This window comes from Accipiter gentilis, chromosome 23 (assembly GCF_929443795.1).
Source record: "Accipiter gentilis chromosome 23, bAccGen1.1, whole genome shotgun sequence".
Classification (NCBI taxonomy): Eukaryota; Metazoa; Chordata; class Aves; order Accipitriformes; family Accipitridae; genus Astur; species Astur gentilis.
In genome coordinates, this window is record NC_064902.1 from 11,258,330 (window position 1) to 11,393,366 (window position 135,037).

The 135,037-nt window shown below is 55.4% G+C and overlaps 8 protein-coding genes across 20 annotated transcripts; 6 read left to right on the forward strand and 2 right to left on the reverse strand.

Moving 5' to 3' along the window:
* Window positions 1-3,112: 3,112 nt before the first annotated feature.
* Window positions 3,113-35,978, forward strand: COL7A1 (collagen type VII alpha 1 chain). Of its 11 annotated transcripts, none has more exons than XM_049826331.1 (120): window positions 3,113-3,263; window positions 5,641-5,731; window positions 5,839-6,019; window positions 6,096-6,255; window positions 6,353-6,446; window positions 6,533-6,691; window positions 6,905-7,068; window positions 7,167-7,296; window positions 7,394-7,516; window positions 8,173-8,322; window positions 9,014-9,133; window positions 9,256-9,402; window positions 9,616-9,732; window positions 9,808-9,957; window positions 10,163-10,291; window positions 10,379-10,525; window positions 10,691-10,816; window positions 10,888-11,031; window positions 11,114-11,239; window positions 11,313-11,459; window positions 11,539-11,667; window positions 11,751-11,897; window positions 12,081-12,200; window positions 12,287-12,433; window positions 12,514-12,650; window positions 12,730-12,856; window positions 12,936-13,079; window positions 13,160-13,320; window positions 13,426-13,473; window positions 13,627-13,653; window positions 13,767-13,811; window positions 14,007-14,099; window positions 14,422-14,493; window positions 14,838-14,873; window positions 14,950-15,003; window positions 15,238-15,306; window positions 15,398-15,511; window positions 15,819-15,845; window positions 15,979-16,032; window positions 16,125-16,187; window positions 16,297-16,356; window positions 16,507-16,542; window positions 16,679-16,723; window positions 16,935-16,970; window positions 17,091-17,135; window positions 17,256-17,291; window positions 17,372-17,398; window positions 17,499-17,531; window positions 17,717-17,788; window positions 17,891-17,950; window positions 18,088-18,123; window positions 18,329-18,409; window positions 18,554-18,589; window positions 18,661-18,705; window positions 18,805-18,876; window positions 19,028-19,072; window positions 19,180-19,206; window positions 19,290-19,331; window positions 20,000-20,080; window positions 20,242-20,277; window positions 20,379-20,414; window positions 20,500-20,580; window positions 20,770-20,805; window positions 21,035-21,106; window positions 21,319-21,363; window positions 21,567-21,602; window positions 21,750-21,785; window positions 21,897-22,001; window positions 22,155-22,190; window positions 22,368-22,403; window positions 22,588-22,635; window positions 22,757-22,792; window positions 22,968-23,099; window positions 23,268-23,477; window positions 23,571-23,606; window positions 23,792-23,836; window positions 24,007-24,075; window positions 24,208-24,252; window positions 24,420-24,482; window positions 24,565-24,609; window positions 24,894-24,929; window positions 25,214-25,249; window positions 25,436-25,480; window positions 25,733-25,765; window positions 25,918-25,980; window positions 26,070-26,105; window positions 26,213-26,293; window positions 26,393-26,461; window positions 26,568-26,603; window positions 26,734-26,775; window positions 26,955-26,999; window positions 27,150-27,194; window positions 27,307-27,342; window positions 27,474-27,533; window positions 27,672-27,797; window positions 27,925-27,996; window positions 28,242-28,277; window positions 28,549-28,608; window positions 28,798-28,842; window positions 28,915-28,950; window positions 29,090-29,125; window positions 29,213-29,269; window positions 29,657-29,728; window positions 30,001-30,072; window positions 30,172-30,207; window positions 30,291-30,371; window positions 30,461-30,514; window positions 30,733-30,786; window positions 30,863-30,925; window positions 31,016-31,078; window positions 31,359-31,475; window positions 31,835-31,912; window positions 31,993-32,046; window positions 32,256-32,304; window positions 32,385-32,432; window positions 32,863-32,952; window positions 33,329-33,412; window positions 33,715-33,834; window positions 34,534-34,713; window positions 34,841-35,978. In XM_049826331.1, exons 2-120 carry the CDS (start codon window positions 5,650-5,652, stop codon window positions 34,888-34,890), a joined length of 9,105 nt encoding a protein of 3,034 aa, XP_049682288.1. In that variant the 5' UTR covers window positions 3,113-3,263; window positions 5,641-5,649; the 3' UTR covers window positions 34,891-35,978. The 11 variants fall into 11 exon arrangements, 10 of the variants coding, with proteins under 10 accessions (XP_049682288.1, XP_049682287.1, XP_049682289.1 ...); XM_049826330.1 differs by lacking the exon at window positions 3,113-3,263 and adding an exon at window positions 4,478-4,557; XM_049826332.1 differs by lacking the exon at window positions 3,113-3,263 and adding an exon at window positions 4,478-4,557 and having other exon boundaries at window positions 32,866-32,952.
* Window positions 35,979-37,210: 1,232 nt separating this feature from the next.
* Window positions 37,211-38,946, forward strand: LOC126049921 (urocortin-3-like). The gene is made up of 2 exons (XM_049827048.1): window positions 37,211-37,354; window positions 38,315-38,946. The coding sequence occupies exons 1-2, from the start codon at window positions 37,211-37,213 to the stop codon at window positions 38,843-38,845; spliced, it is 675 nt and encodes a 224-aa protein (XP_049683005.1). The 3' UTR covers window positions 38,846-38,946.
* A 1,785-nt stretch (window positions 38,947-40,731) lies between these two features.
* On the forward strand, window positions 40,732-61,513 carry COPG1 (COPI coat complex subunit gamma 1). Of its 2 annotated transcripts, XM_049826341.1 has the most exons (25): window positions 40,786-40,876; window positions 41,942-42,056; window positions 44,495-44,547; window positions 45,355-45,435; window positions 45,526-45,597; window positions 46,432-46,511; window positions 47,385-47,460; window positions 47,617-47,709; window positions 48,044-48,130; window positions 48,278-48,435; window positions 49,031-49,164; window positions 49,919-49,986; window positions 50,737-50,925; window positions 51,378-51,473; window positions 52,859-53,102; window positions 53,483-53,558; window positions 53,903-54,006; window positions 54,114-54,239; window positions 54,674-54,742; window positions 55,122-55,264; window positions 56,641-56,812; window positions 57,786-57,883; window positions 59,423-59,561; window positions 60,506-60,604; window positions 61,216-61,513. In XM_049826341.1, exons 5-25 carry the CDS (start codon window positions 45,544-45,546, stop codon window positions 61,344-61,346), a joined length of 2,436 nt encoding a protein of 811 aa, XP_049682298.1. In that variant the 5' UTR covers window positions 40,786-40,876; window positions 41,942-42,056; window positions 44,495-44,547; window positions 45,355-45,435; window positions 45,526-45,543; the 3' UTR covers window positions 61,347-61,513. The 2 variants fall into 2 exon arrangements, with proteins under 2 accessions (XP_049682297.1, XP_049682298.1); XM_049826340.1 differs by lacking the exon at window positions 41,942-42,056 and having other exon boundaries at window positions 40,732-40,876.
* Window positions 61,514-61,775: 262 nt separating this feature from the next.
* HMCES (5-hydroxymethylcytosine binding, ES cell specific) lies at window positions 61,776-67,451 on the forward strand. The gene is made up of 6 exons (XM_049826354.1): window positions 61,776-62,038; window positions 63,911-64,054; window positions 64,407-64,526; window positions 65,090-65,250; window positions 65,716-65,908; window positions 66,322-67,451. The coding sequence occupies exons 1-6, from the start codon at window positions 61,856-61,858 to the stop codon at window positions 66,526-66,528; spliced, it is 1,008 nt and encodes a 335-aa protein (XP_049682311.1). The 5' UTR covers window positions 61,776-61,855; the 3' UTR covers window positions 66,529-67,451.
* Window positions 67,452-69,058: 1,607 nt separating this feature from the next.
* LOC126049643 (histone H2A type 2-B) lies at window positions 69,059-71,557 on the forward strand. Its single transcript, XM_049826360.1, has 2 exons — window positions 69,059-69,148; window positions 69,224-71,557. Exon 2 carries the CDS (start codon window positions 69,293-69,295, stop codon window positions 69,671-69,673), a length of 381 nt encoding a protein of 126 aa, XP_049682317.1. The 5' UTR covers window positions 69,059-69,148; window positions 69,224-69,292; the 3' UTR covers window positions 69,674-71,557.
* Window positions 71,558-75,148: 3,591 nt separating this feature from the next.
* LOC126049641 (histone H1.10) lies at window positions 75,149-76,802 on the reverse strand. The gene has a single exon (XM_049826357.1). The coding sequence runs from the start codon at window positions 76,629-76,631 to the stop codon at window positions 75,972-75,974; it is 660 nt and encodes a 219-aa protein (XP_049682314.1). The 5' UTR covers window positions 76,632-76,802; the 3' UTR covers window positions 75,149-75,971.
* Window positions 76,803-88,918: 12,116 nt separating this feature from the next.
* On the reverse strand, window positions 88,919-108,982 carry RAB7A (RAB7A, member RAS oncogene family). Of its 2 annotated transcripts, XM_049826359.1 has the most exons (7): window positions 108,860-108,975; window positions 96,937-96,980; window positions 92,952-93,012; window positions 91,734-91,860; window positions 90,704-90,922; window positions 90,038-90,166; window positions 88,919-89,863 (listed from the first exon to the last, which is right to left on the reverse strand). In XM_049826359.1, exons 3-7 carry the CDS (start codon window positions 93,002-93,004, stop codon window positions 89,768-89,770), a joined length of 624 nt encoding a protein of 207 aa, XP_049682316.1. In that variant the 5' UTR covers window positions 93,005-93,012; window positions 96,937-96,980; window positions 108,860-108,975; the 3' UTR covers window positions 88,919-89,767. The 2 variants fall into 2 exon arrangements, with proteins under 2 accessions (XP_049682316.1, XP_049682315.1); XM_049826358.1 differs by lacking the exon at window positions 96,937-96,980 and having other exon boundaries at window positions 108,860-108,982.
* A 13,369-nt stretch (window positions 108,983-122,351) lies between these two features.
* On the forward strand, window positions 122,352-130,908 carry RPN1 (ribophorin I). The gene is made up of 10 exons (XM_049826344.1): window positions 122,352-122,612; window positions 123,576-123,640; window positions 125,215-125,521; window positions 126,010-126,219; window positions 127,166-127,358; window positions 127,688-127,787; window positions 128,058-128,196; window positions 128,396-128,515; window positions 129,000-129,245; window positions 130,294-130,908. Exons 1-10 carry the CDS (start codon window positions 122,388-122,390, stop codon window positions 130,474-130,476), a joined length of 1,788 nt encoding a protein of 595 aa, XP_049682301.1. The 5' UTR covers window positions 122,352-122,387; the 3' UTR covers window positions 130,477-130,908.
* The last annotated feature ends 4,129 nt before the right edge of the window (window positions 130,909-135,037 follow it).

Here is a 135,037-nt window from a genome sequence, read left to right on the forward strand (position 1 = left end):
AGCCACTGTGCAGCCTCTCTGGGCATCCCTAGCATCACCCAAAGCCCAGCCACAGGATGCAGCTGATGAAGGTAGCTTGTTAACTAGGGACTCTCGAGCCCCACGCAGTGCCGCTGGCTCCTCGTCCCGCTGCCATTGTCTCCACCGTAACGCTCCCTTTCTGGCATGCTGGCCCCGTGCCGTTGCAAAGCGCTGCCGGCCCTCGGCAGCGCCCTGGTAGTGCCTGGCTTTCCCATCCCTCACCGTCCCTGAGAGCCAGCCCAGCCTCCGCGGTCAGGCTGACCAGGGCTGCCTTCTCCTGCCTGACTCAGCCAAGGAAGGCGGGGGGTGGTCACATCCCCGCAGTGTCACTGTTCCCTCCCTGAGCCCCGTCTGCGTGGACGGCAGGGCCTGGCTGCAGTCCAGCGCAGCTTTGTGAGATGCTGGTGTGTGGCCGCGCCAGCAGCAGCCTCCAGACACAACAGTTTACGGGCAGGAAAAACTTCCCATCCCTCTGCAGGAGCTACGGGGGGAGATGGGGCATGTGCCTGCCCCTCAGGGAGCCCTGGCATGCGGGCACAGCGGGCTCAGCCCGACCCCAAGCCTGGCTGCAGCGGGACCACTCGCCTCCATCGTCCTTCACCCACCAGACCCTCCCTGCTGCCCCTGCACCCACTGTGGTCCCTGCAGCTGGGAGCATCTCCCTCGCTTTGGGCATCCCCAGAGCCACTGGGCAGAGGGGGCAGCTCGCCGTTCATGGCTTTATCCTGATGTGATACTTTGCTTCCTTTTCCTACAGGGATGTGTCTTTGGGCAGCAGCAGAACGGGGGGTGCTGCAAGATGTCCCCTCTGGCACAGAGGAGCTGGCGGTCTGCTGTCCGTACCCCTTGTGAAGCGCAGTCTGGAGGGCTGGCACGGCTGTCTGCCACCCCAAACCCCTCGGGGCAGGTCAGCAGGAGGTAAGGGGTGACCGGTTCCCTACCCTGGCCCAATTTTTGGCCCCTGAGCTTGCTGAGGAGACCCGCAGGGTAGCATGAGGGTCCCTGAGGCCACACTGTGAACATGATGCTGGCCCTCCAGTGCTCTTCCCAAGCTGGCTGGTGACAGGGGTGGGGGTCCATGGGCCCCTTTCCCAGGATGCCGGGGACAGGCAGCTGGGTGCCACGGCGGGGAGCTGGTGGTGGCTGGTGCTGGGAGACATTCCTGGAGCGTGTCCCAACTGGCCCCCGCGGCAGGCGAGGTTCCCACTCCGGCACCGGCCAGCTCCTCCTCCCCTCACCCGCCTCAGCGCCAGCCTCCCGCTGCTCCCCTCTGCCTGAAAGCCCCCAAATTTAAGAGGGCGTGGAGAGGGAGCAGCTCCCTTCCAGCAGCCCTGGAGCTGCCCCATGCATCCCTGCCAGCTGGGGATGCCCACACTGTGCTGGAGCAGGGAGCGCTGCTGGAGTGCCGTAGGGTCAGGAAACTAAAATCCTGTAAGGGTTCTGCTGAACCCCAGCCTGTGCCAGCTCAGCCCCGAAGGCAGTGGCTGCAGGATGTGGAGAGGATGGGCAGAGGATGGGGCACAGGACCCACGGCACCGCAGCCACAGCTGGCTCTGCAGCCCCGCACATGTCTCACCGTGCCGTGTCTCACCGTGCCACGTCTCGCCATGCCACGTGACTCATCTTTCCTGCCGCCTAATGCAGAGCTGAAACCTCACCTGGGGCTGAAGAAAACAAATTTTCCTCATTTCCCACTAAGGCAGTGGCGAGACCGCCTGCCTGGCAAGCGCAGGGCGGAGAGAGGCTCAGCCCCAGTACTTCCCGCGTGCCCACTCTCAAACCGGGGTCTCCTGTCCCTGGGGATGGTGTGAACCCCTGCGGGGCTTGGAGCTGGTGCTCAACCTGTGCCTGCAGCCCAGGGCAGTGCCCTGCAGGGACCAGGGCCAGTGGGATCTGGGGAGATGTTTAGGGGCTTCTCGTGATCTGAGACTTATGGGGCAGCAGAGGCTGTGCCACAGGGAGTGCGTGGCCAGCTGGCGAGCGGCATTTGGAGACCAGGGTGGCATGCAGAGGGCAGGCAGGGGTGAGGGGCCGGGGTTACAGTCAGCCCTGCAAGCTTTGATCAGTGTCAGTGGAGAGGAGTCAACGTACTTTGGGGCCAAGCCAGCCGGGAGATGGGGAACCCCAAGCCTGGGCTGTGGGAGTAAGGACTAGTGGCCTGGCTGCCAGCCCGCCAGGCTTGGGAAAGGGCCGACAGCTTTTTGGGATGTTCCCGGAGGGACTGGCGTGCAGCGGAGCAGGGCGGCTGCGTGAGTCACTCGCACCTGGTGCTCTCCCTCCGCTGAGGCAGCACCGTCCCGCGCCCGGGGCCGCGGATTCCTTCCCTGGCCCTGGTATGTGTGTGTGGGGGGAGCTGGGAAACACTGTGGAGGGGAGGCACTCTGGTTTTGGGGACCCAGCACCCTGGCATGCCTCCCTCCAGTGCCAATGCAAGGGGGGATGCTGCTGAGCTACCCATGGGGGAGCAGGGTTTGGGGACCACCCCACACCGGTCCCTGCCACGTTCCCGGGGGCCAAGGTGGCAGGCAGAGCCCCCGGCATGGCTGCAAAGCATCGCTGCCCTGGTGCCTCTGCCTGCAGTGCCCGCTGGACGATGCTCGCTCCGTTAGCCGGGGTGACCCCCAGCCGCCCGTGCCCGGCTGCCGGCACCGTGCCGTGGGCTGCTCCACCAGCTCCGGGCCTGGGGCCAGCCACAGAGCCCTTGGCAGACCCCTCTGCTCCCTGTTTAACGAAGCCCCTTGTCTAATTGGGACAGGCCGCCCTGCCTTCATTAAGCGAGCTCTGGCGGGAGGAGGGTTTGGGGACGGTCCTGACCTGGGGATGCTGGACCTATGGCCGGACCCACAGAGCTGGGGTGGGCAGAGGGAAACCCGTGGCCACGGTGAACTTTGGAGCCGGCCGGCCAGGTTTGGGGGCCAGGGCTGGGGCCTAACGAGAGGAAGGCTAACGAAGAGGAGGGGATGCACTGCTTGCTGCGCCTTTAAGAAGAGCGGGGGCATCGCCGCTCCTCCCCTGCTTGGGAACAGTGTGTGCCTGGGAAAGTTGCCTGCAGCCAGCCCTGGAGCATCTTTGCTCAGTGGCAGGTGGCCCTGCCCCGGGCCCCCAGCTGTGAGGTGGCCCTGGGCCCCAGGGACCCCCACTGTCGCTCCCCTCGCTGCCCACAGGAAGATGCCCCCGGACCTGCCCGCTGCCCCACCAGGAGCCGGAGGGGAGCCCCTGGGCCGGCAGCCGGGAGGGCACAGGTACACGGGGTGCTGGGGACAGAGGGATGCGGGGTGACCAAGGGGACAGAGAGGAGGTGGCATGGGGCACATGCTGGGGCCACGAGCCAGGGCCAACCCCAGGTGAGCACGGGGAGCATGGGGTGCACCGTGATGCACCCCAAGGAGCAGTGTGGTCGCATGGTGTGCTCTGGGGGTGAGGGGCATCCTGAGAGCCAGGGGTGCACCCTGGGCTAAGCAGCAGATCCAGGGGACAGTCCTGCCAGTTGCTGGGTGGGCAGGGAGGGAGACCAGGGCACCATGGGGTCCCTGTCTACCTTGCTGGGCATCCCTCTCCCTTTCACCTCTTCCCACCAGCTGCAGTCACACCACCAGTTGCTTTCCAGAGTGTTTCTCCAGCTCTGGGGTAGGTCTCGGCCACCAGTCTGATCTGGTGGCCGCTGGGAGATGGTGTCCAGAGCAGACTGGGAGGATGCCCCACAGCTGGCTCCAGCGCAGTCCCCCTACTTGAGCTAGGGGTGCTAGGGTCCCACGCGATGGGTACCACGAGCTGCAGGGTGCAGGAAAGGTCCTGGCCAAGGCCTGGCTGTCCTGCAGCCTTGTGGGAACTGTGTTGGCGTGGGGAGCAGTCCTTCTCCACCACCATCATCATTCCCAGGGCTGGTGCTCAGAGCCAGGCTCTAACCTGGAGGGGGCCAAGGCTCGGGTCCCCAGGTCAGCTCCGTCCAGCTCTGCCCAGGGCCAGGCAGTGTCCCGAGGTCCCTGCGGACACATTCCCCCAAGACGGATGGAGGTGTGCAGCCGGCTTCAGGCTGGCAGGTCCCAGAGCTGCTTACCACGTTCCTGGGACATGGAGGATGGAGATGCTGGAGGGAAAACTGCCTTGAGCCTCACCAGGGCCCTCTCAGCCGCGCACAGATGTTTCTGTGGCGAGTCCAGCAGAAACCCTTCCAGGGGGTCCAACCCCCTCCTGCTTCATCCCCATCCCGGAGCCCCACAGCCCCTGGCGGCGATGCAGCCGGCGGGAGAGCCAGGGGTGGCACTTTGGTGGGGGACAGCCCGAAAAGCCGCTTTCCTCCGCTCCCCGGCGGGGCGGGTGGGAAGAGCCCTTTTTGGGGGGCCGGGCTGGGCGGGGGCCGCCGCTCTCCCCCCCCCCCCCCCCCGGCACCGCGCTCCGGGCCGCCCTCAATAAAGGGGCGGGAGCGCCGGGGGCCGCTCGGCGCCGGCACCGCCTGCGCCCGGCTCGGCTCGGCTCGGCTCGGCTCGGCACGGAGCGGCTCGGCTCGGCACGGTGCAGCCCCGCGGGGGGCGGTGGGTGAGTGCCCGCGGCCGGGGGGGGGCGGCTGTCGCGGGGGTCCCGCTGCAGGCGGTGGGGAGGGTGGGGGGTGCTGCGGGGCAGGACCGAGCCCCCCCCCCCCCCCCCCCCCCCCCCGCCTCCCACGCGGGCACCCGTGGGCGCTCGTCCGCCCTCCCGCGCCGGGCTCGCACCTCCCGGGTTCAGGCGGTCCGGGGCCGTGCTTGGGCTGAGACCCGGGGTGGCCATCGCTGCGGTGTCAGGCCGGGTGCCCCCCGCAGCCGTGTGCGTGGGAAGCGGCGGGGCGTGGGGTCTCGCGGGCAGGGCTTGCCCACCCCGGCTCCCCGCTGCCTTAGAGCACCCCGCTTTTGCCAGCCTTCCCGGGATGGTGGGGAGCCCCCGCAGGCAGGGGGACCCGGCGGGCAGGAGCAACCGGGGTGAGCTGCCGCCGGTGCCGAGGCGTGGAGCGGGCGGGCGGGCAGGCAGGCAGGCAGGCAGGCAGCGGGAAGGGCTTGTGGAGGCAGAGCCCGTGCACACCCTGCAGCCGGGGCTGGCAGCCTCCCGCCGGCCGGGGCACGGCACCCCCGGGCAGCGAACGGGGCCGCGGGCCAGGCCCGGCCAGGGTGAACGGGGAGAGCTGGAGCGGGGCCAGGCGCGGGGCACACACGCGACCGTGCCCTCCCGCACCCGCCACCGCCGTCGGCCCGTGCCCCTGCCGTGGGGTAGCCACGGGCGCTGCTCCCGCTCGGCCAGATGCAGGCCAGATGCTGCCCACCCGGCGCTTTTCGGTGAGGCGGCAGACCCGGCGTGCTGTACGGGCACCGGGTGCTGCCGGTCGCTTCTCCGGCGTGGGCGACGTGTGGTAACGCGGCCGGGTACAGCCCTGCCGCCCCCCTGCCCTAACCCAAAGCGGGGGCTCTCCCCTGCACCGAAGGGTGCCAGCGGTGGTGCCCAGCGTGGCGCTGACACCTTGCCTTCCTGAGGCTGCCAGGCGGCGCGGCGCGGCACGGTGCTGGGCCCTCCCGGGCCCTGCCACTCTGGCACTGCTGTCCCCAGAGGCGTGGGGCTGGTGCGGGGTGGTGGTGGCAGCATCCTCTCCCGCAGGCTCCCACGATGAGCGGCCGGCTCCTGCTCCTCGCCATGCTCCCGGTGCTCCTGGGCCCCCCGGCTGCCACAGCGCAGAAGAGGAGCCAAGGTGGGTGCAGAGCACCAGGGGCACACGGTGGCAGGGGTGCGAGAGGGGCCCAGCACCACCGTGCCGTGGTGCCGGTCCGCGCCCTGAGTGCTCTCACCGCCCCGCAGCAGTGTGCGAGGACGTGCTGGAGGCCGACATCGTTTTCCTGGTGGATGGCTCATCCAGCATTGGCAGGAACAACTTCCGCGCCATCCGCACCTTCATGGACGAACTGGTGGGGCCCTTTGTGCAGGTGGTGGGCGAGAAAGCGGTGCGCTTCGCTGTGGCGCAGTACAGCGATGATCCACGGTGAGCCCCGGGGAGGGGGCGTGCGGGACAGTGGGGCGGCAGGGCTGGGAGATGACGCGTCCCCTGCGCCCCCCAGGGTGGAGTTCCCCTTCTCCCAGCACACCGATGGCACAAGCGTCCGGAGGGCCATCCAGCAGCTGAGCTACAAGGGCGGCAACACACGGACCGGTGCCGGATTCCGCTACGTCGCTGACAACTTCTTCGGCCCCACGCAGCTCCGGCCAGGGGTCCCCCAGGTACCTGCAGGGCGGTGGCCCTGGGGACAGCTGGGAGGGGACGCGGTGGGTCCGTTGGCCCTGGGCTGGGTCTCACGGCTCTCGCCTGGCCCCGCAGATCTGCATCCTCATCACGGATGGCAAGTCCCAGGATGATGCTGAGGGGCCAGCGGCAAAGTTGAAGAGCCAGGGCATCAAGGTCTTCGCTGTGGGTGAGCAAGGCTTTGGTGCCAGGTGACGGGGGGGTCCCCCCAGGTTCAGGGTCCCTGCCCTCACCCATCATCTCCATCCCCGCCAGGGATCAAGAACGCTGACCACAAGGAGCTGATGCGTGTGGCCTCGATGCCCACCGATGCCTTCTTCTTCTATGTTGGTGACTTCAAGCTGCTGGGGACACTGGTGCCGCTAATGACACGCAGGGTGTGCACGAGTGTCGGGGGCACCCTGCGCCTCATGGGTATGGGCACTCACCCTCCTTCCCGTGGGGTTTGGGTGCTGGTGGTGCTGGTTGCCAGGCTGCGCTCACCCTCGGTGCATGCTTAGCACGCACCCTCCCCAAAATGCCCTCCTGGCCATCCTGTCCCACTGGGAACGTGGCTGTGCCACCCTGGCGAGCATTCCCTGCCACCCCATGCACCCTGGGGCTGACAGCTCCTGTCGTCCCCCACAGATGGGCCGAGCCACACCGGACCCTCCAACATGGAGATCCTGGAGCGGGGCCTTGACCAGCTGCGGATCCGCTGGACGGCAGCCAGCGGCCCTGTCACCGGCTACCGGGTGCAGCGCGTGCCGCTGACGGGGCTGGGGCAGCCGATCGTGACAGAGAGGCAGGAGGTAAGCGCTCCCACCTGCCTGCTCCGAGTCCCTGGGGGTCCCTGGCGGCCCCACGCGTGGCCTGGGAATGGCAGGGGGGTGACACTGTCCCTGCCCAGGTGACCCTGGGGCCGCGGGAGACGAGCGCTGTGCTGCGGGGACTGCGCGCAGGGACGGAGTACCTGGTCACGGTCACCGCCCAGTACGCCAACAGCATCGGCGAGTCGGTGTCCGGCCGAGCACGCACCCGTGAGTGTCCATGCCACAGGGACGGGGGCGCGGGCAGGCGCTGGGTGCCTACGGCATGTGGGGCTGGGGGCTCATCCCTGGCTCCCTCTGCCCTCAGAGAGCCGGGCTGGCTCCGTGCTGGATTTCCGTGTGGTGGAGACTGGACCGACCTTCCTGCGGTTGGCCTGGCAGCCTGGCCCCGAGCCCCCCCAGGGCTACAGCCTCAGCTACACCGTGCAAGGTGAGGGTACTTTCCCTGCGAGCGGATGGTCCTGTCTGGATGCCCTACCTTTGCACAGCCCCGTGGGCCGGGCAGGACATGGCAGGGTGCATGCTCGGGGAAGGGGGTTGCATGCATGGGGGTGATGCGGGGGGCGCATGCCAAAAGCGCTGTGGGTGTGTGCACGCCTGCCCTCACCGCGGCGGCCGGCGCTCGTGCGCAGGCTGCGGGGCACGTGTGCCTACAGAGGCGTGGAGGCGGCGTGTGTGTTCCTACGCCCGGAGGCTTTGACGCGCAGGGCTCGAAGCGCTCGCACGGGTGTGCGTGACGGCCAGCGGCCCCCACGGGCGCCCCTGCCCGGGTCTGAGAGCGCAGGCATGTGCGTGCCCTTGCGGTTGCTCTGCGTGGGGGGTGGGCGGCAGACCCCAGTCTCAGCCGGGTGCTGGGCTGGAGCCGCGCACCTGGAAGCCCCTCCCTGGCCCCGGGCGCTCCGATGGGTGCCCCTGCCCTGGCCGCCATCCCAGCCTCTCCCAGCACTCCTCTCCCAGCGCTCCCCACCCCTGGCACCGACTGGCATCCCCAGGGCAAGGTGCGGGCCCGCGGACACCCCTTCCCTGCTGGGCCTGGCATGTGCTGTGCCCCCGTGCCCACCCTTACCCCTCCACCTCCCTCTCCAGGGGCAGCCCAGGGGGATGAGAAGAGCCTGGGGGCCAGCGCACAGTCGGCCACGCTGAGCAACCTGCGCCCCGACACCGAGTACGTGGTGATGCTCCGACCCCGCTACGTGCAGCAGCCCGCCGTCCCCGCCACCCTCACCGCCCGGACACGTAAGAACGGCGCCTGGCCCTGGGCTCAGCCGGGGACAGGGATGAGTTCCCAGCACAGGGATGCCCCTCCAGTCACCGTGCCTCATGGGGATGGGGTTGCCCAGCCCATTGCTGCCTGGCGGGGGGGCTGGAATGGGGATGCAGGTGAGCACAACTACACGGTGATGCTGTGAGCCCCAAAAAGTGCTCCCGGAGGGGATGCAGCACTGTGTGCTCTCCCAGCTTCTTCATAGCCTTATGGGAGTGTTTCCGCTGAAGCTTTCCCCACGTGATGTAAAAATGTCAACTGAAAAAATGCAGGTTTTTTTTTATAAATTCAAGCACTGCAATCTTTGGGAAGAAAGCATTGCCGGGCAGGAGCAGGGGTGAGGCCCCAGGGCAACACCTTTACAAGCCTCAGATTTGGCAAACTGATTCCTTCAGCTGCTCCAGGCAGCCTTAACCTGCAGAAAGTATTTAAGGCATTAAGCAGAAGGCGTTTGGGCTCCAGTTTGCTGGAGCTGCGGTGCTTTGAAGGAGCTGCCTGGGCATGGGCTGCACTCGGTGACGTGAGTGTGGTTCAGCATCCATGAGCAGGGACAAGGGGGCTTCCCCCCCGACCAGAGCAGGCGTGTTTGCAGGCAAAGGTGCTTCCCACTGCCCCCTGCCCTACTCTCACGTGGGGGATGCGATGGGCACCTCTTGCCCGCAGGGCGCCCGGTGGGTGTGCAGCACTTGGCTGTCCACAACATCTCGGCGCAGAGCATGCTGCTGGCCTGGCAGCCTGTTGGCGGTGCCACCGGCTACCGGCTCTCCTGGGCGACTCTCACAGGTAGGTGTCCATCCCAGAGCTTGCGCCCCTTCTGCTGGTGGCCCCAGGGAGGAGGGACAGGAGTAGGGTGGTGGCACCCACTGCCCGGCCCCCCCAAAGGACTGCTGTGCTGGTTCTCACAGGGCAGGACAGGCACAGGGTGGACCTGGATGCTGGGCGGACGTCGCACGTGCTGGGGGGGCTACAGCCCAACACTGACTACGTGGTGATGGTGGCCCCGCTCTTTGGGCAGCTGGAGGGGCCCACGGCCACCGTGCGGCAGAAGACGGGTAGGTGGTGGGTATGGGTGATGCGAACCTGCTGCTGGCCTCTGGCTCTGTCCCCGGTGCCATTGCCGCGGGATGGAGTGGGCACCAGCACCCTTGGCCCCACACCACGGTGCTCCCCACCCAGCTGTGTGCGGGGGCCGGGGACATGCCGTGGTGGGTGGCCAGCAGCAGAGTGGCACAGGGCAGCCTGGCCCACGGGGGTCCCTCTTGCAGAGGCGGGAGCGGAGCAGACGCTGCGAACCAACATCCTGGGCCCCACATCCATCCAGGTGCTCTGGACCAGCGCCCGTGATGCCCGTGGCTACCGTCTGGAGTGGAAGAGAGCCACAGGTGGGCTTGGGGCACCCGGACCCCTCCACAGACGCCCTGTGCTGGCAGCTGGCGGTGACCTTCCCCTCCCCACAGGACCAGAGCCCCCCAGGACAGTGTCGCTCCCCAGCAGCGCCAACACATACCAGTTGATGGGGCTGCAGCCAGGCACCGAGTACCGCATCACCCTCTACACACTCTATGATGGTGGGGAGGTGGCCACCCCCGTCACCACCTTCCAGACAGGTGAGTGACCGCCACAGGTCCCCTGGCTTGTCCCCCACCCTCCCAAGCCATTGAGATGGAGGGACATCCCACATGGCATTGCTCAGCCCAGAGACCCCCTTGGCCGTGAGACCCCTAGCTCTCTGGTCACGGCCCAGGGTAAGGATGGGGGCCGTGCTGTCCGGGCTCTGCAGCTCTGGCCATGCTTCACCGTGTCCACTCGCAGGCGTGGAGGCACCCGTGGGCACCGTGTCGGACCTGCGGCTCGTTGAGGAGGCGGGCAGGCGGGTGCGACTGAGCTGGAGCGCCGTCCCCGGTGCCACCGAGTACAAAGTGGTGGTGCGCAACAACCAGGGTGAGTCTGTGGGCAGGGGCGCAGGCAGCGCCTGGGGGACCCCAGCCGGCTGGTGCTGAGGGTCAGCGGCCGCCACGCTCCCGGCAGATGGCACAGAGAGGACGAGACGCGTCCCGGGCAGCCAGACGGGGCTGGAGCTGGGTGACCTCCGGGAGGGCATCGCCTACTTGGTGCGCGTCTCGGCACTGGCAGGCGGCCGGGAGGGCAGTGCCGCCACGCTCACCGTCCGCCTCAGTAAGTCCGTGTTGGGGTTTGCCATCGGGAGTCCTGGCGCTGTGTTTTCTTCCCCCTGCCATGTGTTGGTCCTCTATGTCCCCACAAGCCCTCAGGGCACTGGGGTGGCCGCGAGGCCCCTCTAGGGACCCCAAGGTGACACCACGGTGCCCTGGTGTGGTGCAGAGTACCCGGCGGTGGGCAGCATCTCGGAGCTGCGGGTGACGGAGGCCGGTCCCGGCCAGCTGCGGGTCACCTGGCGAGGGCTGCCAGGCGCCGGGGGCTACCTGCTGACTTGGCGAGGCAGCGACGGTGAGTGTGGGGACCGCGGGGTGCCGCGGCAGTGGTGCTGGAGCCCTTCCAAGCCCAACTGTCTCTCCTAGGTCTGGAACAATCCCGCTTCCTCCCTGCTGACCCCACTGCCTTCACCATCGAGGGGCTGCGTGCCGGCATTGTCTACACCATTGGCATCTCGGCTGTAGTGGATGGCCGTGAGGGCAGCCCTGTCACCACCACGGGGCGGATAGGTGAGGTGTCCCCTCACCCACTGGTGCCAGCCGGTGCGACTTGCCACGGGCCTGGGTGACAGTGGCCCTCTTGGTGTCGCAGCACCCGAGCAGGTGGGGACGGTGTCCCGGCTGGAGGTGCAAGCATCCAGGAGCAATGTTGCCCGCGTCACCTGGGTCGGCGTGCCGGGAGCCACTGCCTACCGTGTGGTGTGGAGCCGCAGGGATGGTACTGTGGGGTAAGGATGGGAATGGGCCCCGAGGGTGGTGGGGCAGAGGGCTGACGTCGCAGTCCTTGGCAGGGGGCTCGGAGAACAGCCAGCGAGTTCCCGGCCACACCAGCTCCTTCGACATCCCCGACCTGGAGGGTGGCGTCTCCTACACCGTGAAGGTGACGGCGCTCATTGGCAACCGGGAGGGCAACCCCGTCTCCATCATCGTCACCACCCGTGAGTGCTGGGTGGGGGGCAGCACCCTGGGGTGGAACCGGGCACCCCTGCCCCTAACGCCTGCTCCTCTGCCCCACAGCGGAGGCAGCCCCGCTGCCCCCCGTCAGCAGCTTCCAGGTGACAGAGGCCTCGGAGCAACGCCTGCGCCTGGCCTGGGTGCCGGTGGCTGGCAGTGCCGGGTACCGCCTGGTCTGGCGCCTGGCTGAGGGTGAGCTTGGCCAGCCAGCACCCCTGCATCCCCACCAGCCCCCATGCCGCACCCCCCCCTCACCCCTCTCTCCCCCCGGGCAGGGGGGCCCCAACGCAGCCAGCAGCTCCCAGCCGCTGCCAGCTCCTATGACCTGGGGGGGCTGGAGCCAGGCCGGCGCTACCACATCAGCATCACCAGCCTGGCTGGCAGCAGGGAGAGCGAGCCGGCCACCGTCACCGCCATCACCGGTAAGGAGCTGCATGGGGCCAAGGGAGCATCGGACCCCCGGCGCAGGGCTGGAGCCCAGAGGGGCATCCAGGGACTGGGCTGTTGCAGCCGCTGGCTGGGGGAGGGTGATGGCTGGGGGGCCAGGAGCGGGGTGGGGGCTGCCCCATGGGGCTGGCACACTCTTTCCTCCTCCTCCTTGGCAGCTGCCCCAGGGCATGTCACCAGTCTGCGGGTGACAGATGTGCGGAGGGACTCGGTGACGCTCACCTGGACCCCCGTCCCCGGTGCCTCCAGCTACGTCCTCTCCTGGACCCCCCCCGCAGGTGAGGCAGGCGAACAGCCCCAGGGCAGGGGGCAGTGTCCCCACGGGGGCTCGCCAGTCCCCCTGACTCTGTCCCCCGGGTGGCAGCTGGGGGGGAGACAGGGCAGACCCTGCCCGGTGCTGCCAGCTCCCAGCAGGTCTCCGGACTGCGGCTGGGGCAGCGCTACACCTTCACCCTCCGCCCGGTCCTGGGGAGCACGCCGGGTGCCGAGACCTCTGTCAGCGAGCGCACGGGTACGGTGAGGCCGCGCCAGGGGGACGGGCTGGGCTTGTCCGCTCTGCCGGCGGCTTCACCCCTTCCCTGTACCCCGCAGTCTGCAGGGAAGCCCGCGGTGACATCATATTCCTCGTGCATGGCACCCGCGACAGCTCCTCCAGCGCTGATGCCGTCCGCACCCTCCTCTCCAACACCGTGTCCGCCTTGGGACGCCTGGGCCCTGAGGGCACCCAGGTACGGTGCTGCCACGGCGGTGGGGGTCCTGGGGGTGCGGGTGGGCAGTGGTGCCCACTGCTCCCCTGCACCCTCACAGGTGGCTCTGGCCACGTACAGCTACCGCAGCCTGCCCTGGCTGCTCCTCAACCGCTCCAGTGACTTGCCCGCCGTGCTGGAGCAGATTCGCACCATGCGCTACGAGGAGCCCAGCGGCAACGCCATCGGTGAGGGGCTGCGCTGGGAGCCGGGGCAGCAGCTGGTGGAACCCCGCTGACTGCCCCCCTCCTCCTTCTCCCTCCCTAGGGGCAGCCATCACCTTCGCCAGGACCTACTTGCTGAGCCCCAGTGCGGGGCGCCGGCCCAGTGTGCCGGCGGTGCTGGTGATCCTGGCTGACAGCCCCTCTGGGGACGATGCCATCGCCGCAGCCAGGGATGTCAAGGCTGGGGGTGAGGATGGATGGGGTCCCAGCGGGGTGCATACAGAGGGGGCCGTGTCCTGTGGGGCGCTGAGGGAGCTTTCGACTCAGGGATCCGGGTGCTGGCGGTGGGCTTGGAGGGGGCGGACCGGGAGCAGCTCCGGCGTGTGGTCACCGGCGAGGACCCGCGGTACCTCTACCATGACAGCGGCACCCTGGCAGAGCTGGAGGGGGAGCTCACTGACGACCTCTGCACCATCATCTCTACCAGGGTAAGGGGTCAGGGTGCCCCAGGGGGTGCAGAGCAGGAGCAGCCCCACAGGGGCCAGGGGCTTCTCCTATGCCTGGGTTCACACAGGCTTCCCTTGTCTTGCCAGCCGGAGCCAGAGCCGAAGCCGAAGCCCTGTACTGTGCAGTGCCCTAGGGTGAGCATCCCCGTGCCGTGCCGTGCCGTGCCATGCCATGCCATACCATGCCGCCAGGGCTCAGGGACCCCCAAACTTGCTGATGGCAGCAGTGCAGTGGGGAGCCGAGCATGGGAGTACAGCCGCTAACCTGTTCCTTCTGTCCCTTTGCAGGGTGAAAAGGGGGACCGTGGAGAGACAGTGAGTGTTTGGGTGTCTCCCCACTACTGGTGATTCGGGGGGGGGCTGTGTCCCCCCAAACCTCACTGATGCCAGCCCAGAGGGGATGGTCAGCACTGGCTTTGTCTCCGCAGGGACTGCAAGGACGCGCGGGGCAGCCGGGCCCCCCTGGCGAGCCGGTAAAGTCCTGCTGGGGGGGAGATGGGGTGCAGCTCCCTGGTGGGGGGCAGCAACATGGCCCCCAGGTCCCCTTGTCCTGCCTGTGGGTGTGTGCCAAGGCAGGGACCTGTCCAGCCCTGACTGCAGGGACAGAGAAGGGGATGTCCCTTGGCTACTGCCCACTACTCAGCCAGTCCTCTCCGCTGTCCCTCCAGGGCCGCCATGGGCTGCCTGGACCTCCAGGACCTGCTGGCCCGCGGGGTCTGCCAGGAGAGAGCATTGAGCGGCCAGGCAAGAAGGGGGACAGGGTGAGTACCTCCAATCCCCTCACCCAGATGCCCCCTGGGTCCCCAGGCACAGGACCCAGCCCCGTGGGGTCTCTCTCTGCCCCTTGTCCTTCCCTCTTCCTCATCCAGGCTGGAGGATCTTCTTGGGGAGCCCTGGTCCTGCCCCATGCTGCTCCCTCACACCCTAACTCAGCACACACGGGAAAGGGACCCCGAGACCTGGCTCACCCACGGGGCTGTCCTGGGCTCCCAGTGCCACGACCACCACTGTCTGGGGCACTGGGGGGGTCTGGCAGTGCCAGCATGCACTGGGACACTGGTGTGATGCTCCTTTCTCCCACAGGGATTACCTGGAGCTGATGGGACACCAGGAAGCCCTGGCCGCCCTGGGAACCCCGGATCCCCTGGCCAGCCAGTAAGTGGGGATGTCTCCCCGAGTTTGCTGCTGCATGGTGGGCTCTTCCCATCACCCTGCCTGCCCTGCCTGCTCCCTGAGCCAGCCTCTGCCTACCCTTTCCTTGTGCCAGGGCGTCTCCATAGCTGGTAGGGTCATTCCTGCCCCCTGTGTGTGTGTCCCAGGCCAAGTGTACTGGGCAGGGACTGTCCATGGCTGACTTGGCTGGAGCCCCCGTCCTGTCCCGTCCCATCCCATCTCATCCCATCCCATCCCATCCCATCCCATCCCATCCCATCCCATCCCATCCTCGCTCCTCTGGCTGGCAGGGACACACATTCATCTCCTGAGCTGTTGTTTTCCAGGGTACCCAGGGCGTCCCTGGCCTCCGAGGGGATCCTGTGAGTATGGCCCCATCCCTACCCATCCCTGCTCCCCACCTGCACCTCGCCCTTCACTCTCATCTTTCTTTCCCAGGGGCCACGGGGGCCGATGGGGCTTTCTGGCCCGAAGGGGGAGAAAGGCGAGCCGGTAGGTGATGGGCATGGGGCTGTCCTGCGGGCGTCCCTGGGGAGCAGTGGGGACCCTGGCGGGCACATCTCAGCCCCTGGCATCTCCTGTTACTTGGTGTCTGGGTGACCCCAGCGTCTCCTCGTCTCCCTGCTGGGCTGCTGGCCTTGTGGCACTGTAGCCCCCGTCGTGTCCCACTGGGGACACGACAGGGCACTCGGGGACACTGATTTTTTCCTCCCCCTCCTCACTCAGGGAGAGCCCAGGGTGATCGTGGATGGAACACAGGGGCTGCCAGGCCGGAAAGGGGAGCCAGGCACACCGGTAGGTATGGGGGTGGTGATACCAGGGGGTCTCTGCCAGCACCCCCAGCTCATGCCACAGCCCCAGCTAACAGAGCATCTCTGTCCTCCAGGGCAGCCCTGGCCCACCTGGGACCCCTGGTCCACGGGGACCATTTGGTGATCCAGGCCCCCCCGGTCCGCTTGGACCCATGGGGCCGCCGGGACCTCCGGGAGAGTTTGTGAAGGTATGTGCCCCCTGGTGCTGCACGGGGACGGCTGGGGGACATGTGGACAGATGGATGGAGGGACAGCCAGCAGCTTGAAGCTGCTCCCCTGTGCAGTGGTCCTGGTCACACTCATGGGCTGTGCCCATGCACACATAAACACACATGAGCTGTTGCTGGTGCTGGGCAGTGTGCAGAGGCACATGGCACACATGTGCCCTGATACCACTGATGATGGGCTCTGTCCCGCATGTCCCTGCTCTCCATTTGAGGGGGCATGGGAAGAGCCCAGACCTGTCCTTACCTACATTTTTTTTTGCTTTTGCAGGGGGAGAAGGGTGACCGAGGGGAGAGGGTGAGTGGCTCTGTGTTTCCCTGGCTCCTCTGCCCTCCTGGACAGAGGTCCTGTGGATGCCTGAGGGCACTGCAGTTGGGAAGGTCTGAGACCTCCCAGGCTGTCACACAGGAGCTGACCCGTGTCTCTGCAGGGTCCCCCCGGACTTGTGGATGGCATAGCACCTCGAGGGGAGCCTGGCCCCCCGGTAAGTCCGGCACCTGAGCCAGCAGGGGTGGCAGAGGGGAGTGGGGCTGTGCCAGTTGTGTGTCCCTGGGGCTGATCTGTGCTCTCTTGCAGGGCCTGCCTGGGGACCCTGGGCCCCGGGGACCTGCCGGGCCCCCCGGCCTGAAGGGAGAGAAGGTAAGAGGACAGTGGGGATGCTCTGCTGGGGCCGGACCCTGTACCGCTCTCCAGCGGGGATGCCCATCCCCATCTCATGGGCATGGCTGTCTCCTTTCCTAATCCCCAGGGTGACAGCAAAGAAGGTTTCCCAGGGCCGCCTGGCCGCCCCGGGGACCCAGGAGACCGGGTGAGTTTTCCAAGAGAAGGTAAGGCAGGCAGGAGCTGGCCTCGCTGGTGAGCCGAGCCCTGAAGGTACCCCAGAGGGCTCCCGGTCCAGCCAGCCTGGGCATTTGCCCTGCCACGCCAGAGGTGACATCTTCTCCATCCTCCTTTGCAGGGCCCTCGGGGACCGCCAGGAGAGCAGGGCAGGAAGGTGAGTGGTGTGGGGACCAAAGGGATGCTCTCGCCTTGCCTTCAGCAGGGAGAAAAGGGGTCTGGGTGCTGTGCCGGGACCCCTGCCATCCCCTGCGGGTCCTGCTGCCCCTGACCCCATCTTCTTTCTGTGTCAGGGAGACCGTGGGGCACCAGGCGAGCTGGGAGAGATCGGCGAGAAGGTGAGACAGTGCCAGAGCAGGATTGTGCCATTCAGCAGCATTGGCAGGTCCTGGTGTCCCTGCAGTCCTGCAGTGTTGCTGTTGGAGCCAATGATCTTGGATGCGACTTGGGGCTGGGCCCTGAAGGGTTTTGGGGCAGCACGTGCGGTGGGGGCAGCACAGCATGGAGGGAGGAAGGCTCCCTGAAACCCTCTTCTGCTTCACTCTGCAGGGGGACCGCGGCATGCCAGGCCCCGAAGGCGAGAAGGTAGGTGAGCTGGGGCAGCTGCGGCCACGCTGGGGCAACGCCTGTCCTGCCCTGGAGCAGCCGCCCTGGCACGAGGTGGGAGGATGCCCCTGACACCTTCCTCTTCCTCCCCTCCTCCAGGGCGAGGCGGGAGCCCCAGGGCGCCCAGGGCCATCAGGCAGAGAGGTGAGTGGGAGCAGTGGCTGCGGTGCTGTGGACCCGGCACCCCGGGAGCGGGGGCTGCTATGCCCCAGGTGCGAGTCCCCAGGCACCACCAGCCCTCTGAGGTCTCTTCTCTCACCACAGGGAGCTCCAGGACCGGCTGGCCCCCAGGGCGAGAAGGTGAGGGCAAAGTGTGTTCCCAGTGGGGTGGTAGGGGGCTGCTGGGGAAGGGGCTGGCAATGACACCCATCTCTCCACAGGGCGATCCAGGACCACCCGGCAAGCCGGTAAGTGTTGCTGCCCGGTGGGTCTACATCTGCCTGCCCCAGCCCTGGGACAGGGAGCTGTGGGCAGTGCCCAGCACCGTCCCCTCTGCTTCTCCCCTAGGCTCCCAGTGTGCCTGGTGTTGGAGGAGAGAAGGTAACCCTGCCTGGGCCATGCCCCCTGATCCTGTGCTGGCACTCCCTGGGCATGGCTGTAGGCTGGGGAGTGGGATTGTACAGCTGGACATCGACCCGAGGGGATGCCCGTGCTGGTCCCCAGCTGCAGTGGGGGGGAAGGGGGTGCTGTGGGGGGGGCTGATGGTGTCATTTCATCTGCTCCAGGGTGACAGAGGCTTCCCAGGACCAGAAGGACCTCCTGGCCCCAAGGGCGATGCAGGAGATAAAGGTGCCCGTGTGAGTACTGCCTGGGGATGGGGCGCACAGGGGGCATAGCACAGCCCCCCTGGGTTCATGGTGCCCGTGCCGTTGCTCCACGCTGCATCCCTTTGTGTCTAGGGTGCCCCTGGCCTGAGCATCCCAGGGCCGGCTGGCCCCAAAGGCGAGCAGGGCGATCGGGTGAGTCTGGGTGCACCCCAAGGGCTGGGGCTGGCCATGGTCTGCCCTGGGGGCACCGGCTCATGGCCCCAGTCACTCCCCCAGCATGGGGCCATCCAGGTCCCTGGTGACAAGTGCTTTCCCTCTCCAACAACCAGGGTATCGTTGGCCTCACGGGCAGGAGTGGCCCAAAGGTAATGTCACTGCAGGAGGCATTGCCCCTCTGTCTATCTGTCCATCCATCTGGCCATTGGGCTCTGGAGGGGCTGTCCCTGCAGGCTGTGTCATGATGACCCTCCGGGGAGTGGAGGGTGCCATGCTGAGCCCCTTCTCCCCCCCGGCAGCCCCTGTGCTCCCCTCATGCTGCCCTGACTCATTGCCCCTTCCCTCCTTGTCTAGGGTGACCCAGGGGAGCCAGGGGAGAAGGGAGAGCCGGGCCGAGCTGGTGCCCCGGGGCAGACCGGGCTGCGTGGCAAGGAGGTAGCGTGGGGCAAGGGGGGCAATGGGACTGGGGGCCATGGGACACCATGGCACTGAGGAGTTGGGGGGCTGGCAGGGAGCAGGAGGATGCTGGTGACTTGTGCTTTTCTCCCCCTGGCTGACATCTGCTGACCTGTGCCGCAGGGAGAGCGTGGAGAGAAGGGTGACGAAGGTACCCCGGTAAGCAAGTACCCCCTGGGACCACTGCCCCCCTCCCTGCTGCCCCCCACTCACCATCTCTATCCCCACAGGGTGAAGCGGGTCTGCCTGGCAAACCTGGAGACAGGGGCCCCCGGGTAAGTGCGGGGCTGGCGGGCACCCTGGGGCAGGCAAGAAGCCCAGTGGCCTCGGGGTGGCTCCCGCTAACACACACCTTCTCTCTGCCCTCCACCCAGGGCCTCCCCGGCTACCGCGGCCCCCCCGGGGAGAAAGGTGACTCAGGGGACCCAGGTCCCGAAGGCAGGAACGTGAGTACCACCTGGTGTGCGCCCACTGCCCCGTGGGCACCCACCACCCCACTCACCCCATTGCCCCGCGCCCACCCTTACCCCAGGGGTTCCCTCCACCCCACGGGTCCCGCGTTCCCTCCTCCCCTCACCCTGTCCTTCTTTCCCAAAGGGCAGCCCCGGAGCGCCAGGGAGCAAGGGTGACCGTGGGGAGCCGGTGAGTTGACGCCAGGCCACGTGCTTGGCCCCCACCCTGGAGCCACCCCTGCCCTCACTGGGGCCACACCAGCTCCCCTTAACCTGCTTCCCTTGCTCTTCTTTCAGGGGCCTCCCGGACCCCCAGGACGGACCGTAAGTTCTGCCCCCACCCCTCTCCCTGCCCACGGGCTGGTGCCCGGCCCCATGTGCTCTGATAGCCTTTCTCTGCCCCACAGGTTGACGTGGGGCTTGGAGGAGCGGGGGAGAAGGGCGAGAAGGTAACGAGTGGGTCCCCTAGGATGCTGGTGGTGGGGTGTCCTGTGCTGTCCCCCGCTGGGCTCTGCCTGTGCACTGCGATCCTGGTGCACCAAGCGCTCCCTGCCCAAAACAGCCCCTGCCACGTGGAGCCGACGCACACCATGGCTGTGAGCCATGTGGAATCGGGGGGCACGTGATGCTCCTGCCCAGTGCAGGGAGGAGGGTGCCAGGGTAGGAGGTCCCTGTAGGGCTGAGGTCCTTGAAGGAGCCAGCATGCTCACGGCTCCCTAGTCCCGTAGGGATCCCACAGCTGTACCCTACGCTCTGGGTGTTTTCACTTTTACAAGCCAGCTCAGGCTTGGGGCAGTTTTGGCCACAGGCTGTGCTCTGTGCTGGATAGTATTGCAGTCCCCAGCCATGGCTCAGCTGGCTCCTGGCTCAGCAGCGCTGCTTGTTGCATTTCTTCTGCGACCACTACCTGGCCACCCAGGAGCTGCATTGAGCCCAGCAACGTCTGTTTTCAGCCCATGCCTGTATTTTGAGACCTTTGCTATTATCCCGCCCTTAAACTGTGCAGCATAAGCAGAGATGCTCAGCATGGGCTCTGGCACCGGCTCGGCACAGGCATTTGCGCCGGCGGCGCGGCAGTATGGCAGTACCCTCTAACTGCTGTGCCCTTCCCTGGCAGGGGGACCCTGGGGATCCTGGTGAGGATGGCGCGAAGGGCGCCCGTGGCGATGCCGGCTCCCCTGGCCTGCCCGGAGAGAGGGTAGGTGCCGGGTTTCTGGTGCGGGAGGCAGTGGGACAGCAAGACGGGCAATGTTCTGCCAGAAAGCCAGGGGTCCTGCTGTGCAGGAGCTGGTGGGCGAGCACCCAGGACCCCCTCCTTTCCCCCCATGCCCTACTGCTGAGCATGTCTCTCTCTTGCAGGGTGTGGAGGGTCCCCGCGGCCCCCCTGGTGCACGGGTGAGTGCCCCCCTTCCCCTTGGGGGTCTGACTGGGGTGTCCACACCCTGCTCAGCTCCCGTTCAGGGGGGACGATGCTCACTCCTCTTCCCACCCCGCAGGGTGACCCTGGGGACCGAGGCCTGCCAGGAGAGAAGGTGAGGGGGCTGGGGGCTGGCGGCTGCCCCATGGCACCCCCATCTCGCCCCATGGCTTCAGCCCTCCTGCCCTGCTCTCTTACAGGGGGACCGTGGCCCACCAGGTGTGGATGGCCGCAATGGGCTGGAAGGCAAACCTGGGCCCCCCGGCCCCCCTGGGCTGCGGGTGAGCGTGGTCCGGGGTGGGGGGCACGGCCACCCCTGGGCACCACGGGTGGGGGCTGTGGGATGGAGGGACGATGGGGTGGGAGGAGCTGCCCCCCCCCCCCCCCCCGACACTCTCCGCTTCGGGCTGAAGGTGCTTGTGGGGGGCCCGGCAGAAGTGTCCCTGCCCTCACCTCCTCCTTGTCTGCAGGGGGACCCAGGGAAGCAGGGGGACCCCGGCCGGGATGTAAGTATCTCCGGAGAGTGTGGGTTTGGGTTATGCTCCTGCTGGGGCCATCACACTTGCAAGGGACTGATGCCTTGTCCCATGCTCCTTGGTCTGAGGCAGCACAGCAGGACCATCCCCTGTACCCAGCAGGGTGTCACTATCCTGGTCACGGTCCCTCCTCCCAGAGCCAGCTGGGGGAGATGGGTGCCCTGCCACCCAGTGCTCCTCCTGTCTCCTTTCCCCGCAGGGGCTGCCCGGGCTGCGTGGGGAGCAGGGACCACCTGGCCCCGTGGGCCCCCTGGGACCGCCCGGTGTCCCCGTAAGTACCAGCCACCCTGCGCCCTGGGGATGCATCCTGGCCCGTGCCCTCTGCAGTCGGTCCCAGCTGGGTCTGTCTGCCGGGGCTCGCCCCATGCCCAGCTCTCCCTTCCCTGCACCCTGGGGCCGCAGTGGGGCCTGGGGACCCCTGGCTGCTGGTGCCAGGGGGAGCACCGGGGGGGGGGGTCTCTCACTGCCTCTGCTTCCTCCCAGGGCAAACCTGGTGATGATGGCAAACCTGGCCTCAGCGGAAAGAATGTGAGTACTGGGAGCAGGGCTTGGCTCTGGGGCTCGTCCAGGGTCCTGAGGGCTGGTGATCCCCGTACAACATAAAGGCAAGGGGGGCATATGGCAAAGAGCCCCCGCACTCTGAGCCATGCCCCCAGTGCCTGTCCCTGTCCCATGCGGTGCCCATGCTGGGATGGTCGAGTCGGGCACTGACTGACAGCTTGTGTTCCCAGGGGGAAGACGGGACACCAGGAGAGGATGGGAGAAAGGTAAGGAGCTGAGCCCCAAGTGGTCCCCACATGGTCCCTGCATGGTCCCCACACGCCTGGTGGCTCTTCCCTGCCTGGATCCATAAGCATCATTTTGGGGCATGCAGATGGAGCAGCATCCCTCTAACTCCTTTCCCTCCTGGCTAGGGAGACAAAGGTGACGCAGGACCCCCTGGCAGAGAGGTGAGTACCTCCCTGCAGAGGAGCGTGGTGATGGGGGGTGCTGGATACATGCCCCCACTGGGGACAGACCTGGGCACCCAGGTACTGGGCATGACATTGCTCTCTCGGCAGGGCCGCAGCGGTGCCAAAGGAGAGCAGGGGGACAGAGGTCTGCCAGGCCCCCTCGGCCCCCCCGGCCTCCCTGGCCTCCCAGGGCAGGTTGGCCCCCCAGGCCAGGTGCGTAGTCCTCAAGCCCAGGCTGCCACCCAGCACCGGACCCTGGAGTCCGGGCTGCCGTGGGGCAGGCAGGACCCCTCCCATGGCTCCCGCAGGGCACTGCCCCGTGTCCATGGGAGCCAGGTGCCATTGTGTCCCCTCTGCGTCTTCCAGGGCTCACCGGGCCTCCGTGGAGTGGCTGGACCAAAGGTAGGTGTGCTCCTGCCCCTGAGCCCCCCAAGGCAAAGGTCTGGGGGATGCTGTGCCAGACAGGAAAAGTCCTTGGTGGGACTTCCTGCCCCCAGGCTGGCAGGGCTGGACCCTGGTGCGGGAGTTGGCACTGGCCAGCCTGGCTCTGCCCCCATTGATGCCTTTGCTGTGTTTCAGGGGGACCCTGGAGAGCCTGGACTGCGAGGGGAGCCTGTGAGTACCCAGCACCGAGCCTGACAAATTATGATGTGCTCCAGGGTGGTCACAACTGCAGCCCCTGCCCAGGCAGCACCAGCAGTGTTAATTCTGGAACCTATTGAGGGCGGCATCAGCACTGCTCACCTCGCCTACCGCATCTCTGTACTTCTTTTCATTCCCTCTTTCTCTGCAAACTTAGGGGCGACCTGGCAACCCTGGAGCACGCGGAGACCCTGGGACTGCAGTGGTGAGTCCCCCACTGTCCACCCAGGTGGTGGGTTGGGACATCAGCCCCAGGAGATGGAGGACCCTCCACACAGTGGGAGCAGGCCAACACCCCCTTTGTTTTTAATATTTTCTTATTGCAGAACATTGAACGTAGCCTGGAAGCACTTGGCATCAAGGTACATAGTCCCTGGCTGTCAGGCTGGGGGTTGTTCCTGCCACAGGGCAGCAGGAGGAGGACACGGGAGGTGGTGGGAGACCTGAACGACCCAAGATGGGTTGGCGAGGCTGTGGGGTGCTGCTGCAGCTGGGTTGCACTGACCCCCTGACCCATGGCTCTTTCCTCCCTCCCAGATTTCCTCTCTGAAGGAGCTCACGGGTGCCTATGACGGGAGCTCGGACTCGTTTCTGCCACTGTCCGAGCGGCTGCGGGGCCAGAAGGGCAGCCGGGGGGAGCCGGGAGAGAGGGGGCCTCCGGGCCGAGAGGTAAGTGGAACCAAGCTCGATGCCATGCTCAAATATGCTGCCCCACTCCCCCCCCTACCCGAGCTGGCTGGGGTGGCCACGCAGCCGCCTCAGCCCTGGGATGCTAGCGGAGGGCTGAGAGCCCCCAGCACGGAGCTGGTTCTGGCAGCACAGTGTTATGTTTTGCAGGGCTCCTTAGGCTTCCCTGGCGAGCGAGGACCCAAAGGTGACAAGGGGGACCCGGGTGCTCCCGGCCCCCAGGGCCCCACGGGCCGGGCTGTTGGTGAGCGGGGTCCCGAGGGGCCTCCTGGGCAGCCGGGGGAGCCTGGCAAGCCGGGCATCCCCGGGGTGCCGGGCCGGGCCGGGGAGCTGGGGGAGGCCGGGCGGCCCGGCGAGAAGGTGAGTGTGTGTGGAGGTGCAGGGCAAGGGCTGGGGGACCTGGTCCAGGGGCTTGGGGACAGACCCCTGATGGCGACTGCGTTGTTTTCCTAGGGTGACCGGGGCGAGAAGGGCGACCGGGGTGAGCAGGTGAGCTGGGACAGGGCCACAGTCCCTGCTGTCCCCCATCCTGTGCACCTCCTGGGGGGACGGGGGGCTTTCTGGGGGCAGGGAGTTGCCCTGTGGGGGCTAGGAGTGGCTGTACTGGGATGGCTCTGCTCCCCCGTGCCCTGCTGTCCCTTTGATGCTCAACCTATTTTTCTCCCCCCAACCAGGGCAGGGATGGCTTGCCTGGCCCCCCAGGGCCCCCAGGGCCCAAGGTAGGTGATGGCTGCTGCTGGGGACCGTCCCCAAGGGGTGCCAGCCTGCACCTCTGGGGATGCATGGCCATGTCCAGTCCCCTGGCACAGGGGCTTGGGGAGGGCTGTGCCCCCGGGGAGACCTTCCTGCCGTCCCCTGGGTGCCAGCCCTGACTGTGCCCTGCCCGCAGGCAGACGTGGAGGGCAGCCTGATGGGCTTCCCTGGCGAGCGTGGCCCCGCCGGACCCAAGGGAGCAAAGGTGCGTGGCTGGGCAGACAGGAGTGGGGCAGCCAAGGCGACCGAGCCGGGGACAAAATGATGAGTTGCGCTGGGACAGGCATCTCCAGGGGGGCAGTGGGGGATGATGGCATCTGTTTTCTCCCCGATGCAGGGCGAGCCGGGAGCTGAGGGCGAGCGGGGACCCAAAGGAGATAAGGTCTGCGGTCGTAAGTCTCCCACTGCCAATGGGGCAGCCCCATGGAGCAAAGCCCTGGGTGGGGGCACTACTGGGGGCAACCCTCTTTGGGTGTCAGCACGCCCTCAGGAGGGGGGGCTGGGAAAGTCCCTGCCTCTCCTACAACCCTGTGCCTGTCCCCACTGCAGGGTGAGGGTGGCCCACGGGGTGAGCGAGGGGAGCCTGGCGAGAAGGGCAGGGACGGTGCCCCGGTGAGTACCGCACTGTCCCCCCACCTGGCGCTGAGCCCGTCACCCTGCCTGGCGCTGACCCTGTCCCTGTCTCTTGTGCCAGGGTCTCCCGGGTGAGAGAGGGCTGGCTGGCCCCGAGGGGAAGCCGGTGAGTGGGGATGTGGTGGGGGGATGTGGGCTGGGATGGGGGAAAGGTCCTGTGGTCCCACACCAGCCACCACCAGCACCAGTGGGAGCATTCATGTCTCCTTCGCCTCCTTCCCCTCCAGCGCAGGGCCTGCAGGGCTTTAAGGGTCCTCCCGGCCCACCCCCATAAGTACCCCAGGCTGGGTACTGCACACCGGCAATGGGGAGCATCCCTGGGGGGCAGGTGGGGCTGCTTGGGGTGGTGGGCTCCCATTCGTCTGCCGGCTCTGATGTGGTTCTTTGCAGGGCTTGCCAGGCTTCCCCGGCGTGCTGGGACGCCCGGTAGGTGTCTGTGTCCCCCCAACGTCAGTGTGTCCCCCCACCTCAGCATGCAGTCGGGGGGTCCCGGCTGCGGGCGCTGGGTGAAGCCGTGGGAGCCATCCTGCTGCCTGGGTGGGTGCTTGGCCCCAGGCGTCTTGCCAGGAGCTGGCCAGGCTTGTCCTCACTTGGCATGGGTGCTTACCAGAGCTGCTGGTACTGTCTGGGTCTCCTCTCCCAGGAGACACCCCATACACCCACCGGGGAAAACCCATCCCTGCAGTGACCCCATCTCTTCCTCCCTTCAGGGCAGCCAGGGAGACCCAGGACCCCCAGGACCTCCGGTAAGGACCCACTCCATGACACATACAGGGGACTGTCATGCAAGGGGGATGTCAGCCAGGGCGGGCATCCCCCCAGGGAGCCAGGGTGGGGTGGCAGTGCTGGGACCACGCTGCCCCACTGCCCCCTCCCTGTCCTGCGCCACCAGCAAGCACTGTCACAAAATAATGTCCCCTTGTCCCCTGCAGGGCAGTACTGGCCCACCGGGAGCCCAGGGCCCAGCTGGGACCAAGGTATGGCATTGGCATCGGCATCGCCACGTCTGACCTGGCAGGGAAAAATGGTGCCTTGCCAGATTTGGGGGCTGGAGGGAGGGCCACGCTTCATGATATACTGTGCTGGAGGGAGGGACATTTTGGGTTGGCCCCCCTCCCGGATCCAGTCGGCCCTGGGGAACAACCCTGTGGCAGGCACAGGGACGTGGCCGTGACCGCAGTGGCCGGTGGGCCGGGTTGGTGGGACTGATGCAGGTGCTGTCTTCGCAGGGCGATCCGGGGGAACCTGGTTCCGGCATCCGGGTGAGCATTTGCATCCTCCCCACCAGCACCCATCTAACCCCAATAAAGCCAGCTGGTCCTGCTGCCATGTATCTTCCGTGGTGGTAGCTGAGGTCCTGGCTGTGCCAGGGCAGCATGCCATCCCCTCTCTGATGTGGCTGTTTCCATCACAGGGTTTGCCCGGTCCCCAAGGCAGTGTGGGTCTGCCAGGCCCCCCTGGCCCCCCTGGCCCGGGGGTAAGTATCTGCAGCCCACCCTGACCTGCTTTCTGGCTGTTCATGGTGCCCGGGCTGCCACTTGATTTCTGCTTGTGTCTCCCTTGCAGGGCCCACCGGGTGTCCCTGGGCTGCCAGGACAAGTGGTGAGTGTGTCATCTCCCCCTGCCCAGCTGCCATCAGTGTGGGTGCTCAGGGCTGCTTAGGCGGCTGCAGGACCCCCGTGCCCCAGCCCTGTTCTTACTGCCCACAGGGGGAAAGCGGGAAGCCAGGCGTGCCAGGCAGGGATGGCGTGCCGGGGAAGGACGGCGAGGCAGGGATGCCTGGGAAGATGGTAGGTTGCTGCTCACCCTGTCCCATCCCAGAGGGAGCCCTACAAGGCTCAGCCTGGCTTGTCTGCAGCTGAGGCTGAGGGCTGTGCTGCTTGTGCCAGGGCATGCCGGGACCTTCGGGCCCTGCCGGTCCCAAGGGAGAGCCAGGGGATGCTGGAGCCCCAGGGCAGGTGAGTGCAGAGGTGCCTCTGCGGTTGGGAGCTTCCCCAGCCAGGATGAAGGGGAGCATCCCTGTGCAGCCCTGCTCACCTCCCCCCTCTCTTCCCTGTGCTCCAGGCTGTCGCTGGCCCTCCCGGTGCCAAAGGCGAGAAGGTAAGGAGCCAGGGTGCGAGGCAGGGGACCTCCCACCCCTGGGTGCTGCTGAAGACCCCAGGGCGGGCAGGGGTCCACAGGGTGCTGGCACCTGCTGTGGGCACACCTGAGCACCCGTGTGTCACTGCAGGGTGAGCCGGCACTGCTGGAGGGCGTGCTGCTGGGAGAACCTGTGAGTTGGCCCCATTAACCTTGTTGCCCCATCAACCTTGTTCCCCCATTAACCTTGTCGCCCCATTAACCTTGTCACCCCTTTAACCTCGTCCCCCCTGCTGCCAGTCCATGCCTTCTGCGGAGGCCAAGTCAGCCTTGTGGCCGCCCCCTCCTCTAATGCTGCTCTCCCCCTGGTAGGGCTCCAAGGGTGACCGAGGCTTGCCTGGCCCCAAGGGCGAGAAGGTGAGTGCTGCCCTGGGGGGCTGGTGGGGAGGGAACCATGGGGGCCCTGGGCTCCCCAGCTGCCTGCCCATGGCAGGGGGGGTCCATCTGCAGCTGCTTGCCCTGCACATCATCTCCCAACCCTGCTTTTTGCTTCTTCTCCCCTGCCAGGGGGAGCCAGGAAGATTTGGGGAGCCGGGGGATCCTGGGGAAGATGTGAGTAGGATGCACATGGGGAGCTGGGGGGCAGGTGGTGGCGGCAGCAGATGCTGTCGGTGGGTTGTGCCCCCACCACCCAGCCCTTCCTCATGGCCTGATGTCTTCGCAGGGAGCCAAGGGGTCCGCTGGAGCCAAAGGGGAGAAGGTAAGTGTCCCCTGGTCCCAGGGGAGTGGGGTGCTCCCCAGCCCTGTGGAGCCACTCTGGGTGGCTCGGTGCCCCTGGCTGCCCAGTGCCCACCAGCCAGGGGACACGCCGTGTGCTCTGCCACCACGCAGGGATCGCCAGGTGCCGGTGTGCGGGGACCTCCAGGACAGGATGGGCCTCCAGGCTTGAAGGTAACCCTTGCCCCCATGTCACCCTGGCTCTTGCTGTGTCACCGACACCCAGGTTCTGCCCTGGCTCAGCCAGCCATGGGAGAAGCACGCCCCTGGGGGCTGTTTTGCTGGGCCTCATCTTTTTCCTCCCTGCTGCAGGGTGACATTGGCTTGCCAGGACCACCAGGACCCCCAGGCTTAGCAGGCATTGCTGGGACGCCAGGACAGCCAGGCCTGAGAGGGGACAACGGGCAGCCTGGCCCACCGGGTCCCCCAGGGGAGAGGGTAAAGGCTATGGCCGGTGCTTAGCCTCGCTGGTCTGGGTGACCCCGGACCCAGCAGGGTCCCTGCAAGCCCTGCTGGCTCCTGGCCGTGGTCCCTGCCTGCTAAGGACCACGTGTTTCCCTGCTAGGGTTTGACCGGCTTTCCTGGAAGAGACGGCACCTCTGGACCACCGGGACCTGCGGGGCCCCCAGGGCCAGCTGTGAGTATGGGCCTCCAGTGCTGTGGCATCCCTGGGGGGTGCAGGCTCTGCCCTGGCTGCCCTGCCAGCTCGGGCAGGGTGATGGGCACCCACCCTGCACCTTCCCGGCCCCAGGCCCTGGGTCTGGGGGCTGCCAGGGGCTCCAGCATGGGGCAGGAGCTGCTGTGGGAGCCCCAGGGATGCTTTGCGGGGCACCTGGCACTGCCTTCCTCCTGTGGTTCACTCACCTCTCTCTTTTCTTTTAGGGCATACAAGGGGCCACTGGCCTGAAGGGTGACAAGGTAGGATGGGGGCAGCCCTATAGCGTGAGAGATGTGGGGCCACTCCTCCCATGGGGTGTCCTTGCTGCAGCCACTCCTGGGTGATGCTGAAACCACTGTGGATGGTGGCACATGGAAGCCTATTCTGTGCTGGGCACCCAGGACAGTGGAGGGTTTGCAGGGTGACCCCTGGCGTGGGGGGGGGGGGGGGGGGGGGGCGGGAGGGCAGGACATGGCTGGGAGGAGCAGTGGGCAGCAAGGACAGGGACGAGCTCTTGCCTTCCCCTGGCAGGGTGCCCCGGGGGCCGGGCTGCCAGGAGCCAGAGGCGAGCGCGGAGACCCAGGGCCACGGGTAGGTACCGCCGCAGCCCCCCTGCATCCTCACTGCAGCCCCCCGTGTCCCCACCACCAGGGACGGGAAATCCCACAGCGCCAGGCCTAAGGGGACAGGGAGTCAGCTCCACACCTGTCCCCAGGGTGGGGTGACGCTGGGGATGCCCCCATGCCAAGACCCCCTTCTCACATCCCTTTCTTCTCGCAGGGTGAAGATGGGCGCCCAGGGCCAGAAGGCGATCGCGGGCCGGCGGTAAATACTCCCCTCCCCGGCTGCACCCCTGGCCGGGCCACCCCCTGAACACCCCTCTCCTCTCTCCTGCAGGGCTTGCCTGGGAACCGGGGGGAGCGTGGGGACAAGGTAAGGGACCCTGGGGGCTGGAGAGCCAGGGGCGGGGGGCACGAATGATGCACCCCCAGAGATTAGGGTCCCCAGGGAGGTGCTGCCCGCTCCCTGCCGCGCATCCTTGCAGCGTCTCACCATCTCACCTTCCTCTCAGGGAGACGTTGGGGCCCCAGGGCCCAAGGGAGACAAGGTGAGTCCCTGGGGCTGGGGGGCAGTGGGAGGGAGGGCAGCAGTGCTGGCCCCCCCACTCACCCCCTCCCCTTCTTTGGGTGTGCAGGGCGATACTGTGGTAGTGGAGGGGCCCACCGGAGCACGGGGGAGCAAGGGGGAGCCGGTAAGAGATGTCCCCATTCTCCCTGTCCCCCTCTGTGTTGTTCCTTTTATCCTGATGGGCAGGGGCTCTCCTGTGCATCCACCTCCCCAAGGCCCTGCCTGCCCTGCTCCTGGCCCAGGGCAGCTCCCAGCCCTACAGGTTTGATCCTGCACCCCCTCTCCTGAGTGGCACAGGACAGTCTCCCCCTGCCGCCGCCTCTGCCTGCCAGAAGAGCTGGGGGGCTTCTTTCTGCCGAGGGACCCTCCCTCACAGAGCACGCTGTCCCCTCTTCTTCAGCCATACCACAGACACCTCTGTCCCTGTCCTGAGGGGGTCTGTCCTTCCCAACCTTAAATGTGTCTGAGCATCTCCGTCTCCTGACCCTTCCCGGTGTTTCCCCCTTTGCAGGGAGATCGTGGCCTGAAGGGCACGGAAGGGGACAAGGGAGACAAGGGGGAGCAAGGCATGCCTGGAGAGAAGGTATGGGGCTGGGAGGGCTTGTGCAGGGCTGGGTCGTGCTGGGTTGGGAACCACAGAGGCCTGCAGATAGGGTGATGGACAGAGGGACCAGGGCACGGTGGCATCACTCTGCCCCACGTGCTGGTGCTTGTGGGTACCCTGGCACGGTGCTTGGCATCCCAGCAAGGGGAGATGCCAGAGCTGGCCTCGGAGGCCACCGTGGCTGTGCCATGGCCATGCTGTGGCTGGAGCTCTTCTTCCTGCCCTGTGTCGATCTGGGTTTCTGCTTGCAGGGAGCGAGAGGCGAGCAAGGTGAGAAGGGCTCCACGGGCTTCCCCGGGGCACGTGGCCCTGGTGGGCAGAAGGTAAGGAGCTGGGCATCCCTTGCTGCTAGCGGGGTGCTAGGGGGTGTCAGGGGTACCATCCCCTTCACCTGCCCTGACTGATGCCTTTGCCTTCCCCAGGGAGAGGTTGGAGCATCGGGAGAGCCTGGCGAGCCGGTAAGGAGCCGCGTCTCAGTGCCACTGCCACCCCACCATGGGGCAGAAGCAGACCTCCTGTCACACTGTGTGCTCTCCTGCAGGGCCAGCCTGGCCGTGATGGGATCCCTGGAGCCCGGGGAGAGAAGGGCGACATGGGACCCCTGGGCATGCGCGGCCCCAAGGTGGGTTGGTCCCTCTGCCCACCAGTGCTCTCCCAGCCAGGACCCATGCCAGCTCAGCAAGGCTCTGACTCCCCTCCTCATCCTTGCAGGGGGACCGAGGCATGAAAGGCGCCTGCGGCCTCGATGGGGACAAGGGCGAGAAGGTGAGTGGGTGCCCACAGGGTGCCACAGGAGCCCGGACGGTGCCTGGAGGCTGCGGCCCTTTGGATCCCCTCCGCCAGCCGGCAGGAGCAGGGAGATGGCTGAGGCTGGAGCTCAGCCCCGCGGCAGGGGCGTGGGGTCCCCTCCTCTGCCCGCGGCTCTGGGGTGAGCATTAAGGAGCGCACGACTGACTGCCCTGCTTCTCTCCTGCCTGCTGTAGGGAGACCCGGGAATCCCGGGGCGCTCGGGGCTGCCGGGGAGGAAAGGCGAACCAGTAAGCATCACGCTGGCACTGGGATGGGATGGGGATGCACAGCAGGTGGCTGATGGATGTCTGCTTTGTCCCTCAGGGAGAGCTGGGTCTGTCAGGGCCACCAGGCATCCCTGGGAAAGAGGGGCTCATGGGACCCAAGGTAGGTTAGGGCAGTGCCAGGAAAAGCTGTGCTGGCACTTCAGCCCCCCCGGCTGCCTGTCCCCCACTGCCTGCCTCTTCCTCTTCACAGGGCGACCGGGGATTCGATGGGCAGCAGGGAGCCAAAGGAGACCAGGGCGAGAAAGGAGACCGGGTGAGCGGGCTGGGAAGGGACGGTATGCGTTGCACTATGTTGCTTTTACCAGGACCTGGCCTTGGTCAGAAGCACATCAGAGCCCGATGCTCCCAGAAGAGCCGTCCGGCACTGCTCTAAATTGTGTCGCTAAACTATAAGTGACAACAAATTCCCACTCTTTACAAGAAGGCACCAGTGCCAGTGCTTTGGGGATGCCCAGCTGCGGGGTCAGAGGATGCCCATGGTGCCTGCTCATGGGGGTCTGACACCCCCAGCTTCACACTCTGCTCTCCTGCAGGGTGCCCCGGGCGTTATCGGTGGCCCCGGTCCCCGGGGTAGTGACGGTGCTCCTGGCCCCCCCGGGCCCCCAGGAAACGTTGGTCCACGAGGTCCCGAGGGCATGCAGGGCCAGAAGGTGAGTCCCCACCGCAGCTGGCCAGTCCCCCTCCAGGTGCCATGAGGAGGAGAAGGTCCTGTCCCCGTAGTGGGTGAGGGGTTGGTGGCATCAGGAACCATGTCTCAGCTCAGTCCCTGCCCTGCCAGCTCACTGGCTTTGGGGTCCTCCCTTGTGTCCCCCTGCCCAGGGAATGGGAGCCTGAGAGGTTGGGACCCTGCTTGTCCTGGGGCTGGGCTAGACCCATTCCTGTCCCCATCCCCACCTGCACAGGTGTCCCTGCGCTGCGGGGATGGGGAAAGCAGAACATCCATGGCGGCTGAGGAGAGCAGAGAGGCTCCAGAGCCACCAGCCAGATCCTGAGCATGTGTCCTTTGCAGGGGGAGAGAGGCCCCCCTGGACAGTCGGTGCCAGGGGTCCGTGGCGTGCCCGGCATCCCTGGCGAGAGAGGAGAGCAGGTGGGTGAGTGGGTGTCCGGCCCTGGGCAGGTGAGCCCCAGCCAGGGCCAAACTCCCACCTCCCTTCTGCTTGTCCCTAGGGCAGTCCTGGCACCCAGGGGCTCCGTGGGGAGAAAGGGGAACCGGGCATGACGGTAAGGAGCCAGGAGGGACCTGGCTCAGACTCGCAGCGCTCACGTCACCGGGGTGGGAAGGGGTGTTGGATCCATCCCACTGCCACTGATTGAGGGCCTTCCCCCACCTCCGGGCTCTGCTGGGGCCTGGGGAAAGGGGTTTTCCTCTTCTCTAATTGCACCATCCCCCATTGCGATGTGGGTCCTTTGCCCCTCCATATGTCCGGCAGGAGGAGGAGATCCGCGCCTTCGTCAGGCAGGAGATGAGCCAGCACTGTGGTGAGCATCCCCCATCACTGCCCCAGGGCCGGGGGTCTGGTCCCTGCTGCCCCTGACCCCCCGCCCCATCTCTCCCGCAGCCTGCGGCGGCCACTTCCCACAGCGCCTGGATTCACGTGAGCACTCAGGTTGCGGCTTTCCCTTCCTACCCCCCTGCCCCTGCTCTGCACGTGTGGTACCAAAGGGGTCCCAGCACCCAGGTGTGCCGCGGGTTTTGAGGGTGCTGGAGGTGGCTGGGATCCTCTAGGACCCCCTCGGTCAGGGCCAGCATCAGCGTGGGACCATGTGCAGGGAGAAGGGATGGTGCATGGCAGAAGTGATGGTGCAGCAGGGATCCCCGGGGCAGGCGGCTTGGGATGGTGCCAGTGGGGTCCGGGCACTACCACTGATAGAGAAGGGACCACGGGGACTGCGCCTCATCCATGCTTGGGTGCCGGAGCTGGGGCAGGTGGCCTTGCAGGGGCCAGGACTGCTGGAGGGGAGGGTGAGCTGGAGGAGTGGGCTGGACGGCTGGGGGCAAGGGGTGGGCTGGGATGAGGCGGGTGCTTTCTCTCCAAGGAGGCTGGGGGGCTCGGGCCAGGAGCAGCCTCCACTCTGTCCAGGGAGGAGGAAGAAGCGTGCGCCAGGAGAGGGAGCACGGCCAAACAGGTGATGGAGAGCCCGGAGGACCTACAAGATCTGGCCCTGTGGGCACATGTGCCTCCCTGTGCCCATTGTCATTCCCATCCCCATCCTGCTGGGCTCCCCAAGGCTCCTGTCCCACTGGGCAGCAGCTCCTCCCGCCTGTCCCTCCTTTGGGAGCCCCCAGCAGCCCTGGTCTGCAGTGCAGAGAGAGGAGGGGGTGTCCCCAGGTTCCCCAGCCCTGGCCATGTACCCCAGCAGGCTGCAGCAGTGCTGGGGCAGTGCTGGGCTGCTCCACACTTCCAAGGGGTGGTTTCCTCCCGGGAGGCAGGGGGAATGCACCCCAGGTCCCCTCGCCGCCTCTCTGACTCTGATGCCTGCGCCATGTCCTTTGCCCTCACAGGGCTCTTCCCCACCCAGCCATTCCCTGCTGGCAACGCTCATGCAGTCCCTGTGCTCAAGTTGTCACACACTGAGGAAGAGGAGGGTGAGTGTCATCCCTGTGCTTTTAGTCCCCATCCCCCTTTTCCCTTGCTCCCTCTCTGTGGCTGGTCACATCCCTGCCCTCTGCTTGCAGGCACTGAGGGATAATCCATCAGTGGCCATGCTGCCGGTCCCAGGGGGCTTTAATTAAAGACCAGGGAGAGGAGAGGGCAACAATGGGGGGGTGTGCATGTATGTGTGTTTGTGCAGGTGTGTGGCTGTGTGCCAGGCTGTGGCTGGGGGGAGCAGGGTGGAGGGGACAGAGGGGGAGATAAGGTGCTGCTCACATCCAGCACTGTCTCCCAGGGCAGGACAGGCGAGTCGTGCTTGACACTGATGATCTCGAGTACGAGAGCGTGTATGGGGAGGAGGAGGACTACGATGAGGTCCCCGAGATGGACAGCTCGGAGCAGACTGCGATGGGCGGTGAGCTTCCCTGCCCCTGCCCGGCACCCAAGGATGGAGCCACCAGGGACGACCACATGGCTGCCTGGGCTTTGCTGGGGTGATACCTCCACATCCCGCCTGGCAGCGGGTCCCCGCACCCTCTGGCTGGGGGGATTTGCAGTCCTCTTGCTGGCACCCAGGCAGGGCGCACGTTCCCCATCACAGCACTGCTGTGCAGTCCTCGTGCTCCATCCCCCCCACTGAAGCCATCACCAGCAGTGACGGATGGTTTGCTGGGCTAGTGGGACCTGCTGCCCCTGGCAGGTTTCCTGTGCTCCTGGTCATGAGCTGCAGGAGAGGATCACAAAGCCCCCAGGAGAGCAGGGAAGCCCTGGTGGCAGTAGCAGCATGCAGAGGGTCCTGCTGGTAGCCTTCCAAGGGACGCTGTGGCCGTCATGTCCCTGTGCCACCTGCCTCCTAGCTCTACCTCCAGCTTTTGCTGGGAGCTGCCCCTGTAAGAGGGCTTGCCCAGACCAGCATCTCCTGCTCTCACTCCCAGCACTTGGGCAGGGCAGAGATGTCCCCTCCAGCCAAACCCTGCCCGTGCTCAGCTGGGAGCCATCCACTGCCTTCCCCTTCTGGGGTTTCTCCTCCTCTGCCAAGTGGGTCCAGCTGCCTCCATCACTGGTGAGCTGCCGGCTCCTGCCTGCCCTCACCATCGCCGTTTGCACCCTGCAGCTGAGCCCTGCAGCCTGCCGCTGGACGAGGGGGACTGCCAGCACTACACACTGCGGTGGTACTACAACCAAAGAGTCACCGAATGCCGGCCCTTCGTCTACAGCGGCTGCCGGGGCAACCTCAACCGCTTCGACAGCAAGGAGGAGTGCGAGCTGCACTGTGGGCAGCACCCAGGGACAGGTAGGCATGGCACTGGCAGGTCTGGCAGCATCCCCACCTGGTGCCACGAGCTCGGCCGATGCAGAGCCGGGGGGGATGATGCTGGTCCCCCACCTCAGCTCTGACACCCCCTTGCTTCTCTCCACAGATGCCCATGGCGTTGCCAGCGGCAAACTGGGAGGGCAGTCAAAGGCATAAGTGCGGGCAGTGTCTTGGCAGGCAGGGCTGCCCGGCGGCAGGGCCCGGCTGCTGCCCCGCCGGGGCTGGGCTGCCCGCAGTGGTGGGGTCCACAGGCCCACCAGCCTCCGGCAGGAACCTGGTGCTATTTCTAACGTGTCTTTTTGCTGCTCATGGGTTTTTCCTTTCATATCAGTTTTATTGCCCATTAAGGTAAAACTTGTATCAAATGGGAAACCACGTACCCCCCAAGACTTTTAAGCCCCTTTCCCACCTGGAGGTTTCCTGGGCTGTTCCCAGTTTGATTTTTAACTTATTTGCTGCTGATGGGATAGCACTTGGCCCCATGCCCCCTCTCCCCTCGCCCAGGAGTGGAGCTGGGACTTGGCATGGTTGTGCTCCCCTCGCCTCATCTAACACCCTCATCCCCTTCCCTGCCCCTCCACAGACCCCCAAACCCCTTCCCATTCCCCACTCTCTGCCAGGGGAGGCAGTCTGCATCCCTGGGCCAGGCGCTGCCTCCTTGCATGGCATCCCTCACCACCCACCCTGCAACCAGCTCCATCTGAATAAATTTCACCTTAACCGCAACTGGGGCCCAGTTCCCCTTTTGCGGCTGCGATGGTTTGGCAAAGACCTGTGGGGAGGCCGGAGGCTTTCTCCGTGCGCTACCCTCCAGCTCGCACGCCTGCCAGCAGCACATCTGTTTTCAATCTGGGGGGGGCTTGCCTGCACCCCCCAGCCCATCAGGAAAACCCTGAGGATGGTGCTATGTTAGAGGAGGTTCCTGCTCGCCTATGCTCGCTCTCAAAGGCTTCATGAAAGCGATGTTGGCTCCTGGGGGTCCACAGCCCCTGCCTCCCCCAAGCCCCAGCGCCAAGTGGGGACGTGCCCCCCACTGCCTTGGGGCCCGGGGACCTGTGGGCTGCTAGGTGGGCTTTGTGGCACCCATACGTACCGCTGTTCTCTGTGTATATCTGTATACAGCGAATGTATATGCGTACCAATGCGGGGGGGGGTGTGTGTGTGTGATATTAAAGCTGTGCTCATGGGGAGATGCCATGCTTCTTGGTGCGCCGCTGAAGATGCCAATGGAGACTGGGGCCAGCTCTTGAGTCAAGCGTGCCCACTGCCCACCCCAGCTGGGATGCCCTTCCCAGATACTCACTGCTGGCAGTGCTGGCTAGGGGTCTCACCCTCCCCAGGACCCCAGTGCCACATTCCTGTGCCCGGCTGACGCAAGCCAGGCCACAACCCCCCGGCCACGCTGTGACGTGTCGGCACGCGGCGCTGCGGTGATGCATAATATGCTGGGTGAATCAGCACCACTGGCTAATTTTGGCTGCTGGGGGTGAGTTCCTGGCCATCCCCGGGAGGAGGAACAGAGCAGGCGTTATTTCCTCTCCCTGATGCTGCCAGGGAGGCTGGCATAGGACGGGTCACCCTGCGGCCATGGGGGTGGGCATGACACCCAGCGGTCTGAGCCCCAGTCCCGGGCACGCTGGCTCCTCGCCCTGGCCAGCCCTCCAGGCTGAGCACTCACCAACTCATCTCACACAGGTGCCTGCCCAGCCTGAGACCCCCTGGGTGCTCCCACAGCTGCTAAGGGGGGAACTTTGGGGCAAAACCCTCTGTGTGGGGCTCATCCCACAGCAACACCTCCAGTCCGCTACCCACCGCAGGCAGCTGGCAGAGGGTCTGGGACAGGCTGGACTGGTGCAGGTGGGCTGCAAACCAGTGGCATCCCAGTTGGACTGAGTGAAGGTGAGCTGCAAACCAGTAGTGTCCCAGTTAGACTGGGTGAAGGTGAACTGCAAACCAGTGGTGTCCCCCAGCTGGACTGGTGCAGGTGGGCTGCAAACTAGTGGTGTCCTTGTTGAACTGGTGCAGCTGGCTGCAAACCAGTAGCTCAGGCAGTGCTCTGGGTTTGGCACAGCAGAGAGGTGACATGTCTCCAGGTATGTCCCCCAGCTGGCCAAGGCCAGGCAGTCCATCAGGACGGCAGCACCAAACCAACACTGGGAGATGTCGCGTGCGGCACAACGCCTGGGGAGCTGGCACTTGCCGCCAGTGCCACAAACGCTGGCCAGCAGCAATGTGTGTGTGTTTTCTCCCTTCTTAAAAAAAAGCTGATAGGAGCAGGAAAGCTCAATTAGATGGAGAAAAACCATTTTGCGAGTCAGACGTGAAACAATAATGCCTAAGCTGTCCCAGGTTCCTGGAATCCCCTCCAAATGCAGCTGATGGAGCTGCGAGGGGCACGTGCCCACCCACGGCCTGGGATGATTTCATCTGCTATTAGGCAAAATGTATTAATAACGTTGTCCCCATCCCCCCCCGCATGTCACCCTCCGTGGGCCGGAGGTGGAGCTGGGGGCAGGATAAGAGTCAGGGCTTGGCAGGGAGCAGGGCAAACCCCAGCTCGTGGTCGCCGCACCTGGAAGCATTGCCTGAACATCAGAGGGACAAGGACCTGCTGAAAATGGTGAGGCTGCGCTCTTCAGTGGTGCTTTCCAGGAGGCTTTTAGATGGGAAATGGGTTGCGGGGGGTTGGATGCTTTTCATTACCCACTTCCCAGCAAGTTAAACCACCTCTGGCTGCCTGCTCTGGTACTTTCCCAAGAGCTTCACCCTGGAGATGGGTTGCAGGAGGTTGGATGCCTTTCACTGCCCTCCTTCCTGCTGGGGGACTGATCGGGGGAGATGCAGCCGTAACAGCAGGATTTGTGCGGCAGTCCCCCCACACCCACCCTGACCCCCACCCTGCAGCACAGCACCCTGCATCCCGCGGGGCCCTCCCTGGGACCAGGGTTGGGTACAGGGCAGAGGAAGGTGCTGAGGCCTGGCACAACTCTGTGCATGTGGCCGGACTCGTGCCCTTGTCAACCCACTGCCACCAACCTGCTGTGTATTTTAGGCCAAGTGGCTCATGTTCCTCCTTGGGGGGGGGGGGGGGGGGTGGGGGGTGGCTTTTGCCCCAGAGAGCCCAGCAGCCCCGTGGGGGATGGCATCCACTGGGAAGGCGTGGGAGGAGGAAAGCCCCACTGCCTGCCTAGCCCCGAAACCCCGGGCACGTCACACTTCCCTGGCCAAAGGGAAGGGTCTGGGCTGGGTAGCAGCCACGGTCCCGCTCCCCAGGCAGCCATCCCCCTGGGTGGGAATATCCCTTCCCCTGAGTGGCAAAGGGCTGGAGGATGTGAAATGGAGGGGACAGACAGTATCTGGCCAGGGGCTGTGGGAAATAACAGGGACACCCAGCTGATTTGCTTCCCACGTCCTCTTCAGCCTCCCCAAAACTGCCCCCCACGCAAAAAGGTTAAAATAAGGGTGGAAAACTGAAGGCTCCCCAAAAGGAAGGGGAGCCCCCACCGCTGGGCATGGCCAGCTGGCGCAGGAGTGGGGGGGCTCTGCGTGTGGCACCCTGGCAGGGACACGTCCTGCCTAGAGGGCTGTGAGGCCATGGCAGCGTGATGGGGGGGGACGATGCTCAGCGCCGGCTGTGTGCTCCCCGCAGGCACTCCTGGCCGTGCGGCGCTGCAGGACGCTGCTCACCTTCCTGGTGGTCCTCGGGGTGCCAGCGAGAGCCTGGAAGGGGCCAAGCCATGAGCAGCTCCCACCAGCCCCTCGAGCTGGGGATGGAGGGAAGCTGACGAAGCAGGAAACCACCGGTGCTAACGAGACGCTGCCAGATCTCCCTAAAATGAGGAGGGGTGACCACGGATCTGGGGAAGGGTCTTATCCAGACAAAGCCAGCCCGCCACTGCTAGAGGGGTCAGCAAGAAAAGCATTGCCCTGGCCGATGAGCCCAGCTGCCAAGAGACCTGCTCCCAGGAAAAAGGCGAGAAAGGTGTCCCTGTCACTTGATGTCCCCACCCATGTACTGAAAATCCTGCTCGACCTGGCCAGAGAGAAGGAGCTGCAGGCCAAGGCGGCCGCCAATGCCGAGCTGATGGCCCGTCTCGGGCGCAGGAAATAAACCTCTCTGGCTGAGCACGGCTTCTCGGCCACGGCTGGGGAGGGCAGCGGGGCTGCTGGGGGGCACGGGCAGAGAGGAGTGCGGGGTGGCATCGGTGTGCCTGTGAGGGACTGTGGACACGGCACCTTGTTCTCCCAGTGCCCATGGCACCAGCAGCAGCCACGGGAGGACTAGGGAGCACCACTGGAGAAGACACAGACGGGTTTGCCTTCACCAGGACCAGTGCCAGAGCACAGCTGGGTCCCAGCACTGGGTACCACAGGGATTTCTGTGCCCGGCTTCGCTCCCCACTCACCCACTGCTGGGATGTCTCCAAAGGGACCTTATCTAGCCAGGCAGGTTTTCCCATGTGTCGCCTCTCTCTGGGTGGCTGCAGCACACAAAATCCTCTGCGAAACTCAGCTGAGCCTTAAAGACGGACCTGGCGAGCGTGCACAATAAAAGGTGGTATTGAACACAACTTGTTGTGGTTTATACCGGTCCTGTACTCCTGTACACCCCCATTTTGTATGCCCTCTCCCCGGAGCTGCAGTGGGAGCACGTCCTGGGCCAGGGCCAGCACTGGAGCTCGTTGAACCCCAAATGGGGGGTGTCAGCCCTTGCACCAGCAGTGGGGCTGGCCCCCAGCCCAGGGTGCTCACAGCAGCTCTGGGCCAACGGGGACATTACATTGCGCTGCTGGAGCTGCCGTCTTCGGCGAGGCTGGGAGATAAGAGCGGTGCGGAGCAGAGTGCGGCCGCCCCGTGCAAAGTACAGGGCGGCACGGGCAAGGCAGAGGCTGGGGGACACCCACCAGAGGGGCTGCTGGAGCTGGTGGGGGACACAGCCATGCTCTTCGAGGAGTACCTGCTGCAGGGTGAGTGCAGCCCCTTCGCCTTGGAGCAGGTGCTGGCTTTGGGAAGGGGGCAGAAGCAATCGGGGTGACCCCACACCTTGTGGGACGGGCGTATTTCTGTAGCCGGTGAAGGGATGTGCCAGCAGATGGGTGGGTTGGGGTGAGGTCCGGGGTGGGTAACGGGTTCTTTGCCTTCCCCACCTGCCCCAGGGCTCAGGCAATGCCCGGGTAGCGCTAGACCCCAGGGACACCCCACTGCGGTGTGTGGGTGCTGTGGGGCCAGGCCCAGGGGTTTGTGGGTGCGGGGTACTGATGGGGTGCTGGTGGCAGCGGAGACACGGGGCACGGGAAGAGCTGCCAGAGACGGTGCATCACAGCGGGGATGCTCCGGGGCAGGCAGTCCAGGTGACAACTGCCCGTCCCCAGGAGGGGGTTCTCCCCCACCACCCCCCTTCTCCCCTGGGGGAACGGAGCCCCTGCCGGGATCTCCCCCTTCCCACCGTCCCATCTCCCCTCCCCGAGTCCCAGTGTGCCCCCCCTTGCTCCAGCCCCCCTCTGGCCCCGGTGTCCCCCGATCTCCCCGGTGCCCCATTCTGCCCTTCCCCTGCCGCTCCCGGGGTGGTCCCCTGCCCAGTGGCCCCCCAGGGACCCCAGTGTCCCCCCCCAGTCCCAGTGTGTCCCCCCTCCGTGCTGTGTCTCCTCCAGTGTTCCCCCTGGTACCAGCGTCTCCCTCCCCAGCCCCACTGTGGCCCCCCCCCCCCAAGCCCAGTGACCCCAGACACACGGCTGCCCCAGACCACGCCCCCTTTCTAGCCCCGCCCCCGCATCTCCGCCAATCAGACCGCACCGTTCCCAATCGGTCCCCGCCCTCTCCTCCTGTCAGTCAGCGCTCCGCGCCACACCCCGGCGCTCCGCCCGCGGCTCGGGCCGCCGCCGGGAGCCACGTCAGGGAGGGTGGGGCCGCGCCTGCGCAATGTGACGGGCGGCGACGGCAGTGACAGGCTGGCAGGAAGGGGCGGGGAGCAGGAAGGGGCGGGCGGTGGCTCCGGCACCGGGACCGGGACCGGGATCGGGATCGGGATCGGGATCGGGATCCGGTTTGGGACTGGGACTGCCACGGGGCGGGAAGGGCCTCACCGAGGGGCCGCTCGGCAGCACCATGCTGAAGAAGTTCGACAAGAAAGACGAGGAGTCGGGTAAGGGGAGGCGGGGGGAGCCGGGCTCTGAGAGGAGGCCGGGGAGAGCTGTGAGGGGAGATCCCCTCTGTGGATAAGGGGGAGCTGTGAGGGGAGATCCCCCCTGTGGGTAAGGGGGAGCTGTGAGGGGAGATCCCCCCTGTGGATAAGGGGGAGCTGTGAGGCGAGATCCCCCCTGTGGGTGAGGGGGAGCTGTGAGGGGAGATCCGTCCCGTGGGTAAGGGGGAGTTGTGAGGGGACATCCCCCCTGTGGATAAGGGGAAGCTGTGAGGGGAGATCCGTCCTGTGGGTAAGGGGGAGCTGTGAGGGGAGATCCCCCCTGTGGATAAGGGGAAGCTGTGAGGGGAGATCCGTCCTGTGGGTAAGGGGGAGCTGTGAGGGGAGACTCGGTTCCAGCTTTGCAGCGGGCGCTGGCTGGCATGCACAAGAGCACAGTGAGAAGCACTGTGGAAGCACTAGAGCAGTCTGCTGCCGTCCTCCTCTCACTGCTGCAACCAGAGGCTAAACTAGTTGCATTGGTACAGCACACCGAGGTTACCTGCTGCATCACCAGAGGCAGAGTCTGAGACTAGATGTTGAGCATATTAGCCCTGTTCACAGTTGCCCAGCTTGCAAACCGGGTGCTAAAGCAAGGTAGAATCCAATTTGTAGTTTCTGGCACTTCTTCTGAGACACATGGTCTGCTCTTCCAACAAGATTGCTGCCACTTTCAGTGGATCTGAAAGGCTAAGGGCACTGAGGAAACACGAAGCGATTGCTTGACCTTTCAAAACTTTAGGCACAAGTAGTAAGGAAGAGGTTGGTATTTTATGTGTTGTGTAATTCAGGTGGAATCAAGGCTAGATGTGACAGTGTTTACTTTCATGGTTGTGCCTTTTTCATATTCATGTGGTATCTTTTTTATTTTCCTATGAAGCTTTTTACGCAGCTTGTTCTGCATAACAAATCAGTGCGTCCTGAAGCGAATTGATTCAGTATAAATCTTAGTGATTGTTCTGTGTGACTGTGCTTGCTTTTTATTTTAATGTGCATTAAATGCTTTGCCCTTGTTTCCCTTGTCCAAAGCCACCAGGGACATCTTGATAAGCGGAGAATTTAGTGAGGCAACTGTTGGAGGGGAATCGCTCTTGGCTTTCATTTTTGGGGCTATTCTTCATTTGCACCTGCTGCACGCTTCAAGGTATTGGTGTTACCTATAGCCAAGGCTGGCAGGAGATGCACTTCCTTGTATTATGGTGCTGACTCTTGTTGATTTTGTTCATACCAAGAGCTCACAGTGCTCTCCTTTCTTCTTTCTGCAACTGCTGCTTGTGTGCTTCCCAACATTTTTTCTTCGCTATTGCATTTACTTCTCATCCTTTTGCTTCTGCCTCGAATGAAGATTCCTAGCATTTACTGCGCCTGCCTTTCTCCTGCAGATTGTGTATATGTCCAAAACATATAGCCCGAGTGCTTGTCGTTCTCAGTATTAGGTGTAGCGCATCATCCCTGAATTTACAGGCCTTGTATACCCATTCTTTCCATGTAAAGGCTAACAGGGCAGTCTTTTTGTTGAGATGAATGTGTACGCTTAATTGGCTTCTGTGTCTTTGCTTTTCATGGGTGGTTTCGGTAGCCTTGCATGAGCTGCTTCCACTGGCTTTCAGAAATGCACTTTGAGATGTTATTTTGGGCATATAGTTGTTCTGAGATCCTTGCTCATTCAGTGACTGTTTCTCTGCAAATCAGTACAAATTGTTGTTAGTCATCCAATACTGGGAGCTTTCTGAACACACAGCCTTTGCCTTCCCTGGGTCTTTCTCCTTCTCTGATGGAAGAATACCTTGACACAGGGTGCTGTGAGGACCAAGACCTCATTTACAATATGTTTCAAGATCCTTAGTGCTATGAAAGATGAAGAGGCGATGCTCTGTTGTTCATGGCTGATTTAGAGATTGTAGACATGCTGGGCCATGGGAAATACTGTGCTGCTGGACAGGTTTTTTGGAACACATTCACATGCTCACACTAGAACTGGTTCATACTCATACTAGAGATGTTTTTGTTCATTCGCCTTGTTTCCTTTTCTCCTCAACCCCACATAAGTGTCTGTGCTTTGTTGAGCCACCTACTGCATTTGCAAACTTCTTCTGAGCCAGACGAGGGCAGTTTATGAACCGTGAAGGAGCCAGAGTGCAGATCTGTTTGCCTTTAAGTGTAAGGCTTACTCTTGCAAAGGCTCCTGGCACCAGCATAGGATGCTTCAAGCCCAGGTCAGATTGGAGCTGTGCCCAGGAGCTGTGCTCTCTAGTGGATCAGGCTTGTTAAACATTGGAACAGTGCTGGAAATGGCTGCATTTTGTCCCAGGGCCAGGCTGAACATAGGTACTAATTAAAACCTGCTTATCGATAACTGGCAGCTTTTGAAAAGCTGCAGCTCACAAATGCTTAGGAGGCGAGCTAATAGAGACCATGCAGAATGATAGTGCTTTTCCCTCTGATTATTTCGTCCCTAATTGGTGAGGATTTTAATTATTTAATATAATTTATTCTGTTAAGTGGAACAATGACAGTTACTCTGTGTCCAGACTGTCTAGTCCACTGTCTTGTTCTGTTAATTAGTGATAGAGCCAAAAATACTTTACTGGTGGATTCCTGATTGGTTTATAAGGGAGGGATAAAGCACTCCTGACTCACCACTCTGGCAAGCTGTCCTGGTTACGGCTGGAATAAAGTTAATTTTCTTCCTAGTAGCTGGTATAGTGCTGTGTTTTGGATTTAGGATGAGGATAATATTGATAACACACTGATGTTTTAGTTGTTGCTATGCAGTGTTTATACTAACTAAAGGACTTCTCAGCTTCTCATACTGCCCTGCCAACAGAGGCTGGGGGTGCACAAGAAGCTGGGATGGGACACAGCAAGGACAGCTGACCCAAACTGGCCAAAGCGGTGTTCCATACCATATGATGTCATGCGCACTATATAAACTGGGAAAGTTGGCCAGGGGACACCGCAGCTTAGGGATTGGCTGAGCAATTGTATTGTGCATCACTTGTTTTGTATATTCTTTTTTTACCCCTTTCCTTTTCTGTCCTATTAAACTGTCTTTATCTTAACCCATAAGTTTTACTTTTTTTTTTTTCTTTTTTTTTTTTTTCAATTCTCTCCCCCTTCCCACTGCGGGGTGGGGAGTGGGTGAGTGGCTGTGTGGTACTTAGTTCCCAGCTGGGGTTAAACCATGGCACAAGTGGTACCTCTTTTTGTCTGAGCTTTTGTTTCTAGGCCTGTCTTATTGATGCCCTAACTGTCAGAAAGCTCCCAGCCCACGGGGTAGAAATAGGTCTTTGGGGATAACTGTGGAGCACAGTTAGTTACAGCTAATCAGTCTGCCTCGATTCATGGCTAGTTACTTCTGGAGGGGATGACAAATTGAAGAATGTCCTATCTGCTCTGCCTTCCCTAACTGCTATGAAGACATCCAATTAATATCTGTTAAAAGAGGGAGCTCTGGTTGCTTGGTGTTCATGAAAAATTACCCCAAAGTGCTCAGTCTGCTTTTAAAGTATGGGCATGGTTAGAAAGTTACTTTCCCATAGCACTATCCCTGGAAAGACTTTTACTGTCTTTATGTTGCAGGTGGGGGTTCCAACCCATTCCAGCACCTGGAGAAGAGCGCAGTCCTGCAAGAGGTAAATCCTTAGATGATCTCCTTTGTGTATCCCTGTCTGGATAGAGTCTCTCCCTCTCATGAGTAGGTCACTGGAGAACTTCAGCAAGGAAGTGGTGGTTGTTATAGTCCTGCTAGCTCTGAAAGAAATGGGCAACACTCCCGTTAGTTCTTATTTTATTGTTGGAGAGAGGAAGGGAGAAGGTTGAAATGGTCTTTGTAATGAATTAAAGACCATGAACTATAAATAGTAATAAAATTAATAAAATTGTCTGGGAAAGCTCACCCTAAAACAGGAAGGTTGGGAAATTGGCCTTGAACACCCTGAATGTCTTATAAGTGACAAAGTTAATGGGTAGGGTGTGAGTGGTTACTGAATAGTCTATGAATTTGCCCTGAAAAAATGCCTTTCTATTCAACAGCAGGTAAACTTCTTGATTGCCAGACGCTGTTGTTTCAGCGTTATCTGCTTGCTTACAACGTTGTAAATGGTGTTGGCTCCCGTTAGCCTCGCAGAGCTTGCGTACATCTGTCAGAAGAGCAGTGTTTTAGCTAGCACAAATTCCAGACTTGTGTGGGTGAAAGTGTGATGAGGATTTGGCCTTTAAACCTTAATTGCACTTGGATTTGCGATCCCAGACTGTAGAACTAGCTGTTTAAAAGGGTTCCATGTTTAACACGAATTGAGGGGAAATCTGATCCAAAGTCATTAAGAGTCTTGCCGTACCTCACTTACAATGTGTTGTTTGTATCAGTGGCCAAGACCAGACAGGAAAGTGTTTTCAAGGAGGTGTTGGTGTCAGCATCCTTGTCTGTGCTTTGTTTCCAGGCACGAGTGTTTAATGAAACCCCCATAAACCCACGAAAATGTGCTCATATCCTCACCAAGATCCTGTATCTCATAAACCAGGTAAGAGAGAGAAAATTTAGAGAGACACCTGCAGCAGGCCCAAAGCTGGTTGTGATAACTAGGATTTCCTTCTTTCCAAATATCTTCTAGGGGGAGCACCTTGGTGTCATGGAAGCTACTGAATCCTTCTTTGCTATGACCAAGCTGTTTCAGTCCAATGATGTAAGTCTGCTTTTTGTTTTCTGCTGTATTTATCTGGTGGGACATGTTGTCAACAGTGTCTTTTTCAGCCTTGAGATGTGCATATTTATACAGTCAGCTTTTCCATCCTGTCTGGAGCTGCCTGATATGAGTGGGAAGAGTAGGATGAAAGTTCTGAAAGAGAGATCAGCTTCCTAGCCCTTCCCAGACCTTGTAGCAGCTTAACTGAAGCATTCTCTGTTCTTGAGACAGAGATTCCTCCCTCTGAATTGCTGTTTAACTCTTGAGATTGTGCTAGGCACAGATGAAGCATATAATCAGCTAGAATACACTATGCTTTGCGCCCAGTGTTAGAAGATCCTGCTTCCTGCTGAGAGTCAATGACTGTGTGTCCTGGAGGAGGCCAGGAATTAGTACCTACCCACAGCAATAGTACCATTGCTAGTTGTCCCCCAAACCGCAAGGCATTAAAATCAACAGACCAGTGTAGAAATCCCCAGACTTAGGAAAATAAATTGCTTGCTTTCTTGCTTTTGATGTAACAGGCTGCCTTCAGCTAATGATTTCAAGCTTTTCTCCTTGTTCATGTGGATGACAAGTGAAAGGTGAAACTGTAGATCCAGCTAAATCTGGTATTTCTGTGGCTTCACCCTAAGGTTGAGGGATTTAGAAGAGGAAGAAGTGTTTTGTTTATCAGTATGGGGTTTGTACGTCTTTTATACTCAGACACTGGCACTCCGTGAAGGTATCAGGTTCTTGATCTTCACAACAAAATCATAGGAGCAGGGAAAACTGAGATCCCTTCCTATCCGGGATCCTCCCAGCTAATGTCTGTCTTCCCTCTTTCCTTGTCAGCCAACTCTTCGCAGGATGTGTTACCTGACTATCAAAGAGATGTCTTCTATTGCAGAAGATGTAATCATTGTTACTAGCAGGTCAGTCACTTCACTCTTCTTACTGTTATATTCACGTGTCCTCCAGTAATGCCTGTCCAACCTCTTGGAATTAACTGTAGTCCCTAAGCAGGGTGAGGATAGGGAATGTCTTTGGTGAGAAAAGTTTTTCCTTTGAAATAGACCATTAAAATACAGACACTGAACTCCTAGTGATGCACGTGAAATGCGCTGTGTCCCCATAACCCCTGCCCATGGGTGTTTGGACTGTCCTTTTTGGTTACATGATATGGCAGCACTGCTGTTTTTTCCCCTTTTGCAAAAGGTTGTTTCATTAACATTTCCTGTCTGAATGCCTTGAAGCTTTTTGAAGATTTCTGGCATAAATCCCAGGGCTTTCAAGAGGTAGAAAGGATTTACTGCTCCTGTAGAAGCACAGGATGCAACTTCACCGGGAAACAAAATTCCCTCTGTGAGTCATTCCTGAATTGCTGATCACCCCACTGAATGGCTGGTGCCATATGGGGATACAGGAGCCTGAGGGTATAGGGTCTGCTGAGGGCCAAGGCCATGCAGTGGACAGAAGCCAGTCCCATGTGCTGCAATGTGGTGAAATCCCGTCCCTGGTCTCACACTGACCAGTAAATGAGCGTTCAGTAAGGAAGGCAAATGCCTCAGGGGTATGTGTGTGTGTTCCCGATCAGGAGCCCATACAGCCTGCTGATGGGTTTGGAACCTGAGTACTGATCTTTTTCTCCTGCATTCCCACACCGGTGGGACTTGCCTGAGACCTGCAGTTGCCTGCTTGGCATTCAGCTGTGGTGCTGGCTGCCTGCTGCTCTGTGTGCAGTGTGCGTGCACCTGAGAGCTGCTGGCTCAGGAGTGCAGTATTGAGAGCTTCCTGTTTTCAACCAGCTTAACCAAAGACATGACTGGGAAGGATGACAATTACCGAGGCCCTGCTGTGAGAGCGCTCTGTCAAATCACTGATGTAAGTGCTGCTTTTCCCTTGGGGCAGCTCTAGGCCCTTCACCTTTCCCTACTTCACCCCGTCCCATCTTCCACTCTGCTTTTCATGCCTTTGCGTCTCCCCTTTCACAATCCTAACAGCTGTTGCATATCAGCTGTTGTTTCACTCTCCCTGCAGAGTACCATGTTGCAGGCCATCGAGCGCTACATGAAGCAGGCAATTGTTGACAAAGTGCCAAGTGTATCCAGCTCTGCTCTGGTGTCCTCCTTGGTATGTACTCCCTGCAGGGCGGGCCTGAGGGACAGTCAAGCTGGGAAGCAGTCATCAGTGGTGGGACTGGACATCTTGGGAGTTTCAGGCTTTCATTGTTGCTGTTCCCCTTTGTGAACTGAGGGGCTGGTGCTGACTTTGTGGGAGATCATCGACCTCTTGAGGCTGCAGCCATCATGACCAGGTCTCTGCGTGCTGATCCCTTGCTATTCTATAAGTTGCTGTCACCAGCACCCTCATGGGGAAGGCTTGTTGCTTCTTAATATGACCTGTGATTCCCAAAGCTTCCTCCATCCTTCTCTCATGGGTTGTCTGTGGCTTTGTCTCTCCCCAGCACCTGTTGAAGACCAGTTATGATGTGGTAAAACGCTGGGTGAATGAGGCTCAGGAGGCAGCTTCGAGTGACAATATCATGGTGCAGGTAGGAAACCCACTGCCAACATGGGGAAAGTGGAATAGCAAGCAGCAGCTGGGAGTGGAGCAAACTGCTAGAGCTCAGCCAGGCACCTCTGGGCAACAGGTGGAAAGAACACACGCTGGGTTTGTGACGATTTCTTTCCCTGCACAGTATCATGCTCTGGGCTTGCTCTACCATGTGCGGAAGAATGACCGCCTGGCAGTCAACAAGATGCTCAGCAAGTTCACACGCCATGGCCTCAAGTCACCATTTGCCTACTGCATGATGATTCGAGTAGCCAGCAAGCTGCTGGAGGAAGAGGCTGGCAGGTGAGAGGGCTCCTTTGCCCTGTTGGAAGAATTTTCTCAGGTCCTGCTTCCACCTCTTCTTGCAGGCTCACTTGCTATCTTGTGAGGGCAATTATTTCTGTCTTTGAAGAGCAGTGTGCAGCTTCTACCCTCTTATTGTTGGGTAAAAGGCATCAGAGAAAATACAGGATGCTTTCATGGTTGTTACGAGATGGCTTCTGTGAGTGTTGTCTGTGTGTTTGAGATATTCTATGTTATTGAGATGTTCTACTTCATTTTCTCTGTCTTCTGTAATTATTTGGCTACCATGCATGCATTGTGGCTTCCTGGTGGATAAGACTTGTGGTGTGGACAGTCAACTCTTGGTGTGTGAGGGCTGAGGAAGATTCCCTTTAGCCTGTAAGGCACATTGTGTCTTCTCAGAAGGCAGCCTGACTTCCAGCCCAAGCATGCTGGGAGTACAGTATAATGACCACTGCAAAAGCTGGGGACAGTGGATTTGTGGCTGCTTATACCTTTCCACAGGCTATGAGACCTGCCCTTTTCTGCTGCTGGATTCTTCATTTCTGTTAGCACCTTTGTTTTAATTCATTCTTGTGGGTTTTTTGTCCTTTAGCCGTGATAGCCCCCTGTTCGATTTCATTGAGAGCTGCCTAAGAAACAAGCATGAGATGGTGGTCTATGAAGCTGCATCTGCCATTGTTAACCTGCCTAACTGCACTGCCAAAGAGCTGGCTCCGGCTGTCTCAGGTAAATGTGGTGCTCACGGAAATGACGAGGGGATTATGGGCCTGCAGTGGTGACACCTGCTGATTACCCCAAGAAACAAGGACCTTGTTTGTAATGCTGCCGTACCCTTTGTTGCTTTACACTGCTGCTGAGAGCCTGAGGTGTGTGTGAATAGCTTTGCTCCTGTAAAGGTATTTGCCTGGTGTGTTCAAGTGTGGGTTACTGGAGGGATCCTTCTTTTTCTGTGAAACAGGGCTGAATTCTAAGGGATAAATCTCCCTGCTTTAGACTGAGTGTACAAGAAGCCAAGGTGTTGGGGTCCTGCCTTCTCAGCTCAGTCCAGTCCAAAGGTTCCCCTGAGCTGGGACTGTTGGCAAGTAGGGAGGCTGTGTGCCACCTCTCTGCACAGGGAGGAAGCCCTTCGTGGGCCAGCCCTTGGAAAGGAACAGGGTTTGCATAGAAATGGAGAACAGAGGTTCAAATTGACTTAATAGGAAAGATGACAAGGTGATGAAATTGGCTTTCAAGAGGAGTGAAGGATAGCACCGTGGAAAAAGGGGGAAGTGGGTAGGAGCTAGTTGTTAACAGGGATGTTTGGCATAGGGGTTGGGAGGGAGGGAGGAAGCTGGTAAATTCACAGTTGCTTCTTAAGCATGCTTATAGTTATCTTGTGCTTGCAGTTGTCTCTTCATTGAAGGTCTTGCTTTAGGTGTGAAACACTTCTCAATAACAGATTGCCTAAAGATCTGCCTTTGTTGATTTTCCCACCTTGCAGTTTTGCAGTTGTTCTGCAGCTCCCCGAAAGCAGCACTGAGATATGCAGCCGTCCGTACCCTCAACAAGGTAGGAGCCAGTCTCTTGGGAGCTGTAATAGTTTCTCATATGGAGGGAGGTGCAGACTTCAGAAGAGAAAAGGGGCCAGGTTGTGTGATGATTTTGTGTGAATAACCTCTACCCTGGGCTACAGCCTTATATTTCATTGCTTTCTGAGTGGAGTAAAACCTCAAAGAACACTTTGCAGAAGTGGGTGGGGAAAGCAATCATTTTCACAGGTCTCTATAAAGAGTGTCACTGGTCTTACATGTTACTGCTTTCCCTTCTGAACTTTCTGTGGTGAAGGAGCTCCTTGTAAAACAGAGATCAAACCTTGATGCTGCTTCTTGCCTGCTCCGTGGCAATCTTTGCTCCAGCTTTTCCCTTGACCTTGTAAACTCTAGAAAAGAAAAAGGCAGAATGGCAACATCTAGTAACTGCTGTGCTTTCACCCACAAAGCTGTTCTGCACAGCTAGGCTCACTGAATTTTTGTTGGGAGTTCATAGCTTTCTTTTCTTAATATATAGAGGAGAATGAGAGAGTTAAAAATAGTGAAAGATTGTTTATTACTACTGCTTCTCTTCCAGCAAGAGATGCAATTCTGCAGGAAGAGCTTGTTACTTTAACCTCAACTTAGTTGTTTGTCTGAGATGACCCTCATGTACAGTCCGTAGCATTTATTTTTACAGGAAGGAGTGAGAGCTTATAGAGACTTGGTGGGTTTTGCCAACTGGGCCTTTTGCATGTGAGTGATTTCCACTCTTCCTTCTCTGCTCTAGGTGGCCATGAAGCACCCATCCGCTGTGACTGCCTGTAATCTAGACCTGGAGAACCTTGTGACGGACTCCAACCGCAGCATAGCCACCCTGGCCATCACCACACTGCTGAAAACCGGCAGTGAGAGCAGCATTGACCGGCTCATGAAGCAGATCTCCTCTTTCATGTCAGAAATCTCAGATGAGTTCAAAGTAAGGAAGTGGGAGGAGGAGGGGCATGCAGGTTCCTGTAGGAACCCCTGTGTGCACACTGAAACCTGCATGGAGCTCCTTCCAGGAGCTGGGCTGCAGAGTATTTGCAGGGAAGAGAAAATATCTGAGGCTATCAGCCTAAGCCATGCCTCAGTTGTACAACACCCAGCTCCAAAGTCACATGCTCTCTTCTAGGAAGATGCCCTTTGAGAATTAAATCTCTTTTTTCTTCTTTCCAGAGGGTGTGGGCTTTTGCTAGGGGCTAGCCAGTGCGTGAAGATCAATGTCCTCCAATTCCTAGGATTGTACCTCCTGGAACTGCATGTGCTGGCTAAGTAAAGGCAAAACAGTAGTTTCCAGGCTAGGGACCAGCACAAAATTGACACAATTCAACTTTTTTTTCCTGCCTGGTGAGACAGAATCCTTTTTTACTTGCCCCTCTTTTCCTCCAGGTTGTAGTGGTGCAGGCCATCAATGCACTCTGTCAGAAGTACCCTCGCAAACATGCTGTCCTCATGAACTTTCTCTTCACTATGCTTCGGGAAGAGGTAAGTTTGCAGGACAACTACTTTGTGTTCCTTGTTTGTATGTATGAACTGCAGGACTGCACAGTGGCCCCTGTGAGAGTCAAGCTTTTACTGATAATGCTGTGCAGTAAGTGTCTCTCTAAAATGCTTGCAGTCTAACTGGCAGAAATGGCCAGCTGTGCACAATAGTTATATGCATACTGCCAGGCATATTTTTGATGTGGTTTTCATTCTTTGATTTTTCTGGGAGTTTATGAACTCTCAAAGCAAATGCAGACAACAGCAGATCTGTTGGCAGTCCATGTGTTTCACATTTGAACCAGCTTTCTTTTATACATCGACAGCAAATTCCAAGAAGTTTTGTCTTGTACACAGATTCAATAACAACCTATTTATTGATGACATGGGACCACTTTTGTTCTGTTCCCTGTGCTGTGGCAGTGAAGGGATCACGAGTACCTATAACCATTCTCTGCATTCAGTCAGACATAAATTGCAGAAAGACAGCTTTACAGAGGTTTGCTGAGGCCATTTCTAAATGAGCTAACATGCCTGCAACACAGCTGGCACCACTGCTTGCTCTGACATCACTTTCTGCCAATTACAGCCTCTCGTCTGGGAACAAACCAGAGCATCTCATTTTGCTCCTGTGAAAAATGGACCATTCTCCTTTCCCAGGTTTTCTGTGGGTGGATGGTATCATTTTGAATGTAGTTTTATAGTTCAAACCATTCTGTTTTAAAGCTTTTTTTTAATCCAAAGTAGCTCCAGAAAGATCCCCCAAATGCCCAACACTGTGCATGTAATTGGCAGAGGATAGTGTGCAGTTTAATCCCCTGGTGTGTATTGAGGACACTAGTAAATAATGTCTGAAGATAACCAAGCATTAATGGTATGTCAGGTTATGGTGTGTGCCTGGGGAGGCATTGATTGCCTATCTTCCACACTAATGGGGCTACTTGCTGGGTCCTGCTGTGGCAGATACAATCCTTAATATATTTCTCTTGTGATTCATCCTCAGATGTCTGGTGCTAAAGGGGAGAGGGTTGGGTTTTTTCTCCTCCCATATGGCTGTTTTTATGCACTAATTCTAGCAGCAGAGGATTTTGAAGGAGATGAAAACCCTTCAGGGAGATGGATTCTTTTACCCTCTTTAGGACTTGTTTTTTTCTTCACTGCAGCCATTCTGAAGGGAGCTGGCAAGAGAGCTTGAATATTGGCTAGTCCTCTGGGTGTAAAGAGGGTCAAAAGTGGGGGCAGCATTACTGCTTTTCTCCTTTCAAACACAGATTAAAAGCACTGAGTGTGAGTGACCTTTTCGAAGGAAATTCTTTCCTGTCTGGCTAGTTCAGAGTCTCCAAAATACTTCAAGATTTCCATCTGAGCAGTTTCCTTTTGCTTCTTAGGGCGGCTTTGAATACAAGCGAGCCATCGTGGACTGTATCATCAGCATCATTGAGGAGAACTCAGAGAGCAAAGAGACAGGCCTGTCTCACCTCTGTGAATTCATTGAAGACTGTGAGTTCACTGTGCTGGCCACTCGTATCCTCCACCTCTTGGGGCAGGAAGGGCCCAAAACCAACAATCCCTCCAAATACATTCGCTTCATCTACAACAGGGTTGTCCTGGAGCATGAAGAAGTTCGGGCAGGTAAGAGACAGACCGGGAAAGCTGCCTGCCCTATGACAGATCTTCAAGGAAATATAGTATATGAACACCTCTGCTTTTGAGGATTGTGATTCGCTCTAGTCCTGAGCAGTTCTTTTTACACAGCAAAGATCCTGCAGTAGTATTGATGGAAGAGGTGGCCTGCAGGTGAGAAATGGGGATGGAGATGCAGTGACTCTGAAACTAGACAGAGGAGGTTTGCAGGCACTTTGCTGTAACACCTCTGCCTCTTTCTAGTCACAGTAATGCTTTATACTAGTGCTAGCATCTCTGACATGGCATTTGATTAAGGCCAGGAAATGGAGGAAACCTCAGCTGATTTCCTTGCTTTCTAATTTTGTTTTTTATGACTTGTGCTACAGGTGCTGTAAGTGCCCTGGCCAAGTTTGGAGCCCAGAATGAGGAGATGTTACCCAGTATCTTGGTGTTACTGAAAAGGTGAGTTATACCTCGGAGTTTCTTGTATATCCTGGGTGGAAAATGGTGTTTTCCTGAGAGCTTGTTAGCATCCCCATTCATGTCTAGTCTATTCTAGCTGTGGATCTGAGAAGGTGCAGTGGGTGCCTGGGATCCTGTGATGGGATCATCACTGCATTCAGCACCACAAAGTGGACAGAAGCCAAATGTGGCAGATGATTGCTTTTCCAAAACAATTATTAGTAGATTGCTGGTTGTCTCCTATGGCATGTTCTTTCTGGCCCTGTAAGGTGGCTTAGTCACCTGGATTCATTTGTGTGGACTCTGCTGCCTTGCACTGAAGAAAGTTTTCCACTTCCTCTCAGGTGTGTGATGGATGATGACAATGAAGTGAGAGACAGAGCCACCTTCTACCTGAATGTTCTGGAGCAGAAGCAGAAAGCTCTCAATGCTGGCTACATCCTGAATGGTAAAGCAGGAAGTCCTCAAAACAAGTCTGCACCTCTTTCCTGTTTAACAAGTGACAAAGAGCTGGCATTATTTGTGGTTTCAGTGACCTGTCCCTTCTGCCCCCAGGTTTGACAGTGTCCATCCCTGGCCTGGAGAGAGCTCTGCATCAGTACACCCTGGAGCCCTCTGAGAAACCCTTTGACTTGAAATCTGTTCCTTTGGCAACAGCTCCTATCATTGAGCAAAGAGCAGGTGAGGAACAGTTCCCTGAATGCTGGTCCAAACTGCTAGTAATTCCCTTGCAGCTCCAGCCCTCGGATAACAGACTGCAATAGGCTTGCTGGGAATTACTGAGCTCCATCCTATGCGAATTTTGTGGGATTATATCTTCTGTAGAGACTAAGGACAGCAAATCTGGTTGTTCCCCCATTAGTGTTTCGGTTTAGTCCAACTGCTAATAATAGTAACAGCTGGTAATCCTCATAGGAGCTGCTGCAGTTCCAAAGGTATTTAGGAAGTTAAATATGGGTGTCTAGTCCATAGCAAGATAACAAACAAGCTCACTTTCTTTCCTTAGCCAAATCCCTCTCCAGACATTGATCTGTTTTCTGATGTAGTTACTGCTTACTCTTCACCTTCAAATCTTTTGTTTGGTTTTGTTTGTTTGTTTTCTTTTTGTTTTGCAGAAAATGCCCCTGTTGCTGTAGTCAAACAGCCAGAGAAGGTGGCAGCAACACGGCAAGAAATATTCCAAGGTAAACTGCTACAAGGCCTCTCCTATGCCTGTGTGTGAGAAAAATACAGACACCTTTTGCTGAGCCTGCCTTTGCCCCTCTGGCTTTTTCCCATCTCCTTTCAGAGAGTGACATAGGCTCTCAACTTTAACTCAACTGTTCACTCCTGGGGGCGGGGAGGGGAGGGTGTGTGCCTGCAGTCCTGTTCTTTCTATCTTGCAATAGATATGGGCAAAGGGTGACTCTGCCTTTAATTTTTAAAGTCCCTAGTGAATGTTTATGGTTGTTTGATGGATAGTTCCTTGCTGCAGCAGCTTCTGGCAACTTAAATGAGGGCTTTGAAACTGCAAACACCTTCCTGTGGGTTGGGGAAGGCAATGGTTTCTGTCCTCTGTTTCAGAGCAACTGGGGGCAATCCCAGAGTTTCGGGGACTGGGCCCGCTCTTCAAGTCTTCTCCAGAGCCTGTCGCCCTGACAGAGCTGGAGACAGAGTATGTGGTTCGTTGCACCAAGCACACGTTTGTCAGCCACATGGTGTTCCAGGTGGGTAGCTATGGCATGTGGTGCTGAAACAGGATTGGAAAATAAGCTCCTGACTGGTTAAAAGCTCAATTGGGAAGAAATAGCTCAGGGATATCTGTGTTCAAAGCACGTCACTGCAATGAGGAGTCCTTAGTTTCTCATCCAGGACAGCAGAGTCCCAGAAAAATTAATCGGGGAGCATGTGTGTGTGTGTGGCTGAACCATGCTTACACGTACAGTCAAAATAAATCAAACAAGCACTAGATGGGGCTATTCTCACTGAGCAGTTGGCAAGGGGAGCCGTGTCCTTTCCTCAGGGTCCCCAAGCGCATGGTTTGGACATAAAAGAGTGAGGTTTACTATGTTGAAGAGGCTGAAAAGGGTACCCAAGAAAGGGACATGGTGGGGGAGAGCTTTTCATCCCCTGCGTTTTGTTTTAGCCTGTGTATTACAGGTGCTTTTTTCTGTACGTCTTGGCCTTGGCTGTACTGCCCTGCTGCTACATGTGAGATGTTAGGATTAATGTGCCAGCATCTTTGCCTAGGCCTTGGGGAGTTCAAGGCACAGTGAGTCTTGTGCTAGCTTGTGAGCAGCAGTGTTTTGTCCATGGCCAGCTCCTTCCTCAAAAGCTCAGAACTGCTTACACAGTCCTCGTAGGGGTTGATCTTTGTTTCTGGTGTCCATCCACCAGATGCAATTTTATGAGGTTAAGTGACTTGTCACTGCAGCTGGAACGAAGTCTAATCAGCAAGTTTAAACTTGTTGAAGCCATCAAGCTTGCTGAAACTTGCTCAAACTATCCCTAGTTTGAGCCATGCAAAGGATCCTCTTCCCATCTGCTGTGGGGCACTGCATCCCTGTAGCATCAAGTGAAGAGATGCAGGTAACACAGTACTCACATTTCCATACCGCAAAGAGTTAACCTGGGAATTACCATCCAGGGAGAAAGGACAAAGTACGTTTAGCAGAAAAAGTTCCATACTAAGTGGTGAACTGGAACAGGCAGAAGCTGACACATCCCTGCTTATGCTGAATTTGTGCTCCTGCCTGGGTTGCAGAGGGCAGGCATTGGATAGTTGTGTGCTGGTTCATTTTAAGTGTTGTTTCCTTATAAAAAAAAACACAAAAGCTTGCTGGAGCACTGGAGTCCCCTGCAGGGTTTTAGTTCCTCCCCTAAAGCATTTAAATGAGTAGTTTTGAGTCACAGTTGCTCTGTGACTAAACTGGAATGCATGAGCCCTATGACTAGCTAGCTGATAGTGAGGTGCAGTGTTGAAACACAAAGAGCTAGGGGTTCACAAGTTGACCCCATGGTCTCACTCCGCCTAAAGTGAGTCTACTATTAGATCTATAGCGAGGAACTTCAAGCTGTTGCTGCTTTCCCCTTCCCTGTTTAGTTTGACTGCACGAACACCCTGAACGATCAGATCCTGGAGAATGTCACGGTGCAGATGGAGCCAACAGAGGGGTATGAGGTCATCGGCTATGTACCTGCCAAAACCCTGGTGTACAACCAGCCGGCTACCTGCTACACGCTGGTGGCACTATCTGAAGAGGATCCGACAGCAGGTAAACAGTTTGCCCTCTGTGTTTTCCTGACGCACCCCAAATTAAGCATACTGTATTGCTCGCCCCCACACATTCTACCTTGCATCCTAGCCAGATATTTATAGCCTGTGTGGGTGCAGCCCTGAGTGATGCTGAGCATGACTTCTCTTTGCTGTTTGGGGGCTGTCAGGCCTCCCTTCTCCTATCCTGGTTCCCTTGTGCTGTAGCATTGTTGAGTCAGGCTATGAGAGCTGGCAGATGAGCATTCAGCTCTCTGCTGAGTTTATCTCCCATGCACCCTGGCATGTCCTTTAGTTGGGGAGGCTGGTACTTATAAAGTGCTGTGAGCGCCCAGATGCTCTGAGTAGAAAAAGGGTATTTCAAACAAACCGCTAGAATTTCAGGGATGTCTATCTGAACTGAACATCCCCTTGTTTGTGGTGGTGCAGAACATGAACCTGTGCTTTGGTCTCCCTGGTTTGTGTTCTAGGACTGCTCACCTCTGTGTGTTGCTGTTGTTCACCCAGCAGTGCCTATCTTCTTAGGGATGAGTCATCACTTCCTCTCCCAGCCGAGTGGTATTAATCAGCTGCGGTGCTGCAGTGCAAGGTGGTTTCATTTCAGAGGCGCATGAACCTTCCCTAGATAAGGATCTTGCCTCTTCACAACATGCTGGTGGGACATGTTTAGTTAGTATTCCCAACACAACTTGAGGTTCATCAGTAATAGCATTTGATCTGAGGATTATGGTCTTGTACAACCATCATGAGCCTGTCTTTATCACTGTTTGCTAGCCTTAATATTACAAATAAATACCTTGTCCTTGAGAGACAGAAACTGTTGGGAGAGCCCTCTCTAGGTCACTGGCTAAGCCTGTGCTGCTGACAGTGATGGGGAGAACCCAGCTGCCCCAAACCTCCCAGGTCCATTCTGCCACAGGGCAGGGCAGTTCTGGTGGTAATGTGAGCTTTGCCTTTGCCTCCCCTGCCTCCAGTGGCCTGTACCTTCAGCTGCATGATGAAGTTCACTGTCAAAGACTGTGATCCGAACACGGGTGAGACGGACGACGAAGGTTACGAGGATGAGTATGTGGTAAGGAGCTGGGTGTGTACTTGATCAGGGAAACTGCTATCACTTTGAGGGTTTTTGTGATCTGTACTCAGATCCCTGCAAGCAGTGATGTGACCACTGACACTGATGTGGGCAGCATTGGATGGAGCGGGGGTTCTTGCTGTCTCTGTGGTGTCTGTCCCAGGATACAGATATGGGTTTGCAGAGCCTTCTTTGTCTCGTTTGGAGTATCCTCCTGTTGTTCTCCAGGCAGACACCTGACGGTGCAGAATACCTATGTTTTGGGAGGCCGTGGTGTGTCTTCTAGGTTTGGCTGGCTGTGTCCTACAGGCTCCAGCAATTGCACAGTCAGATTTCTGGAGACAGAGGGCCGTTGGTCATCATTTGTTCTCCATGAATTGCTCTCCGTGGTGATGCAGTTAATTGCCTAGTGGCTTGCCTGATACAGGGAGATTGTGGTCCTTGTTCTTCCTCTGGGGAAGGTGGGGCTTTTCCCTCCCTAGCACTGAGACTGATGAAAGCACTGATGCTGCAGAAGCACCTCTCTTCCAGGCTTTGCCATTTCCAGGCAGGCACAAGGAAGAAGCTGAACCACAAAGGAAGAAGCTGAACTTACGCTTGGTCAGAAACTGAGACTGGTTCACAGAGGGTGGTGCTTACCCTCCGGAGAGGAAGGGATGTTGTGACACAACCTCAGCTTACTCTGTTAGCTCCAGAGGCTGTTTTCTATGCGTTGCCTGTCACTGCTGCGAATCTGATTAGAGGCACTGCTGTGCAGTGAGTCACTGAGGACACAGAGTCCTCCCAGGAGTGGGGAGGGTTTTTCCCCAATGGAACGTGTGAGGTTAACCCCCTCTCTGCTTCCCAGCAGTCACTGTGGCATTTGAGTGATATTTAAACCAGCTCTTCCGTGTGTTTCAGCTAGAATAAGGAGGAGGTTCTTTCCTGCAGCGATTGCTAAAATGAATGCAGGCTGGTGGCTGGCCAGCTCTGGCACTGACTGCCCTTCAATACATGCTCTGGAGGGACAAGCCCCGTTCTCCCTTGCACAGATGTAATCACAGCAGCAGTTCAGCTAACCCAGCATGCAGCGTTAGGTGATAGCAAGTGTCTGGCAGTGTCTCACTGTACTTCACCAGCCTACAAAACGATAAGCCAGAAAGGCAAAATACAAGCTTATGTGCATTCCAGGGAAGCAAATGCTGCATATGTGTGAGCACAAGCAGCTATTTCTTAGCTTTTGTTTTTTCCTCTGTTTTGGACATTTGTCCAGTGCTTTGATCTCTGTCAGGCCAAGGGCTCTGCTCAGAATGGGAACCTGCTTTGTAAACCCTGGAAATGGCCTGGGAAAGCCACTGGTCAATGTCTAGCAGTTGCTCAACCAAGCAGTGTTTGCTGAAGCAAACCAGAAGGGGCAGGGCTTGCTCTGACGTATCCATGAGTGGAAGTGGAGGCTGTCTCCTACATTCACCTGAGCTCAGGGAATCCAGTCTAAAGTTCACTCTGGAGGGAGCAGGGTTAAGAACAACCATGTTTCACTTGAACCTCTTCTACCACCAGCTTGAAGACCTGGAGGTGACAGTGGCTGATCACATCCAGCGAGTTCTGAAGCCAAACTTTGGAGCAGCCTGGGATGAAGTGGGTGACGAGTATGAAAAGGAAGAGACCTTTACTTTATCTGCTATTAAAACCCTTGAAGGTAAGGGGGTGTCTGAGCCCAGCAGAGCTCTTAACGTTCCCTCCAGCAGGCAGAGTCCAGAGGCACAGTCTAGTTCTCTCAGAGACAGGCTGATGGGGCAAAACCCTTCACAAGCTATTTCACTGCAGGTGTTAAATGGGGAGCTACAGTTACTGTCATAACAAGTTCATTCAGGTTTCAAAAAACCAAATTAGTATTCTGGGCCCTGTGGAGACCAGGATGGATTGTGGGAGGCAGGAGAACATCTTGCTTTGCTCTCGCACTCTACTGTCCCAAGCAGACAGACCATAGTTCAGCTGTGAGCTCCCACTTCCTTCTTGAGACCAGTAAGAAAAGGTGCAAAGAGCAGAAGATGTGAGGTTGGTGGGCAGGCTTGTGGTGCAAACCTTCTTCTCTTTCATCATGTATTAAAGATTCCTTTTATTTTTCCTGAGAGGCCTGTAAGAACTTGGTCCTTTTGATGGATTAGAAGGGTGTCCTTGTCCTATAGCCATCTCTGTGCTTCCTTGCACAGTCCCTTGGGATTTCAAATCCCTGAAGCCTTTTCAAATTCTTCCTGAAGACCTGTGTCTCCTGCAAGACATTTCCTTCCCTCTGCATCTGTCCCCAGAGAAGCAAGCAGGCTGTCAGGGCTATGCAGTAAGTGTGCAGCGAGCTGCACTCTCCTACTTCCGTTGTCTGACTCACTCACGCTCCTCTTTCTGTTGCACCTTTGCTGCATCAGATAACAGAACTGCTGTGTGGCAGTGGGGTTTTTGTGTGTCGCCTTTGCCTCTCTGGTGGCCTCCAAAACCACGATACTGGCCAATGCTACGTGTCCCTGGGGACAAGGAACATGAACCCTAACATGCAGGGAGGGCTTGAGTCACCTGTAGATGTTCTTTGTGTGTCCCTGTTACGATACCTGTGACACAGAGCCTGTTTTATTTATTTTTTCTTAACAGAGGCAGTTAGTAATATCGTGAAGTTCCTGGGGATGCAGCCCTGTGAGCGATCAGATAAAGTGCCAGATAACAAGAACTCTCACACACTGTACCTGGCAGGTAAGCTGTGGGCTGAGGTCTCTGCTTGAGGAGCAGTTCTTTGGGAGGTCGCACAGAGATGCCTGTTGAAAACTGGGCAGGAATTTCTGATGGAGCCGACTGCGCTCTGGGTAGGATTTGGAGGCTTGTGCCTGCCATGGTTTCTGTCTCCGGAAGTATAGAGCAGCTGGTGTCGGGATCAGGAGGGGTGCTGTGGCAGGGGGATGTTGGGATCAGCCCCGGGCTCAGCTGGGTGGGATTTGCTGTCTTCATGATCTGCGGCATCCTGGTTTGGAGTGAGCCTGTGGGGGAAAAGACAGCACCCTTGCCTGGCAAAATGGATGTGTACTGGAGCTCTGTCACTCTGGCGAGTGACTGATAGTCGCTGAAGGAATGCCTGGATCTCTTCTCAGCTGGAGTTTTATCTTACACTTTGCTTTCATGAGTTTTACAGTAGCAGGAGTCCCAGGTACGTTACAATGAATGACAAGTGTGCTGCTTGAGGGTCTCTCCTGGCGCAGGGCTGGGGATTTGCCAGACTACCTGTGGGAAACCTGCCCTTGCCAAGCAGTAGTGTTCATTTTTAGGCTTGCAGGGGAACAATGACTCCTTCCTCCCGCTCTACCTTCCAGGTGTGTTCCGGGGTGGCCATGACCTCCTGGTACGGTCTCGTCTCGTCCTGACCGACACCGTGACGATGCAGGTCACCGCCCGCAGCGGAGAGGAGCTCCCCGTGGATGTGATCATGGCGTCTGTGGGATAAACCACCATTTCCAGGACTGTCCTGACACCGAGCCCCGCGGGCAACGCTTCTTTCTCTGGCAGCAGAATAGGGATCACGTTCACTACAGCAGCTTTTGTGTTCTCTGCAGTCCAGCTGTATTTGGGGCTCTGTCTATAAAATAACGATGTTTTTAAGGTCCGATTATACGAAGCGCTTTGTCCCTGCACTGGGGGGGGGGGTGGTGTTCGTGGCGGGTGGCCCGTTTCTGTCGCGGTGGCACCTTGGCGGAGAGGCGACGCCAGGCCCCGGCAGCCGCTCCCTGGCTTTTTCTATGCGTCTCCAATAAAACCATCCCGTGGCTCTCCCTCCGCGCCTGTCTGACGGGGCGGGAAAGTCGCTTCCCAGCCCGCCCTCCGCCCCGGCCCCGCCCCGCCCCGCCCCGCCCCGCCCGCAGCCGCCTCCCCGGCGGGGCGGAGCGCAGCGCTCGGCCGGCCCCGTCCCACCGCCCTGCCGGGGCGGGCGGCCCGCAGAGCCGGGCGGGCGGCGGGATGTGCGGGCGGACGGCCTGCTCCCTGGGGGCCGACAACCTCCGGCGGGCCTGCGCCTACCGCGACCGGCGGGGCCGGCGGCGGCAGCCCGAGTGGATCCAGGCGGAGAGGTACCGGCCCTCGTACAACAAGGGCCCGCAGTCCAGCGGCCCGGTGCTGCTCTCCCGCCGGCACCTCCAGCAGGTACTTCCCTCCCCTCGCTTTGCAAACCGAAACGAGGGCGCCGGGGCCGCCTCCTGGCTCCGGCGGCGGCCCTCGGCCTCGGGTGGCTGCTGGCTGCCGTGTATCCCGTGGCTTCGATTCGAGGGTGGCCGAGCGGCGGGAACGGGGCTGCGCCTCCCGGGGCGGGGCGGGGCGGGGCGGTACCCCGTCCGAATTTGTGACGGCTTGCGCGGCTTCTCTTCGCTCGGCGTACGCGGCAGGTGTTGAATTTTCGAATTGCAAAGGTGTCCGCTCTTGTTAGTATTTGCGTGTTCCTAAGGAGGGCGGGGAATCGGGACCGTGCTGCCAGCGCAGCGTTGTTATTTTCTGCAAAGATTTGTATAGCAGTGATTAAGCTTGGTAGAATTTTTTCCGAAATGCCTAAAATTGCTCTGCTGGTTTTATTCTGCTTTCCTGAGGCTTTCTTTCATTTCATAATGCTGCTGAGAGTGTTCAGGTCACATTGGTAGGGGAGGGTGGAGGAAAAAGAATCTCAGCTTCAGAGCTGTAAAATAATCGCACACCTGTGGTGACCGTTATCCCGGCTAATTTAAGCCTCACCAGACCTTCCTCAGACAACCTGAGCAGCCTGTACAACTGTTTGTGCATCTCGTTTGGTTTCCGCAGAAGAGGGTGCCTGGCAAACTGCTGCTCTTTCACGTTCAGCGGGGTGAAGCTGGGTGCACTGAATTGAAACACCCCAATCTGGGCTCCCTCCGCTCTTCCTCACCTGGCAGGTGCGGCAGCGAAAGGGGCTGCTGTACTTCACAGCCGTTACCGGCACAGGGGATGGGGTGGGATGCCTCAGCGGGGCCGCTTTGGAGTGCCGTGGGCGATGCTGTCAGGCATCCTTCGTGCCCTTCTTTCCTGCCTTGCGGTCCCGCATGCCCCCGAGAGCAGCTGATAAGCTGGTGGAGCAGAGGAATACGGGGACTGGGAGCGCGATACAGGTCACAGGCAGACACCTGCTCGGTTGTGCATCACCGTTCAGCTGTTGGGGCACAGGCGCAGTGTAAGGTGCCCCTTTTTGCCACTCCTGATCTCTGGGACACTCTGGAAGACTTCGCAAAACTGGGCACATATGCTTCCCTATATATACTTACACCTGTAGTAGGTGTATATATATGTATATCTACTGCAGTTCTTTGGGAGCAAATGCCCCCCGGGGTCTCGCTCGCCCCAGCTCTGTGCTGCCTGGGGCTGGCAGCTGTGGGAAGAAAGTGAGAGCAAGTTGGGGGAGAAGTGAAAGCCACAGGCTGTTTCCATTGTCCGAAGGCAGATGATATGCAAATCACAAGGAGTGAAAGTGAACCAGATCAGCAGAAATCACGTTATTAAAATGAAGGTGAGGCTTATGCCCTGTGGGACGTTGGCCTTAAAGAGGGAAGTTTTGAGGACCTTAACACCAGCCTGACATAACTGCTTACTTAAGAGCTGGGGAGCACGCATGTCCAGGCGCTTCCCGTTGAAGAAAAACTGCATTCATTCCTCCAGAGAGTTGTTGGGCGAGCCTCACTGAGACACTTAGTTATTCCTGCAAAATATTCTTGTGCTTTCTGCTGAAGATTAATTCTTACAGGAAAGCTGTTGAGAATATGCAAAGGGTTATAATTAGTGGCTGTTTCTGCCTGGCTTGAGAGTGGCATTCCTGCAGAAGAGCAGAGGCAGATTTGGTGCTGGAGAGGCTGTGAGCCCCAGCTGAGCTCCTGGCAGAGACGCTGGCCTGTTCCCCCCCTTGCAGGGGGAGAAACTGCTTCTGCAGGGCTCCACGAAGCCCCTTTCTCAAGCTGTGGGGATGCTGTGGTCCCTGCGATGTTGCTCTGACCCGAGGTGTTTCTCTGTCTGGTTCAAAAGGATGCCGACTCCTCCGAGCGGGTCCTCATGGACATGCGCTGGGGCCTGGTTCCCTCCTGGTTCAAAAAAGATGACCCCTCCAAAATGCCATTTAATACCTCCAACTGCCGCAGTGATACCATGCTGAAGAAGTCCTCCTACAAGGTGAGTTGCTGCTGTCTTTGTGTCCAGCTTGAAGAGGTCTTGTAGTTGGCAAACCCAGAGCTGAAGCATCTCCCTTGCGGGTACCGGTCACCGTTTGCCTGCTGCACAGGGGAGTAAGTCCCTGTACTGCAGAGCTGGCAGATTTCATTAAAATAGAAGAACAGGCAAGGTTGTTGCTGGTGAAGCTCATCTTTCATTGCAGTGCTGGTGGTGGTATTTGTGCACCCCACGGGGCGGTTTAGGGGAGCCCCAAGAGGGAGCAAGCGGGCTGGGTGGTCCCAGGAGGCCCGTCCTTCCTCGCAGGCTGCCCGAGGCTGCTGTTGACCGCTCGCTTGTGCTTTCTCTCCCCCAGGGTGCTCTCCTCAAGGGCAAGCGCTGTGTGGTCCTGGCGGATGGCTTCTATGAGTGGCAGCGGCACAGTGGGGGGAAGCAGCCGTATTTCATTTACTTCCCCCAGACCAAGGACGCCATGGTACGGAGTCCCTCACCGTGTCTGAACACTTCCACCCAGTTCTGAGCCCCTACTCCCTCCAGCTGCCTTGGGAAAATCCCCCTTCCCTCCAGCTATGCCCATCTCTGGGGGTTTCTGTTTCCCAACAGGGCTCTGTTCCGTGGTGGGCTCGGCACTCTGGCATCCCTCTGCGGCCGGCGGTCCCTGCCTGGCTGTAAACGGTGCCGCAGCGTCCCTGCCGTCACGCTCGCTGCTCCCCACATGCCGGATATTTGCATGGGTGGGCAATGTGTCTCACAGGGGACCGGGCAGGGAGTTTCACTACCTCTTTCCTTTGGCCGAACTGGCGGCCGAGATGTTCAGAAGGGGAGGAGGGCTCTGGCTTGCCTGTGGGAAGATGAGGCTCCTGGCACCTCTCCTGGAGATACCTCAAATTAGTAGAAGGGCTCCTGGAAAGCCCTCAAATTAGTTCAGTTCATGACTTAGATCTGAGTCGTTGACCTGCCGCAGCACTGACAAGGCTGCGATGCTTCGGCTGCCCATGGGTCGGCACTGACCGGCGCGATGGGGCCCCTCTCCTGCAGGCCGAGGGGAAGGAGGGAGACGAGGAATGGAAAGGATGGAGGTTGCTCACTATGGCTGGGATTTTCGACTGCTGGGAGCCGCCGGCAGGAGGAGAAATGCTGTACACTTATACCATCATCACCGTGGATGCCTCCAAGGACGTGAGCTTCATCCATCACAGGCAAGTGGGAGCGGGCAAGGGGGGCTGCAGGGCAGTGGGGGGGCGAGGGAGAAAAGCCGTGCCTTTAAACACCAGTCTGGCAGCACGCAGGCAGGGAGTCCTGCCTCCTCCTGATGCCCTCAGAGTAAAATGCTACAACATTACCAGCTCGTTTCGGGTCATCAGCTCATACCCTTTCCATAAATCACCATCCTTGTGGCGGTCGGAGTTGGATCACTCTCTGGAGCTGGATCGCTCTCCGTGTGACCAGGGCCTGGCAGTCAACCCCTCTGTCTCTTCCAGCAAAGCAGCTACCTGGGCGAAGCGAATGCATGCTCTGCCTTGCAGAAGAACATCCTGCTGCTTCGGTTTCCCCCCTGCTTCCCCCCAGGCTGCCAGCTCCTTGCTAGCTTACAAGCCTGGCTTTTGCCACCCTGCTCTGCCATATCGGTGCTGGGCTCTGGCTCTGAGTGTCTTGTCCCCTAGGATGCCAGCCATCCTGGATGGGGATGAGGCCATCAGGAAATGGCTGGACTTTGCTGAAGTGCCAACCCAAGAAGCAGTTAAACTCATCCAGCCCACGGAGAACATCATTTTCCACCCAGTGTCCACCTTTGTCAATAGTGTCCGCAATAACACACCCGAGTGTCTCGCACCCATCGAGCTGGGAGCCAAGAAGGTGAGTGCTGGTGGGCGCTTGGCAGGGGAGAGCTTGGCCACGGTGACGTCCCTGAGCAGGGACGGTTCTGCCCGGCTGCAGGAGGGGCTGCAGCAGGCAGCGTCTGCAGGGCATGCCTGTGCTTGATGCTGGAGTGCAGAGCCCCGAACAGATTCCCTTCCCTCCGCTTCCAGAAATAAACTGTCACCCTATGCCAGGATTTCTCTGCCAAATGAGGCAAATTCCATGTGAAATGGGGCTTGGAACAAGCCTGTTCCAAGCAGCCTGGGGAACCTCCTGCAGATGTGCCTGATTGCAGGCAGGGCCGTTGCTCCAGCCTCCGCAACCCGCTCTGGAGCAGCTCTTGCAGTCGGCTGCCTGCCCTCCTCTCGCCGTGCTGCTGACTTCTCTCACGCTGTCCTTTATCTCTCCAGGAGGTCAAAGCCACCCCAAGCAGCAAAGTGATGCTGAGCTGGTTAAAAAACTCCCAGGAGGGCTCTCCCCAGAAGAAAGAAAATGATTTGCCCAGGTGGACAAGTCAGTTCATCCACAGCCCTTCGCCCAAGAAAACCAGTGCAGATATCCTGCAGCAGTGGCTGGGGAAGGAGGGAGAGCCGGCTGCGAAGAAGCGCAAGGCTTAGGCACCAGCTGGGATGGCTGGCCATCCTTTTTCCTCCTGATTTTCCTAAGCAGAACGAGGAAGGTTTTTTGGAAGGCTTTGCAGACCGGTGTTGAGATTCTCCAAGCCTCTCAGTGTTGATCCAATGCTCTAGGTTGTTGTCTCTGTTCTTCGTGTTTTGTTAAAGGTTATGGCTTTGTCTTGTGCTGACAGGAGTGAATATAACCTGCTGGCCTCCCTCCCTGCCAGTCACTTGTGCCAAGTGGAGATAAAGCCCTGAGAAGCATCTCAGCCTGCCAGGGAGGAGTAGCTTCTGCCTTCTGACAGTGTTTGTCATGTCATGTCTCCTTCTGTTTTCTCTTCTTTTCCCTTTGTTTTGGTATTAAACTGATACCTCTTTTCCATTTAATTCCATATTGATTCTGTACAAATACCTTTCTAATACTCTCGCCCTCAAAAGACGGCTGCGGTACAGAGGAACATGCAATAAATACTAGGAGGAAACCCCAAGCTGGGAATATCTGCCAGAGTCATCCCACTCTGCAAGCAGTGTTGCCACGTGCATTCGTAGCTCCTAAACAGAGAGATGTTTAAGCAGCGCCTGGGAGGAACTGGACTTTGCTTGGGTTTCCCTGCGGGCAGTGGGGTAGGACAGCATGTCTTGGTCACGTTGTTTGTACAATCATTTTGTTAATGGGATTTGAAGACTTAGAGAGGATTTTCTTGATCTGTGGAGGGATGTGCTCTGCCTTGTTCATAAAGGTCGTTCATTAAAGCCCAGATAACCAAAGTGCCATTACAGAACAACATAGGGCAGTTGTTTTTGAGGTCAGGGATTTTTTAAACAGAGCCAGATGTTACAGACAAAAAGCCTTACATAGTGGGACCCTTGCTGGAAAGCAGTACTTCATTTTTATTGGAAAAAATAAAATGGGATTAACAGGTTGACTGTGCAGTGCCCTTGTCTGTGTGCATGTCTGTGTCCCCCTTGCCCACCACGGCCCCATTGCTCCTGTTTCGCGGGCAGAGCTCGTATCTCTTCTCCCATGTGCTGAGGGACAGACCAGCTACCCGCTGCTGAACTCTCAGGGTACTGGCACAGCCGTGTTGCTGGGCCATTTCCATTTGCCAGTGGAAAATATTCCCTTGGGATTCATTCTGGGGCTCCTCTTGAATGATCTGTCCCTGGGGAGCTGCAGGGGCAGCCATAGCTGGGGCTTATCCCTGGGGAGGGACAGCGGAGCTGGGGCAGGAGCCGCGGGATGGGCACAGGGGTTGACCTGAGCGCTCTCGGAGCCAAATCTGTTTCTGAATCCCTCGCGTGCCACGCAGGCAGCTGAGCCCAGAAGGTCTCCTGGCTTATGGGAAGCTGGGGTGGGATTAGGATTTCCAGCCAGAAAGCCTGTTACTAGCTGGCTCCTTATCGCTCCCACAGTGACTTGAGGCAAGCGAGTCGCTGCATTAGCAGCTCCTGGCAGAATAAATAGGTCTTCAGGCACTGGGGCTGTCACCTCAGTGCCTGTCCCTGCAGGAGCCACAAGGGAGGTTTCTCTCCCTACCTGGCCATCAGTCCTCCAGGGTGAGCAGCTCAGCTGCCCTGGCTTGGTCGGTGCTAACTGCAGATCAGGCTTTTCCAAAGGTCACCGGCTCATCTCAAATTCTTTTCAGGTCTCCAGTTGCTGTGGAAGGAGTGAAGATGCTGAGCACGAGTGGGGGATGCTTACCTTTCCCTGCTCTGGGGAACATAATCCTTCCCTGGGGAAGGCAGGGGCGATGCAAAGACGCAGGGTAGAGATTATCTCCCTCCAGGCTGTGAGCAGCAGCAGCACTGAAAAAAACCCTACGCTGAGGGTTTAATGAGGAGGTGTTATTGCTGAACTACACCACCTTTAAACAGGAGCCTGGCTGCTCGCCCAAGGCCGTTTGCAGCGGTTGCTCCTACGTGGCAAGGAGATAACTGCGCTCAACCCGGCATGACCTGGCTCCAAAAGCTGGCTTGGGAGCAACTTTCCTCCTTCATGCATTGATACTCTGGCAAGGGAGGGCAGCGCTCGCTGCGGGAGGGAGGGGATCCTCCGGGGGGGGCGGGGAACCCCCCGACGGGTTCCCCCCCGGAGCATCCCCCCCCGCCCGCAGGCCCTGGCATCCTCCCAGGAGAGGCATCCCGCTGCCCGGCGAGGGGGCTATGGCTTTGGATAAGGCAGAAGGGGGCAGCCGGTGAGGAGCAGCGCTGCCGGGACACCCACAGCAGCTCCGGCCAAACCCTTCGGGCCCGGCGCAACCTGGAAGGAGCTACCGGGGTGTGGGGGAGCGCTGGCTGCGGCCGGGCTTGGCCGGTTGGGAGCCGGGACACCCCCCCCGCCCCCCTCCCACTCCTCCCCGGAGCAAGGGGCAGAGCCGGGTCGCTCCCCGCCGGGCGCTGCCCTCGGCGCCGGCCCCACAGCAGAGCCGGGGCGCTGCGAGCCCTATGCAAATCAGGGATCGAGGCGACGACCAATCGGCGCCGCGCCGGCCGCGGCGGTAACCAATGGGGAGAGGCGGGCGGTGGGGCGGGCAGGGATATCCGCGGCGCGGCGGCGGCGGCGCTGGCAGTGCGGCGGCGGGCGGCGCGCAGGGCGGAGCGGGAGCGGCGGCGGCTGCGGGTAAGGGCGTGCGCGGCAGCGGCGGGCGGGGACCTGGCCCGGCGGCGCGGTGTAACGGCGTTTATCTCCCTGCAGGCGCCGGGACCGTCTGTGCGGGGCGCTTCTTGGGAGGCGGCGGCGGCGAGGGGCCGCTGCCTGCCGGCCATGTCGGGCCGGGGCAAGTCCGGTGGCAAGGCGCGGGCCAAGGCCAAGTCGCGCTCGTCGCGGGCCGGGCTGCAGTTCCCCGTGGGCCGGGTGCACCGGCTGCTGAGGAAGGGTAACTACGCGGAGCGGGTGGGCGCCGGGGCGCCGGTGTACCTGGCGGCCGTGCTGGAGTACCTCTCGGCCGAGATCCTGGAGCTGGCGGGCAACGCGGCCCGTGACAACAAGAAGACGCGCATCATCCCGCGGCACCTGCAGCTCGCCATCCGCAACGACGAGGAGCTCAACAAGCTGCTGGGCGGCGTGACCATCGCCCAGGGCGGCGTCCTGCCCAACATCCAGGCCGTGCTGCTGCCCAAGAAGACGCAGAGCTCCAAGAAGTGAGCGCTGCCCCCCCCCCCCCGCCCCTCCCCGGCCCCCTTCTCACCGCTGCCCTACCTCCCGTCCCAATGGGGCTGGGGTTTCCTTTCCTGCCCCCCAGCCCGGGCTGGGTGGTGAGCCCTGGCAGCATCCTGCCAGCCCCCCACTAGCCCCCCAGCCTGGGCTGCAGTGGGGTGCTGGGGGAGCATGGGTGAGGTCAGGCCCTACTTGTGCCCCTACCCTGCCCCTCTTTCCTCTGGAAGAAGTGTTCTTGGAGGCAGCTGGATCATGGCTGTTAGCGGTGGTGGCATCTGGAACCGTATAGTTGGGTCATGGTGCAGAGCTGCTGGTAGCTGCTGAGGATTGATTTGGCTGGCGGGGGGATGGACACAGGCAACCCTGGCTGCCTCTCCCCTCTGCCAGCCCTGGGGGCTGTGCAGGGCCCACCCCCAACTGGCCCTGCTCGCCCTGGTGAGAGGATGGGACTCACTGCTGCTGTGCGCCCCCCCCTCCCCCTCCCCCATCCCCAGCAATGCCATCCAGGCCGCACTGCAGTGAGGAGGGCAGGGGGCTGGAAAATGTGAAAAGGAGGAAAAGTTTCTCCGCTGGCAAGAAGTGACTGTTAGTCTTAGTTTTGTTCATGGTAAAGCTAGCGCATTGCCTACTGTAAAGAAGCTCTGGTCCTATTTATTTTAAGGTCTCTTATTTTGGGGTACCTCCCTGCGAAGTCACCTTCCTGCAGCTCCCTGTCTCGGTGGGTGCTGGAGGACTTGGTGGTCCCACATTCTGTGGGTCCAGCTAGTGGGGTGGGGTGGAAGCTGCGGTGACAAATCCCCTCGGAGAGCGTCGCAAGGTCAGGCGCCCGCCGGGAGCGGGAGCTGCCATCTTCTGCCGTGGCTCCCCTCCTCTCCTGGCTGCAGAAGCCCTTCGTCCCACTGAGAGCTACCCTGTGCCCTGGTTGCACTTCTGGAAATGACAAACTGTGTCTTTTTTTGTTGTTGTTTGTTTGTTCAACACTATTTCTGGTTCTGAGAAATAAAGTGATGATGATATCTGTTAACTGTAACCCTCTATGGATTAATATTTCTTTTTAAAAACAACCCTAGAGTTTGTATTAAAACCCACTTTTAGCTAGTACTGTATTTATTTAATGGCTGTGGATAATGTGCGAGCATGGGGGCAGGCTAGCTGTCCCATGACACCTGGAATAGCTGATGCAGAGACAGCTTTCCTCGCTGCCCAGAGCAGCCCGCTTCTGTGGAGGCTGTGATAGTCGTGTGCATGCAGCAGTATCTAGGCAATCGGACCGTAGACCTTCATAACTTGTTTTTTAAGTAAAAAAAAAAAAAAAAGAGCAACTTCTATTTATGTGCTGTAAGTAGCATGTGTTCAACCTATTGAATCAGCTGTTAATTTTGTGGATAAAGTAACTTACCCTGGCTCTGAGTTTATTATCTAGAGTAGATGAACCTGGATGCCTGTGAACTGGTTTTATTAAGGGGTTTTTCACTCTGTTGTGGAATGTGGAAGCAGTGTATTCATTAGTGTCGCGCTAATGGGGGTGCAGATGTGTCCTGCGGCTATGCTGGGGTACCCTGACCTCGGGTGGGTGGGGGGCAGCAGGGCACAGCCCTGCTGCTGTGGCACAGACCCTCTGGGATCTCTCTTCTTCCTGTAAAGTGACTGTTACCGTTGGTGACGTGGGGACGAGGGGTTTCCTTTCTGCTGCCCAGTGCAGTGGTTGACGTGTCTGTATCCGAGTGTCTTGTTCTCTCCCTCTCGTTTTCTCCAGGACCAGCGTTCTGTACAACCCAAGAGTGCTTTGTATTTCTTAGAAAAATACAGAACTTGTGATACTGAAAAGAACGGTGCAAACCCAATATGTGATTAAACTGGTTCCCTGTTGAATGCTGTTGAATGTGCTGTGTCTTGTCACCTCACCAAACCTGCTGAATCTGGCAGCGGTATGCAGGAGGAGGCTCTCTGGTGGCGGCTTGGTGTCTGGGCTCGGTTTTCTCCAAGCAGGGCAGGACTAGTAAAACACCAGGTCTAGCCTGGCAGTGGTCCTGCTTGCCCTTCACTCAGACAAATAGTCTTTTACCTGTCCCTGGGAGCAGATACAACCCTTCTCCAGCTCTTCTCCCCACCATGGGAATGCCACATTGCCCAGTTGCTCTGTCACCAGCGCCAGGAAGACTTGAGCTGCCCCTGGGCTGGGAGCAGCAGAGGAGGAGTGAGGCTGGACCCAGGACCCTCCCCCAGTGCTGGAGGTACTTTCCCCACCTGATGGGCTGGCCCAGGACCCTCGAGGTGACCTTGCAAGCAAATAGGCAGAGATGGGCTTCTGGAGGTCAGATGGGAAAAGTTGATCCTGAGGCAGAGGGAGGAGGCCTGGAGATACAGGGCTGTTTCTTACTGCGAAACCTTCTCCCTTTGTTGGACGTCTGGTTTGCTGTCCTGGTGTTTGGTGTGCAAGCCAGAGTTGCTCTCCGCTTGGGTTTGTGGGAGGGAGGGTTGTGGGAAGCTTAGACTACTTCCAGTGCAGTCAGGGTTGGGTGCTGGCAAGGTCTGTGCTGGGCTGTGGAAGGTGTAGGTCAGGACTGGAGCTGCTGGGCTGGTCTCTATAGGGCAGTATGCTGCCTTCTGCCCTACCAGACCTGCTGTCCAAACTCATGTGGGGCTGAGCAGCTCTGTAGCCACCTGAGCTGCTGTGTGGCTCTGCCCAGGCTGGTGGGGTGATGGCTGCAGCTATAACTAGGAGTTGGTGGCACATGTGGTGCCCTTGGCACAGAGCTCCAGCTGGGTTCTGAACTTCCTCTGCTGGCTGGGAAGGCTGGGCTGTTGCAAAGCGGACCGAAGGAAATCTTGTCTGTCTCGCCAAGCGTTGCTAAAGGGCTTGGCCTTTATCACCTCTGAAACTTAACATCTGAACATTGTCATGACCAGCAGAGTGGAAGTCTTGGTCTTTATTAGAAAGCTGGAATGGACTTTGTCACCTTCAATCCTGCAGCTCCAAAGATGGGTCTTGCAGCTTTTTGGAGCAGTGTTGCTAGTCCTGGCTCTTGTGAATGCTTCATAGCATCAGAGCAGTTGAGCTCATAAAATGTGAAGGACTTGGCTGAGTAGAGCCTTCCCAGAGGTCATGCAAGCCTTAAAGGGTGCCTGTTAGTCTGATTCCCTTGAGGAGAGGGCAGGGGGGCTGCAGGGCACTTCCCCGGCCTCCTCTTGGGTGAGATATCTTGGGCAAGGTAAGAATGGACCTGGAACTGAAGCTGTCTGCTGTAGGAGGCTGCTGTGCATATTGCCATGTGCAGCAGAGTCTCCACCAGCTGTGTACCTCAGCTCTGGGACTGGCTGCGTTTGGGGGGTGAGACTGGAGTCACTGGCCCTTGGAAGTCCTTGGGCCTTGGGTTTCTCTCCAGAGCCTGGCCCTCACAGCTGGCAGCACCCATGGGAGCTCACTCGGGGATGCTCTGGCATCACAGCTCCTGCCAGTCAACCTGTGAAGTAAGATGCTGACAGCCCTTCTGACCGAGAGGTGAGGGCTCCAGCTAGACCTGCGTGCTCTGTCACCCTGATGGAGGCTTGCAGCCTTCCCTCTGCCTTCACCTGCCCAGTACCTGCCTACAGGAATGCCACCGGCAGTTTACCTTTGAGGTAATGTTCCTTATCAGTCGAGCAGTTTGCCTTGCACTTCGATGCCGAGGGCAGAGGAGTGGGGAGACCCCTCTGCCTGCAGCCGTGTGTGCTCCAGCCTGAAGCGTAACGCTGCTGCTGCTGCCTGTGAGACCAGCCAGACCTCGGTGGTGGCTTCGGCATCCCCTCCAACCCTTTGAAACCTGCAGTGTCATCTATTGACTAAGGGGACAACTGCAGGTCGGTGCTGGAATGCAGCAGCTCTCTCCCAGTACCTGAGGTTGCTGGCAGGTGCTCAAGCTTGGTGTGGGACTTGCATGGGCAGTGAGATGATGGCTGGCCTGACCTGGCAGCTGCCTGTCCTAAGAATAAACCCAGAGAGAGCCTGCAGCCTCCCAGAAGCAGAACATTGCTGGTCTCCTCCAGAGGCACAGCTGGACTCTCTTGCTGAATTTACCTGATGGACCTTTCTTCAGGGAGTAAAACTTGTTTCCCTTCTCCCTGCTTGCGCTCCCAGGGGCACAGGGATAAAGGAGCTGCACAGGGACTGGGCCCTGGAGGAAGGAGGGCAGCTCCTTTCCCGGGAGTGCTAAAGGGCCCTGCTGTCACCTGGGGTTGTGGCTGTCCCCAAGCAGCCCCTGGCTTCTGTCCCTCTGTCCCCTCCTCATGGGGACCTTGTGTGCTGGGCTGATCTGTGCTCTGCTCCCTGGGGCACAGATGCTCTGGTGCTCACGGCACCTCAGAGGGGCTGTCAGCAGGTCTGGTGTGATGCTCCTGCTTGATGTTGTCCTCCCTCGCTGCTGAGCAGGACCCTGGGCTGAGGCTGTTACTGATGGCTTGGGTGACAGCCAGACTGGCCCAAGGGCAGCGCTGCTGTGGGCTTAACCGCAGCTGACCCGTGAGGTACAGTGCTGCTGCAAACACCTCCTCCCACCCTCCCTGTGGAGAGCAACCAGGGGGGCTCCTTTCCCCTTCTGCAACCCCAGTAGAAGTGGAGGGTCCGTGGCGTGCGGTGGGTGATGAGCGTGGAGCCCTGTGCTCCTTGCAGCGAGGCAGAACAAGATGGCCCAGATCCCTGGCAGGGCTTTATGCAACCTCGCTGGTGTGAGCTATAAATAGGCACAGCCATGGAGGCGAGGGGTGGCTCTGCGGGGTGTGCGATGGGCCTCCGCTCCCAGTGCCTTCCTCGTGCTGTCTGTCACTCCTGCCCGCAGGCGTGTGCACAGCAGGAACCCCAGCTCCTGCGGGAAAAGCTCCCCGCAGCTGGGGCTTGAAGAAAGGGATGGAGGTGGGGGTGCACCCTGGGAGATACCCCCCCCACCCTGGGTAGGGTGGGAAGCCAGATGCTGACTGGGGGGTGTGGGGGGGGTGTCTATTCTGCAGGGTACCCCCCCCAGGGGTACCCCTTCACCGCAGCCGGCATTGCATGTGTGTGTGGTGTTCCCCCCCTGCATTGTGCAGGGAGATCAGCCGACTGCAGCCGCACAGGGACTGCTCTCCTCCCCAGCCTCAGTGGCAGGGGAATCCTCGCTCCTCTCCCCCTGCCCTTCCCACTAGGCGCGGTGCAGGTCCCCCCCTTCCCCGGGGGGAGGCAGGGCGCGCAGGCGGGAGCTGTGCCGCAGCCCCCCTGGGCCAGCTCTGGCGCATCAACATCTGGACAGCCTCTGGGCAGCAGGGCTCCCCCCCCCTCCCCCCGCCCTTCCCTCCGTGGGGACCAACGCAGCACGGCCCGGCCCTCCTGCCTCGCCCCCGGCCCTCTCCACCCGCTCCCCCGGTGCCTGCAGGGAGCACACGACAGCTCGACATTTTTTAACAATTTATTGGAAACGACGATAAATGAAAAGAAAAAAAAAAAAAAACCACGGAAACAAAAAACCCACCCTCCCCTCCCCAAAAAATAACCGAAACCAACCCAAAACCGATTAAAAAAAAAAAAAATTAAAGGCCATTGAAGATGCGACCTGAACCGGCGGCCCGAAGCTTCCCCCCCCCCCCCCCCCAAGGCTGTCCCGCCAGGGGGCGGGCGGCCGCCCTCGAGCACCGCCCTAACGAGCGCCCCGACGCCGCGGTAGCCAATTGGCGCCCAACGGGCCCGTTGCCATGGCGCCGGGGGGCCGGGAGCCAATAGGGGGCGCCGTGGCTTTTCGAAATCGCTGCGAGCAGGCACGGTGCGCCCGGCGGGAGGGGCGGGGCGGGGGCGCGGAGCGGGCCCGGGCGGCGGGAGCCGGCCCACGTGGCGCGGGGGGCAGCGGGGGCGCCGCCGCAAAATGGCTGCTATGGAAACCGGGCGGGAAAAAACCCTGTAAAGCACCGGGGAAACGGGGGAGGGGGGGGGCGGAGGGGGGGAAGGGGTCGGGAACCGTCTACACGCGGGGAGGGGCACGGCCGAAAACAAAAGGGCGCGATCGGGGAGAAGCCGCGGGGGACGGGGGGGACGGGGGGGGGGGGGGGGAGAAAAGGAGGGGGGATGGAAAAAATAAGGCGTCGGAGAAGGGGAAAGGGGGCTGGGGCAGCCGCAGCCCCGCTCACCGCGCACGGCGGCGGCTGCGGAGCCGAGTCAGCAACACAAAGACAAAGCGGGTCCCCTGGGGTCCGTCCTCAGAGCAGTCTGTGCCGCGGGGCTCTCAGTCCGGGGCGGGGGGGGGGGGGGGGGGGGGGGCGGCGGGGGGCTCCCTGGGCCCCGCTCTCATGCCTTCCTGCTCTTGAGTGCCTTGGGCTTTGCGGACTTCTTCACCTTCTTGCCCCCGGGGGACGCGGCTCCCTTCTTGGTGGCCTTCTTGGCTTTGCCCTTGTCCTTCTTCGCCGCCGCGCCGCTGGCTCCCTTCTTGTGGGATTTCTTCTCGGGCTTCTTGCTCTTGGCCGCCGGCTTCTTCTCCGCCCGCCGGGACGTGGAGGCCGTCGCCTTCTTGTGGGACTTATGGGCGCTGCTGCCCGCGCCCCCGTCGCCGCCGCCTTCCAGCTTCTTCCTGTTGAGCTTGAAGGAGCCGTTGGCGCCGGTGCCCTTGACCTGGAGGAGCGTGTCGTTCTGCACCAGCGCCTTGATGGAGTACTTCAAGTAGGTCCTGCCGTTCTGCTGGTCGAACCAGGCCACCTTCTTGGCCTCGTTGTAGATCTTGGCCAGCGAGGAGCCATTGCGCTCGCCCAGCTTGCGGATCGTCTCCACCACCAGCTGGCTGTATTTGCCAGGCTGGTTCTTCTTCTTGTTGTTCTTCTTCTTCTTCGACGGCGACAGCGAGGAGCCGCCGCCGCCTTTCGCCTTCTTAGCGGCCGCTTTCTTCTCCGGGGCGAGCGGCACCTCCTCCGCCTCGGTCAGGGGCAGATCGGCTTCTTCCAGCTCCACCGACATGGTGCCGCGGGGGGCGCGGGCCGCAGGACGGAGGCGGGGGCGGGCAGGGGGAGCCGCGGCGTGGCGGAGGCCTGGCGCGGCGCGCTGCTCTCTATCTCCGCTCGGCTCCGCGCCGCCGCCGCCGCGCTCTGGTGGGGCGGGCGCCGCCGCCGCCCTTTATATGGGCGCGGGGCGGACCACGTTGAGAACAACAACAGCCTGGTCCGCCGCCAGCTCCAACTTGTGCTTCTTGGGGCCCTTTCGCGGGGCTCCCGCGCCGCCGCCGGGCCCCCCCGCGCCGCCCCGCCCGCCCGGTGCCCCGCGCCCCGCCGCCCCCCAGCCCGCCGCCGCCCCCCCGCCCCCCGCCGCGCGCCGCCCGCCGCCCCCCGCCGCGATTTCGGGGGCGCGCCCGGCGCGGCGGCGGGAGCGAGGAGGGGGGCGCCCGGCGCGGCGGCGGCTGGGGACCCGCGGCGGCCCCCCCGCGCGTCGGGGTCGCCGCCGCCCGGTGCCCAAGAGGGGCCGCCGCGGGGGGGGGGAGGCGGCGGGCGGCGGGGGGCGGCGGCGGCGGCGCTGGCCCCGGGTTCTCCGGAGGGAACTAACACAGGCGACGCCCTCCCGCGGCCGCCGGCAGCAGCGCGGAGACGCCGCGCCGAGGCCGGGGGTCCCCGCCCCGGCGACGGGGGCCGGCCCCCCCACCGACCCCCAGCGCCGCGGCCACCCGGACGGGGCCTCCGAGGGGGGGGGGGGGGGGGGAAGCCCTGCGTGTCCGGTGCCGCGCCCCACCCCCCCCACCCCCCCCCCCGGTGGGCATCGCCCCGCAGCGGAGGGTGCGGGCAGCGCGGCGGGTGTAGGTGGGCTGGCGGTGGGGGGACCCCCGGCTTGGCACAGTGCGGGGGGGGGGGGGGGGGGGGTGGATCGCTGCCGGCCCTGCACGCCGCTGGGGGGGGGGTGTGTGTGTGTGTGTGCTCCTAGCCCCGCTGCAGGCCGCAGTTCTGCATCGGCTGGTGGGGGGGGGGAGCAGCAGCGGTGCTATAAACCCCCCCAAATACCCCACCCCCACCCCAAAATCCCACCGGGGGAACGAGCCTTCCCGGGGGGCGGTTCCCAGGGGGCGGGTGTGCACAACGCCCCCCCCCCTTGCAAAGCCCCTCGGCCGGGCCTGGAGGAGCCCCTCTCCCCCCCCTCCCCCGCACCCGGGAGTGGGATCCGTGTGTCCCCGCCGTGGGGGGGGGGGGCGAGGGCTGTGAGTGCGCAGGGGGACCCCCCGCAGCCGGCACGGGGGGGGGGGGGGGCCGCCGGGGCCCGCAGGCCTGTGCGGGGACCCGGGGCACACGCACAGGCGTGCACCCCCCCCCTGCACACGCACACCCCCCCCCGCACACGCACACACATGCACACGCACACGTACACACCCGCACGCACTCTCGCACCCCGCCCCCTGCCCACGCACGCCGCGCCGAGCCCGCACAGCCCCGCCGCCTCCCCTTCCTCCTCCTCCTCCTCCTCCTCGCCCCATCCCCCGGCTCCTTTCCGCCATTTCCCTCGCCCGGGCCCCCCGCCGCCGCCGGAGGGGACGAGCTCCTGCTGCCCGCGGTGCTGGGGGTCCCTGGGGCCGCCCGGGGCCGGATCCTGCCCGGTCGTGCCTGCCCCCCCCCCCCCCCCCCCCGCGTCCTGCAGCGGGGTGTCCTGGCCCGCTCCCTGCCCCCCCCCCTCCCCACGGGAGACACAAGCCCCGTAATAGTGGGGTTCACCCCCCCCCCCCCCATAGCAGCCGTGGCCGGGCACCCCTGTGATGAGTTGTGTCCGGCCTCTGGGAGGTGCGAGGCACTGGGGCAGAAGGGGGGGCTTCGGCCCGGATGGGTGCAGGGGGCCCTGGGTGTACCGGGGAGGGGGCCGTGGCCCCGGGACCACCCCCCCCCAGCGGGAGCCCCTCGGCCCTGAGGTGGGCAGCATTGCATGCCCACCCCCGGGATGCGGCACCCACCCGCCCCAGCTGCAAGGGGGGGGGGGGGTAGGATGTGTAATGTATAGATGCGTGTGCGTGTGGGGAACGTGCAAACGTGTGTGTGTGTGTAGATCTAATGCTGTAACCAAATGGAAACTTCCAGCTAAGCTGGCTATATATTATGGTTGTGTAGGGGGAGCGTGTATGTCATGTATATTAGATATATCTAATATGTAATAGTTATTATTTATTGTAATAGCTGTACGTAATTTTAAAAGAAACGTAAGTGCACGCATACCTATAAACACATAGGTATGTATTTTTTAAATATTGACCTAAGGCAAATGTACGTGGGTGGGTGGGGGTGTGAGAGAGGCCGGGCAGCGCAACGCTCTCGCACACGTCTGCGTGGCCGTGAGCGCGTGCGGCACCCACCCTGAGTGAACCCCCCCAGCCCCGCAGGCGCAGAGCCCCCGGGGTGTCTGGGTGGGTGCTCCTCTCCCTTCCCCCCCCCAAAGAGGTGGTAGGCAACAGAACGCACATGTATGAGTATATGAAGATATAAATATTTGAATAAAATATATGGGGGGAGGCTGCGTGTGTGTGTATGTGTGCTTCTCAGAGAGGGAGAGACACAGAGACTGGGAGAAAGTAGCCCCAGCACACACACGCATTCTCTCCCTATATGTACATATATACTTATATAGACACAGAGAGCGAGTCTTGTTCACGTACACACTTCTCTCGTATACATATGTAAGAGAGCTCTTCACACATACATGCTCCTCTCACATGCTCTGTATATGCATATATACATGTATACTGGGAGTAAGCTGTTCTCACACAATCACTCTTGCTATATATACACACATATATAGGCAGATATGCATACGTATTTATAGAGACACACTTCTCACACACTTCTATCTAGGTGTATATATATGCATATATATATGTACAGAGAGACTGAGAGGTGCACACACAGTTCTCTGTCAGTATATATGCCTATATATGTATATAGGCATATATAGAACTGGGGGGGGGGTGAGAGAGTGAGTGCATGCTCTCATTACACACACACACATACATGTATGCATATATACTTATATGGGAGTGAGAGACCTGTTCTTTCTCACACACACCCTTCTCTCTCAACCTCTCTATATATGCACATATACACACACACACTGAGAGAGCAAACGTGGTATTTCACAACACACACACACTACCCCCCCCCCCTTGATATATAGAATTGCATTTATACATCTATACTTAGCTGTTTATGCACAAATACATACACAGTATTCTCTCTCGCTAGATACTTATATGCATAGATACATACATACACAGAGTGAGCGAGAGCTGGTCACAGGTTATTCTCTTACTGTCTCTATAAAGATATATATTCATATATACTTGAGAAAAAGAGCGAGAGCTATTCTCGCTACTTTTACACACACACGTTTTCTATCATTCTCTTTCTCCCCACCCCATATACATGTATAATCTCTGGGGTGCATAAATGTATGCATATATAGATGTGTGCGTGTATGTATTTTCTCTCTGTATGGATGAGAGCAGAGCAAGAGTTTTTCTCACACACACACAATATTCTTTCTATATAGATGCATATATACATGTATACTTACATATATACAGACTGTTCACACATAATTCTTTATATATGCATATATACATATATAATTAGAGCACTGCTTACACAAACACGCACTGTTCTCTCTCCATATATGGTGCATATGTATCTATATACTGAGATGTTCTCACACACACAGTACTCCTTTCTCTTGCTGTATGTATACATATATGCATATATACTCTATATACAGAGTTGTTCATACATGTAATTCACTACATATACAGGCTTAAGGAGAGAGCTGTTCCCACACTGTTGTCTTGCTATACAAACACACACACACGTATGTGTGTATACAGAGGGGGAGAGCTGTTCCCACATGTAATTCACTACATGTATATACATATATATATATACACACTTAGGGACAGAGTTGTTCATACGAATTCTATGTGCTATATACACCTCATATATATATATATACACACACGTCTATATACAAAGAGAGCACACTGTTCTCACACAAAAACACCCCCCCCATATGCATCTATACGTATATACACACCCACATGTGCATATATACTGTATATATGTGTATATATACAGACCGCGCTGTTCTCAAACACACAATTCCCTCACTACGTATTTATACATACATGTGTACTTAGGGAGAGAGCGAGCTGTTCACACACACACAATTCTCTCATTATATATAAATATACGTATCTAGAGGCATATATGCCTACATACTTATATAGAATCATAGAACGAATCATAGGATGGTTTGAGTTGGAAGGGACCTTCAAGATCATCTAGTCCCAAGCCCCCTGCCATGGGCAGGGACACCTTTGACTAGACCAGGTTGCTCCAAGCCCCGTCCAACCTGGCCTCGAACACTGCCAGGGATGGGGCAGCCACAGCCTCTCTGGGCAACCTGTTCCAGTGCCTCACCGCCCTCACAGGGAAGAACTTCTTCCTTGTATCTAAGCGAAAGCCATTACCCCTTGTCCTATCACTAGATGCTCTTGTAAAAAACTCCCTCTCCACCTTTCTTGTAGGCCCCCTTTAGGGACTGGAAGGCCACTATAGGTACTGGAAGGCCTTTATAAGGTCTGCCCAGAGCCTTCTCTCCTCCAGGCCGAACAACCCCAACCCTCTCGGCCTGTCTTCACAGGAGAGGTGCTCCAGCCCCATGGTCATCTTCATGTCCCTCCTCTGGACTTGCTCCAACAGGTCCATGTCCTTCTTATGTTGGGGGCCCCCGAGCTGGATGCAGTACTCCAGGTGGGGTCTCACCAGAGTGGAGCAGAGGGGGAGAATCAGCTCCCTCATCCTGCTGGTCACGCTTCTTTTGATGCAGCCCAGGATATGGTTGGCTTTCTGGGCTGCAAGCGCACATTGCCAGGTCATGTTGAGCTTCTCGTCAACCAACACCCCCTGAGTCCTTCTCCTCAGGGCTGCTCTCAATCCATTCTATGCCCAGCCTGTATTTGTGCTTGGGATTGCCCTGACCCAGGTGCAGGACCTTGTACTTGGCCTTGTTGAACTTCATGAGGTTCACACAGCCCCACCTCTCAAGTCTGTCAAGGTCCCTCTGGATGGCATCCCTTCCCTCCCGCGCGTCGACCGCACCACACGGCCTGGTGTCGTTGGCAATCTTGCTGAGGGTGCGCTCAGTCCCACTGTACATGTCGCTGACAAAGATGTTCAACAGCGCCCGTCCCAGTAACGACCCCTGAGGAACTCCACTCATCACTGGTCTCCACTCTGACGTTGAGCCATTGACCACAGCTCTTTTAGTGTGACCATCCAGCCAGTTCCTTATCCCCCAATTTAGAGACAAGGATGTCATGCGGGACAGTGTCAGACGCTTCGCACAAGCCCAGGCAGGTGATGGCTGTTGCTCTTCCCTTGTCCTGTAACCCTGTCGTAGAAGGCCACCAAATTTGTCAGGCACGATTTGCCCTTAGTGAAGCCATGGTGGCTGGCACCAGTCACCTCCTTATTTTCCAGGTGCCCTAGCATAGGTTTCCATAAGGATCCGCTCCATGATCCTGCTGGGCACAGAGCTGAGACTGACTGGCCTGTAGCTACCCAGGCCTTCCTTTTTTCCCTTTTAAACAGGGAGTATACACATCCACATGAGCACAGACCTAAGTCTCTCACTATGTAAAAAATATGCATATATACACATACATAATGAAAGGCAGGCTGTTCTCTCTCTCACACTCAGACCTCTCTTGAGCAAGATACATATGCGCACGGATATATACAGGGAGGTGTGATGTTCACACACACACAGAGTTCTCTGTCCCTGTATGTACATACAAACACATACATACTTATCTAGAGAAAGGGGGAGAGAGCTGGTCAGACACGAGTCTCTTACTACACATGCATAAACACATATGCCTATACACATACACACTGGTATTGGGGAAGAGAGATCTGCTCTCTGATAGACACACACGCTTCTATCTCTCCATATGCACACATACACATATACACACACAGAGAGAGCGAGTGAGCAGGCACTTTTCACACACAGCCACACGTTACCCCCTCTATAGAAAATTGCATGCCTACACCTCCACTTGGAGAGAGGGCTGTTCACACACAAATGCATGCACAGTACTCTCTGCCCTTCCCCCGATACATACATGCGGAGAGCTGTTCACACACATTCTCTCTCTTGCTCTATCTATATTTTTAGACATATATACGTAACCAAATGAGCAAGAGCGATTCATACACACAGCCACATTTTCCATCACTCTTTCCACCTGCTCCGCCTCCCCCCGTCTCTGGGGTGCATCAATATATGCATATGCATATATTCTCTCTCTGTATGTATATGCATAAGTAGAGAGAGCAAGTGCCAGTCTCACACACACTACTTCTCTTGAGATATATATATGAATATGTAGATACATATATACACAGATTGTTCATACACATAGCACTGTCTCTCCATATATACATATGTAATTAGTGTACATGCCGTTTACACAAAACCACACTATTCTCTCCCCATATGTGTGCATACATATGTATATACTTAGTGAGCTGTTCACACACAATACTTCTCTCTTGCTATATGTATACATATATATGCATATAAACATATATGTGGTCTATATATAGACTGCTGTTCTCACATACTTTTCTCACTACATATATATAGATATATACTTAGAGAGCTGTTATCATTCACAATTCTCTTCCCATATATACACACATGCATATAATTATATACACAGAGAGACAGCTGTTCACTCACACAATTACACAATTCTCTCTTGCTATACACACACACATACAGGTATATATACTTAAATATTGGCAGGGGGAGAGGTAACAGGTCTCTCACTCTCTCTTTTCCCCTCTCCCCCCCCTACATATATACTGAGAGCTGTTCAGCGAACTCTTCTCACACACACAATACTTTTCAGGCTATGTGTATCACATATATATGCATATATATATATATACACACACACACACGCAGAGACTGTTCACATGCATACAAACATAATTATCTTTATATATACACACAGAGGCATATATACTTCGAGTGCCTTGTTCACACCCCAGCCCCCCTTAATCTCCATCTATATGTGCATACATAAACATATATACAGGGAGAGGGCTTTTCACACACGCTCTCTACCCGCCTCCCCCCAATATATACATCTATACTTAGTGAGCTATTCATGTAAAAACACATACAGAGTGAGCAAGAGCCATTCACACACATTATTCTCTCCTGATGTATGTGTGTATGTATTCAGATATGTCTATATACTTGAGAAAAAGAGTGAGAGCTTTTCAAACACATGCACACACATTTTTTTTCTTTCATTCTATCTCTCGCCCCCCTCCCCCCATGTATACTTTCTGGGGTCATAAATATATACAGATATATGTTTATACTTGATATATATTCTCTATGCATATACATATGTAGAGAGCAAGCGATAGCTGTGCTCACACACACACAATACTCTCTCTTGTTATAGATATGCCTGTACAGATGCATATAGAGAGACTGTTCACACATAATTCTCTTTATATATGCATGTATACATATATAATTAGAGAAAGCGCTGTTTACACACACACACACACGTATATACAGTGAGCGCATGCATGCTGTTCACACACATGCATCATTCCCTCACTACATGTATATACATATATATATACCCTTAGAAAGGGATAGAGATCTCTTCGCACAAAGTCCCCTGCTATATATATATACACACACATATATACACATATGTATATACAGAGAGTTGATCTCACACACACACATATATATACATGTATACATATACACTTACATATGGAGGGGAGAGTGACATGTTCACTCACCTCTCTCTCTGTACGTATACATATATACCCATGGAGAGAGAACTGTTCACACAAACACACAACTCTCGCTATATATAGGTACACACACATATGCATGAATATATGATATGTTGTAACATACATAATTACAACTTTTGACACACACGGTATCCCCCCATCTATACATATATAGTTACAGACACACAATACCCTCTCTCTCTCTCTGCACATATACATACAAACATACTTACACAGTGAGCTGATCACACATATTTTCTCTTGCTATACATGCATATATATACACACGTATATATGAGTGTGCGCACTATTCACACACACACAGAAACAGAGCATTCCCCATATCCCTGCCACTTATACTTTACGTGATTACTTATATATGTAACTAATTGTGTGTGTTTGTATTTTCTACCATTCTCTCTGTCTTCCCCTCCTCCCCCCCAAGAGAAAGACCTACAAAGAGAATGGTAAAAAAAACCCTCCCCTTCACCCCTCCCCAAAAATGCATGTGGGATATCTGTATGTGTGAGACTGTGATCTTTCCTACTCTCTCTTCTGCCTCCATATATAATATCTGGGATGCACATATATATTTGTGTATATCGATCTTGATATATGTTCTCTGTCCGCGTGTGTCTCTGTATATGGAGAGAGACTGCAAGGCAGCTGGTCATTCCCCCCCCTCCCAACTCAGATGCAGATATCCCCATAGTCACCTCTATATCAAATTTATTTAAATATTTATTTATGTGTCTGTATTTTCTTTCATTTTGTGTCCCTGTCTCCCTCCCTCCCCCTTTCCCAGAGAAATATAAAAATAGCTAACCTACACACACACACGCACCTGCATGTATATGACCCATTTATATATGTAACACTGAAATATAGAAATAATATATAAATATATGTAAATAATGTGTATAAAAATAGATATAAACCATACATAAGTGTATAAATATAAAAAAATAAAATATGGGGGGTTATCTGTGTGCGTAGACAGAAAGAGAAAGAGAAAAAACACACATGCACACATACAAATATAAGTATATAAGTATAAAATAATTTCAAATGTGTCTGAGCGTGTATGATCACCTCTGTCTCTCCATATATGGGGGTGAGATAAAACATAGACATACGCATATTTGTATGTGTGTATATCTATATCTACATCTATACATTCATATGTAAATGTTTTGATGTAAATATATAAATAAAATGAGGGTAGCCATATCTGTGCGTGGGATAATTTTTTCTTTCTCTGAATATAGATGTATATGAAGAAATACTTTATGTTGCATGTGTGTAAATTGGTAGGCCTGCAACCATGTATGTCTCATAAATGGAAACCTATGACTAAACTCGCTTGTGCTCTCTGTCTCTGAGCCTTGGGATATGTTTAAGTAGAATATCGCAACACACACGCATGTACACGCACACACACACACACTCTGTCCGTGTCCATGCTGTCTCGTTTGTGCTCTTGTGCTTCCTTGCTCTTTTGCTCTGTAGCCCACAAAAGATGCGTCTTGATAAATACATACATATACACATTACTGCTTGTGTAAATGCGTTTGAATGGTAAACCACACACACACAGGTGTTTAGCTAAACCTATTTCTGCGTACCTATAGGGTCCTGAACAGGTCTTTGCGCTTGTATCACGCGTTTCCCTACAAGCACACCGGGGTGCATGCCGGGTGGGGGTTCTGTGCACACCTGGGGGCTGGGGCAGCAGCGGGGGCTGGCGGCGGCAGCCGTTGGGGGCTCCAGGTGTGCAGGGACACGGTGGGCACCCTGCCCGCCCGCGGTGGCTGCGGGCGCTGGGCGGGCAGGAGGGCTCCCACCGCAGGGTCGGGGCAGGTAGCGATGCAGGACACGTCCAGCCGCAAAGCCCACCCGAGTGCCGCTGCCAAGGCACACGCCGAGCTTTGCTGCCCCAGGCTTCGCAGCTTGGCATCTCCGGGCTGCTTTCCACCAGGCTTCGCAGCTTGGCATCTCCGGGCTGCTTTCCACGCGATGGCGGTCGGTCTTGAATTTCTTTGAGGCTACTCCCCCCACACAGCCCCTGCAGCACAGATGCGGTTGTGCGATTCCCCGGCTTTCATATTTGCACCAGCGCCTCACAAAACACAGCTGCCTTCACAAATGGCTCCAACCCCTCGGCGGGGAGAAGCCGCAGCCGCCAAGCCCCGCACCTGGCTGCCCTGCCACAACCTCACACGCTTTTACCCACTGGCAGGGGCCAGGATCACACCACTTTGCAAATTCAGGGCACTGGTTGTAGCTATTGCATATTATACGTGGTGTGGACTGGGGAACAGTCCCCCTCCCCTTGCACCAGCCAGCCCCCTTCTTCGGGTCTCTCCCTCCTGCCCAGCCAGGACCTGGGCAAAGAGCAAAATCAGCCCTCAAGCTCAGCTGCCTCGGTGCATTGGCTGAACCCCTCAGCCTCTTCCAGGGCAAGGTTTCCTCTGCAATTTGCCCAGCAGCAAGTCACCCTTGCACACGTCATCACTGCACCTGCAACTCCTCAGGCAAAAAGGTCAGCAAAGAAGTAAAAGCCAGGAGGCCTCATTGATGCCAGGAGTGGTTTTGAACAGTGGTTTCAAGCACACTTGTACCCTGCAGGCACAATCAGTCCAGTCAGCTTCTCCAGTCCAAGGCTTCTTCAGACCACAGTGATGACAAGTGATTCTTGCAGGAGCACCAGTCCCCACCTGTGACAGCATCAGCCCTGAGTGTAACAGCAGGGCACTAATTCCCACGCTGCTTGCCTCCTACACTGTTTTTTGTACGCTCGTGTGCATATATATCATACTCCTACCTGTGAAAAGATTGGTTTGTAGGTTGTAAATGGAATCCTCCCCTCCCCTTTAGCACCCATAACATCCTGTGGCAAGGAGCTCCACAGCTGTCCTAGGCCCTGTGGAGCACTCTCCCTGTACCTTCTCACTGCCAGTTTATTCAATGAGAGAGAGATTAAACACAGGATCTCTTCAGGGCTCATCCACAGCTGCTCTGTGCAGCAGCCCTTTCAGCCTCAGCTCTGCCACCCAAGGTCAAAACAGCAGGAGGCAGGTGCAGAGTTAAGACCATCCTCTTTCCCCAAAACATCACTTTACAGTTACTGCTCCCCACTCCCCCCTCCCTCAGCTTGGCTTCTTCCACACTAGAACTGTATCTACAGAAAACAAATGCCAAGTGATACTTTAAATGGAGATGAGCAGAAGGTCTGAGTCTTTCAAAAAAGATGCAGACAGGAAAGTGGTCCCACCAGGACACATTGCTATTGCAGAGTAGTTATTTGAAACTGATGTAGACAGCAAAAGCCCAGTCAAGTGAGAGAAAAGCATGATAGGACAAAGCCATAAAATAGGATATAGAGCACAAAGACTGTTAGAAGGCTCTTGAAATAACTGGCCTCATTTCTCTACACATTGTTTTCCATCTTCCTGTGGGCATGAGTAGTGAGCTCAGCCCCAGAGGGCCATGCCCAGCATCTAGAAATTAAAGGCTTCACCTTAACTCACTCTAAGGTACCCTATGCCAGCCTTGCTTCCCCTCCAGCTGAAGCACCTATCTGGTGACCTGGGAAGGGCTCAGCCTGCTCTTCTCACCAACCCCTCCCACAGGAGGGTAGCAAGAGCTTTAACAGCACTGCCCTCCCCTCCACCCTTCCACAAAGGTTTTCATATGCCCAGGACAGGGCTGAAGGACTATGCTCATGGGAGAGTGATCAGATCCAGCAGCATTCCTGCCACTGCAAGCAGCTTCAAGAAAAGCAGAGGGATAGCTGTGCCCTACTACAGTTTTGGGTCAGCCAAGCAAGCAGGGCCTGCTCAACCCACGCCTGAAAACCATCTGGAGGGCACAGACTTTATAGTAAGGAGGAAGCACAAACATCCTTCAATTAGCAGGCACTGGCTTGCTAAAATGGCAACTAGACAGAGGAAAGAAAGCATGTTAGTGAAGGAAAAAAAAGAGTCAGAAACAGGAGTAAACAAGAAGGTTTGTTCTTGTTAAGTTTATTGGCATCATGTTTGTCTCTTTACATAAGAGCTCAGCCTACGTACTAGAATGTAGACCTCTGGAAAACAGGTAGAAGGGCTCCATTTAAGCAAGCTACAAACGCAAGAACAAATACCAGGAAGAAAGGAAGAGAGGAAAGGGACTAGATTGCCAAGTTTTTCCATACCAAAAATCCAGATTAGCAGTCAGTAAGAAGAAAGGGAAGATCATAGTCCAGGTCATTCATCAAGAAACAGCTACCACAACCCAGATGGGAGAGGAGCTCCTTCCACAGTACAAAGAGCCACTGGGACACCTCAGCTCTGGCTTCTTCTCACACTCGCTCCAGGATGTTAGGAGTTAAGCAGTAGGGGAGGTGAACAAATGAGGTCATTTCATAGCTGTATTTAATTTTAAATCCAATAATCCAGTGTGCATATCAATGCTGTTATGCAAATCTGAGAATTTAGATACAAGGAAGCCAGACAGATTTTCCAGAAGATGAAGCCTTTTTGGCCTCAAAACAAGAAGGCTTACATAGTTCATCTCCACTGTACAGAATACTGCCTCTATCTGGACTTTGTGTTGCTAGCACGCTGCAGTTCACAAGTGTCCTCCTCACTTTCTACACAATCTGTGTTTCAGTACTTGAACATGTAATTCAGGAATTTTACACTAATTTATACATTTTTAATTGGTTGCATATATTAACATGTACTATAAGATTTTTCCTAAAGAAGCATTACATAATACATGGATACTGTAAAAAGATTTGATTAGTTAAAAGTAACAAGCATTAACAGAGATACATACAAAACTCAACCTAGTTGGACTGAGTGCTGAGCTTGCAATGAACTATGGGTAATCAGCCTTTCCAGTTGCAGCCTTCACAGGGGAAAACACAAGACAGTTAAAAATGTAACTTGTTACACAGATTACCTGTAAACAGTTTCTCTCCATTGGACACCTGGAATTAGATTCAGTTCCAAACATACATAAGAGTTTCCATTTTAAACTAAGAGAAAGGTCTGTTACCATGAAGTGTGATGTGGATGGTGTGGGGACACGAGCTCTGAAGTACGGGACTCACAGATGCTCATGGAAGATGGGTGGATTTTGGCAGCTGGAGATGGAAATTTTTTTAAATTTCGTTTTAAACACAGAAGAGGGGCTGTGTGTTTGAAGGCCTAAGTGTGATATTCATTTGTGAAGGACTGTGCTCAACCCCTCCCTCTCCCCTCAGCAGCTGCAGCTCTCCGCAGAAGCCTTCACTCGGTCATTCTTGTCTAGTTTGATGGGTTCGGGGAATTCATTGTAAAGCTCCACTTCGGTTTCCTAGTGGGAGAGAAGGGACGAGTTAGTGTCACGGCTCTATGGACAGCTCCTAGCATGCAAGGAGCCATTCTTGGCTGGGGAAAAATCGTTGGAGAGCCCAAGGCTGCCCACAACAGCTGAGCTTGGCAGGCAGGACCAGCATTGACAGAGGGCAACCACTAGCCCTCTCCCTACCTGTTTAAGTGCATTTCGTGCAATCGTCTGGAAAGCTTGTTCCACATTAATGGCCTCCTTGGCACTGGTTTCAAAGTAGGGGATGTTGTTTTTACTGTAGCACCAGGCTTGCGCCCGTTTTGTGGTGACCTGGGTGGACAAAGAGCAGCATCACCACCTTCAGCTACAGAGGAAGGGGGGTTTATTTCCAGGGCAAGGCCAGAGACTGCTCATATCCAACCTGAGCTAAGACAGCAGCTCTGACCTCATCAAAACTACAGCCTTGATAGAGAGCACAGGAGACTGCTGCCCACCACCAACTACACTCAGCCCCAGGGCAGGGAGCACCATGCCTGAGGAAGATGAGGGCACAGACTGCTCAGGCATCCGCAGAGCAGGGACTTGCTCCCATAGGAGTTTCTCAGCAATTCTGAAGGAGGAAAATCAGCTCCTCTCCTTGCACCTACCCAGGAAGCTGCTGCAATCCTTCCACCAGTGGGCAGGAGCATGCTGTGCACAGGGGTTTGATGTCTCCAGGCAGGAGAAACTCTTCCCCAGTGGCACACAACAGCTGAGCCACACTCAGGCACCTCCCACTCCTGTTTCTCAGATAACCCTCCTGTGTTCCTTCAAGGTCTCCCACTCCAGCAATTTCTTAAGAGGAGGCTAGCAAGTCCCAGTACTCACTTGTCTGTTTTCTAGGTCAATCTTGTTTCCCAGCACAACAAAAGGAAAGTTCTCAGGATCCCTTGGACTGGCCTGAATGAGGAATTCGTCCCTCCAGCTGTCTAGGGTTTTGAATGTGTTGGGGGCCGTGACATCAAACACCAGCACACAGCAGTCTGCTCCCCTGTAGAAGGCAACTCCCAGAGACTGAAATCGTTCTTGTCCTGCTGTATCCCATATCTGGAGCAAAAGACAAGGCAGATAAGCCAGCTCTACTCTGACACAGTCAGTCCACAATTAGGGCATTCATTTCAAAACTCCCCAGCAGGCATCTACAGCCCCCAGCTAGACAGAGAGGAGCACCTAAAGGCTTGGGAATTTCTGTAGGCACTAAGTATCAAGAGCCAGAAACACCCTTCTAAAGATAGCTAACCCTTTTTGTGTTCAGCCTCAGCAAGGGAGATATCCTTGTTCTGGGCAAGCAGGACTTTGGTATTAGGGTCAGCAGGTGACCTGCCTGCAGTGCTTAGGTGCACTTGGGTACCAGCACAGTCCAAACACTCCTCTGATGGCTGCAACAGGGCTTTTGCTGCCTTGCAGTCAGTTTCACCAGAGATATGCAAGCTTCAGATACAAGACACTTAAGCAGACTGGCAGGTTAACATTGTAACCACAGGACTCACAGCAGCAGGAATAGTTGACCTAAGGAGTCCTTTCCCAGCCCTTCCCAGCTACTGAACACTAGGGAAGTACATCTTTCCAAGAAGATCTAGTTTACTGACAGTACCAAATGCTGGTTTTTCAACTGGGCCTGACAAAGCTGCTCTTAGCTGAGCCCAAACTGATCTTTGCCTTCCCTTGTTCAGCCCATGCACAGGTTTGTAGAGAAGCCCAGCAGCACCTATGGCCAAGACCTGTTCAGTGCAAACAAGATTCACACCCAGTACACTGAACCCTGCACCACTCTGGACTACACTGGAGCAGATACTTCCACATAAGTGTGGCCTAGGCAGCCAGGCACCCCTTGCAGCAGAGAGCAGTCACTCCTTACCTGCATTGTCACTAGCCTGTCATCCACCATGACCTCTTTTGTCAGGAAGTCTGCACCTATCGTAGCCTTGTACTGGTTACTGAATTTCTTGTTCACATACTGGTTCATAAGCGATGTCTTTCCCACCCTGTACAGAAAGACAAAAAAGACTAGGTAGGCTGTTTCTATAACAGTGTTTAAATTAACCACCCTGAACAGAACATCCCAGTGCCCTTTGCCTTCCACCATAGGCTCCTGGCCTTTCAACCAGGGAAAATGCACCCACCTCTGCAAGAAGGGGCTTTTACAGAAACAGATGCTGAGGCAACATGCTGAGTAAGAGCATTAACTACCTAAGGATACAAAGGATTACAATCTTGAGAAACCTGGTTTCCCCACCAGTAATCTGATCCTCAGTAAGGAGTATGCATCACATTATGATCATGAGGGCAGTTTTGGAAGAACATGAAGTGCCCCTGAGAAACCCACCAGAAACAGTCATCTTCAGCCTCTGCAGGAGGAGGAGGTGGAAGAACAGAATCTCAGCTGGCAACAGCTCACATACACATCTGCTAGGCACCCAGAAGTGGAGATCTTCCCCAGAGAGCCAGCTTAGAGGCTCACATGCCCTCTCTGTGGCCGAGAAACACTCCGTGATCAACAGCTTGCTAGGCACAGTGGTATAAATAAGCCTTATGTCATGGGAATCAGGTTACAGCCTGCACCACAAGTAACCTGTAACAGCTGAGCAGACTCCTTGCTCAACAGCACAGAGCAAAGCCTTTCACTCTAAGGGGCAGGCTCTAGCCAGATCAGACAGAAGCTAAGCAGATGGCTCAGTATAAACTATGTCTGACAGAGACAGAGTTTTAAGAAGTCACCTAAGATTGCTTACTAGCAGGTTTGTTTTTGTTTGGTTTTTTTTTAGTGAAATGCACATTTCAACACCACATGTCCTCCTTGCAGAAAGGCTATTCAGTTCTGCTACTGGAGTGGCCTGCCCACCAGATTTCCCCTGTTTAATATTGTGGCAGGACTTCAAGATACTAAACTGTGGGGACACATTCAGGACAGAGGGTAGTGAAGAGTTCTTAAAGCTATAAGGTAACACAGCTATCTGGGGGTGTAAAATATCTCCTCCCAGCACTGCTGTTTCTTACAGTGCATCCAGGCTTCTACTAGCCAAGAACACCACTCCTGGTAGGTGCAGATTGGCAACTTAAAGGCTCCTTCACTTACCCAGAGTCTCCAAGGATGATGACTTTCAGTAACACTTTCTTCCTAGAAGTCATCGTTTACACTAGAAAGGAAGAGCAACAATCCCATCAGACACCATTAGCAAGTTATTCCTCAAGGCAGAAAGGAGCAAGTTTGGAGTCTGAGAAACCTGACTTCCAGCAAGGAACCAGCAAAGGGCAGGGCCCAGCACTCCTGATAGCAGACTCCTTCAATTCAAGGCTACACCTGAGCACTAACCAGGTGTTTGTCCATTTCATAGGCAGGGCCATGTCAGACCATTAGCAGCAACTTAATACCAACAGGTAGATGAGCCAAGCACTTGTCCGTTACAGTACCAAGTCCATTTTGGACCCTATTTCCAGGCCATTTTGTGGCCCACTCACCTAGGCCACCTCCCTTAGCCTCACTGGAGGCAGCGCAGTAAAGCATATCAGCTCCCAACACAGACTAATTCTTATACATGCTACTAAGTGAGATGTAAGCCAAGATGTGTCTAATACCACACCCAAGCTTTTTGTATGCTGTTCAGTAGTTTCCCAGTGGAAAAAAATAAAACAAAAAAATGAACCTTTCAGGTTCAGCAATAGCTTTCTCTAGCAGCTGTGCTTTGTGAAAGTGTTGAGTCCCAAGGATACACTGTGGTTGAAGCAGTCACAACACAACAACACAGGCCAGCTGAACAGCTGAATTACAAGGCAAACTGCTACCAGACTCCACGGCTTTGCTGAAAGCTATGAAGCTAACTACTGCCACCTCACCTTTGGTGGAAGGACAAGTAGGCTACAGCAATAAACCCCACAATATTCAGTCTATTGATCTGTCAGACAAGTTGTTTGCTCCATTGCATCCTGCCATGACTCCAGTCTACTTTATAGGCAGGTGGCTCTGAATAGGCCACTAATGGTCCATCCAATTAGCAAGAGAGAGATTTGAACTCCAGAGATCCACACTCTTACTTGCTCCCAGGTCTCCTTCAGATTGGTGAAGCAGCTAGAAGTACATCAGCTGCAGCAGCCCTGAATACACTTCTGGATGTGCTTTAGCACAGTGAGAGCAAGTACAAAGTCTTGCTATTAGTGGCTGAGCATGCCCTTCTTACCATGAGACCCTTCTTCCCACCTCTGGGGAATGGATGGGACAAACCATTCTTAGGTGCTCAGGCTTGATCAGATAACAGACCCTGGTTTGGAACTGACCTCATGCACAACACAAGGACTCCTTGGCTTTCCCTGAAGAGCCCTACAGGTTCTGTATAGCAAGAAGAGCTGGCAGACAGTTATAGCTGTGCTACTCGAGTTCAAAGACCCTTTGACAACAGGCTTCGTGTATTAAGCCCTTATGTAGGGACTTGGTTACCCTAACATTCCCATCCTGCTACACCACATTCATTGCACCACACAACTCCTACTCTTCAGGAGCTATTCCTGACTTTCACAGCTAAGGAGGCCTTCACTTCTACAACAACATGGATATATACATCTTCCGAGCAGCTTGGTCCTATGCATTTCCTGGGATACACAACAGTCTCAGCTGCTAGATAACTGCAACCCACTTCATCCCACTACTACAGGAGGTAACATGCTCCAAGCTGTAGGAGCCTCTTACTAGATGCAGAGTCCAGTTGCAAAAGGTCTTAATCATCTCAAGCTTTGAGTGTTAAGAGACATGTAGCCTTTTAGACTTTGCCATCAGTGAATGCTGCAGACACTGAAAAAGCCCTCCTGCGGCTGACATAGGTAGTGGTGCACTTTTCAGCCACACCTTGTTGGACTGCACCCACCTCATGCATCTAGTGCTACATCTAGATGGGAAACACTGTTGAGAAGATAACAGCCAGAGGCTGTTGAGTGAGCAGCAGTGACAGGCCACCCACAGAGCTCATGCTATCCTTAGACGGGTGTTAACAGATGCCAGAGAGCCTGCCCAGGACAGTTTTTCCAAGTGTAAACACCCCTCTTTTCCAAGGCTGTCTATGCTGGACTGCATTGCTCAATGATCCAACTGGCAGCCCAGCTATATTACCAAAGATATAGCCAGCTGAAAGTTGTCAACAACCCCACCATTTAGTACTGCGTCTGCTCTTGCCAAGATCCACACTCTATAGCTTGTCTCCTCTATAGCCATGGGGAGAACAGTCCATGTAAGCTCCTTCAAGCAGACGGCACCTCCTGTGTTTTCAAAGCACATAGCACAAGTGACAAATGCTAGCCAAGCCAGAGACTCTTGCAGCACAATCAGCCCAGATGGAGCAAGAAGCAAGTGAGCAGAGCTTTGAAACAGCTTAGAGACAGCTGTGTACACTGAACTGTCATGGAAAACATCTTTATGGGTTCAGGTTCAGCGTGAGAGTCACCTGTTTTCCTCAAGACAGAGGAAAACAACTCACCCTGAAGCAACTGTGCCAGAACCCAGCATGTACTGCTTCTATTTTCCTCTGAATGTTTTCAGTATCGCTTGCCACTAGCTGCTGCAGCTTACTGCTTCCTGGTATTCGAAGCAGCTTTGGACAAGCTGGCATTAGTTCTCATGCTCAGGGACGGATTTGCAGAGCCCTAAATTACAACACTAAATCACACTTGGTGCTTAGCACCCAAGTTCAACACAGCCTGAAGTCCCACTATGAAGGGAGGGGAAACTGCTTCGTCAAGTCTCATTACCTTGGAAGTAGCTCAGCTGAGCAGCCTCCTGCAGACATGGGAAGGAAGTCTGAGTCAGACCTGACACTGTCTTCTTGTCATAGCTGACGGCCTACCCCATCAGTGTGAAGGGCTATTACTGCCCCATGAACACCGGTCAGGTGAGACACTCAGCTTCCATCCCACATTATGCAACGGATATGAGCCATAGCACAGAAAAAGCTGCCTCAGCTTGGTATTTGGTTTGGGCCATGAGACAGTGAGGAACTCCAGTCCTGCCAAGGGCCAGCAGTGGACAGTGCCCAGAGTTTCCCACCCCTGTTCTACTAGGCTTGATCAATGCTGCTTTGAAGCCCAGTCAGTTGATGGGCCAAGCCCTCTTACTAATCGTCTCATTACAGGTATAAACAGACTAACACTTCAGCGTTATTCCTTGCCCAGTACAAGAAGGAGACCTTGCCTTTGGAGACGCACATCTCCAGGTCTTGGAGGAAGTAATAGTGTTTGATCTCCCAGAGCCTTCCTAAGGAAAGAAACCCCTCTAAGTAGCATCAGGTTGCTCTCTACAGCACCACCTTTGCCATTTCCTTTATCTTTACCATGTTCTGTGTGGCCAAGCCAGTCTCCAACAGCAGCTCCAGCTTTAAAGCAGCTATTTGTGCTAGACAGAGGTCTGACTGGTCCTAGCAAGATCTTCAATCTCAATGGATTGAAGACATCCCTGTTATCTTAACTGGGGTTTTCTTATGAAGCAGCCTAAAGGGTCAAACTACTCCAAGGACAGGATACCATGCCTCTTTCAATGTTCGCTTCCAGCCACAGTGTTTTTAACAAGCTGAGACCCTAGCAGTGAAAGACACTAGTGCTCTCTGAAGGTCCTGTAAGTGAAGCCTTACTACAGTCTCCTTAACACCATGCAAAGAGGATTTTGGTGACATTAGTTCATACTAAGCCAACAGCAAATACAACATGTTCATGGCAGAGGATGCTTCCACACACTGCAGTTCAAGTAAGCTCAGAAATACCTCAGTTGATCCTGGTTACAGCATGCCATTTGCTGTGTCAGTAGAACAAGGTGCAACTAACCAACCCTGGGCCAGGTTCAGTACTCAAAGATTTGCTTGCCTGAAGTCAGAGGCAGTTTATGATTATTCCCTTGTTAACACAGGCTATTTCTCACATTATATGGCATCAAGTAGGTTGATTACTGCCTTCTGTCCCAGAAATGGAGCCCATATACATGCTCTAAGCTACATAGATCTCATTTCTGGTAAACATTGCTAGTAAAAAAAAATCTAAGGGAGACAAAGAATATAGCTTTAGCTCACAGACAAAGCAAGTTTGAATACCTGAAGGAACAGTTCTCTTACATGAGGAGTTTCTCCAGTCACACCTGCAAGAAACATTAAATTACTGAGCTAAGTTGAGATATAGGCTGCACAAGGGTTTCCCCAATGCTCTTGCAAAGACCAAGCTCAGCTTGAGTTGAGATCAAAACTGATAGCAGTGAGTCATTGGTATCCAAGTCTAAGACTATTTTGCACCTATACATGCAGCTTGTCTTGCTTTATGATATTTGGTATAATTACTCTAGAGCAGCATCCTGTAAGAGTCACATAAGCCCTTAAGATGGCAGTGTGTGAGCTCACACAGGGCTCAGATCCAGTCCCAGGAGCATTTCTGGACAAACACTTCCTTTTTTAGAGATATCATGAAGAAAAACCTGTTTGTTAAGATTTGATCCAAGACATCAGTTCTCTTTTACACTGTGTGAAGTCTCTTGGAGCAAGGTCACCTGCATGACTGCTCAGAACACAGCCTACCAGCACACCCAGCTAGCCCTGCTCAGCAGCCATCAGGAATTTTCTGTCAATCAGGACACCAGTCAGAATCATTCCTCCTCCTGGCTTAACTGGTGCCAAAGGAATGACACAGCTGCCTCTAATACTGGAGAGGAGTCCTTCCACTCAATTTTTAATGCCTATCCATTTAAGCAAACAAGCCATGAACAGTATGTTGACCCTCATGAGATTGACTGGTATAGCATGCTCTCTCCCACAGTAGTGTTATTACCTTTCTAACACTGGCCTGCTGGAGTAGCAAGGGAGAACCCCTAACATCTGACCTGCAAGTGTTTCTGGCTTAGCTGATCTGAAATGAAGAGTCAAAAACTGTCCTATGACGCTCCATAGTGCTACAGCTCCTCAGATGCAAAAGCAAATAAAGCCTATGCCAAATCTAATTAGGCTTCCCTTCTTGCTTCAGAGTACATTACAACTGTCCTTTCACTTGCTATATTAAGACAGCAGCTTTAACTCAAAGCAGAAAGGGATGGTTAAGGATTCCTTAGAGATGTTCACGTGTCAAGTCACAATGCGGGCATTTTAGTATTAATTAGGTTGGTAAAAGCAAAGAACAGTCGGAGCTTGCATTGATGGCCCACCAGATCTCTTGGATTAGCTATCCTTTAACAGAAGTAGGCCTTGCGATAGGAACACCCTGTTAAGTTGCTCATGCACAGTTTTAGTATGGTAACTAGGCTTCTGGGGGAAATCTCACCTCCATGGAAGACAACTGCTCCTTAAGCAGTGGCATACCCATACCAGTTTTGAACCTGTTGACAAGCTGCTGGAACAGTCCTTACTGTTGGAGCTTTGCTATTAAAAAGTTCAACTCACAATCCTAACCAAGAACCAAAGCATGTTTATGCAGAGGCTAGAAGAACTGGTACATTTGACCAGGAGCTCTCTGCTTTTGCATCTGCCAGTCTGCCATCTGCACCTTCTGCTAGAAATAAGCTGAACACTGAAGCAAAATTGTCAGATTACACCTCTCACCTTGTGTCCTTTGCCAGGGATATTTAACACTATGGCGACAGGGCACAAAGCAGTAGGTAAGCAAGCATCAAGCAGAGCTAAACTCACTGCTGGACTTATGAATACCTAGTTCTGCTCCCATCTCCCAGCAGGCAGCACATGAGTAAAGTAGGTGTTCCACAAAAAGGCACATTTGAACCTGAAGCACTGCAGGTCTGTTCTGGGTGCTGTGGTTGGTAAGCAGAGCATTCACTTCCTCACTATATCACAGGACCTTTAGTAAAAACACCTAACCTTGAGAAACCCAATATGGATAGAGCTGTACTCCATTAGGGGATACCACACACTGCAGTGGGCTCACCACACTGACCAGACTGAGAAGACGACAGCCACACTTGAACACTGGAAGAACTTTCTGCCCTGAAATGCAGGAAAAGTGTCCTAAAATGCAGCTAAGTGCATTTCCGACACAGAAACACCACCTCTGCTCACTGTTCTCTCACATGGAGGAGGCTGCAAAGCATTAAGTCTCTGTACTGCACTAAAGAGCTATTTTTATTCTCCCCCTTCAATGGTTCTGCATTTCTTCAAGGAAACTCAAGCTGGAAGAATGATTCAGGACCAGCTCAGTCAGACTGAACCAGTTTCTTCCCAGAAGTAGCAAGCTCCCTAGCATGTTTAGCACCTCAGGGAGTTGTCTGCTTAGACCTTCAGCCGCTGAAATAAGATGCTCACTGGATGCTTGTCCTGTTCTTACAGGATCAAGCACACCGGACTGGCACATATCACTTGCCCCATGGTCACACTGTATCCTGTCATGATTTATTAAGCCAAGTTTAGCTGAGGCTTTGAGTAGACACATGAATTTGTTCCAGTTCAGCTACCCTGAAAATGCAAGGCCTTATCCTGAGGAAAGGCAGATAGTCTGCAATTGTCATTAGTTGACCAGGATCAGTTTCCACTTGCAGAGCACCCAAGTGGTCCAGACACCCTTTGTATTGAAGCCTCAATCTCCAATTGCAGCAGGAGCTCAAGGTGGAGCTGAACAAATTTTACCAATACCATTTAGTAACAACAGCTTGGTTCCAGCCACCTGGTCACACAGACATTGCTAACCAGGTGTCTGCTAATGCAAAGCTACAAGTGACAGCCTGAGCAATTCAACATGAATGCCTACCTAGGACCTGCAGATACCAACCTTTAACATCTCTCACTTCCATTCTCCCGCAAGTGACAACAGCCCACGAACAGAGCAGAAGCCGCATCCTTTCATCTGGGAAAAAGCTGAGCACCAGCCAAAGGACAATCATCAGGGGCTGTTACTTTCATATGAACATGGCTTAAGAGGTGCCAAGTTGCCTTTAAGGAAGAAACTAGAAATAAGTCTGCCTTTGGTTTTTTTGTTGTTTTTTTGTTTAGTTTTTTTTGTTTGCTTTTTTTTTTTGACTGCTACAGAGCCTGCACATTCTCCTTACCAAACCCAAGTGCTCTACAAGTTGACAAGTACCTAGCGTCCTTGCACTGAGGACTGCTACAGAAGCACATGAAGTTCTTACAGCAAGTTGAGTGTTGCATTGACAAGGGCTGCACAAGCAGGACACTACCCTCTTCCACTCCCATGATAGGTCTACTAGGAGCTCAGCTTCCCCAGCTGGCTGGAAGATCTCATCTAGGAAAGCCTCATTTTTAGTGGGGACATGTGCTGGCTTTGTGCCTAAAAAGTAAATTAGGAACATCTTGCCATTTGGGTTGACAACTTGCAAGAACTGCTCTCTGTAAATAGGTTGCTTTTTAGGGCAACAGGCTCCTACAGTCCATACAGTCAGAGGTGCTTTAGAGGTGCTTTCAGGCCTCACTGATGCACCACAGAGCAGCAGTCAGTTAAAGCAAAGCCCACACCAAAAGCAGCTGGCAAGATATTCTTGTGACAGCTTCACAGAAGGGTACGCTCTAGATGCTGCTGTATCAGTAGCATTTCAAAACTGCTTTCCACCTCCTTCCTCCTCACACGTTTACGTTGCTGTTCTAACCAACATATTCCCTCCTGCTGGTACACAGCCAAGAGCTCAAGTACAGCTCATCGTTCCCTCCTCAGGAGGAGCAGCTAGGCTGCCTGCTACTTACTGCAGTTTCACCAAGAGCAGGCTTCTGTCCAGTTGGTGCCTTTCCCAGCCAGCCCTGTGAGGCAGGAATTACCTCTGTTCAGGGAGCTGGGAGCCTCAGCTACAAATTAATTTTTGATAGCTTGTGTAAAACATTATATTGCAAGTTATCAGGTGTAGGAATGCTGTCCAGTGTCTCCCACCCCCATCTGCAAGTCCTAAGCCAAAAGCTTCACCTTCTTGAAGAACAGCCTAGAGCTTTAGATGCTTGCTAGCACACTGACATGGCTCAGATCAAACTAGAATCTTAAAACATGTTTCAGTATCCCAGAGGAACTGCCTTTTTAGACTACAGCTGTCTGCAGTAAGTTTCCACCTCATTCTGAGGGTGGAGTTGGAGCCTCCAGTGCTGGAGGAGCTGCTCTAGGACCAAATGAAGCTCAGGAACCAGCCAGCAGCAGCCAGCTACAGCTCAGCAACATGGCTTCAAGTTCAGTTCATTGGCTGCTTCAATGTGAGAACCAAACTGATGTGACATGGTGCTACCAGGCAACTGATCTGGTCTGCAAGCTAGCTACCAGATGGATATAGACACCAGGCCCACACACATAGCCTACTGCATCCTGATCCTGGTAACATGCTCTTAAGACAGCTCAGTCCTAAAGGGAGAGAATGATGGGGCAACATACAGCTTGGGGAAGCATGTAGGAAACCCAGCTGGAAAGCAAAGCTTTGAAACAGTTTGAGCAGAATAGGCTCTTGGTGTGTTCAAGGAAGCTCCAGAGCTGGTGCTGGGGAAGACACTCCTTGCAGTGGCAACAAGGTTTCAGCTTGCCGCAGACATACCCTCAATGCCCAACTGGAGGCTCTAGGACACATCCCTGCTATGGGCAAGGGCTCAAAGAGCTCCTTGGAAGGAGATGCACCAGTGGCCAGTTTGCCAGAGTCCAGATGACACAGGGAAGGCAGAAGCAATGCCACTAGTAGGAGCCATGCCTGCAGTGGAATCACAGGACTTGCACATGAGAAGGGGTCTGCCCTGCCTGAGGTCTCAGCTCAGCTGCAGCTTAGTTAGGGCCAAGAGTACTGGGGTTTGGAGAGCACTGCATTCCTGAGAGGCACTGATGCATATGATCAGTCAGGCTCAAAGCCTAAGTTCTCAAAGCCAAGTTCTCCAGTCCAAGCCTCACTGATTCACAGCCCTGTTACACCTCCTGGCATTCCTCCAGATCAGAGTTGTTTTATGCCTGCACAATGGTTAAATACTAGATGTGGAACTCAACAAGTTTCTTGTTCTAAAGCTGCCATTATGAATTGTGACTCCACCCTAGAAAAGTCCAGATGACATAGGGCTAGCCTGCAACCCCACATCCAGGAAGGTATAAAGCTTAGAAACTGATCTTTACCAGTTTAGATATCACGGCAGCCACCTTCTCTTGAGGAGATATCATGCTGATCTGACAACATGGTTTGAGTGGGAGCAAAACAAGCACGGAAATGCATTTGCTTACAGTAGTACCAAGGCAGATGTGTCTCTGCATGTTTAGTCAGACCATCAGTGTGCATAGGAGCAGTGGGAAAGGTATGGAGGTCATTTCTTGATGTCTACAGGAACACTGCTTTGCCTAGACTGCTGCTTAGCCCAAGATTACAGCAGCACATGTAAACTCTTCCAGGTGACAAACACCCTGAGCCAAAGGGAGGGAGGGGAGTGCAGGAAGTGTCCCTAGTAATGCAGCCAGCTATGCTGGACAGCCATCCTGGGTGGATCACTTTGCTCCTCAGCAACCCGAGGATGATCACCATCATCTCCACAGCAGGCATTTGGAAAACAGCAGCTGTGAGCGGGAAGGCCCTTTTAGAGCTAATGCCACACAGTAACAAGATCAGGATTCCCAGACAAAGCCAGTGCTGGTGAAGTGGTAGTCTTCAGGTTATAGGAAGGCCGCTCCGTGAGAAACCCATACCCACAAGCTTCACTGAAAGCTACATGTTTCCAGTCATTAAGTTTTAGTCCACCAGTGCCTTCAGCAGCTAAAGAGCCCTTATACCACAGGCTATCTTTCTCCCAGGAATGGGCAGACATACACAGAGCCCTAACAGGCTGATAGCAAGTGTCTGAAGATCTTCAGCTAGCCTTTTTTTGGCGGCTCAAGTTACACTGTCATTCAAGAACGAGTATTGCTGTGCCCCTACCTTCCAGGAGGAAGCAGATCCCCTGTAAATCCTACAGGATTTCAGGTAGTTCCCGGCTGATTTTCCCCAAGGATCAAGCTGTTACAAGAACAGGCATGCTTGCTTTAACACCCCTCCCCCTTTATCAGAGCAAGCTCAACTTCCCCTATTCTGCCCTGGGGGAGACAATCTCAGGATGTGGGAGGAGAGTTGAGCACATTGCTGGCTGCTGGGAGACACTAGGCAACAAGCCATGTGTCTTGACTAAGGGCCTTGCCTACGCAAAGCATTTCAGCTATACCAGTATAGCTTCATGTTGCCATGCCTCTACCAGAATGGCCTCCTTGGTGGAGAGCTTTCAAATCAAGCAAGACAAATCTTATACTACTAACTGGAACATAGCTATAGCACTCATACAGCCTGGTTTATATAGTCACGTCTGTCAGCCTTTTGGCACACAGCCACCCAACAAGCAGAGCCAACCAACAGTTTCAGTAACCCCTATATGAATACCAATAGCCCAGCACAGTTCTCACATCAGGCCATCCCACCGAACACAATTCCCCCATTACTTTCTATAAACCAAGCACAGTGCCGGGGCAGCTGTGTTTTAATCTTTGTGTCCAAAAGATAAGGTTGACCAATTAAAAATATTGCAAGTCAGCCAGGCCACTAAGAAACATTAAAGTTGTTAGATCTTTACCATATCTGACAGGATTTTTCAAGTACTCAAGACTAATTTCTAGTTTCGTCTACAGCTTCCTAAGGTTTCACACATTCCCATCATGCTTTCAGTTTTAGAAACACAGATTGGAGGAGTTAGATAACCTTTGCAGTGGTAAGCAAAGCACAGATCTTAGACCTTGTGAGTGGTAAACAAGCCTTGTTTATCCACTCCTGGCTGCTAGCTTCCCATCAGTTCCTAGAGGCTGGGCAGGAGAAAAGCAACTGAAGGGAGACTTTGTCCAGGGTTCAGGCCTTCAAGTCAAATAATGGCCCTCAGGAAGCCTGACAGACCCTGTAGCTTACATCTGAGATTCAGATGCAAGAGTGAATATTGTCTCTCCCTCAGCAACAGGAGCTCAAAAGAAGAGATAGGACAAATACCAGTGGGAGATCCTACCACCAAACATGTAGATGTGGAGAAGTACAAGACCAACACTAATGGCAAAACCCTTACTCCTGTACATCTATTCCAGGAGGTCCTGTTCTCAGTAATGAGTGTTCTAGAGAGGAGGCTTCCTCTAGGGACAGGTTGCAATCTAAGAACTAAACCTTGATCTGCAAGCAGAATTCCAGATCCCACACACTCAGTACCTCTTACTATGCTAATGCAGTTTGCAGAGCAGGAAGGACAAGTATTTCAGTACCAGTCCCAGGATGGGAGTATAATAGGTCGCTTGCCATGACACCCGAGTCGGTACCTAACAAGGAATTCCTACTGTGGAGACTCTGTTTCAGACTGACATTTCATACCCTCATACCTCTTACACAGATCCTGCATCAATACTTCACTAGCTCAGCTATCCTCTTGACGAAGCTCCACAAAGGACCAAAAAAGCCTCACTGAAGTGACATGCATGGTGAAATTAAGAGCATGGTGCTGGGGGGCACATATTCTTAGGGGGGGCGCAGAAATCAAGCCTAGGCATGCCTCAGTTACAACCATCTACTGCTCATGCTTGAGACACTGTTACCACTGTGCCAGTTTGGACTTCAGATATCATTATCTGTGTCTGGGAGTGGAGAGGAAAAGCGAGCTACAGAGCCAAGTGACTCAGCCCTCTTGAGGGAGACAAGCACCAAGCAGGTTACTTTCAAGAGGATGCTGCTTCCCAGCTGGAGGGAGATCAAGGGTTCAGGACAGACTCATTAAATAAACTGGTAGCCCCAGCAACCAACATCCAGGTACTCCAGCCAGGTAGCATCTGAAGGTAGCTCCAGCTGCCTGCCTTCACTTCTGTCCACCACTTCACTAGTCTAGTTTGTCTGCCAAGTGACCAAAATTACAGTATGCAGTGATACAAGACAGACTCCAGAAAAATACTGTTTTCTTAATTGACAATATAAAGATCTACTCAATTTCATTTAGGCATTTCTGCTTGAAACTCATGCAAGTACCATTAGATACAATTAGTCACCTTAAGTTGGCATTTCAAGTAGTTATGGAGAAGCAAGAGCAAATCACTCACTACATCAAGTGCCTTCAAATTATATAAACAGGAATCTGTGACACAAGTTTACACTTCAATCCCATCTCAAAGGCAGTGCACTCCCTCCCAAAGTTTCACTGCCCTGTGAAAACAGCCATGACCTCAAGAACAGGTTCCCTAGCAAGAGAAGTCAAGGCTATTTGAAATCAGCTGTAAATCAACACACTCCAGTGGCCTTGACAAGTTTGCTTCCCTCCCAGTCACTGACCATGAGTTAGCAACAGCAGTGTTGACACAGCTTCCCCCACGGACGGAGCGCTCATTGCTGGCACTAGAGAGGAGGAGCAGTCTCACAGGAACAGCACTAACAGCAACAATGACATCACCACGGCAGATCTCCACCGAGCAGAAAATGCAGCAGCACACCGGGTTTGAGCGCTGCATCCCCATGAACAGAGCACAAAAGCAACAAGCACAAAAGCAACAAGCACGCTGGAAGCCAGAAAGCAACCATGTGATAGAGGGGTATCCCTTCACTGTCTGCTATTTCTGAACAGCACATGGAGTTACTGACCTTGGGCACTCATTTGGAAGTTTTATTCAAGGCGCACTGAAAGGGAAATACGATCTTCAATAGAGCAGCTAACTGCAGAACTGAAAATGGTATATTAACTATTGTCATTCAATTAATTATCCATACCTAATTCAGTTTTGATAGGCACAGCTCATGTTTGGATTGTCACTGCAGAAAGTAACCCTTTTATCCTCACAATCTACTGTCACAACTTAACTATGTCTGAAGGCAGACTGTTATACAGCAACTACAAGAGATCATTTTAGGAAGCTGCAGGGGGAAGCCAACTGAACTCCAACTCATCAGGCAATTAAACTGCAATTATCAAAACAATGCTGTGCAAGGATGAAGTATAGCCTCCGAAGGATGCAGGATTGCTGTCAGACAAGCAGCATGCAAGCATGCTAGTGCCCAGCCAAGTTCAGCATTTAGGTAAGGTCTTATCTGGTAAGGTCTTATCCATCAAGGCAACAAGCTTTAAATTACTCTACAGTTCTTCAAGGGAATCTTAGGTTCGTCAGGCCCTAGTAACAAGGGCTTAAGAGCAGTTCAGGTCACAGCCAAGGAGAAGCCCAGAAGACGTTAGGGAACACTGGCAGCATGCAAGGTGAGGGTTCTGTACTTGTTTATCAAATGGTAATTTACTTCAGTTACTGAAGAAATTGCTATATTATAACAGCAGGGACAACTATCAGTAAGTATCTGTAAGCCCACACATCCACCAGTTTTAGAGAATGCAAACAGCTAAGCACCCTATTCCACAGCACTTATTCCCAAACCAGGGCTTGTCAGACACCTATCTCACAATGCAGCATTTAAAAATGCACCCTAATCAAGCACAAGCAATTTTGTTTACAGCCAAATGTTAAGTTCTGCATAAAGTAGTCTCATTTTCACAGAGAAGTCAGACCAAAATCCCATACATGTTAGAGACAAAGCTATTTATAGTTTTGCACAGATGGTTTGATTGTAATTGTCATGTTTCCTCAAGGACAAGCTTTGCCAGAGATTTGGTCCAACAGGTAATTCACTAACCTTCCAACGCAAGGTCTTAAAACAGGAGCTTCAAGAAGGTGCTGCAGAAATTGAATCCAGTAGCCCTCTTGCCCACAGGCATTCATTTTGGCTAGTAAACCAAGCAAAGTGGTATCTTCCCCAGATGATTTCAGACGAGAGTCTATGGCAGAGCTTGTACATTTTCCACTTTCAGTTAAGGATTCATCAATGTTGTAATACGTCTGCGCTACTCAGTATAGAGTTTGATTCACTGGCTTTGGTAGGAGGGCAGGGATGTCTGTAATGTAGCCTCTGCAACACAGTTAAATCCTTAACTTGGCACTTTTGCCTTTTAAGGTAAAACTCAGTGTGCCACATTGAACTATTAGTAGGGTATTTGAGGACACGGACCACTGCATGACACCACAGGGAAGAAGAAAGTTTAATGTAGCTACTGCCTTGCATCTTATCAGTTATACTTCTCACTGCAGGTTAGGAGAGCAAGAAACTGCTATTGGATTTTAAAAGTTTTCCTTATTGAGGGGTCAGATTAACCCCATCTTACAGCTTTTCTACACCAGGAATAGAGTATTAACATAATAGCACACACACAAAAAAAGGGGAGGCAGTACTTGGAAGTAACAGTATTAGAGCTGCTTTGGATTCTGAGGACTCAGGCCAGGCATGGTGGGTCTACTCATTAGTTCATGGAGGGCAAGTCATGTGTTCAGTCAGCTGTTGGAAGTCACAAGAGGGATGGGGGGGGGAAAGAGAGACAAGTATACTTGTTCTTCCTGAATAAGTACAGCAACGAAGTCCCGATTATTTAACAAGGAATATTCAAATGACTCCACCCACTTTAACCTCAAATACAGCTCCTGAGAGAACAGGGTACATTGACTCTAGCAGCCTGGCTCTACTGGAAGCATAGCAAGGCTGCAACTTCTATCATACGCTATTAGTAGCACTGCAGCCCATGAACATGGTATAGCTGCAAGTAAGCATGTAAGTCATAGCCAGCCAAACACTGGGGCATAGCTGGTAACGCACCACTCCCCTAAAAAAGAGAGCTCTCTACTTCCCCCAGCCCCAATTCCCACATGGATACACAGAGTGCTAGGCACAGGCCAGAGCTGGCTGGCCAGCAGCAAGTACTGGAAGCTTTAAAACTTCCATATTGGCAATTGTCAAAGAACAGCTTGCTTACAGTCGCGAGGACTTTGTTCTGTCATGTATTCTCAGTTTACATACAAAACCCCTCATACACACACATCACAACAGCTCTGCTTATCAGCAAGTATTTTCAGTTTTCAGGGAGATAATACTGAGAATTCCAGCTTTGACTCAAAGGGCTTGGAGTTACTGAGTAAGACAGACTCATTTTCAGTGCTGCGGTTACTTATCATACTTCAGATTAAGACAGCCTTTTTACAGCTGTTTTACTACTAAAACAGTCCCTCTATTTACAGGGAAGACAGTGCAGTTGTGTTAAGTACAATGATTAGGTATTTCCATATTTATTAGTCTATATATACACCTAGAGACTAATAACATATCTATCATTTAATTTACCTTATTATACACTCACAGCCAAAAGCACTTCCAACATCCACTCTAATACTTCTTAGAACTGACTCAGGCTTTACACACGCTGTGAGCTACTTTCGCAATAACTGCCAGTCTGTTCAGCCGCCTGTTTTGTCACATTAATTGCTCCCAGGGCAGCCTGCTCATCATAAAAGTGATATCCACCGACCACCCAGAGCAGCATTTCACCACCCCAACCCAGCGCTTCCCCAAACACCAGGGCTCGGACCACTTTCGGCCACCAGCTGCCCCAAAGCCTCCTCACGCTTTGAGAGGAAGCTACAGCAGCACTGCCACATGTCACAGACAATACGCTCTCCTCCCCGGCAGGTACCACGTCGGGCCTCTTCAAACCTCTCAGGAGAGCAGGCTCCCACAAAGGCCTCGAGAAACGCGCGTCTCGGGGAAGGCCTGCGGGTCCCCACTCCCGCGGCGCTGCGCGGAGGTGCCCTTTCCCGGCGAGACCCTCCCCCCCGCGGCCCAGCTCTATTGTTCCCGCAGAAACCACAGGCCGGGCCCGGCACGGCTCCGGGGAGCTCGGCACCCGGCAGCGCCGGCCGCCTGACCCCTCCACGGGGGCGGGCGAACGCCAGCCCTCCCCAGCGGGACAAGCCCCGGTGGCGGAGCCCGCCCGGGGAGCACGAAGGCAGCGCCACCCCCACCGCCCCCCCCCCCCTGCCTTGCGGGGAAGGCCCCGGCGGCACACACACCCCCCCCAACCCAACCCAACCCGACCCGACGCCGGGGAGGGGCCCCGAGCGGCACCCCCCGCCCGGCGACTCCTGCGGCCGGGGCGGAGCCGCCACCCCCGCCCTAGGCCAGGGACCCCCGCCCCAGCGACACGGCCCCGGCTCCCCGCAAGACCTCACCTGGTGCGTGTGCCGCGGCGACCGCCCGAGACTCGCTGCCGCCCCCCCCCGCTCGCCTCGGTCGGCTTTAATGGGCCCAACAGCCTCCCCGCTTTCACTTCCGCCTCCCCCCCGACAACTTCCGGTCACGGGGCCCGCCCGCTGCCCCTGACGTCAGCACGCCGCCCGGCAGCCGGCGGAGTAAGGGGGAAGGGGAGCGGTAGGCGCGCGTCACGTGACCGCGGGCTCCCGGCCGCCATCTTGGGTCGCCGAGGCCGCGGCCGAACCGCGCCCCGCACCGGCTTTGGGGCCAAGCGGCCTCCCGCGGGAACCGGGAGTCTACGCGGGGAGACGGGCCCGGCCGAGCGCGCCCATCGGGAGTCCAAGATGCTGCTCGTGGTACCGCGCGGGCCGCCACGCCCGCCCGGGCGCAGAGGGCGCGGGTGGGAAGGGACCTGCCCGTTCTGCGGCCTGTCACCGCGCCAGGGCGGCAGACACTGACTACACCGGGCCTGTGCGGCTGCTGTCTGCGCGGCAGCGCTGCCGACGGCCGACGGCCCGCCCTCGGAGGTCTGAGGAGAGAAGGAGAGAGCTGGAGAAATTTTCCTGCTTCATGCTTTCAAAAGTAAAGGATGGGAACACATGGACGCAAACCTGTTCTTTGGGGTCTTTTTATTTGCAGTGATCTAGAGTGAGGTAGTAGCAACAGCATTTGTAAGGAAAACAGAAAGTAAAATATGACAATGGAAGATACATTCAGGTTGATTAATCAGGCAGTAACCAGTTCCAAGATCAATAATGCAGGCAAGTGAAACGGGACAATATAAACTCTTTGGCACCTTAATACATGGGAGGATAGCCGTCCTGGTGATACAAGAGAAATCCGTGTTTTCTACTCTGCGTATTGGTTCATCTGTGACTATTGTGGGTTTCGTTAAGCTGTGAACTCAGGAAAGCAAAAACAAAGCAACCAAGGAAAAAACATATTTTTAGAGTTAATAAAAGTGATAAAAGGAACTAAGCTACTTAGAGTACATTAAAAAGAAAATAGCTTCTGAGCAGTATACAGCAGACCGCTTTTAAGTCTAAGAGACAGGGACTGATTTGGAGAGAGATCTCAGAACTGGAAGTCAGAAGACCTTTGCTCTTCCTTCTGTCCTGAGATGAATCTGCCACATATCATTAGGCAAAGGTTTGACTCCTCTGTAGGGTAACACAGTTTCCCTGCATGTCACCTGGAAACAGGCATGCTCACCTTGGAAAGATGCTGCAAGGTTTGATTCATTAATGCTCGCAAAGCAGTTTGAGATCAATAGTGTAAAGGTAGCTGTCGTGGTTGCGCAGCATAGCAAGTGTGTTGTTAAAGTCAGTGACCTGTCAGGCCTGGCCTGAATCCCTTCTGAGGAGTATCTATTGCAGAGCACACGGGGTGTCCTTACAGTGTCCTACTTTAGAAAAATCAGACAACAGTGGCGTAGGGGCCTGAGCCTGATTTGGCGTCTCTGTTGCCCAGAGAAGCTCCTGTGCTGCCTGCAGCAGGAACCATGTCTGCTCCAAAGGGCAACCGAGCCCAAGCCCGCTTCAGGTACTCACCGTCACACTCTCCCTCCTGTACACCAGTGCCAGCTCTTGACTGAGCCTGCCCTGAGTTGCTTTAGCACTGAATCTGCTGATAACTAGCAATAAAAGCAGCACAGATACATTTTCTGCCAGCTTAGTGCACTGAACTGGCTTCATGCAAGGGAAGGAGGGGTGAGGCAGGACACGGCTGCCAGTCCTTGGGTTGGTTTAAGTTGTGGAAATGCAGACTAAGAGAAGGTGAACGGGAGCCAGGGCTGCTGGGCTCTTCTTGTATGGTGCCAGCCAATTCGTTACCAGTTTTGTACCTTCATTCTTCCACCTACAGGAGTGTATCGCTGTTACTAATCCGTCTTACAAGAGACGGGAGCCTTGTGCATCTAGTTTATTGGTGCTTTTAAGGTGACGCATTAGATGCAAGGAGCTGCAGAAGAACCTGACACCAGTTAAAACACAGACTGGACAAAAGAGGAAGAGCTCTGATTAGTGAAATGATGGAGAAAACCCTCCCAAACAGACATGATTTCTTTGGATGGGGAGGGAAGTATTCAGCTCAGCCCCAGGATTGTGGGCCCTGGGCTCATCAGCAGCTGGTGGGGCAGAGCACTGGCTTGCCCCAGTCCATTTCCTTTTAACAGGAGACCCACATGCTGAGCTGTTATGGGCAGATATTAATGGTGAGTTACAGAATGTTCCTCAGCTCTCTTTTCCTAAAAGTTTCCTTTTTTCTTTCTTTTTTATGCAATATGAAAAGCAATCAAAAACTGTGGGTGAAATTTCCTCCTTCCTTCTTCACCACAGAGCGATCCTGGCACCATCTGTTACATACCTTTGTTACACAGAAGATAGCCTCACACCAAGTTCCTGTGTCACTTGCTAGCTTTCTTGGCGTGACCAACAGCTGTGTCATGCAATAGTTGTTCGTGATGAGTTTATGATCCTCCGTGGGAATGCAGCATTTTCTCAGACTGATGAGGCAAGATCCTGCCTGCCTTGAAGAACATACGAATCCTGTCACTGGGGAGAACCAATGTCAGCAGAGAGGTCCTTGCTATCCAGGCTGGACACCTGTCTTTTGGCACAGATGAGAGCTACATTCACAGTGGCAGAATGAAAATAGAAACACAGTGGTAAGAAAGTGGCCAATGGAAGTATTGAGCTGTGGCTCTTGCATTTTGCCTGGCCCTGGCGACACACACACACACACCCCCCTCCGCACCAGAATAAAAGTGTGGCCCAGGAGAAACCAGAGCATGGTGCAGCAAGCAGTCCAGCACACTTAGTTTCAGTAGCCTGTGAAGAAAGCTGTATTCCTCATTTGATACTTTCACAATATCAAAGCCCAATTAAAACCTGTTAAAATGGATCAATTTGAAACCCAATGCCCATCGTTCCCAATCACTAACATCGCTTTGAAGAAATCCATTCTCTATCCTTGAGGGACCTTCACACAGATGTCTAAGGTTGTAGTGACAGACATTTACCAGTGCAGAAGCCTCAACCTATTTCATGTGCTCATCCCTCTAAACCAGGAGTAAGAATGTCTCCAGCTTTGATTTTCTTCCCTTTGTGACATCTAATCTGTATTTATTAATCTTCCTGATCCAATTAGAGACAATAAAACATGATAAGTCTTACACCATCTCTTTGCTTTTGTCCTTGGACAAAAAGGGGCCCTCCCTTTTTCTTCTTAGTCCTTAAGATGGCAGAGTGAACAGGGATACAAAAACACCTGCTGGTTCCTGATTTTGGAATGGCCCGCAGAGAGGTCCAGTGAGGACATCACCTTAGCTGTAGTACCTACAAATCCTTGACATTAGCTGTGAACATTTTGATATTCCCCATAGTGCCTAATGCATTCACCCTCTTCTGTGGACACATAGCTACCCCTCCTCTGGCCTTCTGTGACATTAAAAAGCTTGGGGAGAGCCTGCTCGTTCCTCTGATACGCGTCCAGCATATTTCAGCTCTTCAGAGTCCTGCAGTCCCTCCTCCTCATCACTGGCCACAGCCCTGGGACCTTTCGTTGCCTCTGTGCCCAGAAAGATGTAGCACGAGCCCGCGCTGGCTTTACTGCTCAGTGAAAATTGACTGTCCAGAGATCCCTACACAAAGATGTCCTCTCTCAACTAGCTATGCAACACTTTCCTCTTGTCACCTTTAGCTTTCCAGACCAGCTTCCTCAAATTATCATTATAATGATCTAACTTACTAAAATAAAAAAAAAGGGGAACTACAATGCAGCAAATGCACAATATCTTGCTTTTGTACTCCGAGCTTTGTCATCCTTTGATTTATCCTGTCTAAAGCAGATTCACCCTGCTTCTGCTGGCATTTTGTTCATTAGAAATCTTATGCCATTGCATGACCACGTATACATTTCCACTGGCAAGGGTACAGCAGTAGTTTTTTGCCTGCCCTCTTCTCTAATCCCTGCCTGCAGTACAAATACCACTCTGGTAATCTACTAATGCTTTCACCTTTGCAATCCTCAGATGATTTCTAAGTCATACAGCAGCAACACATGAAAGCAAAAAGCTAGCTCTGGACAAGGCTTGATCACCAGATACCAACCATAGGAAGCAACTGCAGTCATGTTATCTCATGGCAGATCTCCAATCCGAGCTTCTGCTGAGGTGCAGAGGACATTGCATATAGTGCAAGGGATTACCAGTGTCTGTACTCACTGATAAAATGCAGCTGCTCGAGGTTGAACATCTTAAAAAAACAAAGCGCTGATAAAGGGTCTAAATGCAGCCATGAAGCCTGAGCCCCACACAGTGGGTGGGGGCCGAGCTGCAGTGCTGCAGTGCCTGATTCTGCCACCTACCCTCACACTAGTCACAGCAGACATGAGCATGTAAAAGAAATGGCTTTGGACTCATTTGACAGCTTCCCCCTGCTCAGTAGCAAGAGCCACAGAACTACTGCAGAGCTGCAATCTCTTTGACACTGAGAGGTGGCAATGCTGGCACCTTCCCTTAGATGCCAGCTCACTCCCTGAGGTGTGAAGGTCCAAATCTCCCCCTTGCTCTGCCTTTGAGTCAGCCTCCTACAGACACTAAGGACAACATGCTGAGCACAGGGGACATCCCCTTAGACAAGTCCCTATGCTGGCCCTGGCAAGAACGGCAGGGAGAAACAACCACATGCTGCTGGCCGTGGTGTAAGATGGGCACCACACAGCTTTGCGCTTACCCATTTGGCACCACCGTAGTTACCTGGAAGCCAAAGCCCACGGAAAGTTCAAGTGTCACAAAGCAAAGGGGTGTTTTGATGGCCCAGACTTTGGGCTTGGGGGCAGAGAGATGCCTACATCCTATTTATGACCATAATCCCAAGAGCTGTCACACAAATAGTGACAATCACCTGAGTCCCCTGTAGGACTCCCAGCTGGCCTCTCCAGCTACAGAGGTTCTCCAGCAACACCAATACCTTCCCACTTTTACAGCCAGTGCTAAATACCAGCTAATTAATTTTTTACAGCTGCGTTGGAGGTATGCCGGGTAATTTCATATGATTGTTCTCAGTACTCAAGTGGAGAAGATGATCCAGGGAGTGAAGTAACTTCCCTGAGGCCAGAGTGAGTCAGTTACTTTGTCAGATCTGGGTCCGTCTAAACACGGACATTTCTGAAAGGTTTTTTAAACCATAGGAATGGTATAAAAATAGGTAGAGAGAGAGGTGCACACAGCCAGCACAGAACTGCACAGGCCTTTAGAGAACTGGCCTTTCTTCAGGAATCAAGGTTTTGTTAGAGCAGTGTGTTATCAAAGCAGCAGGTTCTACACGCTGTTACTTACCAAGCTCTGAAGGCTTCACAGTGAAGGTCTGGTGTGCCTGAGACCCCTCAGCTCACGACACTAGTGGCTTTGAAGCCATGGGGACAGGCAGGACAGGCCAATGGCTGGCAGTGCCTGGAATGCTCTGCAGGACCCACAGGTTGCGTGCCACCGCTCCTCTCTGCACAGGGCATTGTGCGATGGGGTGGACCAGCCACGTGAGCTCTGCAGCCAGGCGTTTTGTGGCAAAGGTGGCCATGTCATGCTGTTGTTGTACCCAGAATGTGTCATGGGACAGGAGCCTGGTGCCACGTGACCACTGCGAGCAGGACACTTTATAGGACAAGTGACTCGCACGTTGCTCCTTCCTTAGCAGTGAGTCAGTGCCAAAAGGTGTCCCAAAGACAGCGCTCCATGGGTAGGAACCAAATTTGCTGCATGCATGCTCTCCAGGATCTGCAGGTCCATCCTGGATGTGCAGGGCCAGGGCTTGTCTGCAGAGACCCAGGGAGCTCTTCTGGGACCTCCCTGGAAAGGACATGGGCATATCCCACAGCACGATTCCCTCCTCAGACGGCAGCCACCTCTCTGCAAGCATGGGGTGCTGCATATTAGCTTCAGATCTATCTGCCTCAATTCTTTCAAGTCACAGATTTTCACAATCCCCTCTTGTCTGCTCTAAAAGAAGTAAATTCCGTATCAATGGCAACCACGAGAAGCCTGTATAATTTTGAGTGCATGTTTTCGAAGAGGGTGACAAAGATACTCAGCCTTGAAGGATAAGGGTGTGTGGGCAGTGAGGTTTGCTTTGCTTTTATCTTGGACAACACTTTTCAATGCCTGGTGCCTCAGCAGCTACATTTTTGACCCCAGGGAGTTATGACTCACTGTTTGCAAATCCCTGAGCCACCAAATTGAAGGTATGCCCCGCAAAGCACAATTGCCTAAAACTGAAATGGTTATAGGTGGGTGTTAAAGCTTCAATTACTCTGTTCTAGCGCTCAGGGCTGGCTCCATATCCCTGCCTGAATTTCTGGCAAATAGAAAACAGCGCCTTTTACGTTGTTTAGATGAATAGGATCTCTCTGGGTTTGTCTTCTTCACTGAAGTCCTGAGAGCAATCAGGTTACAAAAAATGCATTATCCCATCTACAGCAGCATAACGCCAGCCTGAGGAACACCTTCTCTGCCCAATCTGCACTCCTGCCCTCTGCCAAATTGCTTCAGACACCAGGGCCACCCCAACATCAGAGCTGGGGCTGGCCTGCCGGAGTACAGGGCAGAGGCTAAGGCTGTCTTTTAGCTGCTTTCGGGTGACCTGTGTGGGGCTACGTGCTCCACTGCCTGCCATCCTTTCTGCTGCAGTGGATCAGTTTGCAGAGCAATACCTACGATTTGGGGAAAATTAATGCGAACACCGTATCAGGCATTTCTTAGCAGGCAGGTAGGAAAGCTGTGTGTGAGGAGCCTGAGACCCGCCAGCAAAGAAAGGAATAAGAAAGAACGATCTTTTATCCTCAAGTTTCTTTTTTTCCTTGATCTTCAGTGTTTTTCTTGTCAGGAAAGACTGACTGCATTCACTGCTGCAGACCAATGCTGTTCGCAGAGGGTTAATGCTCCCTCTTTTTGGGTCACACATCAAACAGTCTGGGTGGGAAGGAATCACCATCAGCCATCTGGCAGGGCACGATGGGATTGTCTCTGGGGAAGGGGCCACTGCCAACCACCACATAACACACACCCCCGAGGTCCATGAACAGCCAGACTTGGGGCAGAGGTTTTGATTCAGCCTGGCAGGGGCGCAGGAGCTGCCTTTGCAGGAGAAATGTAAATCCCAGCTGGCACTTCACAGAGCATCATCCAGGGATGTCCCTGCCAGCGGATTCCAAAATTTAGTAACCTGGTGAGAAATCTGCATTATCTCACAGCAAGCAGTGCTCAAACACAGAGCTCCTGGAGGAAGCAGAAGGCACAGCAAGAGCTGCCAATCTGCAAATGACCCCCTCTTGCTGCTGTTATCAGGATCCTCAACTTCCCACTGTCTGTGGCAGATCCTGCAAAACTGAGGCTTTAAAATCCAGGTTTAAACTCTACGTGAACAACGGGCTTCCAAAATAAATACACCAGCAAGTGCTTTCCTCTCCAAAAACAAGCTGAGAAAGAGGAGTTGCTCCATGGACGGATGGAAACTCAGTGATGGTACTGAGAGGGGCCAATCACGACTCCTCACCGGGCTTCACTGTCACTGAGGACAGGACCGCGGTCCTGGGACGGTACTGCTCTGAGGTGGGTCCCGGCACCACATGTGCAGGACCTTGAACAGTCAGGAGGAAAAATGCAATACCGCTTATCCGAGAGATCGGGCACTAAATCACACCGTGGCCCCACGGCACCTGGGCACTGCACTACTGCACAGCCTTTCTTTCACCTGGGGGAGATGTGTGCCACCACTCCCCGTCCTTCACCCCAGGGACAAACGCCGCCTCCTGCAGCAACCCCAGGAGATGCACGGAACACCCCGGAGCCTGGCGGATTGGCGATGACCCCGGGGCGATGCAGGGAAACCTGCTGATCCCTGCAGCGGATCCCTGTAAGGTGCTCCATTAATCCTACAAATCTGAGTGACTTTTGCCCATCACGAACAGCCAGGGGACGCACCTCATCGGGGGCTCCTGCCAGGGCCCTGCGGGAAGGGAAGGCAACCGGGCCCTCCCTTTCATTAACTGTCATCACTAACGCGAGAGCTGCAGTGGACGGGGCGGTTAAGCCAGCAGCGGCAGGCGGGAGGCGGCAGCAGCCCGGCCGCCCCCGGGCAGGGCTTTTCCCCCCGCGCCCGGCCATTGCCCCCCCGACCGGCGGGCAGCCCCTGCGCCCCCCGCGTAGCGAACGCTATTCTCCAAGGGGCGGGGCTACGCTACCGCGCCAGCGCCGGCACCGCCCCCTCGGCGCTCCCCCGACTCGGGGGCGCCTGGGCGCCCCCTGGCGGCGGCGTGCGGACACGCGGGGACACTGCGGGCCGGGGGCGGGGGGGGGGCATGGCAAGGCGGGGCTAGGCAAGGCTTTTTGCCACCCCCACCCCCCCCCCCCAGAGCTAAGAACCAGCTCCATCTCTCAGCCCAGGCGGGGCAGAAGTGGCAGCACAGCTGCAGGGCCCGTCTGCTCCAGCACCGCTGCCTGCAGATACCAGCCAGGACGCCAGCACACCTAGCCCGCCAGCATGGGTGCTCCTGCCGTGGAGCATGCGGGTTTCCACTGGATGCTCTTTCGTGGCATTTGTCCCCGTATTTTTTCTGCCAAACGCGGGTGCTCTTGCCTCCACCGCTGGCCCTGGGAGGTTGCAGCCCTGGGGCAAATGAGCAGTTTGCAGAGGTGTGATCCTGTGCCAGGCCCTGGCAGGAGGAGCCGAACGCAGCCCGTCTGCAGCACAAGGGTGCGATTCAGCTGCTGCGCCAGGAGCCAGCATCGCCCTGGCCTCATGGCTAGGACCCTCAGCCTCCTCCTCTGGAGCGTGGAAGGAGAGCAGCTTCCCTGCCCCCCTGGTTCTCTGTGAAAGGCAGCATTTGTCTTTTCAAACCAAGATTTGCACACTGTCCTCCTTACGCCTCCTCTGGTTTTGCAGACACCAATCTGCCAAAGGCATTTTCAAGCTGCGGTGCGATGTGGGCAGGCCACTTTAGGGTGTTGTACCCAGGTCCTGTCTGCACTGGGAAGCACTTGAGTGGCGGCCCCGATAACAGCCTAATTATCTGATACAATTAAACCAGCACTGTTCCCTCTACCCAAAACGTGCTCTGATCCTGTAACAAAATCCAGACCCACCCAAGGCGAAGCAGGTCACCCTGAGTGGGCAAGGTACCCATTCCTCGCTCAGGCTCTACATTTTAACCACACACATGTAGCAGATTTCTGTCATTAGCAGCCCACCAGTACCTGTCTACAGCTATTTCAGTTCTGTTTCTAGTAAGCTTTAAAAACAGAGTTAAAAGTACTTTTTATACTGATGAAGTGTCCTCCTTGCTGCATTTTTTTCTTCCCTATTGCAACAATACCTGTCACACAGTGGTCTCGCCCCCTTACAAGACTCACAGATGCTCTCCCATTTTCTTCCAGCAGGTTTTCCTGTGTGCTTCCCAATGCTTTGCACAATTACTGTGCACAGACAGTTTCCTCCATTAGTTTTTCTGAGTCTCATGGTCTAACGTGGGCATGAAAACAGATATTTTTTTTAAACCCAGGAAGAAACTATTTTAAAGAAACGTGACTATTGTAAGGGGTGCTACTGCAGATTCCTGAAATAACTTGAAGAAACCCCAGAGGAACAGCCCCTGAGCACACAGTGCCCCGTCAGCACTGTCTTTGTGCAAAGGCTGGACACGTTTCCAGGGCAGCCGAACAAAGCGCAGGAGCCGAGCCTCAACCAGCCCCCCTCCAGGCCCACCACTCCCATGGAAATCACAGGCGAACCCCAAGCAGGAGTCACGGTGTGTTTTGCTTGGCAGAGGCTCGGCGTGAGTTGTGCTGACTAGTTGAAAAATGAGGTTGTAAAAATAACAAACTGGAAGACTTTTTTTTTTGCCAGCTGCTTTTCAAGGGCCTTAGCAAGGCTGAGTAAACTGCCATCACTCAGCCAGGTTGTACCTGCACTCTCGTGGCTGGGAACTGCAAAACCTCGCTCTGGATCGAATACAGAGAGAAGTGCCCTCTGCCTCCCACTGGCAGCCAGAAGGCTGCCTTGATTTTACATGGACAGGATTAAACACTGAAACACCAATAAAATCTGAAGCATGGTGTTTTTCCTTGGTCATCACGACAGCCACATGCCTGTGTTTTTTTCAGGATCACTGTTAGATTTGTATTAAAATCCATAGGCTAAGGTGTTGCCAGGATGACTTCTGCTACACATGCACAGCCCTGTTTAGTATCTCCCTGCCCCTGACCTGGGCTCCTCAGAGAGCAACACATTATATCATGGTCCCTACATATTCCTGGTGCAAGCTTCCCGCTGGTATGATGATCACACCAGGATAAATCCTGTTCCCTGCTGCTACAGGCTTCAGTGTGCTCCTGTGGTCACAGCCAACTCGCTCCTTCAGGAAAACAACAACTTCTCCTTTCCTCCTTGAGAACAAATTGCTCTGACAGATGACACAGCTCTGAGTTTGGCATCAGCCCCGTAAAAACAGAAGAGAGTAGGGTTTTTCCTGGGGTGCAGTTCTGTCCATGGCTTATCCTGCCAGAGGCATTTATTAGACCGCTCTGGTCCCTCAGCCCTGGCAGACGGCTGGGCTGGCACCAGCTCCACCGTGGCTGTTCCCTTCCCACTGCTCAGTGTCCCTGAGGGTGACACGCTCTCTCCACAGCACTGTCACCAGGAGCTGGGGCATTATGCCAGTGCCTGGATAGCAGAGGGGTCTGGTAACCTCTTCCATGCCAATTCCTGACCCGCAGCTCTATGGGGCATTACTGCTGGAGGGGGGCATTCCTCACAAGGGGAGAATTAAAAAAAAAAACCACAAACACATAAAGAGAGAAAAATAAGGAGCTCTGGACTCCTGGCTCTTGCTGCTGCTTGGCACCGGCCGCGGGTGGCCAGATCTGCATGCAGGCACCACAGCCTGGGACGATGAGGAGTCAGCGGGCCTCGCAGCGCTCCTCGCCTGCAAAAGCAGCCTCTCCTTGCTTGAACAAGGCCTGCAAGCTATCTGCAAGCTGTCCCAGCCACTCTAACCAGCGCAACCAGCCAGGGGCCTGCTGCCAGCTGTTACGTGAACCCATGCACAAAGGAACAACAGCTTGGCACCACTCAGTGCAAGCTTAAAGGTCTACACAACATGCAGGGCAGCAGCGAGAGGGGCCTGCAGAGCCAAACTCCTCCTTGAAGCAAGCCTGAAAGCAACAGCTTTTCAACCCAAAGATAAATTTAGCCTACGTGGTAGGGCTTAAGTCTTGGAACAGATGCTGCACGGGCTCGGCATGACTCAATTATCACAATTAGAAATGGATCTGAACACGGGGTTAGCGTATAACAGCCTGATTCAGAGCTCACCAGGGTCTGGGATGGGTCAGATGTTGAAACTTTTGCGTTTGCCAGCAAGCTCAGATCCAGGCTCTGGGCTGAACCCATCAGAGAGAAACCTTTGGCCTGCGATGTAACGACGGAAGCCCAATTATCTCCAGACACAAGGGGAATGTGCACTTATTTCTTTCCTTCCCTTTGCCAGGAGAAATTGCCCTGAGGGAGAGGGGAAATAAAGGCTAAAGCTGTGCATGTTATTAAAGATGCAGCCTGGAGTTCATTTATTCCCTGTGACACAGAGGCCGGGGTTGAAGAAAGGACAGTGACAGCCGCTCCTAGCAGAGGAACTTTCCACAGCAAAACCGACCCAGACAACTGGAGGGAGTCCCCAAATGCAGCACTGCTGGCCAGCCTTAAATTAGAGCCAGCTGTTTTGCTCAGCCCTCCATGATTTGTGGTTGTTTCTCCCTGAACCTGCTTACCCAGTTCCGGGGCCCCAAAACCCAGCTCTCTGGAGGAGAGGGCCAAGATAAACATGCTTTTCCTGGAGAGCAGAGGGACCTGGAACATTTCCCTAGCTGGAAGCACGAGGCTGAGGAGGTGGACACCCGCCCCTGCGACCATCTCCTGCTGTGCTGCTGGAAGATAGCCCTGCTGCCACCCAAGACACGGTGACAAAACTACCCGCTTGTGCTAGGATATGCTAGCAGGGCCAGCTGCCAAATTCACGGGTCTGGTGCCTAAATAAATCAAAGGGAAATTGAAGTAATTTGCCAAGAAAACTTCCATAATAGGAATTGCGGCAGCAGCAAGGGGAGAAAGGGAAGGCCAGTTAAGGGGTGATGCTGTTTTGAACATAGCACGCTAGGAGACATCTCACTTTATTTAGCCTTTGCCAAGGGGCTGTTGGACTCCAGATCCAACCTCACAACGTTTAGGAAATCCCCTTCCGATACTTGGCAATCTCAGGCCAATTCAAAGAATTATTTCCGTGACTCATATTAGGATCTTAAAGAAAGGTCGAGTCCTGGATCACATTACACAAACATGAAAAGTCTGTTGTCCCACAGGGCTCATAGGCAAAAGCCCTGCTCCAGGAATCACGGCAGACAACATCCGTTCCTCGCTTTTATCTGCTTTAGATGTTTGAGAATAAAGTGTCAATCACCTCTTTCCCAGTCATGTGTTAAACCACTAAAATTTTCTCTTTGCGTAAGTTCAGGACTGGTTACTGTGTCTCGACTGACTGCAGCACTTCTTCTCTGGCATTGTTTAGCTGTCAATTATCAGTGTTTTTTTGCAGATTTGGATTCTGCTTAAAATCTACTTGTGTTAAAACCTCACCTTCCAGAGCAACAGCGATCCATGTGCCAGGCCAGCAAGACAAACTGTCCCAATTTGTGGCTCATTCATTCAGCAGCGTAATCAAAAGCATCGAAACTCACATCTCTGTGCAATGCCCCGTGCTGAATCCCAGCACCAAATCCCAGCACCGCCCACGCTGACTGCCCTTCTCCCGTGCCATCCCACGCCAGATGCTACCACCAGGTTTTACGATTTCGGCCACTCAAAGCCGCTGCTGTCAGAGCCCTGGCAAGAGCCGGCTTTTGCTCAAAAAGAGGCGAAAACAGAGCTGCTTTGTGCGGTGGCGGGAGAGGAGACTGAAAAGCACGTGGATACCCTGAGCGTCCCGGATTATTTGTTATAATCGCTTTTTGCTCCTTTTCAGGCCCCGCAGTGGTTTTCCACAGCACGGCCGAGCAAGTGTCTGCCTCTCCTCTGGCGCTTGGCCGGCCCCGAGGCCTGTCCAGGCCTGGGAGCTCAGCGGGGGCGCGGGCCCAGCCGCACCACGGGAACGCCCGAGCTTGCCGGCCGGCCCTGGGCGCCGGAAAGCACCGGGGAAAGGAGGCGGCCGCCCGGGACTGCGGGAGGCCGGAGCCGGCACCGGGGCTGCGGAGGAACCCGCCCCGCCGCAGCCGCGCCTCCAGCCCGGCCTTTCTCCTCAGGCACTCGCACGGCCGCCCTACCCCGCGGGGCGGGGGGGGGGGGGCCTCAAGCGCCGCTGGGCGCCGCCATTGTGAGCCTCCTCCCCCGCTGGGCGCCGCCATCTTGTGCCCACCCCGTACAGCGCGGGCGCCGCCATCTTGTGCCCTCCCCGTGCGGCGTGTCGGCCATGGCGGGGTTGCTGTGCCGCCTGCTCCTCTGCCTGGCGGCCGCCGGGGCCGCCGCCGACCTGCTGCTGGAGGAAGCGCGGCGCTCCGTGGACCTCAGCACCCACCTGGCCAAGGTCTCGGCCGAGCTCAGCCTCGCCAACGCGGCGGGCGGCACAGCCGCCTCCGCCTTCCTGCTGGCGCTGGAGCCCGGCCTGGAGCCCCGCCTGGCCTACCTGGGCGTGCAGGTGAGCGCGGGCCGCGAGGGGCAGCGGGGGACGGCGCCCCGCTCCTCGGGAGGGGGGGGACGGACCGCGGCACGGCCTCGGGCGCTGCCCGGGCCCCGCCGCCCGCAGGGACACGTAGGCACAGCGCCGCGCTCCCGGCTCCCGCCGCCCCGCGGGCGCTGCCGGCTGTTGCCGTCGGCACGGGCTCCGCCGGCAGCCGGCGTGGCGGCCGGGGAGAGGCTTCCTCGGCCGGTGACTCGGGTGCCGCCGGGCGCTGGCCGTCCTGCCGCTCCAGCTGCCTTGTAAACAGTGAAGCTGAGGGTTTCTCTCGTTATACGGAACAAAGCGGGGGTGTGAGTGGCTGTGGCCGTGTAAGGTCTGGGAAGCGATGAGGGAGGCGAGACAGCTGCTAATTAACGTCGTTACTGCTGTAACGTGAGCAGCCGTAGCCCCTCGGCTGGAGCAGTGCTTGCATCCCCAGCTAGCGCAGGCCCCGGGACGGGGTCCTGCCTCTTATCCCACGGGATGTACGTGCAAGAGGGTTCTTCTAATCCCAGAAGTATTTGCACTCATCTCGTTGCATGCTGGCTCACCCAGTCGGATTCCCGTGGCCTGCTCGCTCCCCTGCCACTGTAGAAAACATACAAGAGAAATCACAGAAGCAGTTGACCGAGATTCTCATTTGCACAAGTTACAGCCACTGTGCTGGCTTGGGAACTGGGCTGAGGTGAACTTGAGAGAGTTACCAGAAGTCTCCAGTTGTCTGTTCTTGCACACTGACTACAAGTGTTAATGAAAAACATTATGAAAAGGGGCTTCCTTTTTTTTTTTTTTTTCCTTTTTTTTTGGTTAAATGAAGTAGTTATCTATCAGCTTGCATTCTCTGGGGCCATCCCCCTAAACTGGGGACTGTATGGAGTTTGCCCTGGACACGTTAAGTCTTCTACACAGCAGCATACTGATCAGTCTCTTGTTTTGGAACAGGTGAAGGGCGAGGAAGAGGAGGAGAACACCTTGGAAGTGAGAGAGACTAAAGTTAAGGGCAAAAGGTGAGCGTCACCCTCTAAGATCAGTACCTAGAGGTGTGTGTGGGGGTTTTAGCATCGTCCTTACAGTGGAGCAGAAGTACTACCCCAGTCCCACATACCTATAGATCCTAGAGTCTTTTGTTCCTGAAAAGATCCTCTCTGTAGTCAGGCTGCATCCTGAGGTGCTACAAAGCCAGGAAGCACAGTTCACACAAGCAGCCAAACCCAATTCCTGCAGCCCAAGAGGCCCCATTAGAAGTGACTCCCCTCCCTCAGATGCTCTTTCCTTGGGAGACAGCACATGCAGTTTTAGATCTCTGCACTGAGCCCAGCACAAGCTGCACTTACCTGCTTCTCACACCCACCCATGGCTGCCAGTGAGGGGAGAGCCCTATAAGGGGGAGAATCTCTCTGTTAAATGCAACTCAGCTGCCTTCACGGGGGGGTTCAGCTGTGCTTAGTCTCTTGTACTCAGTGCCTTAAGTAATGTCCTGTTACTTTATTAAGGGGCTTCAGGTAAGAGATGTATTATAGCTATGGTTGTGCTCTTACCCATTGCTCCATTTTGAGGTCTCAAATGATGGGCAGTTGTGGTTACAGAAAGTTTGCAAGTGCTCTTTGGCTGTGTCCCCAGAGCACCGCTCTTAATCTGTGATGCGGGGAGTACCACAGTGCGCGGATACTGTGGCCCAGCATGGCCTGTTGCCTGCTGCAGGGAGAGACGATGCTGTCTTCTGCGTAAGGCTCTGCGCTGCCAAGCTTGGGATATTGTGCATACACAGCAAGACTGAGCAGGCAGGTGCTTTCTGAGCCATGACAGCTGAGAAATAAAGGGTGCTTGTAAAGTGGGTCAGGAGCACGGTGCTGCTGGGTTTCAAGAGGACAGTAGCTGTGGAGTTAAGTTGCCAAAGTAGACCATGGTTTCTGACATATCTGGAGGCCTCCTGTGATCCTGCTGTTGGGCCACCAGGCATGACTTGAAGTCCATTCACTTCTGTCATGACCTCGGTCCATCTGGTGCATCCTTACAGGTTTGGTGAAATCCCAATCCTTTCTGTAGAACCTCAGTCCAAAACTGTGCTCATTTTCTGGCTGTGCCTTAGTTTCACATCCTGTGGGCAAAAAGCTGAGAATGAACAGACTTTGTGGGAACAGGTGCTTAAAGTGTTTGTGATTTGTTTTGTGGGCATTTGCCTGTGCTTCCTCTTATTCAGATCATTCTTGTCATCTGGAGAAGAATGGAAAAACCCCTGTTGAAGCATGTTTTATAAATGCAGAACTAGGGAGGGGAGGGGAGTGTGTCATCATTCCCCTTCCAAAACAGCAGCCAGGCGTTTTTGTGAAGCAGAGACTGTAACTGTGCCTGGACGTAGTTCGCTCTGTGCTGCCTTCTGTCCTGCTTCCACAGTCCAGAGTAAGCACACCCTCTGGGACAAGACATCTGTACATGTTGGAGGAGCAAATAAAATACTGGCCCCAATCACATACGATATATGTGATATATGGGCTTCCATCCACAGGGAATGTTGCGGGAATTGGATCTGATTGCTCTCTCGGGATATCTCACATGACTTACCTGTTTTTCTCCCTTCCAGTGGAAAATTCTTCTCTGTGAAGCTGCCATCTCCTTTGGCACCAGGAGCCAAGGTCCGTGTATCTGTTGAAATGGTTTTCACACACGTCCTGCAGCCTTACCCCACCCACATCACCCAAAGCGAGAAGCAGTTTGTGGTCTTTGAAGGAAATCACTATTTCTACTCGCCATACTTCACCAAGACCCAAACAACCCGGGTAAAACTGGCCTCTAGGAATGTGGAGAGTTATACCAAGCTGGGCAACCCTTCCCGCACTGAAGACATGATTGAATATGGCCCCTTCAAGGACGTTCCTCCATACAGCCAGGTAAATGTCTGTGCAAAGAGGTTGTGGCTTTGCAGAGAGCGTCTTGCAAACATGTCACCTGCATCTCAGAGGCTGGAGAGTGGGAAGTGGAGGCTTTTGTGTAAGAATTGCTGGTCAAGCCTGAGTTAGCCTGTGTGCAGGCTAGGAATGTGTGCTCCAACAAGCTGCTCCTAATACAGACATGATTGCTGACTGCTGCTTGGTGTCCACAGGGCGAACCAAGCCAGTTTGTGTTGGTTCTGGCAGGTGTGTATTTGCACTAGGGAAGACTGCATCTCTAGCCCCCTCACCATTATAACTCAGCCAGATGTGCAGGGTGTCACCTATGAGTACACCCCAGGTAGCCAGTGCCCTGTGTGCCTGGGCAGTCAGCTTCACTTCTCTGCAGAGTCTGTCAGGGAGGTTTCTCTGTGGGACAGAGACACGTAATTGTGAGGGGAGGTTGTTCCTTACTTCAGGCCTAATAGTTTATCTTTTTTCCTTTTTAGGACACTATGAAGGTACACTATGAAAATAACAGTCCATTCCTGACCATCACCAGTATGACCCGAGTCATCGAGGTGTCTCACTGGGGGAACATTGCAGTTGAAGAGACAGTTGATTTAAAGCACACAGGAGCAGTGCTGAAAGGGCCTTTCTCCAGATATGACTACCAGAGACAGCCAGACAGTGGGATCTCTTCTGTCAAGTCTTTCAAGGTTGACGTTTTGCCTTTTTTTTTTTTTTTTTACTGTCACTCCCTGCTTTTTTACATCCCCAGAGTGGGGAAAAAATACAGTTGTCCTTTTCTTTGGTAAGCATACCCAAGTAATAAGGGAATATTAAAGCTCTGATCTATTTTCAGAGAAGGCTCATGCTAGATAGGAATAGCTTTTGGAGGTAGAATTAGGAGGTTATGTGCTTTATTGCATCTGTTGGCCAAACAAACTGCATATACCAGGGCATGTAGTGTTTCTCTGCGCTCCCATCCCTCCAGTCTTGGGGACCCTCTAAAACCCTTAATTGCTGTGCTGACAGCTCCACTTTACATTTTCCACTGCGCAAGGGCTGTTCATTCTGTCCGCACCCTCTTATTGTCGTATCTTCATCAAGTTGAACAGTATTAATTGGAAACTCATCCATTCATTCCTTGTTCACAAAGCACTCAACAGGAGTTAAAGCTGTGGGTCTGCTAGCCAGATGTGAAAAGTATTATGTGTTTTCATCTGAACCAAAACCTTTCTCACTGCTTGAAGCCTCCAGGATTGATTGTTGTAATTCTCTAACGTGGTACAGCCAAACAGAAATCTCATTTTGCTGAGCGTAAAGCCAGCAAGCTCAGTGAGTTAGGGCAGCGGGCTGGAGTGAAAAGGGAATTGCTGTCCTGGTGGGCATGATGAGATCCCTTGCTGTCTGGGATATTTGAAACTGGGCTGGAGAATGCACATTCATTTAGAGGCCAAGTGATTTCAGTGCTGGCAGCCACTTCTGTGGCTGATTGCTTATAATAGCACAATTTTACCACTCAGTACAACTGAATGGCCATTTTGTCATTTCTCACGTGGGAGCGCAGTTTCTCGATGCTTAACAGCCATTATTGGTTTTGCCAATTTCACTGGAAATAACTCCTAGCCAATGTACTGACTGTTGCTTCCCTTCATACAGACCATTCTCCCAGCTGCTGCTCAGGATGTCTATTACCGTGATGAAATTGGAAACATCTCCACCAGCCACCTCCTTGTCCTGGATGACTCTGTGGAGATGGAGATCCGTCCCCGCTTCCCACTTTTTGGGGGATGGAAAACCCATTACATCATTGGCTATAACCTGCCAAGCTATGAATACCTCTACAATCTCGGTGGGTGGCACAGGCAAAGGGAATAAGAAACCTTCTCTGTGTTTAAAGGTGGTTGCTATACAGTAAAGAATTCAAAGCTGCAGTACACTGCACCTTAGCAACAAGAGTTGCTGGCTATTATTTCTAGAATATGCAAATCCACCTTCTTTTCTGTGCTTCTTTCAGTTTTTTGTAGACATCTGGTTAAAATATACTTGAGTGAGCTAGTGCCCCCTGGTGCACAATGTATCCATCCAAATTCTGCTCTTGCTTCTGTTAGGAGCTGAGCTTCAAGGTTGCCCCTTGTTCTTTGAGGAATTGTAGCCACCCTCTGGTCTGCACTCTCTTAGGTGATCAGTATGCCCTGAAAATGAGGTTTGTCGACCACGTGTTTGATGAGCAAGTTACAGACTCTCTGACTGTCAAGATCGTCCTGCCGGAAGGTGCCAAGTAAGTGTCATTATTCCTGGCTTGTTACTGCAGACAGTGCTGTGTTAGTGGCAATTCTCCAGCCTACTCTAATGGCCTGGGGACAGTGAAGCAAAACCATGATGGTGCATGTGGAGGAGACCTTGGAACACAACTTTGCTTTCTTTTAGAGTGTTGTTTAAACTGCATAATTGGCCTTGTGGCTAGAGGTCACAGCTGGCCAGCCAAGTCCTAGGTTACATCATCTCAAACACTGTAGAGTCATATGGGACTGTCTGGTTTCATCCACAGGAATATCCATGTGGACAGCCCCTATGAAATCAATCGTGCTTCAGATGAGCTTCACTACACATATCTAGACACTTTTGGACGTCCAGTTATCGTGGCACACAAGAGCAACCTGGTGGAGCAGCACATCCAAGACATTGTGGTGAGTGTGGCCTCTGTGCGTGGTTTGTCTTAAGCAGTTGTGCCACCTCTGAATTCAGCAGCATGGTCAAAACACCCATATTGGGTTCCAGAAATAAATACTTGCTGGACTGCATGGCCAGTTCTGCTGCTGCCTGAGGAGAGGAGTTCTCCCCCATAGTAATATCGGTCACTGCTCAGTGTTTCAACTTCTCTTCTAGGTTCATTATACCTTCAACAAAATCTTGATGCTGCAGGAGCCTCTGTTGGTGGTTGGAGCTTTTTACATCTTGTTCTTCACTGTGATAGTCTACGTGAGGCTGGATTTCTCCATCACTAAGGTGCTGTATGATGAAGAGCCCTGTGGGAGCATTAGTGGCTTACTCAGCTGATGGTTGGAGATTTTTCATACCAGTAATTCTCACTGAATGTTCCTGCCAATTGGATATTTCACTAGATGCTTAAATGGTGTCCTGTTTTTATGCTACCTGAGCATTGATACTCCTGCAGGATTTGAATTGGTATGCTAAGGCTAACCAGAGTTTTACCTCCTGGATAAAAAGGAATCCCCCTGAGAAGCAGAGATGTCCACAATTCTCTTTCTGCAATGTTTTCCCTTACTTTTTGTTAAGCTATTTGTTGGGGTAGATTGAGTGCTGAAAGGTGCTTGCTCTAGTCAGTACTTCTACCATTCACCTAATTGCTGTCAGTTGACTTAATTGCAAAGGGAGCCGCTTCTGTAACAGTCCTGTGGCAGATTGCAAGTATGGCTTGATGCAAATCAAAGATATGACTGCTTTGATCTTCCCTTCTGTCCTCTTGCAGGATCCAGCTGCTGAGGCTAGGATGAAGGTTGCCTGCATCACAGAGCAAGTGCTTACTCTGGTGAATAAGAGACTTGGGCTGTACCGTCACTTTGATGAAGCAGTGAATAAATACAAGCAGTCACGGGACATCTCCACTCTGAACAGCGGCAAAAAGTCTTTGGAGACAGAGCACAAGGCCCTGACAAATGAAATAGCCTCTCTGCAGTCTAAACTGAAGACAGAAGGTTCTGACTTATGTGATAAAGTAAGAAATTCTAATTATTTTTTTTTAAGCTCTCCCATTCTTGGCTCTGTCAAGTATTCTAGGTGTATTTTAATTTGGGGTTTAGTTTCTGCAGCCTGGATATTCCCCCCCGCACCCCCAGAAAATGGCTTGATCCCTGCCAGGGGGTGTGAAGATCAGGTTGTTGTTTTTGCAGTAATCTTGGTTATGCAGCCCTGTTAGTGCTGCTGGTAAACAGCTGGTTGTGCTGTTTCTAAAACAGCCCTTGAACCAGCTGCATGAGTATAGATTAATGCTTTTGTAACACAATCCTGATGCATCTCATTGAGCTCATGGCAGCAACACTTAGGCAAAAATGGAAACGTATCAACACATTATCAGTTCTGACTTTACTACTGACACCAGCCAAACCAAAATCTTCTCCCTCATCTCTTATTTTCTTGCACACGTGAATTTGGTGCTGACAGAATTTTGGTAACATGATGCTCCTTGGGGTATTTTGCTGTACCATGTTGAAAGCCATGGCACAGTGAGTACATGCCCACTCTCTGTTTCTTCCTCCACTACATTTCAACACTTACCTGGAACAGCCACTTAACCCCAAGTGAGGGACACTTTAGTCTCTAAGGTCCATTCAACCAACAGCCACCTTGCTTAATCTGTTACTGACTCAAAGAGTAGCTCTGTCATTGCAGACTTGCTTCTCACACACCATTAACTGTAGGGACGCAGCTTCCAGCTGTCATAGTTGTGATTTAGCTTGAAGCCTTTAAAAATCTGTCATTAAACACTCTTTAACAGTCATTGCACCTGTCTCCTGCCAGTATGGCTCCTGGGTCCTTGGAGACCCTTTATCTGCACTGCTTAATTATCCATTCATGAGATATTCCTCATAATGTGATGCCACAGAGAGGTGATGGCTCAGGAGGCAATATTCGGGGATTGGAGATGTTTCCACTTAGCACTGACTTCATCTTTTGCTCCAGCTTTACCATCTGTGCTATTCCAGCTTCACTGTAGGGATTGTTTTTGTCTCATTTAATATTCCCTTTCTTTCTCACCCTGTAAGGTAAGTGAGATTCAGAAGCTTGATGGCCAAGTCAAGGAGCTCGTTCTGAAGTCCTCGGTTGAGGCCGAGCGGCTGGTAGCTGGCAAGCTCAAGAAGGACACATACATTGAGAATGAGAAGATGCATTCCAACAAGCGCCAGGACCTGGTCACCAAAATTGACAACATCCTTGATGCACTGTAACTCTCTGGTTCAGTGACCACATGAAGGGGAGAGTTATGAAGGGAGATGAGAAGCCTGGGAGTGGATACACTTTGAGCCAAAACTCCTTCCCAGCAACATTAGGGGAAAAGTTGATATGAAATGTCTGAAAGTACTTTTTTTTTTTTTAGATTTTTCTATAGAGCTTGTCTGCTCAGCAACATGTGCTGTGCAAGGGACCATGACATCATGCTGTTTGGCTGGGTAACAGGGTTTCTTTACCAGAGGTGAGACTCAGCCAGGTTATAAAACAGTCTCCCACTTTCAGTTTTCCCTGTATAGATGTGCCCTGACTAAACGCACTCAAACAGCCAGTCTGAGCACAGACACGCTCATGGCAAATCTGAATGTTGCATCTCCAGAAAGAATAAAAGACACCTTTGTTCTACTTTGAAATAAAACCACCACTGCCTAGCCTTCATGTGTTGTGCCAGGGTGGGGGAGGCAGAGGTGCTGGTGCGGAGGTGCTGGGTGGCCCTATCCTGCCCATGGCCAGGCACTGTAGTTCCCTGGGGAGCAGAGTTCAGCCCTGACCACTCCTGCCTCCTGTCAACTGTATGCCTTGAAGGCAGAGCTCTGCCACTCCCAAGGCCCTGACCCAGGCAGGGGTGAAGCCAAGCCCTTGTTCCCTAGGGATGTACATATACCTACACCCTTATGGGGAAAAACCCCACACAACATAACCCCTCTTGCTAACCTCTTGCTGCATGCTTTCCTGCTGCCTGTGACAACAGTCCCTGCATCCGTTGTGCTGCCCAAGTAGGCCCTTACTCCCTCCTGGATACCCTGGGGTGTGCATGCAATTCCCTGCTAATTTCAGTCTCGTAAGAATTTTTTTTTTTTTTCCTATGCCTTTCTGCTTCAGTGTACCACTAAACACCCCAGAGCTAGCTGTAGCACAGCAGTAAAGGTCTTCCCTACTGCATTTGCATGGCTTAGTTGTTTAGCAAAGTGGTTTGAGATCCTAATACAGAAAGAACCAGAAAAGAACAGAATGGGCTGTGTGGCCCTCTGGCTTCTTTCTTGCTGATGCCCTGCCCTGAGCTGCAGGTGGAGGCAGCTGCCTGTGGGTGGCTGTTTCTGCAGGGCAGGGGTGGTTAAGTGGGGTGCAGCCCTTTCCACTGGGCATCAGCAGCCACCTGTGGGAAGCACTCTCAGCAGAAGAGCTGGAGGCTGCTTAAACTGGGCAAGAACATGGCTACACCACAGAGCGACCTGAGCCACCCCTGAGGATGCTAGTGCCAAAAGTGGCTGTGCTGCAGAGTGGAGGTGTGCTGCAGTACCTGTGCTGGCACTGTGTGAGGCTTGGAGCAAACATAGCCCCCGTGGCGCAGTGCTGTGTGCAAGCCCTGTAACTGGACACACGTAAGCAGCTGGACATTTTCCAGCACTTTGTGAAGCCACCCACACTGCCTGTCCCTCCGTCCCAGGCCTGCGTAGCAAAGGTCTCTGTCGCAGACACACTGTCTCTGCCCCTTACTAGCCTCTCTTATCTTGGATAGGAGTTGTCCTTATCCTCTCCTGGGATGCCTTTCTCCTTCTACAGAGGATGCAGTTGGTAGGAAAGCCCTCTGCCACAGGCCACACAGCTTCCAGAGTGCGTTTGTTAGTCAGGAGCCTTTTGTTGCAGGCCTGAGCCCAGGTGCCCACCAGATAGTCTGCCAGGTGCCAGCTCCCTCCTGTGCCCACAAACCTCACCCTGCAGTGGGGTGGGCAAGCCTAGATCCCTGCCTCTCTGCTCCATGCGCATATGCTGTTGGGAGCCCTGAAACCACGAGTCCTGCCTGACCAGGGGTGGGGATGGCCAACAGCTAAAATCAGATGAATCATCATTAACCCATTGGGCCAGAACACCAGCACAGTACTCGGGGAGGTACCAGGGGCATCCAAAGCCAGACAGGGGCTGTCTTTTGCACCTGGGCCAACACAGGCAGGTCCAGGGGAGGAGAAGAAGGATCAAACTGATGATCCCAGAGACACCCTTAACTTACCATTCCCCCAGCAGAGGAAAGGCAGTGCCACATCCTTCCCCACATCCCACTTCTGCCTGGCTTTGTGAGCAGCCCAGACCCCCGAGGGTACAGTGGGGCTTGTTGCACCCATTACAAAGCCCTGTGGGGTTCGTGGTGTGTCTCTGTGTCTTTCCCTCCCTGTCCAAAAGGGCTTTTCTTGATCAGCACACACCTCAGCCCTCATAGCTGCTGGGCAGCTTCAGATCCTGCTTGTTAATGGAAACCACAGCTGCAGAGACAGCAGCTATAAATAGACAGGATGAATACAGGCAGCCCCAGCAAAAAAAGCCTCTGGTCCCCAAGGAGAGCTGCCCCAATTCCAGAGGCCGAGAATAAAACAGCCATGGCAAAGACAGATGCTTTGCTCCTCTCCGCACACCTCCCTTCTGCTGCCCTCCCCGGGTGGACGCAGCCTCCCACACCATGCACCCTGAACCCATTCTGCCCCCAGTGCTGCTCCTTCAGGGCCAGCTCATGCACAGGGAGGAAAAGGGCAATTTGGGGTGAGTGGCCCAGGGATGCCCTCACCCTGGGGGTTAGTGTGTGTCCTTGGGGCAGGCAAGAGACCCATGGAGAAGCAGGCTTTGGCTCCTACATACTTTTCAACTGGGTTATGAAATAGGATGGAGACACACGTGCTGTGACATTCCCTAGGCGAGTTTCATCCCCCAGAGTGGTTCCCAACATTTGTACCTGCTCCCCTGTGCCAGCAACCCCCAGAACATTTGGAGATCCACAGCAAGGAGCACACAGCCTCCCTGCCGAGCCCCCCAAAAGGGGCAGCTGGGCATCTGCAGCCTGTGACAACAGCCTGCAGCAGCACATACATGAGGAAACCCTTTCAACAAACATCAGCAGAGTGACCTAGAAATCAGAGCAATTTCTGGATTCCTGCAAATTTACTCCTGAGAATAAACTAGAAAATGAGGAGGAAGAAAAACCACAGCACCTACCAGGAGCTCAGGATCTGCAGGAGCTGGGGGAAAACCAGAGCAGCAGCACCTGATAGCAGCAAATGGATCAATTAGGGCTGTAGCTGTTTGTCTCTGCCAAATTTAAAGGGAGCAGCCTCCAATCCATGGGGTGGGAGAAAAAGGGGGAGAGCGTCATTGAGTCAGAAAGGCAGTCAGCTGTCAATCTCCTGCCATCTTCTGCCTCAGCTCTGAGGGCTTGAGGGGATCTGACTTAAAAATTTCTTGTGGTTGGGTTTTACAAACCATAAATGAATCCAAGGAGGTTTCAAAATGATCTCCCTGCTCAGACCCCAGTGACAAGCAGAGAAGCAGCCCCTTGCCAGATATGTGTCCCAAGGTGCCTACTGAGGACAGACTTCCTAGGTAGAAGCTACTGCAGGGCAGCCTGAAAGAGTCCCCATCAGCAGAGCAGTCAGGGAGCTCAGTCTCTCCTCCATGCGGCTCAGGCTGTGGTTGCTTTGCTCCTACAGTCGCTGTACCCTTCAGCCAGTGTCACCATGCTGGCCTCTGCCACCAGGGCCAATCCAACAGGTCCTTGGCTAGGACTGGCATTGCTGGCACCATTTTTGGCTGGCTTTGGGATCTCCCTGAACTCCAGCTGCTGCTTTCCAAGGATATCCCTTATTTCTTCCGGGCTTGGCAGCTCATCAAGCGTGAAGAACCGGAGCCAGCAGGTTCCCAAAGCATCACAGCCAACACTGGGCAGGAATGTAGGCACTGCCACCAGGGAATCCAGGCACGAGGGCTCCTCTTCCCTTCAACTATGCTCATGGCCAGCCAACCTGAGACCGGCAGGCAGGGGGAATCCCAAGCTGATGGAGAGGACAACCTCCATCCTCCTGCTGCCTCTGAAACCCCTCTCACAGAGGGCTGAGAGCTGCAAAAGGACTGGGCTTTGTCTCTGCTGCTCTGCACAGAAGCTTTTCTGGGCTAGGAAGTTCACTTGTGATCTTGTTCAGAAAAAATAGCCTGGGGAGGCTCTGAGGAGTTGTGAGGCGTCTGCCAGGGGAATTGCTGAGCAGCAGAAGGAAAAGGAAGGCTCGGATAAAGGAGCACTTGAGACCCTCCAGCAGATTAACATCTCATGGGTAATTAAAGCTGAGCCCTGCTGGGACTCCGTGATTAGTTTTGCTCCTGTGCGGAGTTTGGAACCAAAAGGTTGGAAGGGCTGAAATTTGCCTCCACAGCACAGGGAACAAAATGAAGAGAGAAGGAAAAAAAAAGTATATAAAGGAAAAGGAAACCACACAAATGCAAGATTTGCCGGCGAAAGCAAGCAGCCATGATTTCAGGTCCCCAGCTCAGTGCAGCCACCTGACTTGTACAGGGTGGCACACAGCTCACTCCTGCCTCCCTGCACCCCGCAGCTCCCCTTCTCACCAGGGTGCTACCCACACCCAAAGCTTCTCCTGGGGATCCCCGGCAGCCAGAAAACAACTTCTCCCTCTTTGGCTTCTCACTTACAGTCTTGCAAGGGAAACTACAGAACTGAAGACCCACCCAGGAGATCCAACACATCCTCCAGTGGATGCTCGAACTCAGGGGCTGGAGACAAAG

What these genes read in the sequence shown, in the direction of transcription:
- COL7A1 (XM_049826331.1), top strand. Translation starts at nt 5,650, where the DNA reads ATGAGCGGCCGGCTCCTGCTCCTCGCCATGCTCCCGGTGCTCCTGGGC. An exon ending in CTGGTGTTGGAGGAGAGAAG is followed by an intron (nt 17,532 to 17,716) that starts GTAACCCTGCCT and finishes CATCTGCTCCAG; the next exon opens with GGTGACAGAGGCTTCCCAGG. An exon ending in CTGGCCTCAGCGGAAAGAAT is followed by an intron (nt 21,364 to 21,566) that starts GTGAGTACTGGG and finishes TTGTGTTCCCAG; the next exon opens with GGGGAAGACGGGACACCAGG.
- LOC126049921 (XM_049827048.1), top strand. Translation starts at nt 37,211, where the DNA reads ATGTCACCCTCCGTGGGCCGGAGGTGGAGCTGGGGGCAGGATAAGAGT. An exon ending in ACAAGGACCTGCTGAAAATG is followed by an intron (nt 37,355 to 38,314) that starts GTGAGGCTGCGC and finishes CGTCCTGCCTAG; the next exon opens with AGGGCTGTGAGGCCATGGCA.
- COPG1 (XM_049826340.1), top strand. Translation starts at nt 40,840, where the DNA reads ATGCTGAAGAAGTTCGACAAGAAAGACGAGGAGTCGG. An exon ending in TCCTGTATCTCATAAACCAG is followed by an intron (nt 45,436 to 45,525) that starts GTAAGAGAGAGA and finishes AATATCTTCTAG; the next exon opens with GGGGAGCACCTTGGTGTCAT. An exon ending in TCACTATGCTTCGGGAAGAG is followed by an intron (nt 51,474 to 52,858) that starts GTAAGTTTGCAG and finishes TTTGCTTCTTAG; the next exon opens with GGCGGCTTTGAATACAAGCG.
- HMCES (XM_049826354.1), top strand. Translation starts at nt 61,856, where the DNA reads ATGTGCGGGCGGACGGCCTGCTCCCTGGGGGCCGACAACCTCCGGCGG. An exon ending in CCCGCCGGCACCTCCAGCAG is followed by an intron (nt 62,039 to 63,910) that starts GTACTTCCCTCC and finishes CTGGTTCAAAAG; the next exon opens with GATGCCGACTCCTCCGAGCG. An exon ending in TCGAGCTGGGAGCCAAGAAG is followed by an intron (nt 65,909 to 66,321) that starts GTGAGTGCTGGT and finishes TTATCTCTCCAG; the next exon opens with GAGGTCAAAGCCACCCCAAG.
- LOC126049643 (XM_049826360.1), top strand. Translation starts at nt 69,293, where the DNA reads ATGTCGGGCCGGGGCAAGTCCGGTGGCAAGGCGCGGGCCAAGGCCAAG.
- LOC126049641 (XM_049826357.1), bottom strand. Translation starts at nt 76,631, where the DNA reads ATGTCGGTGGAGCTGGAAGAAGCCGATCTGCCCCTGACCGAGGCGGAG.
- RAB7A (XM_049826358.1), bottom strand. Translation starts at nt 93,004, where the DNA reads ATGACTTCTAGGAAGAAAGTGTTACTGAAAGTCATCATCCTTGGAGAC. An exon ending in ACAGGCTAGTGACAATGCAG is followed by an intron (nt 90,923 to 91,733) that starts GTAAGGAGTGAC and finishes CTTTTGCTCCAG; the next exon opens with ATATGGGATACAGCAGGACA. An exon ending in CACGAAATGCACTTAAACAG is followed by an intron (nt 89,864 to 90,037) that starts GTAGGGAGAGGG and finishes CTCTCCCACTAG; the next exon opens with GAAACCGAAGTGGAGCTTTA.
- RPN1 (XM_049826344.1), top strand. Translation starts at nt 122,388, where the DNA reads ATGGCGGGGTTGCTGTGCCGCCTGCTCCTCTGCCTGGCGGCCGCCGGG. An exon ending in CTTCTGTCAAGTCTTTCAAG is followed by an intron (nt 126,220 to 127,165) that starts GTTGACGTTTTG and finishes CCCTTCATACAG; the next exon opens with ACCATTCTCCCAGCTGCTGC. An exon ending in TGGATTTCTCCATCACTAAG is followed by an intron (nt 128,516 to 128,999) that starts GTGCTGTATGAT and finishes GTCCTCTTGCAG; the next exon opens with GATCCAGCTGCTGAGGCTAG.